The sequence below is a fragment of the Polypterus senegalus genome, chromosome 9, assembly GCF_016835505.1.
Source record: "Polypterus senegalus isolate Bchr_013 chromosome 9, ASM1683550v1, whole genome shotgun sequence".
Taxonomy (NCBI): Eukaryota; Metazoa; Chordata; class Cladistia; order Polypteriformes; family Polypteridae; genus Polypterus; species Polypterus senegalus.
Window position 1 is genome coordinate 52803644 of NC_053162.1, and position 144179 is coordinate 52947822.

Here is a 144179-nt window from a genome sequence, read left to right on the forward strand (position 1 = left end):
ATCAGCCTAGTCATGCTCAATGCTCTTTTCTATTCTCTGCTTCTCTGCTGAAATACTGATGCATTATAGCTTCCATAATGTCATCATCAGTTACCAATCATGAGGAAAGCTTGTCATAGTGGAAAATGGCAGACATTACAAATTGCACTGTTTTTGTTAAAGGGCATAGGCCATGTTCACAATGGGGCTGCTAGTTGCTCCGTTTTATATATGTAGTGATTAAAGTTACTTGTTCTTTGATTTCTAAAAATAAAACATTTGCCTGATTTATTATGTTCTAATTTCACTTCCACAATCCAAATATGAGCATATTTAGTTAATTTTTGATTCTAAATTGATTTACTATAAACAATAGTAATTTCAGCTGCCAAAGGATCCATGCTTCTACAATTCTACATTGCACAAAAAAAGTTCATAAAATGTGAATAGTGGGTAAAAATCATAGTAAACTGAGAAAGAGCACTACATATTAGAATTGATAAAAAGTACTATACATTACTATGTTGCATCTATAAATCCAAGGAAAGTGAACTTTGACTATTTTAATATGAAACAATAAACAAGATAAGCCAACCTATCTGCAGTGTTTTAAATTTTATAGAACAAAGTTTATTAGTAAAAGTAACAAGTCTTAAAATATTACTATAAACACTACTATGTATTGGCTAGGGGCATTTTCAAAAAGATAACAGCATTCTATTTGGAAAAGAGAAAAAATGTAGAAATTTTGTAATTGGACTGTTGGGGCTTTGGAGTAAAGCAAAATGATCTATCTAATATTGTAGCACAAGGTATGAACAGATGATGGGTTTCTCAATATTGTGGGTAAAATTATATGTTACCACATGGTTTGGAACCACAGAGGTCTAGAAATAGCATCTGTTTCAACAGTAGAAATCCCACACCTGTTGTGAGAGCATATACTGTATACTTAAGTGGCTGCATTGGTTGATCGTTTTTAAATCCTGCTTAGCATTCTGTATGGGTTTTAAGTTCAGCATGAAAGATAGTTTTCACTGTGGGAGACACAGCAAATTATGTGCTTTCATTTCAGTTTTATGTTTTTAAAGTCACACCATGTCAGCAAAAGAAATAATTACTTTTTTTGGAATGTTCTTCCCTTTTATCATACATAAAGTTTGATCTCTAGGACAATATTTTGTTTGAGACAATACTTTAGAATATATTACATTCTGTGAATCTTAGACATAATCTGCATATCTCTATTTTTATTTAAAGTTATTCTTTTGCAATACCAGTAACAAAAGTAATATATTGCCCAGTTTTAATTAAAAGACTACTTTTCAGTATGGCACTAGGTGAAGAAGCATTTACTCTCACATCTTGGAACTGTTTAGTTCTACAGAGTCTACATAAAATTTGGAAATATGTGATCTTGCAGGAGGGCCCTTATGGTGTTATTGCATTTGTCATGTATCTCATTAAAACTCTTGTATAATTTACTGTACACTGCAAGTTACATTTCTTTAATGGCCCATTTTTAAAAAGGCATTTTGCCACTTTTCTTTTTTGGCATTCTGCTGGAGGAAACACAGAAGTTTGATGTATTCTACTTTTGTGAATGAGGTGTTAGGATTACATTGAAATAACTGTTTCAAGAAGATTTACAGTCGCAGAAATTGCACAAACAATTCATTAAACATAAGGAGGCATTAGGGGAAAACCGAAGTGTTGTTTTTCTGTTTGGGTCATTTTGACCTTAAGAGAAAAATCATTGTTAAAAAGTCAGTTTCAGCACATAGAATACTATACCAAGTCAAGAATAAAGCCAAAACCAAGGACATTTATATCAGTTGAGCTAGTCTTAAAGGGGAAAATAAGATTATTTTCGTTTAGCTTGTTCCTTAGTATTGTTATTGGGTATTTGGCTTTACCTAAGACAATGTATGAGATCAGGGTGCAGTAAAATTGCTTTGATACATTGCTTTACAGTTTTCCAGGCAAATTAATTACTTGTACAGGGTCAAACAAGAATTGAACTGACAACATTGTGTTTAACGTCCAATGTATGTGCTATTGCAACTTTTGTTGAACTGGTGCTAGATGGGATTCTGGAAGAATGCTACAGTATAGTTGACGTCAGTGGAGATCGTCAGAGGCACTCAGTTCATACTCTTTATATTGCTTCTGAAGCAATCTCCAGTGAAATCCCAGAACTATTTTCATTGTGGTCTTTAGGAGACAATGGATCAAAACAAAACATAATTACTTTCAGTTACTGCACCAAACCTTCCTGTCTTAATGTATAATTTCTCTAGGCTGCAGCACCTTATAGAGTTAAATTATGAAAAAACTCTCCCTTATGTAAGAAAAAATGACAGTTGGAAATAGATGCAATAAAACTGCTATGCCATATTGAAGGTGTATATAGTTTTCTTGAAAAAAATAATAAAAGGCTAGAGGAAATGCAATAAATTTAAGTTTGAAATAATAAACGATCTGGTTTATTAAGAAATAGAAGTTTATTAAGATTTGTATGTCTCCCAGTTTGCACATTAGTAGTGCAGTTTTCTCTCAGCTCTTGGCAGCAAAACATGAGAATATATTGATATATGTTTACCACATTTATATAGTTCCAGTAAAGTGAATTCCAAGCACCTAAGGCAGAGATTGTTCTTCTCTTTACAATCAGACAGACTTTACCTCATCAAAACGCAAAGTAGAAGGTTCTTATAGAATTTGTACCCCTCAGCAGTACATGTAATGAAAAGCTCAGGTGCTTTGGTGGCATACTACTCATTAACAACAGGTTTTTCAAATATCTTTCTTGTTGCACTGCGTGGTGCTCACTTTTGCACATTGATGTATTTCCCATGTCTTCCTAGTGTAACCTTTTTCTACTAGATTGAGGTTTGGGGAGTTGGTGCCTTCCAGGGTTTACAAAATAAATATTCTACTATTCTTATAAATGAAATTATGTTTGAAGAATAAAAAAAAACATGAACCAGTATGGTCCTTATAAATATAACACAGTTGATTTCTGCAGGCAACAAAAAACAAGAAAAATTCTTCCCTTCTTATTGCTGCTGCTTATATAGTTTTCTTATTAAAAACCAGAAAACAAATACCACATGTCCTGTTCACCACAAACATGTTTTGTTAAATATATTGATTTTTCAAAAGCAGTTAAAGGTTAAAACTTAAAAGTGTAAACTTTTATTACATAGCTTCCTTACATTTTGGAAGACTGAAATAAAACTTTGCACATTTTTCTTGGCTTATGCCTACAGTGCTGACCAAGCATCATCAGATGTCTGCATAATTAACTTAATATATTGACATAAAATAACACTCTCAGACCCACTTAATATAATTCATGTTAGTAGGGACCAATGCCTATTCAAATAATGCTGTGCTCCAAGCATGAAGTAGCCCTGACTGGGTGCCAGTCCACTGCAGAATTAATGCACTTATTTTTACCAATTTTCAATTTGCTGATGTTCTCACATTTTCTCTGAAAGTAATGTCTGCTTCCAGAGTACTATAATACCTAAAAGTCTTAAATATGAAGAACAACATGTGTTGTATTGTTGTAATATTGAATCACTTTTATCATTTCTTGCATTAAAATTCTAGTGTGGCCATACAGATACTAAAATCCTTCCTTAAACATGCAGACATCTATAATATTAACATTAAGCTACCTAATTATTAACATCTGTCCCTGTTTTTATAATGATGAGAAAGACCTGTAAGTTCATGTACTATTCGTGGCACATAAAAGCAAACAGTAGAATTATAATACCTTCTGATATCATTATCATCTGACAACATACAGCATTATAGCTTTAATGTTAAATAAATATGGAGCATGGCAACCAAAGATAGTCTAAGAAATTTTCTATATCGGGTTTGAACTGCCAAAATTGAAACAGCAACAACAACATTTATTTATATAGCACATTTTCATACAAATGATGTAGCTCAAAGTGCTTTACAGGATGAAGAAAGAGAAAAAAGATAAAATTAGGCAATATTAATTAACATAGAATAAAAGTAAGGTCCACTGTCCGGCGTCTCAGGAGGGGGAAGCAGTGCAGTGTCAACACTGTATATGGTGGGGATGGTGCGCTGCTGACCTCGACTCGGGATGTTGTAGGTCGGTGGGGGGAGTACTTTGAAGACTTCCTCAATCCCTTTAACATGCCTTCCAATGAGGAAGCAGAGCCTGGGGACTCGGAGGTGGGCTCCCCCATCTCTGGGACTGAGGTCACCAAGGTGGTCAAAAAACTCCTTGATGGATGGGCCCTGGGGGTGGATGAGATGCACCCAGAGTTCCTCAAGGCTCTGGATGTTGTAGGACCATCCTATTTGACACACCTCTGCAACATTGTATGGACTTCAGGGACAGTGCCTCTGGATTGGCAGACTAGAGTGGTGGTCCCCCTCTTTAAGAAGGGGGACTGGAGGGTGTGTTCCAACTACAGAGGGATCACACTCCTTAGCCTCCCTAGAAAAGTCTATTCAGGGGTCCTGGAGAGGAGGGTCCATCAGATAGTTGAGCATCGGATTCAGGAGGAACAGTGTGGTTTTCGTCCTGGTCGCGAACAGTGGACCAGCTCTACTCCCTTAGCAGGGTCCTGGAGGGTGCATGGGAGTTTGCCCAACCTGTCTACATGTGTTTTGTGGACTAGGAAAAGGTGTTCGACCATGTCCCTCAGGGAATCTTGTGGTGGGTACTCTGAGAGTATGGGGTACCGGATTATCTGATTAGTGCTGTTTGGTCCCTGTATGATTGGTGTCAGAGCTTGGTCCGCATTGCCGGTAGTAAGTCAAACCCATTTCCAGTGAGAGTTGGACTTTGCCAGGGCTGCCCTTTGTCATCGATTCTGTTCATAACTTTTATGGACAGAATTTCTAGGTGCAGCCAGGGCATTGAGGGGGTCCGGTTTGGTGGACTCAGGATTGGGTCACTGCTTTTTGCAGATGATGTTGTCCTGTTTGCTTCATCAGGCCGTGATCTTCAGCTCCCTCTGGATCGCCTCGCAGCTGAGTGTGAAGCGGCTGAGACGGAACTCAACACCTCCAAATCCGAGACCATGGTCCTCAGCCGGAAAAGGGTGGAATGCCCTCTCAGGGTTAGGAGTGAGATTCTCCTCCAAGTGGAGGAGTTCAAGTATCTTGGGGTCTTGTTCACAAGTGAGGGAAGAATTAAGCACTTTGAGCTACATTCTTTTGTATGAAAATGTGCTATATAAAAATAAATGTTGTTGTTGTTGGAGCGTGAGATCGACAGGCGGATTGGTGAGGCGTCCGCAGTGATGCAGGCTCTGCATTGGTCTGTCTTGGTGAAAAAGGACCTGAGCCATAAGACAAAGCTCTCAATTTACCAGTCGATCTACATTCCTACCCTCACCAATGGTCATGAGCTGTGGGTAGTGACTGAAAGAATGAGATCGCAAATACAAGCTGCTGAAATGAGTTTCCTCCACAGGGTGTCTGGGCTTTCCCTTAAAGATAGGGTGAGAAGCTCAGTCATCCAGGAAGGGCTCAGAGTAGAGCCACTGCTCCTCCACATCAAGAGGAATCAGATGAGGTGGCTCGGGCATCTGATCAGGATGCCTCCTGGACACCCCCCTGGGGAGGTGTTCTGGGCACGTCTAACTGGGAGGAGGCCCTGGGGAAGACCCAGGACACGCTGGAGGGACTATGTCTCTCGGCTGACCTGGGAACGCCTTAGGATTCCCCTGGGAGAGCTAGAAAAAGTGGCCGGGGAGAGGGAAGTCTGGGTATGTCTGCTCAAGCTGCTGCCCCCTCAACCCGATCTCGGATAAGCGGAAAAGGATGGATGGATGGAACATTATACAGTTTATATCTCCATTTTGTCATGTATTACTAAAATATGAAACACATTTGTTTTAACGATGTTTTTACATAGATTGTTGTAGAAAAGGAACACACATGAAATGCATTACACAAAGGAACACACATGAAATGCATTACATACATATTACACCTCTGAACATTTTAGAATACTGATATATACATGATACCATTTTCATGATGAAATGCATTAAAGCATGTATTAAACATGTGGGTGGGGGCATGGTGGCGGAGCAGTAGTGCTGCTGCTTCACATTAAGGGGGTCATGTCCCAGATGTACCCTGCTTGGAGTTCATATGTTTTCCTGTTTGGTTTGCTTGTTATGCTTCGGTTTCCTTAAAGAGTCATGCAGGTTAGGGGATATGACAATGCTAAAATTGATTCTATTAGTATATCTGTGTGCTTGTATTCACCTTGTGATGAGCACAATGCTTGCTGGGAAATGTGTTTTGAAATATTTAAATATGTATAAAGATTTTTCTTAGTAGTTTTGTGCTCCTTACAGTTTGCTTCACTATCATGAAGATGTCTGTATGGTGATTGCTTATGATTTGAAAGAAAATAGAAGGCTAGGAACTGGGGTTTAGTACATTTGATAAAGACAGTATGACTGCAAGGAATAAAGCCTGTTCAGAAGAACATTTTGACCATTCCGTGCACCATTATATCTTTAAAGACTGATTATAATCAAGTGTCTTAAATTTGTAAATGATATGCAGTTAATTTCAGTGAATCTGATAAAGTGAATATGAAACAGAAAGGGAAACTGCACAGAAACAGTAGCACTGCTTTGACACTGCATGCCGCCAGTTTATAAAACCAAGCAGAAAAATGCATATCCATGGTCTGAGGTTGCCATGAAAATGTACAACTTCATGCTAAGTTTAGTTTTTATACATCTCGATGTAAGCATGGAAATTGGAATACAAAACATTTTTTGTGCGTGTGCACTGTTTATGCATGAGATCCATGGTGTATAGATATTTTCAAAATTATATTCCTCTAACTTACTTTTGCTTGTTTTAAAGTTTGGAAATTTTATCAGTTTGTGATATTTATGTTTCTCTTCACAAGCTAGGTCCTGTTAAAACCAGAAATAGAAATACAATTTTATTTTCTATTTTTTTTTTTTTCTATTTTTAATTGAAAGGTGTGACTTCCGGGTCCATTTAAGTAAATACCAGATTTATTTTCTTCCTTAATTCCCCTTTTATTTTAACATAAATTGTATTAGTTTAGCTTTTTTTTCTGATCTGTAGAATTAGCAGCAATTTATCTTCTGTGGCATTAACAGATGCTGTCTTTCATGGCGTCTGTGACTTTTAATACCTTCTTGGTCTCATTGTGTTGAAAAAGGTCCCATACCGGTACACAGTCATATGTCTCGTATTTTCAGTGGTAGATGTTAAAATGGGAAGCCTACTTTTCAAGTGCAGAGAAGCATACACTACAAGAGTGGACAGCTGGTCCTATGAAGAGAACTGATGAAGAGTGACTTTAACAGCTGTTCAACCGCCCCAGGTGAATGATTGTATCTCCCACATTTATGGCTTAATGGTACCAGTGTGAACTAAAGGTTGTGACCTCATATCTGATCAGATCACAGCTCCTCACACTGCAGCAGGCTGTAATTACAGAAATGATGTCACCACTCATAAGGGGAATGAAGCAAGACTGCTCAAATTCAAATCACTTGACCATATGGGTCAAAGGAAATAAATGACTTTGGCCAAGCAGACAAAGCTAAATTTCATTACTGGTCGCTTATTAATATCCTTCATTAGAATATTATAAGCTAATATAGTATAATTCAAATATAGAAATGCTGCTCTTTTTCAAATAATTGAGTCTTTTCCAGTAATACCTACCTGTACTGTTTTTTTATTCTGCAAACAAAACTTAAAAGGTCTCTTTAAAATAAGTAAACATATTTAATTCAAAAATTCATTCTTTGCCAAAGCAAACTCATTTCAATAGTTCAGGGATGAACTATTTTTGGCAGCACTAAGTTAAGGCAGCAATAAAAACATGAATGACACCTGAATCAACCATAGGGCACACTCAGTAATACCTGGCCAATTTGGAGTCCTCAGTATACTTAATATGCATGTGTTTGGGATGTTTGTGCAAATACTGAGCAGACAGAGCCTGAAATGAATTGAACCCAGACTGCTACAGCTGTAAGGTGGTACCTCTAACCTTTAGTCCACCATGCAGCTGCCTTATCATTACAGTAGGGTGAATAAATGTTTTGAGTATCTGTATTCCTTACTAATTACTAATTCAGTGGTCAAATGTGTTTCTCTGTGATGATATACTGACCTCATTTTAAAAATTGCATTTGTTTTAATTCCATTGGAGGCAGTCTTTTTTTGTGTAGGAGTTGGTCTCGTCCTTTAGCAGCATTCATAATTTTTCTCTTATTTTTATCATCTCGAGGTATCCTGTATTTACCTAACTCAAGGAGGTTCTATTACGGTTTTTGCAAGCATATTTAAACATGAGCAGTAAGAAAGTGGCTCAGAAAGAAGTGGAAAAGAAAACCAAAGCTACACCCAAGCCTAGACCGGTGTCAAGTCCAACCTCAAGGTACGTCCTTACAGAAACTGACTTGGAATAGACAGGTGAAAGCTCAGATCTCCAGGCCAATGCATTGTCTCCAGTCGAGAGCGAAGCGAATGAGCAAGTGATGCAGGTCACGACAGCTTGTTGATTTCAGAAGATCCATTGAAACTGGAAATGGCCTTGCCTTCCGCGCTTTCATCTATTTGCAAGGAGCAAGGAGCATTGGCTGTAATATGGCTTGTCACTTCACCTGCAGAGCACGAAGGCCGAAACAATCTGTCCGGACTGAAGGTAATGATCAGTGCAATGGCCACGGCCATGGCCACCGCTCAAGACATAAAGGAGCTCAAGAAAAATATAAAGAAAGAAAGAAATTATATATTCAAGAAAAACGAGAAGCTGTGGCAGGATAATAAAGACCTGGAACAACGTGTATATAATCGCTTTGAGGCAGCCTTTAAAAGTATGCTAGAAAAAATTGAGGAACAAATTCAGGAAAATGCGTCTAAGTTTGAGAATAAACTGAGAGCACTTGGCGATCAGGTGGAAGATGTTAATCAAATATTCACGACTCGAATTGAAACAGCTGAACATCTGAATGCAAAAAACTTACCACATATGGGGATCAAATACCTCTTAACCTAAGAGTTTAATTGTGTGCTTCGAAAAATTACAATTTAAATTACATGTAATGTCATTTCTCAGATAGAAACGAGATTACATTTGAAGATAACCACATTCGTATTTTCCGTGATTTCCCACCCTCAACAACTGTTAAATGTGCAGCTTTTTACAACATTAAACAGGGCTTACGGAAAGCCGAGATCAGATACAGCCTCTTATACCCTGCCAAACTGAAAGTAAATATTCAAGACAAGCATTACATCTTTCCTGATATGAAGGAAGCAGAGAAAGAATTTTTGAAATACGATCGTGAGTCGCATCCTTTAATGGCACAGCAAAGAACATCTTGCCAGCTGTTTTATCCATTTGCAGTGATACTGGTACTGTAATTATGCATCCTTTCCCCTTCTCAGCCACTTTTTGTTTATGCTTTAATTACAACTAGCCAACCCGCGGCATACGATACGCCGCATAATCAGGCTGGTTTTTTAATAATTTTTAAGCACAGGGAGAAAATTAACATTTGAAAAATCGGTAATGTAATAAATGAGCAAGAAAAGCAACATTGTAACAATGCACGGAACGAACCAACACACAATCGTCCATGCGGCGTAGCGAGGTGGGAGGGGGGTGTGTACAAAGTGCAGGAGCATCTAAGAAGACGCATGTTTGTTGTGAATGCGAATTGCTGTATGTAGCGTGTAAAACAGTTTGCAATGGTGCACGCGGCCGTGCGTCGTAACCGAAAACCCGTTTTTTAAAGACTGCTCACTTCATTGTGTTTTTACCTCAGTTGTAAAGGAATGTTTTAAGGATCCCATGGGATACCCCTCGCAAACAGTTTTACACACTGCATATGGCGATTCACCTCCGCAAGAAACATGCCTTTATTAACAGTCAACGTGTGGGAGGGGTGTGTGTACAAAGGGTAGGAACGAAAACAGTGGGAGCGTATGAGTCGCACTTAGTGGGAATTCCACGGTTTGCAGCCCGAATGGGGTTCAACGGCTTACCCACGCCTAGACACACGCTCAATCTCATGCATAATTATTTATTGAATGCTAAACACTTCTGGAAAGACACGGTTGTCTAAAACGGGTTGGTGTGAGAATACAACAGTAAGTGAATGAAAAGATGGAACTCTGGAGAGAGCAAAATACAACACAATTGTGAACCCGTGGCATTACAAACGCTGCATAATTATTTATTGATGATTGAACACTTCTGGAAAGATACAGTTGTCTAAAAAGGGAGGGTTTGAGGATACAACAGAAAGTGAATGAAAAGATGGAACTCTGGAGAGAGCAATATATAATTGTCCGTGAGTGAAGAAGACGCATGTTTGTCGTGGATGTGAATTGCTGTATGTAGCGTATAAAACAGTTCATTGTGGTGCACGAGGTCATGCGTCGTAACCGAAAAGTCGGTTTTTAAAGACTGCTTACTTCATTGTGTTTTAACCTCAGTTGTAAAGGATTGTTTTAAGGATTCCATGGGATACCCCTTGCAAACCGTTTCACACGCTGCATATGGTGACTCACTTCCGCGAGAAACATGCCTCTATGAACAGTCAAGGTGGCTCGGAAGTACATGAGGCCTCCACGACAGACGAATATAAATGACGCTGTTCTTTCTGTGTCGTCGCGTCCAAATTCGTGGGCGTGGCTCTGCGAGTTGTCGTCGTATCCAATGGTCTTGGAGTTGGTGGGCGTGGCTCCTCCCTGCGTGTGCCATAAGTGTCTTACTTGTCGGTGGCTTAGTGAATCCACGCCCCTTCCGGCATGTTTTCCATGGGTGTCTTGCCTTAGTGAATTATATATATAGATTATATGCATATTTGTATGTATGTCTGGAAGTCTTTTTTTTCCTTCTTTTGTACTCTTCTATAGGAGAATGTTCAATATTATACCCTTGGTTTATTGTCATTGTTATTATATTAGGATTTACTAAGCTTATCCAGGGCCACTTTTTACACCATTCCCTGGGTTTGCTATTTTACAATCTCAAGATTGCTGAAGATTTTATTTTATGCTTATAGTAATTGGACTGTATTTGGCAATAGATACCTCAATTGTATCCCTAATACGCCACTGCTGGGAGGCTTGTTTTGTTTTGGACGTGCTCTGTCTCTAGGTATGTCAGAGGACTGGGACTTTGCGACTTTGGTCCAGCCTCAGGTAGGGAGGCAAAATGGGGGAGGGGAAGAGAGAGGAAGCTATCTCTAATCTATCGCTTTAATCCTTGTAATTACCAACATAACAATAGGCTACATGACAATAACTCCTGAGAAAATTGGAAGTTAAGGTAAAAGCTGTCTTATTTTCAGTTAAGAGTAAAAAATGACAACAAAAGTTTAGAAGCAATGTCTCTAAGACTGGACAGTTAACTTTGTGAGCTGGAATTTTAAAGGCCTGAATCACGAATTAAAGAGAGAGAAAGTATTTTCTCACTTAACAGGTCTAAACGCTAAAATAGTACTTTTACAATGTTTCATTGTAGAGGTCTGCATGGTCCTGATTTTTCCGCTGCTTCTGACCACTTCCACCATAGTTTTCTAGCCACTTTCTGAGATGCCTCAAAAGGAATTAACTCCTTCTGGTTTAACTCTCAGCACCCTCCACATAACACAGAGGGGACTGCTGACCATAGTGTGTTGGCCAGCCTAGCTCAGCCGGCTAACATCTTTGCCAAATGCGACAGCACCATTGTCAGTTTCAGTCTCCTGAGCATACACTCACTCAAGAGCAAGGGGTATTTCATCTGGGATCTCCTCATTGACCGTAAGTTTGACTTTCTCTGTTTAACCGAGACATGCCAACAACCTGAAGACTTTTCTCAACTTAATTAATCCACCAACCCCGGGGTTTGTTTACATTTGTCAACTCAGTATCGCAAGAATTGGAAAGTCCTGCCATTATCATCTCCTGCTGTTTGCTCTTTTGAATCCACTGTGTGTCAATTGTATTCCTACCATCATTGCAACTGCCTACCACCCCCCTAAATCAAACAATGATTTTTTTGAACGACCTTCCTACCTTTCTTACCCATTTATCTACAGTTAATTCAAACATAATTCTGTTTGGGGATTTTAATATACATATGGACAATCTCAGTATCCCTCTCACTAGAGACTTTTTATCTTGCCTTGAGAGTTTTGGATACCAGCAGTATACTGATGTTCCCATCCATTGTAAAGGACTTACCTTTGACCTGATTTGCTGCTCTGGTGTTGTCCTTCTCGATCTTACAACAGATAAACTCACTCTAACTGATCATTTTCTCCTTTCATTTAATGCTAAACTTATTTTTTCTATTACTAAGCTTCCCCATCTCATATCTTTCCATAATATTAAGAATATTAACTTGGATTTTCTTTCTTCCAGAATTGATTCCTGTATGGACTTTTATCATTTATCCACTCTTGAACAATTGATGTCATATAACACTGGACTCAATGGTATTCTTAATTCGCCCACTCCGTTAAAACCAGATCTGTTTCCTTTTCTTTTTCTGCCCCCTGGTTTATGCCTGAAAGGCTTGTGAAAGCCAAGGGCAGGCAACCCTGAATGGTTATATAAAAAAATTGGACTCTTTGTCCACAAAGAGATGCATAAAAATCATGTACTTTATTATAAGGACTGTATAGCTCAAACCAAATCCAACTTTTACACACAGTTAATTTCTTGTAATAAAGGTAACAACAAGTCTTTGTTTTCATTAGTTAATGTTAGTCAACCTCTGGACTCTTTACCATCTCGCCTTTACTCGACTGTTTGTAATTCTCTTATGTCCTTTTTTTAATGAGAAAATCCAGAGGATACATCAGCACCTCGGTCCAGATTCTCTCTGTATTTCCTCTAACTACACTCATCTATTCACTCATTTTCCTCTTTCCAGCTTCCCACCTTCTCAGAAATCTCAGATCTCATCTGCAAATCTAAGCCATCTACTTGTCAGCTAGACCCCCTTCCCACAGTTCTGACTAAAACCTGCCTAACCTCTCTAGTCCCTCTTATTTCTGCTATAATTCACTCTTCTCTCACTACTGGTACTGTTCCTTCATCTTTTAAAATTGCTGCAATAACCCCAATACTGGAAAAAACCTGGTGCCAATCTTACTAACTTCAATAATTTTTGCCCTATTTCTAATCTCCAAAATTCTTGACAAAATAGTAGCTATCCAACTTCACTCCCACTTTTCATATCGATTATTATGAGTTGAGTTCCAGTCTGGTTTTCACCCTCTCCATAGTACAGAAACAGCACTTCTTAAAATTACAAACGACCTTCTTGTTGCTGCTAACTCTGGTTTAATTACTATTCTCATCCTCCTTGATCTGAGTGTGGCCTTTGATACTATTTGTCATACCACTCTCCTTGATAGATTATCTTTGATTGGAATTGCCCACACTCCATTAGATTGGTTCAGATCCTACCTCTCAGGCCACAACTCAGTTCATTCAGCGTAGAACTTTCACATCCCAACCAACCGCTGTTACTTCAGGTGTGCTCCAAGGCTCTGTCCTAGGGCCTCTTTTTTATTATATACCTTCTTCCCCTTGGTAATATCTTTTGTAAATATAACATTAATTTTCACTGTTATGCTGATGACATGCAGCTAGACCTTGCTAGTAAACACACCTCTTCTTTTCAACCATCTTTGCTTATTGACTGCATTGCTGAAATTAAATCCTGATTTTCTTCAAATTTTCTTAAATTAAACAGTGACAAAACTGAGGTTCTCTTCATTGGTACAAAATCATCATTATCCAAAGCCGATAATCTTTCACTTGCTATTGATAACTCCTTTGTGTTCCCTTTACCTCAGATCAAGAGTTTGGGTGTCATCCTTGATAGTACTCTATCTTTCCAATCTCCTATTAATAACACAACCTGGTCTGCTTATTCTGCTTACTTCCATCTACGTAATATTAATCGCATCTGCCCCTCCCTCATTCCCTATACCTCTGCCATTCTTGTTCACAGTCTTGTTTCTTCTCGTCTGGACTATTGCAATTCATTCTTCTTTGGTCTCTCTAATAAATCTCTCTCCATAAGCTTCAGTCAGTCAGTCAGTAAGCTTCAGCTAGTCCAGAATTCTGTTGCTCACATCATTACTTGAACCCCGTCTATTCACCATATTACTCCGGTCTTGCAGCAGCTTCATTGGCTCCCGATTAAGTTTCAAATTCATTTTAAAATTCTGCTGTTAACATTTAAGGCCATTCATAACCTCGCCCCTCCATATCTGTCCGACCTTCATGTTACCATTCCCTCCTGTAACCTTAGATCTTCTTCCTCCATCCATCTGACCGTTCCTTTCACCTGTCTAACCACCATGGGGAGCAGAGCATTCAGTCATTCTGCTCCCAAGGTCTGGAACCCATTACCTAATGAGCTTAGAAATATCAAATCATTTTCAACTTTCAAATGTAAACTTAAAACCCATTTGTTTAAAATGACCTTTTATTTATGATTACAGTGGATTTGTTTGGTTTAAATTTTTATATTTTCTGTATTTTCTCATGTTTTTTGTTTATAATGTGCTTTTTTATGTTTGTTCGGTGTCCTCGAGTGCTTAGAAAAGCACCTTATATAAATAAAATGTACTAGCCAACCCACGGCGTACCATACGCCGCATAATTATTTATTGATGGGTGAACACTTCCTGAAAAAGACAGTTGTCCAAATGGGGTGGGTTTGAGGATACGACTATGAGTGAATGAAAAGATGGAACTCTGGAGAGAGCAACATACAATTGTCCGTGACTAAAAACTGGTTTTGGCAGATACAGGCATATCTTTTTGAAAGTTTGGCCCTGTGCCTTATTAATTGTCACTACAAAGGCCAATCTAACAGGAAATTGTCTGCGTGTAAAAGTAAAAGGCAAATTTGAATCTGATGGGGTCAGGGAAATCCGGGTAATAAGGACAGTTTGTGAGGTAGCAGCTGCAATAGTTTTACACTCCAGTACATTACGGTGAATGCTGGTAACAGTCAGGCAGGTGGGCAAGCCAATAAAAACACTATGCTCTTAGTATGGTATGAATCAGGTTTTTGTAGACCAAGGTTTTCCCTGTTCCTGCAGGACCATTTAAGAAGAAGCATGTTTGTCGCAGATGGGAATCGCTGTATGCAGCGTATAAAACAGTTTGCGAGGCTGGACGCGGGAGGAGGGTTAGACTTGGCGGGCGGGGCTCTGTCGTGCGTATCCCATGACGCGGGAGGAGGGTTAGAGTTGGCTGGCGGGGCTCTGTTGTGCGTATCCCTATCCCATAGTCTCTGTCTTGCGTGCCATGGTTGACTTTGTATATAGAAAAGCAGCCGGAACCGAAAAGAACAATGAAAAGTCAACGTGGCTCAGAGGTGCATGTGGACTGTAGCAGAGACGAAAGCGACTGAGGCTGTGTTTGGTGAGGTGTTGCGTGTGGACACATGAGCAGGCAGTGCGCATGCCTCGAGAGCGAGGGTGAACACAGGAGGAGGGTTAGACTTGGCGGGCGGGGCTCTGTCGTGCATATCCTATGGTCTTAGAGTTGGTGGGCGGGGCTCTGTGAGTTGGCAGGCGTGGCTCTGTCGTGTGTATCCCATGGTCTCTGTCTTGCGTGCCATTGTTGGCTGCTTAGTGAATCATATATATAGATTATTTTTATTAGAAAGCAAAGGATAGGTGCATAAAAGTGCAAAAGTGCTTTTATTAAAAACAGTCAAATGAAACAGTGTCCAAAAGTACAGTACTCTCTTCAATAAATAAATGATGTTTCAAAAATAAGTGGTAATCCATGAGAATAAAAATCAGAATTAAAAATTAGAGTAAACCAACAGTCATCGGATACTTCATACTCTGTCAGATGAGCCCAGCACATCCATTGCTTGCTCAGTTGGCGGAGACATTAGCAGCCGTGGGCTTCACCTTCTGACCTTCATCTTGCCTTGAGCAGCATTGACCAGACCACTTTGGGTTGATTATAATCACGTCTTCCTTCTCGCTCCCCTGGTGTACCTGGGATCCCTAGGGTAGGACTGCCTCTTGAACACACCCACTCCTCACCAATATTCAGTGGGGATGATCAACCCCTAGAGTGCCGATCCTTCCTGGGGCTCATGACTGCACTGCTCTTCACCACATTGACTGGCTGACTTAACCTGCCTACCCCCATAATAATGCTGTTCTCGTGTCACTGTTCTTTCTTTTCTTTCCTGTTCTTTTTTTTCTCCTTTTTCTCATGCTGGCTACCCCTTATATGCCTTCGTGGGTGGAGTGCTTCAATTGCACACCTCAGAAGGCCGATGAAGCAATTGAGACAGACTGGATCCTCATGTGCAGGTGCGTCTAGTTGTAATTTTCTCACCAATCTCCCGCAACTGTGCAAGACTGAGCCAGCCATTGAATTATTTATTTATTCAAAAATTGGCCACCTTTTTTGAGCTGTGGACCCACTATATCACAACTCTGTGTGACTTATACTACACTTTGCATTTTATTTCAGTAGTCTTATGTACTAAACTATTTGCTACTACCTTACAGTTTTTTTACTTGCTGATATTTACAGAACATACTGCAATAATATTTTTTACCTATAGTAATCTTTATGTATTAATGTTATTTCATTCTATTTTATTGTGTTTCTCTGTGATGTCTTTCTCAGAAAGCTTTGGAGTTAAGGTTCTACTTATGGGGTGGTACTTAATAAAAAGTTTTTTATGGGGTTATCATGGACACTGTTTAATTACCAGGACCTGAGTACTGAATTTCCTTTCAGCATATAGATATTGTAATGACAATAAAAAGATCCTTAATCTGTTTTTAATTGATGTCATTAAAATTTTAGTATTTTTTTTTATTGCAGTGGAAAACCTTAAACATCTTTGATAAATTTGAAATTATAACTAGGAAAGAACACAATTTTTAAAAATCTGATTCACCAGGAAAAAAAGATTTTAAAGTAACAATAAATTACCAAAACTATGTAATTTAAAAACACAAAGCAATTTAAGAAAGATCAGAGGTTCATTGCACACCTTCACTAGTAAATATGATATATATAGTATTCAAAAACAGAATAAAATATGTGTCATTTCAGAATATGGCAATGCCTCAGGTGTATTGTAGTGTGTAATGTGTAGCCAAGTGCATTCAACCTCCTGTGAAGTGGCAATGTGCCACGAAATGCACAGACCCTGGAGTGTCATATTGAAGCTATACCAATCTTTCAAAGTAATTTGAAAAAGCAATAGATCATTCAAGATGAGACTTTAGATGTCACAACTGCTCTCATTCTACAGAATCAATGTGCACTATTTTCCTATTTAAAGATTAAATATAAAAAAAAAACCAAAGGTTAAATGGTATTTTCCAATTGCTTTATTTATTATTATCATCTTATTCAATGCATATCAAAGCATACAGATGACAGTTTTGCCCTTCAGGTACTGAATACAGTTACCAGGTGCAAAAGAAAAAAATATATATATCCCTGAGGTATTTTAAATTCAGCTGCTTAAACGAGCCCAGATAAATAAGAATAGCAAATTCTAGCTTCGAGTTATTCCTCCAAAATGTTAATATTTCAAAATAAGCTTAAGATATTCTCATTGATTAAATCTAATACAGAATGATTTATTTGTTTATATATGTATATGCATTGTAATATTAAGCCATTGTTTTTTTTTTTTTCATTATCCTAACCATTGTCTAAAACTGCTTCCTCATCAGCAGCCTGCAAAGCAAAATCATGGAAGAACTATAGTCTAAGTGGGATTCCAATAAAGTCATAATAAAAGTAAAATGATATTGTTAGTTTCATGGGCTTATAAAAAAAAGAAAAAAAAGAAGTGAAATTGCAGTATGTGTGTTGTATTCCCATTCAAAAGGTGCATCAGATGGTTTGTAGCATAGACTGTGGTGTTGTGATTAGATTCAGTCCTTTTTTGTCAGAGATTCCTCCTGTCATCCTGTCCTTCTTATGTCTGGGGAACTTTTAGGGCAGTCTACATTTATTTAATTTTGTTTCCACATTACTCTCTCTTATGTTTCTTATTCAACTTTAAAAAAAAAAAGTAGTTTTCTCTTTGCAGATATGATGGAGAAGTTGGCAATATCATGATTATAATTATTTCATGATGTTTTGTTGTGTAGAATCAGAATTAGGATGCTAGAGGCAGCAGTAAGTATATGACTAGGGTTAGGGACCTATCCATGTCAACTCCAAGGCTGGTTACAAATATTATAACAACTTTAGTTAAGCAAGAAAGTCTATGTGTTTGGATGATTGTGTGTTGTTACTTTGAAGTAGATATATACTCATGGCCTTCCACCACAGTCCTGCTTACCCCTTTTTGTAACTGCCAATAGATGGAGCTCTACAAAAGGTTAACAGGTATGGTGAGTACATTACTAATCTCTGGCTTTATTTTTTTATTTCACTTCTACCATGGTTATGTAAAACACGAGACATCAGCCAGATGAGCGTCTCTTCTTTAAAATTTTCGGTATGAGACACTGGGTATGTCAGACTACATGACTAGTACTTATAGGAGTGCACCACAGGCTGCATGCGACTGATTAAACTAATGAAAAAGTTGCGTAATCTGACATGGCCTTTATTCAATCTGGTAATTCAAAATTGTCCCCTATATGAATGTGTGTTTTGTGCCCAGTGCTGTTATAATATACTCCATCCACCAAGATCCAAACTGGATTAAGCAGGAAAAAAAGTTAAATATTGACAGTACAGGGTACACTAGGTACTTCAAAAATGCATCTATTACTCATTTATTAGGTAACAAGAACTTAACAAAGGCTTCTTTTGGCCTTCATAACACTTAACAAAACAGCAGTAGATCGGTTATTAATTTCTGTGCAGTGCGGCATATTGGCAGGGTGGTAAAATGACTTGTTGAAATGAAGGATTCTTATACTAAATATATAAATATAGAAATGTCTCTCAGTTAAGCTGCCTCAGACCACTTCAAAGTGAAGTTTTGTTCACAGGTGACTTCACAGAGACGAATAAACATTTTACTGCTGCTTTGTAAAGCTGGGTATTAGTGTGGCTATAAATGAGCTGAAAAGTGAACCAACAGATGACCTGCTAGCTCAGGGGGTCTCAAACTCAGTTCCTTGGGATGTAACCATTTTCACTTGAACCAGTTTCTTAATTGGAAAGCCAATCCTTATGTTATTTAATTCTGTGGCTTGTTAGTGCTGTCATCCTGACATTAGCATTTGTTGATTTTCGTTATTTCTAGAGCCTTGTCCAAATGTTTTGTGGACCAGAGCAGACCAATATTACTCAGAGCTTCTTTTTGTTCTTTTCAAACACTCGATAAGTGCAAGATGGATGCTGTTAGTTTATCAATTGGCCCGCTTAGAATCGAATTATTGTGTGGCTGCCAGTTAAGAGAAAAAAAAGAATAACGTGTTCTGAATCTTCAAAAGCAAGTCAATTAAAAATGGCTGGAGTGAAAGCATGCAGCCACTGCAACCCTCCAGGATCAAAGTTTGACATTCCTGCCTTTGTGTTTTGGTTCTTGAAGAGTTACAATAAGTTTTTTGTACCGTTATTTTTTTAGTATTTGCTAAAATGATAACCACTTCTAATTCACACAAAACGATTAAATAAAAATTGTATAGTAAACCTTCTAACCAAAATGATATAGTGTGTACTGTTCTGATTAACATTATTTGAAAAGGCTATGTGCACACAGTAGAGCTGGCGTACTTCTGGGGAAATCTTAGCCAGCTTTGTCACCCGTTGTCCACACTGCAGTTGTGATTTTCCTTTAGAAACTCTGAGAAAACATTTGAGATTAAATCACTTGGAAATCTGTATATAGACAACATCTTTGCATACTACGAACAATTATATTCTAAATTTAACTTTCCAGCAATACATTTGTTTCACTATCTTAAAATTAGAAACTTTGTTAAACAGAACCTGCCCAATTTTCCTCACCTCCCACCTTCCTCTATGCTGGAAAAAATATTGATCAGTTTCAAGGACTTAGCATCTCTGTAATATATAAAATCATTTTATAGTTCCTTCCTTTCAAAGATCCAAGAGGACAATGTGGAAAAGGATATCTCACTCAACATATCAGAAAAGGAGTGGAAGGTAGCAATGCAGATAATTCATTCAAGCTCCATATGTGCAAAGCATACAATTATTCAACTCAAAATTATATATCGAGCACATCTGTCTCACTTAAAATTGTCCAAAATGTTTTCAGGGCAAAATTCAACCTGTGAACGCTGCAATCAAGTTCCAGCTTCACTGGGTCACATGTTTTGGGCCTGCACCAAATTAACATCATTCTGGACCAATGCCTTTCAGACATCCTTGGTGCCACAATCCCTCCTAACCCACTAACACCTGTGTTTGGTGTTCTTCCAGATGGGCTTAAAGTGGAGATGGACAAACAAATTGTGATTGCCTTTACTACACTATTGGCACACAGATTTATCTTGCTCAACTGGAAGAATCCTAACTCTCCCCTTTTAAGTCAGTGGGTAAGTGATATTATATACCATTTGAAATTGGAAAAAATCAGATTCTCACTTAGAGGACCTGTGCAGACATTTTTCAATACCTGGCAGGATCTAATCAATAACATTTTAGAATAAGCTTTTAAAGCACTGAGGAAGCAGATTCTCTCCCTATTCCTTTTTTTTCTTTCTTTTTCTTCTCCATTCATCTATATTGACTTATTAATTTATCTATTTACTTATTTTTACTAGGTTTAAGTTTTATTCTTCTGCCCATGCTCTCTTTCTCAGGGGTGGGGGTTGACTTGTTTTCAATCCTATTCTTGTAAAATTGATCTATTTGTATGGACTGTTGTGTGATTTCAATTAAATCAATACAATTAAAAAACAAAAAAAGAATCTCTGAGAAAAAGAAGTTTCAGCGTAAATATAGCTCTACAGCTGAACACTGTTGTCTACCTTTATGCTGAACTTCCAGTAAGTACAACAAGGTACTACTTTTCATATATTTCCCTCCGATGTGGAAACCCGATGTAAATGGGTCGTCGCTATCTGAAGAGAGAGTTTTACAAATAGTCTCCATACCCGAGTTTGTAGCCTGTATATTCAAAAAGAGGATTTTCGTGAGCCAGGGTCTGAGACGGGGAGGCAGCTTTTGAAGGGAGTGGTTCCTGCGTTGTTTGAGTGGAGCAATTTTTCTGTTCCACTTTTAAGACCAGGGGTTTGTAAGAGGTGAAAGCGACTGACTGAGGATGAAACATCAGATGAGGAGGAGAATGATAAAATCCTCAAGAACCTCTACCACACATTTCGGCTCCAGATCCAGCAGTTGTCAACCTACAACTTGATGAAAATATGTCTCTCATAGAGGAGATCCTCCAGCTCAGGAAACAAATGAGACCCTTACAAAAAAGCAGTGGTTGAGTATTCACAGATTCGCTTTTTTACAAGGTAAGATATCCATCAGACTCATGTTATGTATTAAGCTTACATACATATTCACCAGTCCCTATATAAAGTTTAATGACTAATTATTGAATTTTTTTATTTTTTAAAGAAGCCTAATATAATCACGTATTAGTCCCATGAAAGTTAATAGTAGACACAATTATTTAATACATCCAGAACTTACCTTTGTAATTGTGGATGTAGCTTGAAATATATAGTTTTAAGATGTTTTCTTTTGTAGCTCCTAATTTTGGGTACAATGTTTGAATAATGCGACTTGTGTCATTTACCGTAACTCTAGGCCTCTCTTGAAGTGATCGGGTGAAAACTAACATAGCTAGTCCAGTCCATTTTTATATTAGTGGCAGAAGTGAAGCAGCTGGCTGATGTAGAATCTGGAACAGTGTGTGTATATAGCCTATTGATTTAAGGAAAGATTAACAGTTGCACCATCTAGTGCTGATGTTCAGCATTCTTTTCTACTTAAAGGATAGCCTGCCTTTGGTTAATGATGTCATCAAGCTGACCCTCAAACATAGAACAGAAGCAAATGGAGAGCACATTTGTTTCACTCCTTTAACTTTAAACGTTCAGCTCAGTGTGGTTTGTGAAGGCATTGTTGTTTTACCATGTTCCAACTGGCTTCAGTAAACAAAGCAAACTGGAAATGCTTGTCTACGTGGTCACTGGAAAGGAGTTTATCTCACTGTTGACTATCGGCAGGGTGCTTGTGGCAGAGGACAAAACATAATGAATGCAAGCTATATTTATATAAAAGGGCAAATCAGAGAAATGACAGAAGGATTCTTAAACTTTTCTAAGGCACAGTGATGCCCAAAATAAAAAAAGAGAAATTAGCACAGTAGTGAATTTTAGTTCATCCTTCAAAACTGACTCTCTGGACAAGAAGAGCTCTAGAGCCTTATGGAAGCTATCAAAGTGTTACAGTGAAAGAGAGGAATCTTTGTAATCAAAAATAATTTCAAGATGCCTAACTAATCCATGGTAGGATGGAAAAACAATAGCTATAGCTGAAAAAGATGTCATTTTATCAGAAGAGATGTGTTGAGAATCTGAAGCCTTCTGATATTTGTAGAATACCTTGTGTATATGGCACGTACTAAACTCGAAAAGTCCCACATTAGTGTCTTAAATCCCTCTTTAGTTCATCCTCTACTGGCCATTCTCTGTATACACAGTACAGTATGTATGTATGACTGTCTGCACTTGACCACTGTGGAATATGGCCAGCCATTTATCCCGGCCAATACCCCCAGGCCGCCAGATGGAGCTCTCCCTGCAGCATGGAGGTGGCCCGAAGACCAGCAGGGAATTCTGGACAATGGAATTTTTATCCACAGCCCTGCTGGATACTGTGGGGGCCACTAGGTGATGCTGCAGGGAGGAACAATGTTTATTTGCCTTACGTGCCAGAAGTACGTCCGAGTCACATGGACAAGGCGAATGACGTGTTTCCGGGGTGAAGAAAAGGACTTTTGATCTGACCCGGAAGTGATAGGAGATCATAGGACTGGGGATTGGAACACTTCAGGAACTAAAAAAGGACTCTGGGAATCCCAGACGACGAGCTGACCTGGGTGGAAGGGTGGCAACGTGTCTGGGAGTGGAGGATTAATTATTGTTTTTTATTTAATGAGTATTGTGGAGGAGAAGGTGCTTTGTGCACTGTGCAGTATAAATAAAGTCTACTTTTGGACTTTTATCTGGTGTCTGGCGTCTTAAGCAAGGGTTCAAGGGAGCAATAGCGCCCCCAATCTGTCACACCACATAAGCTACCTTACAGCAAGGCTGCCTTAATGTTAATTTATTGTCTGAATTTGTCCTGCAACTTCCTGTTTCAGCCTGCAGATTACAGCAATAGATGCATGCTGAATTGATCATTATATGCAGCTTTTTGTAGTTTAACTATAAATTGTGCAATTATATTTTAGATATTTATATGTTAATTATTATGTGCCAGTCAGACTAGTTTAGCTCCTGCATTGAAATCTTTTATGAGTGCACTAAACAATATTACAACTGTATTTGTGTCCGGTAGTAATACTTAGGGAAATGCACATTGCATAGAAAGCTACATAGTTTTTGCAGTATATCTCCTTTAACTGTTGAGTTGATGGAGATTTTTACAGGCACAGGGCTATTTTGCATATTAGAACTCCTTGACTTTCATTGTGAAGCACATCTGAATTCTTTCACATGCTATTTTCCAGTGTGCTACACAGGTTCTGAATGACATGTTTTGCCTCTTTAGTTTTGTATCTGCTTTTTTTTTTTCAAATAGTAGAATATATACGTCCCAAGCTTATCTCCAGTCTGCTGATTTGATAAAGGGTGGGGTTCATTTCTCTGTATGTCTGTCACTTCTCAGAAAGATGAGAATATGCCTGATGAAAGTACAGCTAACCATTTTTTTCTTTGAATCTACAATTGCACAGCATCTTTAATAATAATGAATTTATAAAGCACCTTTTCCATACTCGAAGCACTTCACAAATATTTAAACAGGTCGTCTTAAATATGAGGCATGCTGATGGCAGCATTATGTTAAAAAACTGAAGGTCAAGATAATGCAACGAAGACCAGGGAAATTTTTTATTGTAGGCTGCAAAAGATGCCAAATTTAGATAGGATCAATCTTGTGGTAGAAATGTAACATCTTATTAAAGAAAGAAACATCCTCTAACAGGACAAATCAGTAATCAGGGAGGAGAAAAGCTGTTCATTGTATCTTTTAATTACTCCTCAGCAAAATTCAGCAATCTTCAAAAGCAGTCCATTACAGCCTGGTCAGAATGATCAAAGAAACAAAGAATAGAGGTTCTTTTTATAAATTTGAATATTGAATTTACATACTGTGTCAAATAATACATACATTTTACCTCTGGTTGGTTCATTGGTTTACACCCAAATGTCTTATATAAAATAAGCCTATTATATTATATTATATTCTTATTCTTCTTATATCTTTGAGTAAACCACCACCCTTGACATTTCTGTGCATATAACAATTGTCCATCCTGGTTGTTTACAGGACATCTACTCATTTCTTTGTGTCCTCCTGATACGCCTGCAAAGGTTTCTGACATTCAATAACCCTTTATTCTATTTCTTTAAGATGAAAGCTATGTTACCCTAAAATTAATCTTCCACAATCTTTAGCAGGACAACAACCAAAATGTTGGCAATGATCTTAAACACACAAAATTCTGAAGGACTCGATGCAATCTGGGACATACTGTAATTCTAATAAACAATGCATCGTACAGTAGAAGCTGCAGAACGCTTCATCATCTTTGTCCTAAACCAGCACTCCTTAAGCTAAGTGTTGATCATGTTTAACAGCTGTAAAAGTTAGTAATTTTACAAAAATCTGTCTGTCTTCATGTCTTTTTCACCTGGGTTTGGTGTACACACACTGGACTGCTTTTCTGAAATTAAATCCTGAAAAAATGTAATTGTGGAAACAGGTCAATGTCTTTTAGCTGTTAAAAATAAACAGGACATGTCATGTCTAATTAATCATTTCCAAATGGGCTTTTGAATAAGTTTCATTTCTCATTCTAAATTTTATATAATTAGGTAAGTTACAGTACAATTAAATTTAAAAAAGACTGATCATTGAAAAAATAAAAAACAAATATTGGGTTTTTATTTCCTGTGACAGACGAAACTCAACAGGTTATTCCACTAAAAAATCTGAATATTCAGAACATAAAATCACATCACTGCTGCACATGTAAATTAATTTATTTTGTGTATGTTTGTTTTCATTTTCTGTAACAGCATCGTTCACCTTTTGAATTATGGAGGCAGTAAATGTTAAAGAGGCCAATTATATTTCTCAAAAAAAAAAACATGAAGAGAATGAATTCTAGACAATAAGTGTCTCATCTGCCATTTTTCTATTTTCATTTCATTTCATTTACCTGACCCCTGAGTCATGTCCAGACAAGTTCAGTCAAGCTTTCTCCAGATGGTGGCCATTTGCTCATGGTTCATTCATTATCTCTTCCCTCTAAGCAAGGCAGAATGCCAGCTGCTTTTCAAGTACTGTTGAATTTTCAGAATGTATTAAACATGGAGACAAGGAAACGGTGTAGATAAAAAATAACAAAAATCACGCATGCAGGGGATATTGAAGCAGACACACTATGAACAAAACAGCATATATAAAAGCCTTGTGTGTTTTTTCAATTAAATCACTATTTTAATTAGGAATTAGCCAAAAACTATCATTATACTAATTTTGTTTTCCTATATTCTTATTTTACTGTACAAAACAAGCACAAAACACAAGAGATACCTGAAAGCATGGGGTAAAATACCTGACTTTGGAAGATAACTTTGCACAATGTGGAAGGACAATTATTGTAAAATAGATGTTTTCCTGCAGATACCCACCACAGCACAAGCATGATGTCTGGATGTCAGACACAGCAAGTCCAAAGAAATTAGAATTGAGCAGAATAAAATTAGAATTGAAAGATATTACATTAGAAAAAAGAGGTAGAAAGTTTGTCCTTATGAAAGAGAGTGTTGCTTTTTTGCAAAGTATAAGTGTCTGCATAATACACACATTAAACTTTGTATTACAGTTTGTTTCCATTTAAATCAAAAAAGGAGCATGTTAATAAGCACATGTTTTCCTTATGTTTCTCTAACACCAAACTATAGCAATAAAGTTTGAAATGTCAAGTCATTTTCTAACCTGCATAATGCAGACCATAGAGTTGGAATGGCGGGAGCCTAGCCCAGCTAGCATAGGGCACAAGGCAGGAACAAACCCTGGACAGGATATTTAATCCATTGCAGGGCAAACACAAACGCTCACACACCAAACACACACTAGGGCCAACTTAGCATTGCCAATTCACCTAACCTGCATGTCTTTGGACTGTGAGAAGAAACCCACACAGACACATTACACAGACATACAAACACCCAGAAACTAAACACACACACGGGCCAATTCAGTATTGCCAGTTCAACTAACCTCAATGTCTTTGAATGGTTTGAGGAGAACATCCAAGGGAACAAAGGACGTAAACTCTGTTGTTGTTATTGTGAGGCAGCAGCGCTGCCACTGTACCACTGAATTGCCCAGTCTGAAATGTATCATAAAGAATCTGGTTTGTGTTCAGTGTAGTCACTTTGAGTTTCATTAGTTAGTGTGCTATTCAATCTCAGTATTTGTGGAATGACAAGAAAACTCTTAGTCTCTGTATTAATGTAAGACTATTGAAAGACATTAGTCTCTTCTAAGGTGTAGGGTAAATTCGACATTGGCCATTTTGCTATTTATTTAATTTAACAGGGATGCAGACATCTCACTGCACCAAACTTCCACTTACATTCCAAACTAAGTGATTGAACTCCAGTTTGTAGCAGGATCTGCCTGGACTTCATCTGATAACAAAAGCTGTATATCAGTGGTGACTTGACATATCTCTCCAGAGGCACTTCAACAGAACTCTTGAGCCAGAAGGCATGAAATGAACTCAAGCAAAAAACAAAGATCCATAATTCAAGGGTCAAAAATTTAGATGGACAGAGGAACATACCTATTATATGCCACTGAGTTTGTAACTGGAAGTGACTAATACAATCAGGAGCAGGTTCAACCTTCCTATAAAACCACATGCACCCCATCTCTTAAACTGAGAAGCAGTGAGAAGAGGAGAGACAAGAAAATAGCAAGTTGAGAGAAATTCAGGGATTCTCTCTGGGCACCCTTCCTATGATTCTCTCAGGGAGGAGGGAACTCTTCAGAGTGACCTTCTGAAACCTAAGAAGTTATGATCCACCCTCTCCATGAGGAGCAGAAACGGTAACATTTTCTTCTCTTTCTAAAGCTGAGATCCAGTCCACCAAGCCAAGGCTGTGTGCCAGTAGTCTGTGGAGTCTGAGAAGTAATAACTTCAAGAAGGGAACTTCAGCATCTAAACTCTTGGGCCAGAAGGAGTAATGCCTATACCCTATGAAGTGCCAAAGGACAGCAGAAGACAAGCTGAGGAAGCAGGAACAACACAGTGCTGAGAAGGATCATGCAGCAAACAGAAAGAGTGCACTCCAATTCATGAAGAATCTTCCACTTGAACCCGGAGCAACAATAAACCAGCAACTCCACACAACATTGAACATCAACCATAAAGACCTGGTATCATAAAGCTATTTATCTGGACCAAGATAAAGTAGAACTCTAAATACAAGTAAAGAACCAGCCTATGTGTTAAATGTGCATCTAGTCTTGTGTGTCAATATACAGTATGTACAGTATGTAGTTATCTTATGACTTTGTTGAGCTAAAAGCTTATTAGCTTTCTCTCCATGTTCATAGTAATGATGTCTGGATTTGTAGATTAGTTGTTCAGTTTCTTTAGTTGTCAAGAGGTTTAATTCTGAATGTAGAGCCTGCCTCCTCCTATGTAGAGTCTCGCTTGGTAGTCTGGCATGTTCTTCATCTATTTTAGTAATTTCGCTTTTTATCTCTGCTACTTTCTTGGCTTCGGATTTATTTCTGTGGGAAAGATATGAGAAAATCTGTCCTCTTAAGAAGGCCTTAAGAGTTTCCCAGAGTATTCCTGCAGAGATCTCGAGGGATGTATTTGTCTCTAGAAAGAATTTGATTTGTTTGGATATAAATTCAGTACAATTCTCATCAGCTAATAGAAGCGGGTTGAGGCCATCTGCGGGGTGAGTGTATGGGGCTTAGTAATTTTAGCTCCAAGATCATAGGTGCATGGTCAGAAATAACAATAGCATTGTATTTGCAAGATTTAATCTTAGGCAAGAAGTTATTGTCTATAAAGAAGTAATCAATCCTTGAGTAGCAATGATGTACTGGTGAGTAGAAAGAATATGTTCTTGAATTTGGGTTTAAAACCTCCAGGGGTCTGATAAGTTGTGATCAGTTATAAACTTTGTAATTATCTTTGCGGTGTTAGATGCCGTTCCCCCTGTGGAGGAAGTCCTATCTAAAAGTGGATTTAGAACACAATTAAAGTCCCCAGCCATTATAACTTTATGAGTGTTCAGATTGGGAATGGATGCAAATAAATTTTGTATAAATTCCTTATCATCAACATTAGGTGCATAAACATTTATCAAAATCATTTTACAGTTAGATAAGTCTCCCATGACCATTACATATCTCCCTTCAGGATCCAATACTACATCTGATGCTACAAATGGTACTGTTCTATGTATGAGAATTCCCACACCTCTAGTTTTCTTTAAAACTAGAATGGAACATTTGGCCAGTCCAGTCTTTTGCAGCGGAACTGATCCTTGCTTAGTAAGTGGGTTTCCTGTAAAAATACTATTTTAGCATTTAGACCTGTTAGGTGAGAGAGTACTTTATTTCTCTTTAATTTGTGATTCAGGCCTTTAACATTCCAGCTTACGAAGTTAACTGTCCCATCATGGAGACACTGATTCTGAGTTTTTGATGTCATTTTATAGTCTTAACTGGAAGTGAGACAGTTTCGGTCTTAATTTCCTATTTCCCCTAGAGTTGTTGCCATGTAGCTTATTACGTTGGTAGTTATAATTATAAAGATTGAGAGGATAGATTAGGTATAGATCAGGCCTGCTCTCTTTCTCTCCCCCCCTTAACCCCCCAACCTCCCTTTTTGCCTCCCCAAGTGAGGCTAAAACCCACTTCACACAGTCCTCTGATATACCCAGAGACAGAGCACGTCTAAAGCAAAACAAGCCCCAATGCAGCTGCGCTTTAGGGTTAAAAGATAGAGATATCTCTTAAAAAAAATAAAAAAAAAGAGTTTTGCACTTAAAAAATATATATAGTCTACAGCAATTTTAGTGCATTAAGATGATACACCCAGATAATAAACCCGGGATGGTGTAAAAATGTGTCCAGAATAAGCATAACAAGTCTTAATGCAGTAATAGCAATAACAATAAACCAAGGGTATGATATTGAACAGTCTCGTTTAGGGTAGAGATGAAATAATTAGAAAAGAAAAAGAAAAAAAAAGAAAAAATAATTAAGCACAATAAAACATAAACAGATAGCGCTAGTAATACTAAGTAATAATGAGAATATATAGAAATATATGCTGATAAAACCTGTATTTTAAAACGAATAGATCAGACAGTAGATTATTAATCCTTGCTTTATCATTAACGCCATGACTCACTATTATGTATCAGAATAGTCCTGGGATCAGCTTTCTTAATTCCTTTTCTGCTTCTTCCTTGCTAGTGAAGACATAGAATTGACCCTGCCATTCCACTTTCAGTTTTGCCGGATACAAGAGGCTGTATTTGACGCTGGCTCGCCGTAACCGCTGTTTAATGTTGTAGAAGGCTGCGCGTTTAGTAGCTGTTGCTGGAGAGAAGTCAGGGAAGATACAAATGTGGTTATTTTCATATATAATATCTTCCTTGTTTCTGAGGAGTGCCATCACCTCTAGCTTAAATGATAATCGTTCAAAACGAACTATAAAAGATCTTGGTCGGGGTCTAACGGTGTTTGATCTGCGTACGCGGTAAACCGCTGCTATCTCAGATTCTGCTTTAAAGTCGTCCCCGATTATTTTAGAAAAAAGTTCAGCTGCGAATTTCACAGGGTTTGAACTTTCTCGAATTTTTAAGGCAGACCTTCAATTCTGACATTATACCTTCTACTCCCATCTTCTAAAGCAGCCAGTCTGTCTCTGAGTTTTTTGCATTTGGAGCTGACATTTACTGCTTTTTCCTCGGCACTGACAGCTAAATTTTCGGCCATTTCAATCCGATTCGTGAATGTCTCCTTGAGATCCTCCAATTGATCAGTAAGCATGCTCAGTTTAACCAAATTTTCCTGAATGCGCTCTTCAAATTTACCCAGCACCTGTCAAAGCTCAAGTTGCACCTCTTGACGCAGGCTTTCATTTGCCTGTTGGAATTCCTGCTGCAGTCATTCATTTGCCTGTTTCAACTCGTGTCTCACCTCCTGTCTCATTTTTTCGCTTGCCTTTGCCCTTGCTTTCTCATTAGCCTTCTCGCTTTTCTTTATATCTTGCATGAGCTCAGCGAGCATCACCTCTAGTTTAGACATTTCAATTGTGCTTTCTTGTACCGTAGATGAAGCAGCAGACTCTGCAGTAGCCGGTGTCCCCGCTGCTCCCGGCTCGCATAATTGCGTAATTGAAGCCGCGGATTTCAAGGCCCTTTCCAGTTTCAGGTGATCTTCTCCGATCGGCGAGCTATCCAGATCTGCACTCACGATCACACCTTCGCTCCCCTTTTCGCTCTCAGCCGGCGACGATGTAGCGGACCGTGGTCCCGAGGAGTCTGTACTTTCACCCATCTGATCCAGGTCTGTCTCTGAAAGGCCGTATCTTGAACTAGGGCTTGCTGATCTTAGCTTGGGTGTAGCTTTAGTTTTCGATTCTTTCGGACCCCCATTCTTGTTGGCCATGTTTATATGTGCTTACATATACTGTAGCAGTCCCTCTTGGGTTGAATAAATACAGGATAATAAGCAAATAATATGAAAAATAACACCTCTGCTAGCGGAGCTCCACTTCAGACGTCCATTTCTCGCATCGGACGAAACCAGCTCCCATCAGACGAGACCAACTCCTCCAGTCCGCTATCCTGAGTTTGTCCCTCAGCATTATAACATGGTGTCCCCACATCTTGGGATTCTACCCACAAAACACACAGAATTCAATACATAACTGTCAAATTATCTACAGTAATCCCTCCTCGATCGCGGGGGTTGCGTTCCAGAACCCCCCGCGATAGGTGAAAATCCGCGAAGTAGAAACCATATGTTTGTATAATTATTTTTATATATTTTAAGCCCTTAGAAACTCTCCCACACTGTTTATAAATATTCTCCGCACAGTTATACAGTAAACCCTTGTTTATCGCGGTTAATCCGCTCCAGACAGATAAATGAATTTCCACGAAGTAGGATTCTTTATTTATAAATCTAATATTTTCGCAGTTAGAGCATAGAAAACCTGTTTACGACCTTCTAAATACGTTTTTTAACATTATTAGAGCGCTCTAGACATGAAATAACACCCTTTAGTCTAAAGTTTAAACTGTGCTCCATGACAAGACAGAGATGATAGTTCTTTCTCACATTTAAAAGAATGCAAACATATCTTCCTCTTCAAAGTGCGCGTAAGGAGCGGAGAATGTCAGAGAGAGAGTAAAGTAAACAATGAAAAATCAATAGGGCTGTTGCGCTTTTAAGTATGCAAGCACCGCGATAAAGCAGCGGCAATGAAGGGATCAATGCGAAGGTAGCCTTTCAGCATTTTTACAGGAGCGTCCTATCTTCTAAGCAAACAGCTTCTGTGCAAACACAGAGAGAGAGTAAAGTAAACAATGAAAAATCAATAGGGCTTTTGCGCTTTTAAGTATGCAAGCACCGCGATAAAGCAGCGGCAATAAAGGGATCAATGCGAAGGTAGCCTTTCAGCATTTTTTACAGGAGCGTCCGTATCTTCTAAGTAAATAGCCTCTGTGCAAAAAGCCCCTCTGCTCACATCTCCTCCGTCAAGCGCAGAGAACGTCGGAGAGAGAGAAAGAGAGCTTGAGATTAAAGCAAACAATCAAAAAATCAATAAGTGTGCTTTTGGACGTACCTCGAAAAAGCGGCATTTTTTAGAGGATCGTCCGTATCCACTAGGCAAATAGCTTCTGTGCAAACAGCACCTCTGCTCACACCCCCTCCGTCAGGCGCGGAGAATGTCACAGAGGTAAGATAGAGGCAGAGACAAGCAAACAATCGAGCACCGCGCAGGAGGCATATCTTATAGCATTGAGGAGTTTTAGTTAATATGTAATACGTGCTCTGATTGGGTAGCTTCTAAGCCATCCGCCAATAGCGTCCCTTGTATGAAATCAACTGGGCAAACAAACTGAGGAAGCGTGTAGCATAAATTAAAAGACCCATTGTCCGCAGAAATCCGCGAATCAGCGAAAAATCCATAATATACATTTACATATGCTTACATATAAAATCCGCGATAGAGCAAAACCGCGAAAGTCAAAGCGCGATACAGCAAGGGATCACTGTATATATAAAATATAGTACTAGGGTGTTGTAACATGTTAGCCATTATGAATGTAGAGAAAAGCCAAGCAAAATGACACCTTTTATTGACTAACCAAAATGATGCAATATAATTCTTTTCACCCCAACATAAAGCTGAAGCTGAATTACTGAATTGCTCAAAAACAGAAGTCAGCTTCCTTGACACCACCGTTCAACTGAAAGACAAACCAACAGACAGACGGACCTACCTATGAAGTGATAGCTTCCACCCCAAGCATATAAGGCACTCTATTATTTTCAGCCAAGCAATACGGTACAATCGTATTTGCTCAGACCCGACAGACCGAGTTCAATAACTGCATGTGCTCAGACAAGATTTCATGAATTTCCCCTTGGGATTAATAAAGTTATCTATCTATCTATCTATCTATCTATCTATCTATCTATCTATCTATCTATCTATCTATCTATCTATCTATCTATCTATCTATCTATCTATCTATCTATCTATCTATCTATCTATCTATCTATCTATCTATCTATCTATCTATCTATCTATCTATCTATCTATCTATCTATCTATCTATCTATCTATCAGACAAGGTTATACCCCCAAAACGACAGACACTCAAATAAGAAGATCTACTGCCATACCCAGAGACAACCTTCTGGAATATAAAAACAAAGACAAGAACTGCATCCCCCTTGTTGTCACCTACAACCCACATCTTGAAGCACTTCGAAAAATTATAAAAGAACTTCAGCCAATGCTAAACAATGACCAAGCACTGAAAAATGTATTTCCTGAACCTCCCCTCCTGGCATACAGGCAACTACCAAACCTTCAGCAACTAATTGTCTGAAGCTCCCTAAATGAACCAACAGAAAATGGCACATCTCCCTGCCTACAGAAAAGATGTAAAACGTGTGCCCTCACTTACAATACAGACCGTATAGCTATACCACACTGCCGACTTGAACATCACATAAAGGGATCATTTTCCTGCAGATCATCTAGTGTGATCTACCTAATTCTCTGCATGAAATGTCCTGACACTGCACTCTGTGTGGGAGAAACTGGACAAACACTCCACCAGAGAATGAATTTACACAGGTTCCACATTAAATGTGGCAACACAGATGTTCCTGTAGCGGCCCACTTCAATAGCCATGGACACTGTGAGAGGGACTTTAAAGTCACAGTGCTTATGGGTAACTTCAAAACACAGCACGAGAGAATAGAATGGGAAGTTAAACTCATACTAAAATTGAATACATTACAACATGGCTTGAATAAAGACAAGAGTTTTATGGCCAGGTATGAGGACTGTTTGCATCCCTCAGACTGACACAAATAACCTGTCGACAGACCCATACTGTTTTGAAAAACTCATCACAAACTTCAAAGGACTTTGTTGGACAGTTATCCAAAGATCTTGACCATATATTGTTCTTCTCTCTCTTGTTAAATTAATCTTAGCCTGAATGAATCTATTAATTTTTTACATTTAAGATTTTTCATTTAAAGATTTACCAATGTTGTTTCTTGTGTGTATATAAACATAGGGTACTCCAGTTTCTGTATTACATCTTGCCTGAAGAAGGGGCCTGAGTTGCCTCAAAAGCTTGCATATTGTAATCTTTTTAGTTAGCCAATAAAAGGTGTCATTTTGCTTGGCCTTTCTCTACATACTGAATATAAAATGCTAAGGGTTGTCCATCTCTCATGAAACACTTGGCCTTGAACATTGATCTTGGTTTTAATCAAGAGCTTATGACATATGTGTAACATGACTCACGAATTGGAGGAGTAGGCAATCTTGGCCATGAAAAGGCTTTCGGTCCTTGTGGCAAGTGGCGGCATGGCTGCATGCCCTGGCTGAAAGAAAAATAACAGCGGTGTGGGCATGTGGCTCTGCTGGCAGGAAAAGAACCACAGCATGTTTTGTTGATAGTGGAGCACATTACATAGTCCAGTTGATTAGTGTGACAAAGCTGAGGGTACCCTGGACACAGTGAATTAGAGGTCTGAGTGTTTACTTGTATATAAAAGCTTTTAGTAAAACAGCTGTAAAGAGAAAAATATGCCTAAACCAGGGAATACATCTTGGCTGAAACATAATATACACAAGACTGGTAAAGACCAAGTTTCTGTATTGTATCCTGTACTTAGGCTATGCGCAGAAACATTACCCACATGACCTCATTAACTATATACTCTTAATTAGGTAACTGACAAATGAACGTTTTATGTAATGGACAAATCAAAATGTGATGGTAGTGTTTCATTGCTATTTAGGGAAATTGGTAGGAGTTTTTCTGATGTGACCTAACATTATTTGTTTTCAAGGTTGATGTCCATGTTACTCTTTATGCAGACACTAGCCTTCGTGACCCTTAAATCAATAAAGATGGTTTGAGAATGGATGGATGGATAATGGTTACATTAAAAAAAATCTGCAGAATATTTCAGGCAATCAGATATTTTTCTGCAGGTCAAGAATATTATGTAACATGTTTGTTTATATCCTGATACTGAAAGAAAGCTGTTATTAGCTGTTGTTTGTGCAACAATGATATCTCTCATCCTCTCACCATTTTGTTTTAAGCCATACTAGATATAAGATATGGTAGACTTAAATCACCTGTAAATCTCCCTTGTAACATTACAAGTATTATAACATCACAATTTTCTTTGCCCCGCCTTTGTGTAGGAGGCTAGCAAAAAGAAGTAAAAGGGACAATAGTTTCTATACTGTGACTGTATATATTTTTTATGCAAGAATAAAGAAAAAAGCTATGAAACTGTTACATCTTTAAAAACAGAAAAATGGCAATTTTTTCTTAAAGCGATAACAACAAGTATTTCTGTATAGCCCAAAATCACAGAAGGAATGCCCAGGGCTTTAATGTGCCCTGTTTTTGACAGCCCTTAGCCTTGACTCCCAAAGAAGACAAGATTTGTTTTGAATTGATGCCATTTGATAATATATGCTGTCACAAACTCCACTCTGAGTCATAACAAGGTTTTGGGCAGCCACCCATGTATTTGGTATCCGGGCTGCGAAGTTGCAAAAGTATAAACAGCACTGATGTGCACAAAACCAAGTCCAAAATAGAACTGAGGGAATAGGGAAAAGGTGGAGGCTTTTAAAGGGGAAAACAGGCAGTGAGATCAAAGGGGTCCAGCTCATAAGGGTCTTCAACCATAGGCTTGAGCTTGGATGTGATATCACAGGGGCCGGAGCTGGCAAGGTGGTCTTCCATAGGCTCGAACCCGGAATTGACGTCAAGAGGACCAGGTGGGATCACCCGTGAATGGTGTACAGGCAAGGGAGAAAAAGAGTCAGTGTACTCTGCCACATCCCGGTCTGATTCGGAATTGCCCTTACTCAAGCCCTTTAGCTGCCTCCAATGTGCACGTGTGTGACAATGCATGTATTAACTAAAATGGTTATCTTCCCAAAAAATGCAGAGATGGAAATTTAATAAATCACTGACTTACAACATATTATTCAAAATTCACTTTCCAAATTTGTCAGTTACAAAGAAATGCCTCTTATCATTTTTTTTTCCAGAGATGCCAGAAAATATTTCGCCATAATAACTGCTTATATGTTTATTACACAAAATTCCAAGGATATATTGTACACAAGTCAATTTCAAGCAGAGACATATGAATAAATGACTGTACCAATATTTTGATGGCTATCAGAAATAATTATAAAACAAACAATCTTCTCTAGAGACAATAGATTAAAACTGTATTGTGTGATCTGCTTTGACGCTGAATACAGATTTCATTCAAGGCACACTTTTAACAAGATTTAGAGATTAAGAACAAAAAAAAATACATAAAATAACAATAATAGATCATGTTATTGTCTCATTTTAAAAGAATAATTATAGGATGTGCATTTTACAGGAGCGGATGGTACTTAAATTAATCAATATTTGAGTAGAAAGACATAAATTATTCTGTATACATGAAGTAACAAATAAGTACATTTTAAAATGATAGAAAGTATTAATATGTTTAGAAATGCAAAAAGAAAATGATCAAGCCACCATGCAGTAGGTGGTACTTAATTTTTTACTTATTACATTAAGGACCTGTAATATAATTTGTTTATTGTGAAAGGTGTGTCATATATGAGAACATTTTTTGTAGTCTTGTAGTCTTTTGCTCAGTAAGCCATTACTTTTTTTTAGTTGTCGTATATTTTCATGTGATTTTTCTTCTGCATTTTACAACTTTAAATTACAAACAAGTAAAAATCCCTACTGTATTGGCCAAACATAACATTAAAGGTAAGAAAGACATATACTGTAACATCCTTCAAAACAGAAATAATAAGCACACTTTAGTGGTGTCTCAGAACTCTGAAGGAGCTTGAAGTTGCACACAGTCTCTGTTTTGATATAAAAGAACAAATTCCACCGAGAACTATATGCAAACCTGTGGATAATGTACATATCAGTTTGCTGAAATTAAAAAATAAAATGGTAAATATTTGTGATACAAACTTTATTATTTGTAAATATAGTTCTTCATATATTGAACTGATTAGGTTATATAGGTTTTTAGTTAATGATACTTGTTAGTATTAACATTAATTTTAACCATATAGAACCCACATTATCTGAGGTCATTTAAAATGATGCTATTTCAGAAAATTTAAAAGTCAGATAAAGATTGCTTCAGCCATTTCAATTTAAAAATTACAGATTTAAAAAGATTTTGCCAATTTACTGTATATGGTACAATATAACTTTTAAGCCTTTATACCATATATATATATATATATATATATATATATATATATATATATATATATATATATATACCTTAGTAGTGTTAAATTGGCACTAAAATTGGGTTTTGGAACTCTGTACTATTGTAGTGAAGATTACACCATCTAACTTCAGCCTCCCAGATGTGCTGCACTGCAGACCACTTCCTTCTTGATAGCCAGGAAATTGCGATCATGTCGAAGCACTAAATTATTCCCTGTGAAGTCCCAATTGCATCAAGCAATATGCATTGGTAGTGTATTCATGGAAAAGCTTTTATGAATTGCCGTATATGAAAAGTAGTGCATTACATTTACAGGTTCACCTCGGATAACGTGAAGCCTCTGTAAATTGGGACATGGATAATTGGGGCTCTACTGTATAAGAAATATTCAAGGGAATTTATTATTTTATTGTGAAATTATACTTGCAAAAAATAAGGTGTTTGGATCCCATAAAAGTCTAAAAATCATAAATTGATAAATTGCTCAGTGTACATTTACTGGGTTTGAGATAAAGTATTATAGTATCTAGTAGGCAGCTCTTTGACAGGGTGAGAGGAAAGGCAGCTGCTGTCTACCGTTCATGAGATTTTTTTTTCAGTTAGAAAAGCTCTCCTTCTTTAGTGGCATGTTCTGTGCTTTTAACAGAGCAATAGGATTACAAATTAGTGACCATGAAATGGAAAGAGGTTTTTTTCCAAAATGAAACAACTTTTGAAGAAGTAAAATTGTTTATAGGATTTTGCACTTACTATCCACATCTTTCCCGGAAATACTAAAGGAATTTAATGCCCTTTAGCTTTAGGTAGTACCCCAGCCTTAGAAAATACAGCTGTAGCTTCAGGGTCATATATTCAACATCCATAGAGTTTCTCAGGTGATCTCCTGAATTACATGTTTTTTTTTTAATCACAAAGTTCCACCTATATTGCTTATATAGTACAAAAATAGCATTTATTATTTCTCTAAATACTGATTGTCCTTTAGAATAAATGTGCTGTAAGAACTGTGTTAATTTTAATTTAGTTAATTTTGCATTCAGCAATACTGGTAATTAACCAAATACTTCAGTATTTACCTTACCTTTCTCTGCGGTTCTCCAGCCTTTAGACTTCTATATATCAAGGTAACTGAGGCATACTTGTTTTAGGGAACGGAGTATAACAATCTATACTAATAAACGGCAAAGCCCTCACTGACTGACTCACTCATCATTAATTCTCCAACTTCCTGTGTAGGTAGAAGGCTGAAATTTGGCAGGCTCATTCCTTACAGGTTACTTACAAAAGTTAAGCAGGTTTAATTTCGAAATTCTACGCGTAACGGTCATAACTGAATCCTACTTACGTACATATATACGGCCATAGCCCGGAGCTCAGTCGCCGCTATGAGGCGGAGTTGCATCCCCCATCCCCACGCCTCCCACGTAATTGACTGCCTGCCCATATAAGGCCATCCATCAGCAGCACTCCAAGCTGTGAGGAAACAGTACAAAGGAGGCGTGTCAGACGTTGTGGTACATTTTCTGATGCAGCTAGACAGAAACAACTTCATCACTCTGTCGCTAAATACTCGCAGAAAAATCCATGAGTTAATAGACACGCTGTCGCTAAATACTCGCAGGCAAATCCACAACTTCATAGAGACACTGCCGAAAACGAAACAATGCAAGAAAGCAGAAAAGAAAGAAAGGAAGGTAAAGAAACAGAAAGAATATCTTATTTATAAAACGTGGAAATATATTCACATGTACTTAACATATATTACAACTATATACACATATAAATTAGACACCCAGACACACACAATCCCCACATGTTCCTCAGTCCTTTATCTGAACTTTCTTTTAAAAGTTTATAATCACATGACCTGGGAAGTCTGCAGTGAATCCAGCGACCAATCCTGATGTGCGCTGCGGACACGTTTACTTAATTTACATGTCAAGAAGCTCTCTCACCGGCTCGGCAACAGTTCCTTTATTATACTCGCAGGCAAATCCACAAATTCATGCAGACCCTGCCAAAAACGAAAGAATGCAAGAAAGCAGGAAAGAAAGCAAGGTAAACAAACAGAATCTCTTATTTATAAACGCCGTAAATATATTCATATGTATCCATCCATCCATCCATTTTCGAACCCGCTGAATCCGAATACAGGGTCACGGGGGTCTGCTGGAGCCAATCCCAGCCAACACAGGGCACAAGGCAGGAACCAATCCTGGGCAGGGTGCCAACCCACCGCAGTATTCATATGTACTTAACCTATATTACAATCTCTTATTTATAAATGGCGCAAATATATTCACATGTACTTAACCTATATTACAACTATATACACATATAAATTACACACCCAGACACACACAATCCCCACACGTTCCCCAGTCCTTTATCTGAACTTTCTTTTATAAGTTTATAATCACACGGCCTGGGAAGTCTGCAGTGAATCCAGCGACCAATCCTGATGTGCGCCGTGGACGCGTTTACTTAATTTACATGTAAAGAAGCGATCTCACCGGCTCGGTGACAGTTCCTTTATTATACTCTTAGGCAAATCCACAACTTCATAGAGACGCTGCCGAAAATGAAAGAATGCAAGAAAGCGGGAATGAAAGAAAGCAAGGTAAAGAAACGGAAAGAATATCTTATTTATAAAGGCGCAAATATATTCACATGAACTTAACCTATATTACAACTATAAAACTAAAGAAGCGGTCTCACCGGCTTGGCAACAGTTCCTTTATTGAAGAATGAAGTCCGTCTCACCCGGGTGACTCAGCGTTAGCGTCCATCCATGGCCGACACCAACCCCACAACAGACAAGTAAAGCCGTCAGCTCCGAATATCCCTTTTAGGTTAGCAGGCACCCCTTCTACGTGCACCCAACTGTCCTTATTACGGAGTCTTCCTTGCTTTACTGCTGGTTATGTTATTTTTAAAATGTTTTCTTTTTCATAACTTCTTTAACACACTACTTCTCCGCTGCGAAATACGGGTATATTGTTGTCTACACATATAAAAGTCAAAGCCCTCACTAACTCATCACTAATTCTCCCACTTTCCATATATGTGGGAAGGTAAAATTTTGCGTGTTCATTCCTTGCAGTGTACTTATAAAAGTTAGGTATGTTTCATGTCCTATTACAACACCTAAGGGGGGGAAACGGGTGTACCCCCTAAACTGTATATATAGATAGGGGAAAGCCCTCCTTACAATTTCTGCTACTTCCAATTTTCCCATGTTCATCCTTTACACTGTACTTACAAACGTTGAGTATGTTTCATTTCGTGTTGTGCCCCGTAATGAACTTTTGAAAATAACGTCTTCTTTTTGGTGGTTCTCACAATTACGCCATAAGAAAGTTTAGGAACTGAGCTCTCCTTTTGGCAGTTTCATTCCTTATTTCCATTAAAAGAGGATTTATTTCACACACAAGGGTCACCCTTCCTTTTTCCACACGGCCGCTGTCCACACACCTATCACGTGGTTGGCTCCCTGCCTATATACATTAACGAAATCCCGTGCTCATGTGCCTCCTCACTCGCTTCCTTACTGTCCTCACTTGTTCGTGCTCACTGCTCCCTTCTTCTTTACTCAACCGCTTCAGGCCTGTTATTGTTCGCCTTGCTTCATGTCTGCCTGCTGGTGACTCCTGCCTTTTTGTTTACTCCACCGCTTTACTACGAAACTTACAACCACCAAAACTTTGTAATGGCACCAGGCTTTAAATCGAATCTCTGCACAAGAACCTCATTGAGGCAACTGTCTTCATTGAAACAGGCTCAGAGAAGACTGTATTTATTCCTTGCATCCCTCTCATACTCTCTGACCTCCCATTCCATTTCAAACGCCTCCAATTTCCAGTAAGGGTCTGCTTTGCTATGACAATAAATGAGTCACAGGGCCAGACTCTAAAAAAGGTCGGCATTGACTTGACACAAGATTGCTTCTCACATGGCCAAAGGTACGTTGCATGCTCAAGAGTAAACTCAGTAGGCATTTTACAGCCTGAGGGCAGAACTACAAGCGTTGTTTACAAAGAGATCCTTACATCCTAAAAATGTGTATTTCTCATACACAACATTTACAATCATACTCATCATTCCCAATACTAAAATAAGCCTACAACAATTACATTGACAATCACGTTACGTTATTTTTAAAATGTTACCTTTTTTTTCATAGCGAAGCGTGGGTATTTTGCTAGTTTATTAATAAACACAAGGATTATAGAAGTATTATAAATGCATATGTACATTGACAAGACTGGACACAGACAGACAATATATAGCCTGGCTGTTTACTAATTATTTAGAGTTCTAATTTATCTTTCCACAGATAATTAGTTTTACAACACCAAGTCTTTACGGATGATTTTTAATGTGTGAAGTTGTTACTTTGTTCATTTTGTTTCAAGTGGAGGATTCTTCATATAGTAGAATGTAATCTATCAGTTTGGTTCATGATCTGTTGTCTTTGGCATGCTTTGCCTTCCCTGTTCTTCTTCTGATGTCTTCTCCTCAGCTTCATAGAGAAAAGCATCAGTCTTTTTGGCATAAGACCTTAGATATTGAAATTCCCCTGTTAAGGTAATGGCTGTTCCTCAGCAGACAGGGCTAAGTGTGTAGTTTAGAACAGCATATTTCATCTTTGAAGTCCACAAAAGGGAAGGTTGGGGCACCTCTCCAGCTCTCCAAGGAGAGAGCAGCTCACAGCTTATTAATTTCTGAGATATGGATTGTATAGTTTAATTTAGGAGAATTTGAACAGAGTACCCCTGGGAAGAATCCCAGAATTCTCACAGAATCCCTTAGTGCAAATGTCCCGAGAGAATTCCTGAGTTTCTATTAGCTTGCCTTTCTTTGAAAACCCTGTAGGGTACAGATAGTTTATAAAGAAAGGTTGAAATTTCTCCTGATTAGATTAAAGTCACTTTCAGTGACAAAATCAGTCTTCTAATAGACAAGTTGTTCTGTCCATCCTAGTTGTCATCGTTTGAATTATAGGTCTTTGTTCAGCATGGTGGCTATTTTTGCTCTATTTTGCTGGAGAGTGTGCCTTGACAAACATGCCAGGATACCTCTGATTTAGAACTTTACTACCAGATGAAGTATGGGCAGATCCTAGCGTGAAGAGTTCAGACGCTTTTCAGGGATGTAGATTAGGAACCTAACATGGGGGTTTTGTGCAGCTGGAGGTCTTCTAAATCTGCTGCCTTCACAGGTCTTATGTGTCCTTAAGAACTACCAGAAAGGGCAATGCCGACTATGACCCATATTGCTTTATATACAAATAAACACCCAAGCACAAATAATCTTGTTGAGTTTGGATGTATTTTTTGTTTTCCAGATTGTCAAAGTGCAGCTGATAATAAATTATTAAAGTGTAAACAGGCCAGTGTTCCAATAAATGAAGGATATGACATTGGTCACATTACAGAGCATGTGTCTATGCAAGCAACACTGAATGAAGGATAGGACACAATCCTGGACATGAGTCCAATGGGTTACCAAATGTATGCATACTAAACTAATTTGGAGTTGCTAACCTAATTAACACACTTTTGAGACGTGGTTAGCGCCTGGATTTCAAATGCCTGGATTCTAATCTTGATCTACTCATGAACTCTCTGGGTATAGTTTGTACATTCTCCCTGTTTGCCAAGGCTGACTGTCAGCTTTAAACTGACCCCTTGTTAATACATGCATGTGTCCAACAATAAACTGGCTACCCATTCAGGGTTGGCCCATACTGCTGTCCCCAACATTGAATTGTGTTATGCTGGCTAATAAAACAACACATGCATAATTCTGCTACAAGGTGCTTCATTGAAATAGTGACTTTTCAAACAATTTAAATTACTAAATTAGATGTATAATAACTACAGTTCCCTAATGCACCAGTTAGGATGGAAGTGAAGACAAAACAAATGGTTGTAACAATTTCTAAGTGAAAATGACACAACTACAAAAAAGGTTTAACAAATAAACTTACAAGAAGACACACCTTTCAAATTAAAATCTGTATATAAAGAACTCACAATTGAATCTTATTTGGCTACATTAAAAGTACATTTGCATACTTTTGCATGTCATTTCTATATACCATTTGGGTCAGATCAGATCTGAACCAATATCTAATGCAGCCATTATATTGTGCCTTGAGGTTTAAATTAATCATAATTGTACAGGCTTTATCTGTAAATAGAAATTATTTAATTAGTCTATGAATTTGTCATAATCGCAAAATTGTGTACTGCAGTGTAATAGCATTGCTAATGTTGCTGTAAATAATTATATTCTACATAGCAAAAGCAATTATTAACAAAGAAATAAATAGCTAGACATTTTTTAACTGAAGAACTATTTGTCTATAAGATTTAGTACCTCACACGCCCACAGAAATAGTGAAATGTCCAGAAAGACTGAACTTTAAAAAAATGTGAATGTTTGTCATACTGTATATAATTAACAAAGATACAAAATGGAAAAAAATAGGATTTATTTCTAAACAATGCCATGGCCTCTCTCTCTCAGCTTGCTTTCCTCTTAAATAAAAAGACTGTATTGACAGATAAACTGGATAAAAAGAGTAAAAATAGGCTTTCATCCCACAGCATAACACAGCAGCAGTAAAATATTTTAGAGAGATGTTCTTGCAGCTGCTTTTAAATAAAAGGTGAAGTCTGAACTTGTGTTTCCAACCACTTTTTGGATCAATGCACATTCACTACTGTTTTCAATATGAAAATAAATTAGTCAGTACTCCTCTTCCATCAGCACAACTAGTTGTCTTGACAGTGGCATTCCACTTTTAATCCAAAAATCTTTCATAGATACACATTGCTAACCTCTACCTCCTTCTCAAGCATCTTTATGCATTTTCATAAAATAAAAAAATCACTACTGCTAGGAGCTATGCTGTCCAAGGCAATTGCCCAAGGCAGGGTCACCTAAGGCAAATTGGTCCTATGTGAGGGACCAATGCAGTTCATATTGGCATAAGGGAAACTGGGGACTTTTGGGTGGCTCATCAGTGAGTGTCTGGTGGTTGAGACTTCACCTATGAAACCTGACCAGGCACAACCCAAAGGAGTAAAATAGGTCTGTCTTCCAGTCAGCTCAATACCTGCAGGTGGAGCCAAAAGAGTAATTTTTCATTGTCCTTTGGGTGGTGGTCGAAGGCAAGTGCCTTGGCAGATCAATCCCATCCCAGGAATCCCTTGTTACCAGCTCTAATCAGGGTATACTAGAGTTAAGTATTGCATCTTCAGCCTGTAATTAAAAGCTGAGACCAACAGACATCTCTTATATAAGCATGCAGATTGTTTCACACCATTAGGCCATGTAACTAAAATCATTTAACTACCCCACTATCAAGATGAGCAAGCAAGGCTCTCTTAGCAACTTTCATTCACTTCAGATGACCCAGTGCAACCAATGACAGACATCCAAAATATGTGATGAAAGAATAGTTAGTACTTGTGATTTTAGTGATCATACTGAGTAGCAGAAAGAAAATAGGATCAATTTGGCCCAGGAGAATCCTCACTGACAGACCACTGAGTGTTCATTCCTTTGCACAAGTGAAACAATTTATAACTGTAGGTGAAAAGAGAATTATGTTAGCTGTGCAGGGGTGACCCATGTGCTTAATGTGATTTCTTTGATATTTAAGGCTAAAAGAGGAGCTGCACATATCAGTTATTTCATTTGTAATAATGTACATTGGATATGAAAAGATGGAGAAACTAGATGATGTCACACTATAAGTGAGCTACTTAGCCGTACATGATAAGTGACTCCATCCATCCAACCACCGACTCAAAATAAAATATGCTTACTAGATAAGGATATGAGTTCTAAGGTTTTCATTCAATGAAGTAAATCTGAGGTGGAACTAATTAAAAAACTAATTAAAAAGGAGTAATTAGAATAACAAAAATACTGTAATGTTGAGATAGATAACCAGAATACAATGGTAAATCCTTTTCCATTATACAAGATCTCTAAAATATGGGATGCATGCTCTCCTGTAGGATAATGTCTAATTTCTGGTGACACCACCAAACTAAGTCAGTAGGACAGATGTTGATTGTCTAATTTAAAGCAGGTGAAGTTAATCTAAGCAGAGAGATTACCAGGCCTTCAGTTACTGAGCCATTTGGTCATTTTTTGAGAACACACAGAGGAGTACCAAAGAGACTCAAAAAACTCAGACATATTCATTGTGCAGTTTGAAGCAGATAATGCTGTTTTCCTTCACAGAATGCACAACATCCAAATGAAAACTTGCTTTAAGTCAAGGAATAAGTTAGGAAACTAGTTTCCAAATAATATAAGTATTTCTTGAAAATGATTCATTTTATTTACATACTAGCTGATTACCCAGTGGCTTTGCTCACTGAGTGCAAGGGAAAAAAATAAAATGTAGTATATAAATTATTAAACAGTAAAACATTAACTTGTAAGAAGTAAAGATACATTGAGCAGTACTGGAGTGCTTTTGGGTAAAGTACATTTTAAAGGCGCTATAACACAACAGGTAAGCAGCACTAACAGCAGCTTAAATGTATTTGGATCATCTCTCGGTAGCCAATCCCTTGTGAAAGGCGCTACATGACCATTGTGGTATAGAAATTACATTTTCTATGCAACCCTGCAAATTTCTGCCTGACAACCTTGCAATCCATGCCTGTGATTTAAGAGAAAAATTATTCTGAGAAATGTGGACGCTGTCCTTCTGTTGTTAAGGTCCAAACAATTCCCAAGTCCAAAACTTAACAAGAAGAGGTCGGTACATCTTCTTAGATGTAAACCCTCCATCTTCTTAAAAGAATTCATTACAAAAGCAACCTTGAATGTTACAGGGTTTTAGTGACCTGAACTCACCTTAAGGGACAGTAAGTGGTCGTGATGCGCAATTTACAAAGAGAGTTTTGCTCTCTTTCTCTCGATGGCGCCGATCACACTCATACGCAATGATTTCCAGTCTCTCAGGAGCCGACGGGGCACTCGAAGTGTCACAAACAGTGGGAGAAGAGAGGATGCTGCCCGAAACTGCAAAGCTCTCGACCCGGCAGAGCATCCTGGCATTCCGTGCCTCCGAGCGTCCACTTTGTTCTCACGACCCCTTGCCACTGAAGGCAGTGTCGCCTTCACATTGTTTACAGCTCGACGCAGTTAAAAAGTAGAAAAGCAAAGCTGTTTTCCTCATCTCTTCTACTATCAAGTACTGCCAATTAAAAAAAGTTATAATGTGGCAGTTTCCACGACAGTCACATGGACGAATAAATAAAACTTGTCTGTCAGATCGGCGTATTTGTGTTTACTTCTTTTCAATATCAGCAAAGTAACTCTCACACAAATAATAACAATTCATAAAGATGATATAAAAATGGCGTCCACAAACAAAGTGATTAGTTCCTGGATTATAATACATGTATGTTCTGTGGTCATATGTAATTTCCGTTTCGTGTGGTCATACGTAATTTCCGTTTCAAACATGAAAAGAATTTTATATACAGGTGCTGGTCATAAAATTAGAATATCATGAAAAAGTTGATTTATTTCAGTAATTCCATTCAAAAAGTGAAACTTGTATATTAGATTCATTCATTACACACAGACTGATGTATTTCAAATGTTTATTTCTTTTAATTTTGATGATTTTAACTGACAACTAATGAAAGTCCCAAATTCAGTATCTCGGAAAATTAGAATATTGTGAATAGGTTCAATATTGAAGACACTTGGTGCCTCACTCTAATCAGCTAATTAACTCAAAACACCTGCAAAAGCCTTTAAATGGTTCTCAGTCTAGTTCTGTAGGCTACACAATCATGGGGAAGACTGCTGACTTGACAGTTGTCCAAAAGACGACCATTGACACCTTGCACAAGGAGGGCAAGACACAAAAGGTCATTGCTAAAGAGGCTGGCTGTTCACAGAGCTCTGTGTCCAAGCACATTAATAGAGAGGTGAAGGGAAGGACAAGATGTGGTAGAAAAAAAGTGTACAAGCAATAGGGATAACCGCACCCTGGAGAGGATTGTGAAACAAAACCCATTCAAAACTGTGGGGGAGATTCACAAAGAGTGGATTGCAGCTGGAGTCAGTGCTTCAAGAACCACCACGCACAGACGTATGCAAGACATGGGTTTCAGCTGTCGCATTCCTTGTGTCAAGCCACTCTTGAACAAGAGACAGCGTCAGAAGCATCTCGCCTGGGCTAAAGACAAAACTGCTGCTGTGTGGTCCAAAGTTATGTTCTGTGATGAAAGTAAATTTTGCATTTCCTTTGGAAATCAAGGTCCCAGAGGAAGAGAGGAGAGGCACAGAATCCACGTTGCTTGAGGTCCAGTGTAAAGTTTCCACAGTCAGTGATGGTTTGGAGTGCCATGTCATCTGCTGGTGTTGGTCCATTGTGTTTTCTGAGGTCTAAGGTCAACGCAGCCGTCTACCAGGAAGTTTTAGAGCACTTCATGCTTCCTGCTGCTGACGAACTTTATGGAGATGCAGATTTTATTTTCCACAAAGTACTAAAACTACCAGTACCTGGTTTAAGGACCATGGTATCCCTGTTCTTGATTGACCAGCAAACTCGCCTGACCTTAACCCCATAGAAAATCTATGGGGTATTGTGAAGAGGAAGATGCAATACACCAGACCCAACAATTCAGAAGAGCTGAAGGCCACTATCAGAGCAACATGGGCTCTCATAACACCTGAGCAGTGCCACAGACTGATCGACTCCATGCCACGCTGCATTGCTGCAGTAATCCAGGCCAAAGGAGCCCCAACTAAATATTGAGTGCTGTACATGCTCATAATTTTCATGTTCATATCTTTCAGTTGGCCAACATTTCTAAAAATCCTTTTTTTGCATTGGTCTTAATTGATATTCTAATTTTCTGAGATACTGAATTTGGAACTTTCATTAGTTGTCAGTTATAATCAAAATTAAAAGAAATAAACATTTGAAATACATCAGTCTGTGTGTAATGAATGAATCTAATATACAAGTTTCACTTTTTGAATGGAATTACTGAAATAAATCAACTTTGTCATGATATTCTAATTTTATGACCGGCACCTGTATATAGATAGCACATTTCCCAGGCTCAAAGTACTTCACAGCTTACACTTAATGTGTGAGTTCAACAAACTGATATTGAACTGTCGCACTAAAAACCCACCTGTTTTAAGAGAATGCCAAACATGGTGTTATTTAGTAACCAAATCACAAATGGCTGGACACGTGAGGGTAGTAAATGAAAGCATTCTGGTAGATAATGTTCTTGGGAGCTGGCTTGCAATGACTCCTTTTCCTCATACCACATACTCTCTTTGTAGATCCTGTATTCATTTTATTTATCCCACTTTAATCTAATTACTAAAACATGGTTGATTTTTATTACTATGTCAATACTGGGGGCTTTGCCCAAGCCCCCTGGCCTGTGCTACGCACCAGCCACTTTACGTCTCTGCCGCTTGCGTATGTGGATTTCACTTTCACTAAACAACAAATCTTTTATTTCTCACGAATACACCTTTTCTTTGGGAAGAAACACTTTTCCCTGATGGCAGCAGAAATTAGACGATCTACAAGTCTCCGACTTAAAGTTTAAATCCGAACAATATATTCAAACTCTTTTTGCTGTTCCATTATTTCACTGAGTAATAATTTTCCATTTGTTTGCACCAATTAAATCTTTACTTTCATTTTTTTGAGACTTTCGAATTTTAGTACTTTCATTAACCTGTCTAACCTGCTCTGCATGTGTATCGCTCCAACGTTTTTGAATTCTTTACAAAATTCTACTTTGTCATCTACTCTTTGTCTTTTATTTCCGGCCCCGGGCATGGTTAAATCTCTTGACACAAAGTCTTGTCTTGCTGGATGTGAAAGTAGCTCTCTGAAAAAGTCACATCTCATCCCAGGCTAAAAAGTCTTGCCTTCTCCCAGGATTTCTTTTTTATCATAATAGAGAGACATAATGGTAAGAGCTACTGTAACATTTAAACTCGAATTCCCACCAACTTATTTGTCTTTCTCTCTGGAACAGGGGCACATTTGTGATTAGTGTAACTTGTTGCCAGTGTAATTTATATAAGGTAGCTCTTTGCACAAGCCCATGATGTCAGCAATGGTTGGTTATGATTAGAAATATAATAACAAAATGAAAAAAAGAAACTAGAACCAATAAAACAATAAAGATTAAACTAAGAAAAATGGAACAAAAATGCACTTCTCCCCCAAATCTCAATTTCACTGTTTTTCTGGAAGTCACACATTTCAGATAATTTGCAGGAAATTTTCAGCAGAGACATGTTTATCAGTGTTAGCAATGGCGACATTCACTTTAATCACAGCTAGCTAGAATTTACTTATATGGGAAACAGTTATATTAACTGTTGTGCTTTACAGTTTATTGTTTGCTAGATATCTTCGCTTACAAAATATAATATACATCTTAATGTTTGAATACATGATATTTTTTCTCTAACATGAATATATACATAATGAATAGAGGTACAAATCTATAGCAATAAGTAAAAGGACTACAGCAGTAATGAAAAACTACAGCAAGCTTAAACACAAAAGTATAAAGATTCTTAAATGCAATATAAAATAGACCAGAATACAGTACATACACATGTAGTCTTCTGTACAAAATGAAATCTTGCCCATTTATCTCAAAATGAAAAAAACCAAGCACAGTTGGACAAGAGATTGGCAAATTCATTTCAACCTCACTACTTTCATAGCCTTCCATCGGTTTGAATTAACTTGAACATTAACAGTTAAAATCTCTCAAATCCTAAATGACTGTAGATGGAAGCAAAAGAACCAACAGGATTTCATCGCACTACAAGAATGAACCCTTAATATGGCACTGACTGTGATGTCTAGTGTTGACGGTGGAGTTAACAGTTCTTGGGAAATCATTCAGAGTTGTAATGTGCTTTAATTTATAAAGTACTTTGTGATGATGTTATTGTGAAAGATGCTGTATAAAATACTTTTTAACTGGTAGTCATTTTATGGTAAATACAAGGATTCCACAGTATAAGGAATTTAGAATGAGAATTGTTTTAGGCAATATCGTTGAAGATTATTTTTGCTTAAGTATACAATTGAAATTCATTTTAGTTTCATAAGTGCACTATTAGGCAGGATGTTAAAGAGCATCTTCATTCATTTGGTGTGCTGTTTTGTTTCTCTCTGAGGAAAGCACTTTCTCTCACACGTGTGCATTAGCAGTCAGCGGCATGCTGCTGAGACTATGCCACCCTCCGTTCAGCTTGCTGCTTTTTCATATATGATAATAATTAAAATCAATTTAAAGGTTCTAATCACAAAAATCAGTAGATTTAAATTAAATAAATATTCAGTGGCTGGGAGACAGTTCAGTGTTGCAGCATCCTACAATAATTTTCAGAAAAATGAAGAGGCAGGAAGCAAATTGACTGCAGGAGCGAAGTGAAGATAATGAAAACATTAAACTAGTGAACCTGAGTGCATTTTGGACTCCCAGTTTAGGTGGAAGGTGCAATCAAAGGGTGATGCTTATTTTTCAGTGTACTAAATCATTAATGATTTTCTTTACTCATAGTTAGAGAAAGACAATTGTCTAGATATTTTTTATCTGGGACTCTATACTTTAAGTATGCTATCGTGTCCTTTAAAGTCCAGTGGGAAAAAATAAAAAAAAATTTTCTCAGGAAGGTTTTTATATTTTTGTAATAATTTATATATATTTTCAGTGTGCAAGGCTGCACACTCAGTCACAAGGTTCACAGATAACAAAAGTTGATAAGGTAATTTAGACATTCTGAACATATTTTGGATGCAATACATCTTCAGCTGGGCACAAGAGTGACGGTACAGCGAGGTGGTGAGGCTGTGAATATAAATCACTTCTGAAGAAAACTTCTCCCATGTAAATAGACAATCTCCACAGCCTCCCATGCAGCAACACAAAACTGAAAGCATATTAATACCCAAAAGCTCAAGGTCTTCCTGTCATTAGTTATAAATATTATTCATTCCCACCTTCGAAGAATAGACTTTTGGGACATGCAACACTAGTTTACAGTGGCTCTGCTATCATGGTTATAAAATCTATCATATATAAAGCTTACCTGCTTTATCTCAACATTAAATACAAGTAGATTTTCTGACTGCTAATTCCACAGCTTGTCTCTAGATGGCATTGGAAGATGGTAAATAATCTGCTTTTATCCTTCCCAAGAGCTAGGAATGAAACAATTGCTAAATAATGATTGTGAAAACAAGAGCTTCATGTTTAAGTTTATAGTATTGTTTGTTGTGCTTTTCTGTTTGTTTATTTGTTAGAAACCCAATGAGCATATACCCTCGTAAATTAGCATCACCAGTAATGAAAACAGGAAATACATCAGGAATCCTAAACAAATTAAAAATAGCAAGGGGTTGGCTTTCTTCAACCCATAAAAGGAGATACATATCTATAAACACCTTTGGCATGGTAAAAAAACATTGTAACATTTTTCCACCAGAACATGTACATCAGTATTAATCTCTCTTGGAGTGTTAGTGATATTCAATATACAGAGATTACCTGATTTTATTCATTTGCATTCAATTCAGTCTTTCCCAGAAGCAGTGGGCATATAGCCAAAAATACACGCCCAAGTAAAATACCAACCCAGTCCAATAAAAAAAAAATGTGCTCCTCAACATTAGAGATTGAGTGATAGTTAAGATCACCCTTTAACAACAACTAGATGTCTGATTTAAGCCAAACATTTAATGTCAAACATCATTCTAACACCAGTGAATAATAGCCTCCATTTTGTCAGGGTTGGGTCTAAATATTAAAAGATCTCTACAGTGGTGGTAAATTAAAGTTGAAGCATTTATTATTTATCTGTATGACTGGTGCCTGTCCAGGGATTGTTCCTGCCTTGCACCCAGTGCATGTTGGGCTATGCTCCAAATTGCATGTGACCCTGAACAGGATAAATCAGTCATTTTCTAACATGTTTTGTCCCGTACCTAGTTGTGGGGGTCTCCTAGAGCCTATTCTAGCTAGCATAGAGCACAAGGCAGGGAACAAACCCTGGACAGGGAGCCAGTCGATCGCAGGCAACACACACACGGGCCAATTAAGGGTTCACCTAACCAGCATGTCTTTGTACTGTGGGAGGAAACTGGAGCACCAAGAGAAATGCAACACAGATACAGGGAGAACATCCAAACATCACACAAACCCAGGTCTCCTTGCTGAGGGGTAGCAGCACTACCACTGTGCCACCGTGTCACCCACTGCACAGGGTAGACAGGCTTGAAAATGATTGGATCAATTGATTCCTTATTCTAAGCAGGGTGTTTTTAAGTCATATTATGCAGTTGGTACATATCCAATAAAAACAGATACATCTTACCTTTAAAGCTGTAGTGAAATGAAGAGAAGGCAGCGCAAAAGGGACAATAAAGAGCATGGTTTCTAGGGTTTTAGCATTATAATGCTGCAAAAAATGAGTGAGTCATTGCTGCTGGGAGTAAGCAAGGCAGAAAGTGTTTAGAATTTGTTGGCCAAACAGCTCCCCTCTCAAGTTTATTTTAACTGTTCTTTTCTCTTTGTAGTTTCGTTTGGCTGCATGAGCTGAAAGAGGTTAGTATGGAGCACAACAAAGAAGCAAAAATTCACATGTTACAAAACAAATAGTTGCCTGGGGAGATCGCAGGCCGCCAGCAGTGTTATCTTGAGAATTTTTACTTGGAGTCTGATGATCACCTGGGAATTACAAAAAAAAAAAAAGGCTAGAAAGAACTTTTCCCCATCGACTTAACAATTATAGTCAGGAGAGCAGCAGTGTTTTTTGTTTTTTTTTATAAATAGGTTTTACTACCTTGATAAAACCAAAAACACCCACTGAATTTTAAATTTAAGCCTGCACAAAAAGGTTATGAGTTATTTTAGCCCATTATAACACAAAAGTGACTAAGCAACAATTTGAGATAGTTATCTTTTTTGTGTACTTTCGTAAACAGTGAACAACATGAAATAATATTCCTTAGCGTCCATCAAGTTTTATAATTTATCTGTAAAATAAGTATAAAATAATATGTAATTGTCAATCTATATTGTGAGAACTAAAATTCAATTGAAGGATAAGTTCGACATTTTTCAAGATGAAGTTATTTCTTTAGAAAATATGGTAAATATTAATTTGCTGCATGAAGCTGTGTTCTGAAGAAAAGCCTTTTCTTATACATTTAAAATAGTATTATGTCAGTTCTTGTGGTTTAAATACATTTCAAGTCCAAACATGAAAACAGAATGTGCTATTGAGTATTGTTTCTTAAGATTGCACATATATTGTAAAACAGCATATCCATGCCTTTTAAAGGAGGGAAAAATGCAAAACATTTTTGTGAAATTCAACCATTTTTAAAGGAGACCAGCTTGTGATGGTGCGGGTTAGCTTCCTGCTACCAGATGCATCCCGGGAGCCTCTTGAACCTGATAGCTGCCAGTAACATACCTAAGGATGAGCCAGTGAATGAGGACAGAACACATTATAGCAAGGGGAGATATATAAGTGCTCCCGTGCTTTTATTAAAATCTAACACAACATAACCTATAAAAATAAGTGAATTGTGGAAGTTAAAAATCACATAAATGATCCATTAAAATGAGGTTAAAATCATGCAGGAGTCTTCTCACTAAAATCACAGTTCCCAGTACTTCCCTTCAAAATGGCTATCTCTCTGGCTTATTTTCAGATCTCACAGCATGGAGTGGTGTCAGCCAACAGGTGCAGACATTCTTCAGTCCTGCTCATGTCCCTGTTGCCCATCCTATGGTGATCCATGGGGCGCCATCAAGCCTCCTCCCTTTTGACTCTGGCTGCCTTCCCAGACTTACATGGGGAGTCTTCTGGTGTATTTTGGTTGCTCCTGCTCACTTGTTGCTCAGCTGGAGCAACCTTCAGCGCCCTGTTAAGTGCTAGCCACATGCTCCTGTCCCTGGGGCTCCATTCTCGTCCGCCTGCTTCCTTTCCATTGAACTGGCTCCTTCACACTCCTGCCCTTCTCTCTCCTTTTCATTAACCTCAGTAATTTTTTCCTCTTGTTTCTACATTTTTTCCTGTCTTCCACTTTCTCCTCTTCTTTTTCTCATGTCGGCTCATTGTTATATGCTTCTGCAGGCACAGCATTGCAATGGCGCACCACCGGAAGCTGATGAAGCAATTGAGCCTGACTTCTTCCTAATGTGCATGTACACCTTGCCTCAATTACCTCACCAACTTCCTGCAGCTGTGCAAGGACGCACACCAATGGAGATTGGGCCAGCCAATTAACTCTTAATTTAATAAAAATCTGCGGGCACATTATACCATACAGCTATGCTCTTCGCCTCACTTCTCATCTTCCTTCGTGTCAACCTTTCAGCCCCAGGGACATGGCTTCCTCATATTTTTCACTTCAGAAAATTGCACAGTATTCAAAATCCATGTTATTGACTTTACTGAATGTTATCATATGAATTTCCACCTCCGTTCTGTAGACAATTAGAAAATAATCATGGAAACATGTCACACTTACAATCACTCACACACCTTCACAACATGTAATGAAATAGGCCTTAGACAAAACTGAAAAACTGATATTTCTCTCCTTATTTAAGTTATAGACAGCAGAAAAAATCTGCAGCAGAGTTTTGTTGCAAAATTCTGCATTCGCATGGGACAGCACCAGCAGAGGTGTTCAGTATACTTTAATGAATATTAAAAAAATCCAAAATTGATATCAAATTGCTATAAATCATAATTAAGAACTACTTCATTATATTATTTGCTTGAATAAATGCCTACCAAGAAGAAACAGTAAAAATTAATATTTCCTTTTATTTACTTAAAATGTATTACATGCACTTTAAAATTACATATCTAGATCGTGGTGCTTCAGTCTGTTTCATTATGGTTTAGCTCTATTGTATAATCTTCCTTTTCGATTTCCCTGGCATATTTTTATTACATGTGCACATGCCTCACCACAGAAATTGTGTGATACTGAGTGTTGATTGGCATTGTACACTTACCATCAACATGCAAGTGATGCTGGCTCCTTATCAAAGGCTTTCATAAAACTGCAATGTAGTGGTGGCACAGTGGTAGCGCTGCTGCCTCGCAGTTAGGAGACCCGTGTTCACTTTCTGGGTCCTCCCTACGTGGAGTTTGCATGTTCTCCCCGTGTCTGCGTGGGTTTCCTCCGGGCGCTCCAGTTTCCTCCCATGGTCCAAAGACATGCAGGTTAGGTGGATTGGCGATTCTAAAGTGGCCCTAGTTTGTGCTTGGTTTTTGTGTGTGTCCTGCGGTGGGTTGGCACCCTGCCCGGGATTGTTTCCTGCCTTGTGCCCTTGGATTGGCTCCAGCAGTCCCCCGTGACCCTGTGTTCGGATTCAGCGGGTTGGAAAATGGATGGATGGATGGATGGAAATCAGTTCAGATTTATTGACAGGTGTACAAAATGTAATGGAACTCTTATATGCATGCTTGACCAACATGCATCATGCTATCACTTGGTATGAATCTCACTCCATAGACTTTGTTTAAAAAAAAAAAAAAAGAAAACACATAATGTACATTAATAGGCAAAAGTAGAACCTGGCATAATCACTACAGCCCACAGGTTTCTCGGTTCATAATTTTAGCTAGATAAATCCATATATATATATATATCATCCTCTTTAATAAAACCCTTGTGTGCGTCCAGGTGTCCGTGTGTGTGTGTCTTCTGGTGAAGTGCGCATGTGCGGGGCCACACAGCACATGTTCAGTCTCTTCCTGTGCAGAGAGAGAGAGAGAGACAGACAGACAGATACAGATACACACACACACACACACACAGGCGAGAGACAGACAGACACACACACAGACACAGAGGCGCGCGTTTAAGAGACACACACGCGACAGACACACACACGCAGGCCTGCGAGAGAGACACACACAGGCGCGTGCATTGTCGCAATGTTACTTTTCTTGGTTGTTTATTAAATTACAGATTTTTCAAATGTTCATTGTTTCCCCTGTGCTTAAAACTCATTAAAAAAAGAGTTTTTAGCGAGCGGATCGTAAGGCTATAGCGCAAATTCTTGCAGTGTTAGTTGCAGTGGACTCATTATTGATAGTTTGAAATGAGGTGTGATGTCATCCTCAAATTTAAGAATCTTGGCAGATGGATCACCATAGTTACGGTGATTTGCAATTAGTGAAAAAAGTATTAGGGAAAGGATGCAGCCCTGCAGTGTACCTGTACTAATGGATAAAGGGTTACAGATGTGTTTGCCCAACTGCACATATTGTTTCCTATCTGTAATAAAGTCAGAAATCAAATGGCAGATTTAACTGGGCAAGTTGAATTGGGTGAGTTTCTGATCTAGGACCTCTGTGATGATAGTATTGAAAGTGGGGTTAAAGTCCACAAACAAGATCCTCACCTATGCACCTGGCTTATCAAGCTGTTAGCGAGGGGGCCCTGTTCCCTTTGGCTCAACATGTAAGAGGCAGGTCATGTTTACAAAGGGATTTACAGAGTAAGAATAAATAAAATAATGCAATAATTAGAAAATCAAATCCATTTAATGAAACAAATAAAGGATAGGAATTAATACAAGCATCTATTGAAAAATAGTCAATGTAAAACAGCAAAATAAATATACTCAACAAAAGACCTGTGGACGTCTGGTTGCAACTTTACAACTTGTTAATTTCACTGGTTATGTTGTTGAATAAATAGTCTGATACAGGCGTAATTGTATGTTTGTTAAATGTGTATTAAAACAAGCTTCCTGATATATTAAATGGAGAAGATATACTTTTGAAGTTTTTTTGTTTTTCATCTTAAAATAGGAAGGTGTATTGCAGCAAGTTGAAATATGTTGATCCGTTTACTGCACCATTCATAATCACACATCATGAACGGCTCATGGCAAAAGAAAAAAAGTATTATGACTTAGTCTAATAACATATGGCTGGATCAGTTGCCAAATGCTGAATGACTCAAAAGATACAAAATGAAAAGCTCATTTTCTATTAAAAAGTGCCCTAGCCTCTCGCTGATCTAGAACCCACTGTACTTGTTCAGAGGACTTCTATTAAATTTTGAACACACGCTGTAACAAAATACTTAGTGAAAATGAAAGGAAATACTGCCATGTTTAGGATTTAAAGCCTTACTCTTGAAATCATTAGCTTTGACTTCTGTTCCCAGTCATTTTAAACATCCATTCTGTCTGTAAGGTTGCACAGCAGGGGATATTTCATTGAGATGGGATTAAACAGAAAACTGGCGTTGACAACTCACCTCATATTTTTTCTTTTGAAAACTAGGAAACATAACATATTCTTTTACCTTAGAAGACATTGCTATTTCAAAAGATGCCTCACCATTACTTCACAACTCTAAAAGAGGAAGATGTGGATGGGAAAATGTTGCAAATTGTTTGGTAAATGTTAAATGTAACCTTAACACACCATAGAGATTTGTACAAAATAAATGACCTGTCCTTTAATTATCCTTGAGGCTTTTTGAAGTATGTACTATTAAGATTGATCTGATATTTATAGGGAAAATATATATATATTTTCCATGATTTTACTCTATCAAATGTGCAAATACAATGTATTGGATGGTGCTACAGTACAATGTACACACTGAATATTTTCAAAGGGTTATTGGCTCATTACAGCAGTATCATGAAGGAAGCTGACAGATCTGGTTATATTTTTAGGACCCTAACAATGCACTTCATTGGTTTCACAGTCACATTGACTACAAACATTTCAAGAAAACTTCATTTTATTACATTAGTCTCACTACAAACATTAACAAGTGTGTAGATATCCCATGCTGTTTTATGTATTTGAGGGAAAAAAGCTTAAGGTACCACATGCTCCACACTGTAGCATATTGAAAATCATAACTGATCTTCATATCTTACTGTACATATACACAAAACATCCCTTTCCATCACTACAACTGGTAAGAATTTTGCTCAGATTGCTGCAGCAGTTTAGGCTTTACTTGTTTTTTCTATTTATATTTTGAATTTAGAAAACAAATGACAGTGGACAACTTTAAATGTGTGCAGGTTATCTGGAAGTGACAGACCCACAGGATTTCACTATAGTGGTTTGCTTTTTACTGTTCTGAAAAGATGCTGCTTGGTCCTTTCTCCTGGGAACATGAAAGAATATAAGTAAAGAAGATATGATAGACTGGTGCTGACGTAAAAGAGGTTTTACTTTTTTTAACTCTGACATTTAAGAAAAAAGGAACATTATAAAATGAAGCACAGATCCTTAAACACACATCATCACATGTAAGTGCATTTTTTGGTACTTCATTAAAAAAAAACACAACTACGCAACAGATACAAAATTTACTCATGACTAGTGTCTTCACTATCTTGAAAGATAACTAAAGAAACCTTAATTTAGTTTAATTTTGTGCATTGTCATATATAAAACACAACAAAATAATCAGTTGCATGTTTCTTCACAGACAGAGATGAACAGTGAAAATGAATAATACTGCAAAACATGTAACAGAATATTTAATTATAAACATTTGTATAATTACAATTCCGCCATCATCACACCTTATGAAGGCCTACTTCCACTACTTGCATCTAGATTCTAGATTATCTGCAACTCCTTCTGGTGTCATCTGCATATGTAACCAGCTTGTTATTTATATTAATATCCTGATCATTTATATAGACTAAAAAGAGCAGTACTCCCACCACTGATTCCTGTGGGAGACCACTTGTCATATCAACATCACCTAATTTTGAAAAATTCCTCACACTGCAACCTTTCGTTCTTGGACAAAGTAGCTCCTTTAGTTGGAACAAGCATATTCAGACAATGGATGGCTTCTTGGTATCCTCATGTGTCACTTGGTGCCACTGCTCTATTGCCAAGTTGTTTGCCTGCCTTGGAAAAGTCATCTCAGATAAAGAAACACTTTAGGTAGAAGGGTCCTCTCATCAAATTGGCTGGTTGTGTCTAGCAGGGGGCACTTGCTCCATGGGAATGTGTTTGTTGCTGATTGCATTGTGTTACTTAAATCTATATACATGTAACATAAAATTCAATACCCCTTCCTAGTATTATGACGGTGAGGCTCAATAAATAAAATAGCTCTGTTTAATGTCAGCTTACACTGCAAGTCATAACTAGAATGAAGCTCTTGACAATGCCTGGACTTGGAGGGAAAGCCCAAGAAGTGGAAGTCGTCAGATTCGACAGCGTGGAAGGCATCCATCTGTCATCCGTCTGTCTGGGTTGAGCTTCAAAGGTAATTCCAGGTAATTTCCAGTGCTTTTTTATACAGTTTCTATAGGTCACAAGTCCTAAAAGATGAGCATGTCACAGCCAAACGTGGAAGCAATCTTTTCCTAGCAGAGGATAACTGAAATAGAACATTAAAAAACACATATACATTAACCAAACATGGAAACAATTGTGTGCTGACAGAACGTGAATAATAATTATCACCCATTTGCTGTAAAGCATATAGTGACTGTTTTAGATTTCACCTGCTTTCCTATGATAGTCTGCTCTAAGAATTCTTACTTGTCCTTTTTCATCTCTTTGTTTATTTGCTTTTATAGTAGTATCTGGTTCTCTGTGTCAGCTGCTTGCATAATTTGAATAGCTATACCAGTGCAGATTTCTTTTGGCCTGAAACTTCACAGAACACTTTTTTGTTGTTAACCCTTTGTTGACTACAATGGCTCATCACTGACTCAGCTGTAGAATGGCCAATAGGAGTGAGGCAGCATGTTGGCTGAGGTCTACAGGACTCTGGCTGTGTCTGACTTATCTGACTCCTTTTCTACAATCTGATTGTGTTTCTACAATTAACTGATGGACAGATATTGTTGTTTTTCATTTATGTCAATTGGTTTCTACTTTGTTTTTGATATATTTGAACAAATCCATATGCTTATATGTGATAGTTCTGTATTTAGTGAGTAGTAAAATCTATTATTGCAGTTTGCCTTGAGAATTGTTGTGGTACTCTGCACCTATACTTGGTGAGGAGAGCTGTGCAACAACAAAGTAATTTCTACTATCGTAATGTATTTCTGAGGTGACAATTATAGTTTGGCCATCTAGCTCTCTGAAGAGGATCACTTGTACTCTGTTTTGTGTTGTATTTACCCCATTTTTTGATACCACTGGAAGGGCATCTCTCCCTGAATTGCCTTTCCCAAGATTTCTTCCATTTTTTCCCTACAAGGTTTTCTTTTTGTCTTCTTAGGAAGTCAAAGCTGGGGACTGCCAAAAAAGGCCTGTTAAAACCCATCACGGCATTCCTTGTGTGATTTGGGGCTATACAAGAAATAAACCGTTATTGAGGAGTTCAAGTAGTAACATGAGTTGAATTACTACATTTAATTTGTAATTAAAGTTTGTGTCAATGCTAACAGTTCAGTTCTTAAAGCCATACAAAAAGAGGCATAGTCTTGAGGATTTTGAAGTTAATCTGGTGCAGTTCAAAATATGCCAAGAATAAAGTGAAATGAATTTATGTGTGTTTTTAATAGCTTCAAAAACTCTGCAGTGAAAGATCTTAGGTGAGTAATGGGCTTGAGAGAGCAGTGACATTTCAATTTAATCTAATTAGTGCTGTTAATGTGTTTTGAAGTCAGAATATTACACTGCCAATGAGTACTTGCATAAAATTCATATTTTCTTTATACTGTATAAAATGCAACATTGGCATTTTTTTCTTTGCAAAGATGCTCTTGCTTCTAAGTTTCTGTCTAATATTTGAGAACTGCTAAAGAGGACCAAGGAGGCAAGTTTCAAAAATGATTGTATTACTTTGTGACTATAACCTTTTGAAGTAAGTACATCACACGTGTTATCTTCAATTGAAATAAAAAACCTGGTTATTTGTTTTATTTTAATGAGATAAACCACTTGAATGCAAAGTATTTGTTTCAAATTCCCCTTGGGGATTTATAGACTTTGCTTACTTTATCACTTACATTTCATTTTGTTGAAGATCTAGTATTTTAAATTATACTGTTAAATTGATTTAATTCTCTGCCAAATTGTTTTTACAGCATTTCCAGATTCTTTTTAAGTGTTTTTCACACTCTATTTTGTAGCCATATTCAACTTGATTGACTGGCATCTCTTATTTGCACAATGTGAATGAGCTTGTCCTCTGCTAACCTGATAACTGGAAAATACTGTGTAGGAATAGAGAAAGAATAAAGTTAAAGCTAAGAATTTTCTAAAACAGTATAAAATCATACCTGCTGTCTTACTAAAGTTTGTGAAGAGCACATTGTGTCTAAAGGAAACCCAATAGAGCACTACTACAATGTCTTCTCAAGTTTAAAGGTAAATGTCCAAATCCACCCCTATAAAAAGATGTTATTCCTTCTCTGCTGTGTTGTCTTCATGAAGTAGTGGGTGGCAATATAGTAAATCTATATGATAAATAGTTAACTCTATCAAAACTCATAACAATGTAAACAAATATATTACAAAGCAAAGGTTTCATTATCAACGGTAACTCTGTAAAACTTTGAAAATGTAAATAAATCTAATGCACAATTTAAAGAAAGTAAAGAAACAGTTGATTATTTAATTTTCACCAGCAACATGACTAAAAGTCTGCATTTGAATGAGGGTCTTTGAAGAAGACATCAATCACTTGCAACGAGTGCAGAATGCAGCTGCTAGAATCCTAACTGGGAAAAAAAAATCCGAACACATTTCTCCAGTTTTGATGTCACTACACTGGTTGCCTGTGTCTTTCAGGATTGACTTTAAAATACTGCTTATGGTTTATAAAGCCTTAAATAATCTCGCTCCATCTTATATATCGGAATGCCTGACACGTTATATTCCAAATCGTAGCCTTAGATCTTCAAATGAGTGTCTCCTTATAATTCCAAAAGCTAAACTTAAAAGAAGTGGTGAGGCGGCCTTCTGCTGTTATGCACCTAAAATCTGGAATAGCCTGCCAATAGGAATTCACCAGGCTGATACAGTAGAGCACTTTAAAACACTGCTGAAAACACATTACTTTAACATGGCCTTTTTATAACTTCACTTTAACTTAATACTGATACTCTGTATGTTCAATTCTTCATAATAACTATTCACAGTGGCTCCAAAATCCATACTGACCCCTACTCTCTCTTCTGTTTCTTTTTCCGGTTTCTTTGTGGTGGCGGCCTGCACCGCCACCACCTACTCAAAGCATCATGATGCACCAACATTGATGGACCATCATCATCAGGTCCTTCCATGAAAATCCTAAATACAAAGAGGACTGTTTGACTAATGTTAGGTAGATTGCCCAGAGGGGACTGGGCGGTCTCTTGGTCTGGAACCCCTACAGATTTTATTTTTTTCTCCAGCCTTTGGAGTTTTTTTTGTTTTTTCTGTCCACCCTGGCTGTCGGACCTTACTCTTATTCTATGTTAATTAATGTTGACTTATGTTTATTTTTTATTGTGTCTTCTATTTTTCTATTCATTTTGTAAAGCACTTTGAGCTACATTTTTTTGTATTAATATGTGCTATATAAATAAATGTTGATTGATTGATTGATTGATTGAAGGGCACTATGAAGAGTGCAGGTTTCGAAGCACATGTACCGCAAATATAACACGTTTCTTTTTACTGTCTACGCTTGTTGTACACAACACATTTGGTAGTTGGTGACTGTTTGCACTCAGTGGGTGGCAGAATATCTATGTACTGTTGTCTTTACAGTTGTGGCAAATTGAATACCTTGTGATGAAAAAGGCAACTATCCACATCAGTTTCAGACCCTATAAGTTCCACATCATCCAATTTGTTGTCACTATCTTGATCGCTGTATTATCATCAAAATAGTCCTCTTTAAACAAATCTACTTGTTTTAAAACAGATCTTTTTTGCAATGATATATCTATGACTGTCTATTTAAAGCACTGTTTTCCGCAAGATGGTGGCACTGTAGTGGGTAACTCAGACACAGATGCTGGCTGCATCTATAGTGCCTGTAAACTGAAGTATGAGTTGAGCAAATGAGGACACCACACAAAGCAAAGGGAAGCTGTGCTCAGGGCTTTTTTTTAAATACTCCAAAAGCAAACGGGTGTTCAAAAATTGCAGTGTACAGTTCCTAAATAAAAAAATAATCCAATTAAAAAGGTGAATTTGTGGAAGTTAAAATCAGAATAAATAAATTCAATAAAACTAGGTTAAAACCATTTGGCAGGAAACTATCCTTTTCTAAAAGCCTGGTGTATTGCTCTTTTAACTGGCAGCTCCTCTGCTTATCCCATACAGGCCTTGCAGCAGAGGAGTCACCCTACCAACACATGCAGCCGACTTTCCACAAGTCCGGGTCCCTGCCATCCCATGGTTACGGTAAGGCTCACTTTCCGGATCAAGGGTTGGGTCCCCAGTGACAATGGGGCTCACAATAGGGCTCTCCCTCCAAGCCTCATCGACCCCCACTGTCTTCCTGGTCTTCTGCTGTGAGTCATCCAAACTCCCACTCACTCCCGATCCATGTTGATACTCGGCAGGAGTGACCCCATTCAACCAACCCCAAGTGTTGGCCATATACTGCTCCCTAGGAGCTCTCTTTCCCGAGCCCGCTCTCTTTAGCTCACTCTCTCACACACCTGCACCGGCTCCTTCCACCTCCTGCCTTTGTCTCTCTTTTTCTCTCTCTCTCTTTCTCATTCTCCCTTTAACCTTTGTTCTCCTTTTTTCCTATTGATACTCCCTCCCTTGCACTCGTGTTTCCCTTTATAAATTGGGAATGTGGCACAGCTATGGCAATCAGCAGCTACTGGCACTAATTAGGGTCATGGGCGAACCTGTACCTGTGCACTAAGTGCAGGGCTGTCCGCTCTCACATCACACACGGGAACCATGCTCACGACTGTACCATACCCCCCACCTGAAGATGTGAGGCTGGTGATTATTTAAAAGTTGGCAATCAGCTGTAGACCTCACTTTACCACAGGGAGTAATTTCCTACTAAGAAATGTGATGGGATGTTTCTCCCCATCGAACCACTGAGAGAGCACCACCCTCAAACAGAAAGCACTCGCATCTGTCTGGAGAATGAATTCTTTAGTAAAGACCAGATTCTGCAGAACCAGGGATCGTGGCAAATTGGCTTATAAGTCAGAGTAGGCCCTCTCAGAATCCTCAATCCTGACAATGGAACAGTTTTATCTGCCCTTTGTCCGGTCCATTAGAGGAACTGCTCTATGTGCAAAATGCAGAAGAAATTGTCTGAAATAACCAGCGAGGAAAGTGCAAACATGCTTCTGCGTTTCTGGACACGGATAAGCAAGCACCTCACCCACCTTGTCCAACTGAGTTTTAATCAAATCATTCCTCATAGTGTACCCCAAATAATGCATTTCCGACATTTTACACTTCTTAGACAAAAAGGAAGTCCGGTAAATTTGAACAATCCATCCGGAGTGGTGAATGCTGTCTTCTCACAACTGGACTCTTCTCGGGGCAGCAGCCAGTATCCCTTTGTCATACCCAGGGTGGAAATATACTAGGCTTGCCCAGTTTCTCCAACAAGTCATCAATGTGTGGTATCAGGGAGGCATCAAACTTGGAAATCTTATTCAAGCATCTGAAATCTATACAGAACTGAACCAAGCCAGCTGGATTTGGCACCTAAACAATTGTGTTTTGCCACTCGCTTTTACTTTTGCAAATTATTCCCAGCTCGAGCATCAACTTCACCACTTTGCTTATCACTTTCCTCATCACTTCTGGAAGAAGATACCGGCATAGCTGTGCTTTAATAATGGGTTCCATTCTTCTGATCTTGTGTTCCTCAGTTTCCATCTGGCTGGGTGCAGCCGTAATGACATCAGAGTTCCTTCTGATCGGCGAAAGCAAATCAGTCTTCTGGGTGTCCGTCAAATTGTCACCAATAGTAATACCTGTCTGAGAGACTGCCGCAGATGTGGCACCTCCTGGGCCTTGTGCCACTCTTTCAGAAGATTCACATGCAAGATTTGTACAGGCTTTCGTCGGGCGAGAATCCTGACCATATAAATTACATGAGAAATACATTCTTCCACAACTGCTAGACCCAGCCTCTTTGCCTGAAATTTATGTGAGCCTTATGGGATCAAAATCAGCACCTGATCGCCCCTTTTTGAATACACCGTTTGCTTTTCATATGATAATTATGTTTTTGCACCTCCTGCTCATGCTGCTGATGCTCTATTGCACTTGAGGACAATTGAGAAATCTGTTCTGTGTGCCAAATGACCCAATCAACAAATCTCATCCTGCGTGTTGTCTTGTGAACCCCAGCCCATTCCTCCAAAAAATAACCAACACGAATACCAAGTTTTCGTTTACCTCTTTTTTTGCACCCCTACACAAATTAACAAGTTTTAGTGGCATTTTGAGTTCCAGCTTGTTCAAAGGGCTACCTGTAGGCATACTGGTAATCTGAGAGCAAGCCCTGGGATTCAAACTTGGCGATGATGAGGCACACATCTGAGGCTGTTTTTCGAGCGCACTAATGGTTTCTGACGGCCAAGTGCAGAGGCATGCTTTTGTAACCGCTGGAGGAGAGAGGGTGAAAGTGGTATATTTAAAATCAGAGGAACTTGTCTGAAGGATTGAAGGCTTAGTTTTAAAGTAGCCGGCAAAAAAGGGAATTCACATGTGTGGCAAAGTATAGGAGTGAATGCGCATGAAAGTTAAATAGTATTTAGTTAACAGAGGCTGAAAACGCAAGTCACCAAGACAGACAGGTATGCGTGTGCGTGAGAGAGAGAGAGAACATTTACATTGGCTGAACTGTATCTGAGCAGATGCTGTTGAATGGTGCACGTCCTGACGTGTCTGATTATTGGAAGTCCACGGGAAACGTAAAGGCAGATTGGATAGTCAAAAGGTCTCTCGATATAAAACCAGGGTCCGAACTTCAGAGGTCGTCTTTTGATCAAATCTTCAAGCTGTAGTGTAGATCTGTGCTACTGATTTATTTATTTGAGTAGTGGAGATACATATTGTTCTTTGTGTATATAGCAGGTGATTAGTTTATTTATTTTGGCTTGATTATTTTTTTTTTAGCCTGTCCTTCGTGATCTGTTTTATAGCTGGATGAAGGTGGTGGAAGAGTGTTTTTTTCTGTTTTGTTCTTTTCTTCACTTTTGATTTGGAAACCACTATAAATATTATAAAACCTGCACTGATTTTTCTTTTGGGAAGCGTCTTTGTATCAGACTTTGTAAATATTTTTTTTTTGCAAGACATTTCTTTGTAAAATAGTATGGACATTGCTGGAATACAACAGATTCCTGATTTTGAATAGTTTTCTTTTTGTTTTAGTCTGAGTTGCTCTTACTCTATCCCTTGGTCTACTTACACCCCAAGTCGGGAGTTCTACAAATGGGTCCTTACCCGGGGTGTCACAACTATACACTATTAAGCTTGGAACTTCAATGATTCAATGGCATAAAAATATCATTATTAAGAAATGTGACAGCATGCACTGATGAAAAAAGCAGGAATAGCACCACTGGCTTAATTTAAAAAAGAAAAAAAAAAACATTTTTTTTTTTCTTAAAACAAAGGTTAAGTTAATCAGTGACTCTAAATTGGTCCCTATGTGAGTTTGAGAGGTTTGTGATGTCCAGGATTGGTTTATGCCTTGTGCCCAGTGCTCCCAGGAAAGACCTTGATTCTACTGTGACCTTAAATTGGATAAAGCAGGTTTGCCCCTGTTATGTCAGCTCACAAGTTGTAACAGAGTTGCAATTTCAGAACATCCAGAAACACACAGGGCCAATTTGGCATTGTTAGTTATCCTAATACACACGTCTTTGGGGCTGAGGTAGGGAAAACCAGTGTACCCAGAAAAAAAACTCTCACACACACACAGACAGTGGAAGGGATTGCAATAAAAGGTTTTTTTATTATTATAATGGTTAATAAAAGCATCTTCTGGTACAACAATATTTAAGGCATTTTCTATGCATGCTTTCATTTGTGAAAATATTTTTAACAATTTTTTTTTTTTTAGAATAGTTAATACCGTATTTCATACATCGCCTGGCTGGATCTGTGGTTTACAATTTCCTTGTTTTCAATTTATATGTATTACCTTCTGCTGTATGATATTACAGAACATGCTGTCATACCAGACAGAGGTAATTGGGTTTGCGTTGGAAAACGACAATAAACATGAATGTAGTGATGCAAAGGCTACTGCTGAGAGACCTTCATAAGAAATGCCTAAGGCACCTTACTGTAGTAGCTGTCATCGCTGACTGTGATGCCTGGGCTGTTAACGTAATCAGATTTAAAAAGAACATTTTGCAGGGAGGACACATTACAGGAGATCACAGGTTCGGATTCAGCTCATGAGCCCTAGTATGCTTTTATAGATAAACACAGATGCATGAGTGCTACTGTAAAGCATACCACCATGGTGGTAGTTAAGTTCAAATATGTAATAGATAAAATAATAAAAGGCTAATGTCTAGTTTTTGGTGATAACTTAGTTTAACTTTCTCTGGTTTTCACAGTGTGTCAGCTTGTCGATTAATATTCAAAAGTAAGATTACAGTACAATCTAGTCTTAAGGAAAATAATTTTGTTGTCTTTGCTAAAAATGTTTTTTATGCTTCTGAAGGTTATAAATTTCCTTCTTTCCTTCATTTCCATCTCAGCACTATTGGATACAAGGCAAGTACCAATAATGGAAAATGTTTACAGACTCTGTGCCAACATTACATGCACCTCTTTGGGTTAAGAGAGTAAAACCTGAGTGCAGGACATGCTGAGAATGTGCAAACTGTATAAAGGCAGGGTCTATACCAAGGTTTAAACTCTGTTGGACAACATTGTAAACAACCTCACCACTTTGACAGCCTCTCATTTACCAAATAATATAAATGACAATAAATAGCATGTGTATCTCCCAACAAATAAAAAGGCATATTCAGGTAAACCAAAACAAATCAGAAAACCAGTTTTTCACAAGAAATCTTACGTACTTGCTCTCCGTTTCGAACATTACATAAATGCACATGTATACTGTATTATAATTTTATGTTATACTTTGTGATCTGAGTGTCTAATATGATAACCTTATCAAGAATGATTGATAACACGGCAAAAATTCAATATTCTCATGTTAAAATGCTGTGTGGTTTGATTAGAGCCAATGCATGAGTATTTTTCCTACCTGTTCACCATACCAATATTAAATGCCACAATTAATAACCTCAAAATTAAATTTGTTTAATCCAATAAATAAATAGCCAAAATGTTCAGCAGAAATAACAAACATTAACAAAATGCCTTAATATGCATATCAATTATGGCTCCTGAAATAGCTGGGCAAGCTGTCCACTTTGCCAGTTATTACCAAAGATACCTGGAGTCTGTGATTCAATGGCATAAAAATGTCATCATTAAGAAATCTGACAGCACTGTGTCTGTGTAAAGGGAAATCACTCCCATCATCCTCTTACACTCATGTAGTAAGCCTTGGTCCCACTTCTCAACTTGACTCACTGGTTCTTTGGGTCAAATTGACTTTAAATCCCATTCTAGGGTATCATCTTGGAAAATCCAGGGATTGAGTTGATCAGCTTTAACTCTGTTACATCCTGCTTGACACATAACTGACAAATTGCTTTTTCTACTAGCACATCTGGGCTGTCTACTTTGAAATGATTTTTTCAGCAGACAGTTACACTCAGGATCCAGGCTGAAATACATAACATTGCAGTAGAGACATAGCACTGCTGTGGCATAAGCCATAACCAGTATCAGTTTGTCAGGTGCTGCATTCTTCATTGAATAAGTGTTATTAAAGTGTAATGGGTACTGATAGATCATTGAAAACTAATGATGATTTTTTAAATTAATGCAGTGATCTAAAAAACATATCTGACCATGTAGTGTTCACAACTGGAACATATTTTTCTCATCTATTGTAAAAGATAGACATTAAAGACAGCACTCTGCCTGTAGCATTGTGTTTTTTATGCATTTGTTCAATATTTAAGATATCCTATATTTTAATTGTCCTGGTATGGTTTCTGAATAGCATAGGGTAGATGATACCTAGAAAACTAAAGAATAAGAAGAATTTAAAGAAAAGGAGAAAGCTTCTAAAGACTTAGTTAATTTCAAGATAAACCAGTAATGCAGTATGCTGTCACATACAGATAAAGGAGATTAGATTGCTGCAGGCCTCGATACATCCCTAACCTGGTGCTTCAATGGTGGTGAACTCCCTGCCTACATATTTTTCATCTGATGGTGGCTGAGTGTCCAGCTTGGGCCTAAATAAAACTGAAAGTGATGTCAGGAGTGCATAGATAGATGATCATAAAGAGAATCTGAAGATTTCATCTCATCATCTGACACCGCTTCTCCTGGTGAGGGTTAGACTTCCCTGACTCAAGCTACAGGTTATAGCTCTTCCTGGGGAATTCCCAGGCCTTCCCAAGGCAGCCAAGAGATATAATTCCTCCAGTGTGTTCTGGGTCTGCCACAGTGTCTTTGCCAATTTATGATATTCCCTGAGCATCTCCTGGGGGTGCCACCTTTGGGGGGGTGGCATTCTAATGACATGCCTAAACCACCTCAGCTGACTCATTAGAATTTGAAGATACTGGTAATTAGAATGAATGAAATGAATGAAGGAATACATAAATATATGAGCATATGCATCTGGATTCCCCTCTTCCTTTCCATTTGTTAGTAGAAATGTTTCATAAGACATACAGACATCTTTGTAAACTTTATCTGAATAAGGTATTTCTAAATAATCCACTATCAATTAATATTAGATCTTGGAATAGATCAAAATGAAAGTTTTATTTCTTGAAATTGTTATAATTAGTCTGTGGAAAATATTTCAAACTTGTAATTTGTGGTGAAGTGTGTCAGGAGTCCATGGCTTTGCAGGATTTAAAATAAATGTCAGTTCAGACCTCATATGTGTAGGTGTTCAGGAGGAGAACTTGTGGAACACTTGATGAGGGAATTGGCTAACTGTGCATAATTGAGCCTCCATGGATTGTTTGGTGCACCTGCACTCACTGGGTCTAAAATGGGTCTGAGCAGAGAAAAAAGTGGGGATTGGAAGAATGGGAAGAAAAGAATGAAAATGGCAAGAAATATGAGAAGTGTGCAGAATTGGGTTACAGTCAGTACACGGTAAAGGGGATGAAGTGGAGACATGGCTATCCAGGATGAAGTTGCTCCTGTTGAACATAATAGCAGAAGTGGCTGGAGTGCTCCAAGGATCGTCCTGTGGATGCTAAGGGATGCTGACAGGATGAAGAAGAAGGGTTATAAGTGATCCAGCAGGTACAAACGGAGATGTGAGTATATATATATATATATATATATATATTGTGGAGGACTGCCGGCTTCCCATGCCGGTCCTCACCCCCAGGCCGCCAGGAGGAGCTCTCCTGACAGCAGGATCGTGCCCTGAGGTCCAGCAGGGCCTTATGGACTCTGTAGTGTTTATACACAGCCCTACTGGATACCTTGGGGACCACCAGGAGTCGCTGTGGAGGGGACTTGTGGGCTCTGTTGTGCCTTATGACCCGGGAGTACGTCACGGTCACATGACGGGAAGGAATGGCGTGCTCCCGGGGTGAAGTAAAAGACTGATTGCCCTGACCCGGAAGGAAAAAGGAACTGTGGACTGTTGGGACAGAAACACCTCCAGGTCAGGGGCTATAAAAGGGCGGTGCCTCGCTCCAGACAATGAGCTGTGCTGGGTGGAAGAGGAGCAAAGTGTCTGGGCAAGGAGGAGTGGTTTTTGTGAGATATAGTCCTGTCCTGTGAGCAGTTGAGTGTTTGCATGAGTCGACATTGCAATACATTTGCACCCTCTTCAGAACTGTAATTTCGATTTTTTGCCCAGTGCTGCTTATAATCTTTTGTTATGTTAATATAATACACTTAATGTGTGTTTGTGTTGGAAATATGGAAAGATGGACTAGAAGATGAAGTTTTAAATAAACATAATTTTTTTGCGGTGATGACTGCATAAAAAATTAGGTTTACTTGTAACCTGCGTGCAGTTATCTTAACACTGCAGGTACAGTAGGCACTGCTTTCATATTAGCTTTCTCTACCTACTGCTCTCATCATAATTGGCTATGGTTGCAGATAAACATTTTGCACTAATTAGTAAGTCAAACTGCATATGTAAACTAACCAAACAGTTAAAAATTAGCAGCGAAAGCAATTGCTAGTTAGTAAAAAATATTTTTCACCAGGAAACAACAAAAGATTCAGATAAACATGCTGAGCAAACATAACACTTTAAAACATTTCTCAACATTCATCAAGAACATCCATCCATCCACCCATTTTCCAACCCGCTGAATCCGAACACCTTATTTAAATTCATATTTAATAACTATATGTTTAAGAATGTTACCAGAGTCTAAGCATCATGCAAATATGTAGAATAAATTTATGTATACTTAAATTCTGCATAACATAAAATACCGATAGAAACATATGAAAAAAACAGCCCATTAGTAAAGCAGGCACATAATGTGCAGTAAGTGATCTCATTTACTCAGAAATCAAATTATAGTCTAGATATTAGAGAAAAATAATGAATTGTATTATATTCTTTATCAGTTGCATACTTTATAAAACCATAACTAGCTTTCCATAATTTTATGTTTGCTCATTAATGTGGTGTCTGACAATTCCCTCGTAACCTAAAACTTGCAACTAAAGGACTTTATGAAGTTATTTAATTACAAATTTATGCAAAAGCCTCTTTTCAGACATGACCATTGTTAATTTACCAACTGATCTTTTGTATTTTAATGAAAAAACAAGTACACATTTGATTTGTTTCCACAAAAATAAACTAACCTAAATATCAGCTTTTTCAAGATTTACTTGAACAAGAAAAGTAAACATTTTCATAACACAGAAGAATTGATAGAAAGTGTGTAAAAGTTAGTTAAGAACTGCAACTGGTAAACCAGTACTTCGCATTTGAAAGCCACACATTTATTTTTGCTAGGTGTGACCTGTAGATGGTGTCACTGAGTTCACAAACCTCAAACAATGGCACCAACACAAGTTCCAGGTTTAATAAAAAAGTTATTCAACAAATACCTTCACACATGTTATTCTTAAGCACAAACACAAGTGCATTTCCTTCTTCCTCCTTTCTCTCTCCTTTCCTTCTGGTGAGATTTGTCCCCCTCCTCTTGACTTTGACTCCCTGAATCGATGTGAGTTGACCCTTTTTATACAACACACATTAGTACTTCCAGTGCTGGGGTGTAGCCAGTGGGAAGCTTCCTAAAGTAGGGAGAGCTTCGTTCGGCAGCATCCTCTGGTCGCAACCAGGGACCTTGACAGGGTTGCCCTTTTGAGACTACAGGTTCCATGAGACTCTGCGGCTATCCCAATTGGGAACCTCCGCACTGACACTTCCTGTGTTGAGGGATAAACTGTTCCATTCCTTCTACTACACCCCAACTGCTCCGAATGAGACAGGAATCATTAGCCATCCTGGCCTGGCTGCTGCTTCCATTACACTGCTCATCCCAGCTAGGTAAGGCAGCACTTTCCAACCCATTGTCACCAATCACATAGGATATATATGGGTACCATTACAGTAATGATTGTGCAGCAGTTTTATCAGAATTAATGTTAAAAACCACAATCAGAGATTTAAAAATATGGAATTCTGAGCACTTTCACATTATGTTTAATAAGAAGCAGAAGCACAGAGAGAGAGATAATGAATAAAAATCATTTTAAACAAGAGTATCTAAAATATAATATAGTATTTGGCTTTATGTAGCAAGATCAGATCTTAATCAAAAAAGAAACTATAAAAGAAATGAAACATATAGTAAAGGTAACAATTAGTAAAACAAGCAAAATGAACAAAATATGGGTGACAAAATAGTTTAAATTAAAATGGAAAACCACTGATCACACTGATAACTCAAACACTTTAATAAACAACAAAACATTATTTACACAAGAACAGATAAATCTGATGCTACTGAAAAAAACTTATGAAGAATCTTAACAGCTTAAACTTATCCGTCTTAAAAGTGAAATGTGATAAACTGTATTACCTACTGAATAATTATAAACAAATAAAAGTGGTGACAAGACACAACCTTGATGGAACCCAATGTCCACAGTGAATAAATTCAACTTAATGGCAAGTATTGAGACATGTCAGTCACTGCATTTATATAGGGAACAAATAGCATGCAAGAGAGCTCTGTTACCCCATAGTCCTGCAGCACATCCCACAACATATGGACACAGCCATTTACTTTGCCAAATCTACAAAATACATGCAGACTAAATTATCACACTCTTTCACCCTCCAGCAACTGTAGCCTGAAGAAGAGATGGTCTACTGTTTCATAGTCAGGATGGAATCCATATTGTTCATTCTGTATCTTTGGTGCAATCTTCAGATGAACTCTTCCCTCCACCCCCTTACCTGGGAGGATGCCGAGTTCAGTAGTTAGAACACAGCCTCTGGTTTCCGGTTTGAAATGCGGGGACCACCACACCAGTCTCCTGTTCCAAGAGTGCTTAACCCACCTTGAACACATTGAAAAGACACATTAGCTACTCTATCTCAAAACTGTCAAGTATTTTGTTTGACTGGATTTCTTCCACCCCAGCAGCTTTACCACCATCGAGTCCTTGGACCACCATAGAGACTTCTGCAACAGTGATGGGACCACCCAAACCAGACAGTCCAAATATGTGGAATTCATTTACTGTGGCTATTGGGCTCCATTAATTCTGTGTCTTTTAACCACTCCTATTTGTGGTCTTAATAGACAGGATATCAACATGCACCAGAGGATGTGAGGGTGTCCAGTTTGGGAGGCTAGGAGTAGCATTGTTGCTTTATGCAGATGATGCTGTCTTCTTTTTGTCACCTGACTGTGACCTTCAGTGTGCACTTGAACGGATTGCTGCTGAGTGTGATGTGGCTGAGATTTGAATCAGCACCTCTGAGTCTGAGGTGATGATTCTCTCTTTGAAAAATGTTTGATTTCTCTCTCCAGGTGAGGGGAAACAACTCCACAAAATGGAGGAGTTCAAGTATCTCAGAATGTTGTTCACAAGTGGTGGAAAAAGGGAATATGATCTTGACAAGCATATCGGAGTGGCGGAGCTAAGTCTAAAGTCAGAATTCTTATTTTTACCAGTTCATCTACATCCCTGTCATGAGCTGTGGGTAATGACCGAAAGAATGAGACCACAAGTACAAGTGGCAGAAATAAGGTATGTTCACAGGGTAGCTGGTCTCGCACTCCATAACATGGTGAGAGTCTCAGTGATTCAGGAGAAAGTCAGAGTGGAATTGCTGTTTCTGCAGAGGAGCCAGTTGAGGTGGTTTGGGAAAGTCAAAAGGATGCACCTAGGCAGCTTTCTCTGGAGCCGCTCAGAACATGTCTCACTGGGTTGAGTCCGTGCAGCAGACCCAGATAGAGGGATTATACTTCTCACCTGGCTCGGTAATGCCTGGGAATTCCCCAGAAAGAGGTGGAATCTGTAACTGGTGACATGGGAAGTCTTGCTTACCTGCTTAGCCTGCTGCCACTGTGACCTTTACCAGGAAAAGTAGTTTCAGAAAATTACAGGAGATAATTATTCGTAGATGATTAGCTATAAATGTCATAAATTTTATTTAGCGATAATTCATGTACTGATAACACTTCACACTTAGCTTCATTAATAAGCCATTAACAAGGATTATAATGCCTACAAATATTTATAGTATGTATTAGTTTTAGATCTTTTTGCAGTGCCAAATGTAAACCTAAAGCTATTCATCCATTGTAAAGGTTTGTCTATTCCATTATGAGACAGTTTTACTTGGCAAGTATATTTGGCCACTCTGTAGAAGTTAATACACTTCATATACAGTATTTCACATTGTAGCATACTACTGCTTTATGTGCATTATTCACATTGCGTCCTGCATCAACATATATATTCATGCAGAGCAGGGTTTGTATAAGTTTATGTGTAAACATGTGAATGTATTGAAGTCAATGTCCAAATTTATTTAAGTCAACCTGACTTCTGCCAGCAATAAACACAGCTTACAGCAGTCAGTCAGAAGTCAGACATTAATATACTGTAAAGACATAGAACTTTATTTGTCCGCATGGGGAAATTTAGGTTTTTATTGAATAAATAAATACACATACACACACCAGAATGACTAAAAATGAAGAAACACTTAAAAAGAAAGAAAAGTACTGACTTGGCTGTCACACTCACAGTGAGGCATTATGCAGACCTATTTCTGTTGGTATAAAGGACCCCAATAGCATTTCTTGACACACTTCTGCTGAATAATCCGTTGGTAGAAAGTACTCAGTGTCAGTGTGTCACAGTGAGGATGTGTAGCATTGTTCATAATGGCACTCAATTGTGTTTTCATTCTCTCCTATAACTGAGCTTGCACTTTAAATTAATTTATTGATTCATTAGTAAGAGGAAAAGATTAAGGCCTAAGAGGAGGTTTATGGATGTGGTGGGAGGTGATATGCAGGTGGTGGGTGTAACAGAGCAAGATGCAGAGGACAGAAAGATATGGAAGAAGATGATCCACTGTGCTGACCCCTAATAGGAAGAAGAAGAAGATTCATTAGGACCCTCTTGAACTGATGTTTCTAGCCCAGCACACCACAGTGTAGAAAATCACACTGTCCATCACTAGTAATCATACCACAACAATAAATTATGGAAGAAGTGTTAGTTATTTCCAATATAACTACTTCATCCCCTGCCCTGTCAATGTGTAATTCTTTGTAATTAGCTGATGCCTCTTCAATTTATCTCTCTAGAATCAGAATTCTTTATGGGGCATTTTGTAAAAGAAATTTTTACTTCAGTGACACTTTAAAAGTAAATGGCATTTATTCTAACAACTGAATTTTGAGAAGATATAATGACATATTGTTAATATACTGTACATCAAGAATCTTTAACCTTTACCTAAATTAACTTTGTAGCTTTATTTTGACCTCTGAAAGCTGCTTTCAGTCTTAACAGATCTGTTTCACAAATGTCAGGCTATCAAAATAGGAGATTACATCTCTGTACCATATCTTCATCCTATTGTATTTAGCTACTTTTTGCTTTTAATTGAACATCAGTGTTTAAAATGGAAATTTACAGTGTACTTTTTTTCACTAATTAGTAAGATCAGTGTTGATCACTTAGATCACTTTTATATCTATTGTTAATATCAGAATATTTACTGTATCTTAATAACCTGAAGCAAAGTTTTTGTTTCCCAGAAACAAAATCAACATTAAGACTCCTCTTATCACCTTATACATCTTGAAAACAAATCTCACTAATTCCTGTGACATCAACAATCCTTGAAAAAATGGGAGCTCACAAAGCCTTTTCTTGTTAATTTATTTAGGTTCCTGTATGTGACATTATCTCAACCATAGAAAATAATCAACTTGTGTGATGACACAAAGTGGAAAGAGGTAGCTTATCTCTTCACATTGCCATATGTCCCATCCATGGATAATATCTGAATGACTTTGGGCCTCTTCTCATAAAAAAGCTCAAGCAGTAATTAGAAGAACAACATAGAGGTAGCAGAAGATGGCTTAACTTAAATGCATTTGAAGGAATTGCTTGTTGAACCAGTCAAAGCACTTACCAGAGTGCAGCATAGGGATATATAAGTCCACTCAGATGTGTCTCATAATTATTGCAAATTAGCTTATGATGTACCTCTGCTCAAAAAAGCATTATAACTAATCTGACAGATGCTTGATTGGGATGGGTAGCAGGGATTTTCATGGATGAATGGATGGGAGATAATGGGTTTGCAATTACACTATACAGAATTTACTATCATGTTAATTGTGCCATTGCAGAATTATCTTGCTAAAAAATACAAATAATCACAATGCTACTTGCCATGATTCAAAATGGTAGACATTTAATTCTTTTTCCCATGGAATAACTTGTTTTATTTTGAGCACCAGAGGTTAACACTAGAATTACCAGAGCATATGAAAAAACTCGTAGATCCGGCTCACCTTAAATCCATTCACACTTCTCCACCAGTGTCTTTTGTCTTCTAAATGTGCTGATAAAGACAACCTACAAGCAGCCAGCTATTCCATCCCCCCACCGACTTAGAATGTGCACGAACTTCTCCAAGCTCATGCCTTGATTGATTATCTGGGAGTGAAGTGGAGTTTTAGAGTGGAAATAATAGATTGTTATTTGGAACACACGCATTTCATGTGTGTTCCGTTTCTACAGTAATCTGTGTAAACACATTGTTAAAACAGAAACATTTTTCATATTTTAGTAGTAAATGACAAAATGTAGGCATAAACTATATAATGTATGAAGCCTGAAGTCCAAAGATCAAGTAAACACTTTCACAAAAGGTTCAAGGAAAAGACAACAGCTTCTGTGGCGTAGCGGTCAGATTTGCTGACTTGTAATCAAGTGTTCCCGGTACGATCCCCACTGCCTCCTATATTTGCCATTTTCAGTAGTGAGCTGCTCCTATTGTTATTATACAGTACACACATACACCAGGTTTGCGTCTGTAACACAGCGTACTTTTATAGGACTTGTAAAAGTTACCGTTTTTTTTCACTTTTTTTTGCTGATAACATTGTGTTGTGTAGCACCAGAAAGAAGGAAGTGGAGAGGAAGCCGGCAAAATGGAGAAAGGCTTTGGAAGAGAGAGTTGAAAATACTGTAAATAGGAAGGAAAGAGAATATATGAGGTTTAATGATGCTCAGGATTCAGTGGTTAGCCTGCAAGTTGAACTATTGAAAAGAGTGGATAAATTTACATACAGTATCCAGGATTGGTGGTAGAGAGAGAGAGAGTGAGTTTGGGAGCATGTGCTGATTACAGAGCGTTGCCACACCCATGACATGACGAACCACCCAGATTGGAATCCAGGTCCAGCCATGCAACGGGTGACACCTCAACACCACACTGAACAGTGTGAGTTTTTTTTTTTACAGTGGCTGGAATGCCAATCCTGCCACCAACCCCTGAATTTTCCCTTCAAGTTGGAGGACCTGCTTGCAGGACTGGGTGCAGATTAACATCATAACCAGGAAGGAGCAATTGCAGGTTAAGGGCCTTGCTCATGGGCCCAGACCAGGAAAACTCGACGCAGTGATAACTCATAGCGTGCAGGGTCAATTGAAAATAAATAGACAAAAGAATGATGGGAATGGAGGTACAAAGGAAGTCAAAAGGGGGATGCCAAAGTGGAGGTGCATGGATAAAGGAAAAGATCTGTAGGAAAAGGGCTTGACTGGCGAGGAGATGCAGGTCGAGCTGTTTGGAAAAGGTTGATCAACCCCACGCAAGTGGGAAAAGATGAAGAGAGGAAGGAATTGCTTGTTATTAGTTTGATCTTTCTTCCTCATCTTTAAGCTCTTGTGTTTTCAAAAACCCGTACACTACACTATGGTAAGGACCGCAAGAAATCTAAGAAGTCTGGTTCTCTTTTTATAATTCTGTGCTACTTAGTCAAAAAACGTGACGTCCCTTCACACAAATCAGATTTTATAGCTAGTGGAAAACATCTTGTGCCCCTTTTGTCATCTGTTTTCATCACTTTGAATTCCATATGGCATGGCTGAGTGTCTTAAATTATTCCAATGATCTAGGAAAGCCCCAATATAGGACACCATGGAGAAGTATGGCCACGCAACATAGGGAATGTGGTCCAGAACTGACTTATGATTTCATGGCAGTTATTTTTCTACTTATAAAAGGAGCGTTAGAAGCTTGCTAAGATTGTTTGCTTTCCTGATCTTTTTGGAGTAATCTGATGCATTGCTTGCCATTAATTTTGATGAACTTTATTAATTTGTGCCTGCACATATGGCACATTACTTTCTTCTATTTCCTATGTTTCATTTTGCGTTCTCTGTTTTGATCTGTTCATGTCTATTTTGTCATTTCCAGCACCAGGTTCTTAAGGGTAACCAACCATTACAGTATTTTACTGTAGCATGTCTTCCATCTGTTTATGCGTAAAGTTTTATCATGCCCTATGCACTAATTAACTGATTGTGTCTGTATATATGTGCACTGTGCTGTTCAATGTTGCCAACTGAAAAAGAATAAATTTCCACTTGTGGACAATAAAAGCAATGTCTGTATGTATAATTTATTAGTCTTGTTAAATTGGTAGACATTTAATACTTGCAATCTGTACAATGTTAAGCAGAAGTAGTAACAATCATGGGAGAACTAAAGGCACACTTCGGGATGCTTATTTAACAGAGCTACATATGTTGACTGTCAGCTACATCTTTCACTTTCTAAAGCAAATTCCTGCATTGAAGCTGCCCAATAAGGCTTTCAGGCATTAGCCATCAAAGCTGATGATTTACATTTTTGAGAGGTACAGTATGAATAAACACATATAGAGTGTGGCCCCGGCCGGGGCTGGAGCCCGGCCGGGACGCCCAGGAGGACGTGAGGAGGGCTTGTGCCTCCTCCAGACCGCGAGGCGTCCGTCCTGGTTCTGTTGGGGGCCACGGGTTGAGGGCATGGAAGCCCTTCCCTGTAGGGACCCGTGGCCACCGCCAGGCGGCGCCCGATGCCGGTTTATCCCGTGCGGTTGCCGGTCGGGGCAGGAGCCCGGCCAGGACGCCTTGGAGGACCGGAGGAGGCGAGTGCCTCCTCCAGACAGAGTGGGGGCGTCCGTCCTGGTTAGGCACGGGCCTCAGGTACAGGGCTTTGAAGCCCAGCCCTGTAGGGACCCGTGGCCACCGCCAGGCGGCGCCCGGTGCCTGATTATCCCGGGAACCCGACACTTCCGCCACACCAGGAAGTGCCGGGGGGAAGACATTGTGTGGCGCCCGGAGAGCGGCCAGGAAGGCAGCCGACACTTCCGCCACGCTGGGCGTGGCCAAGGATGGAGGAAGCACCTGGGGCTCATCCGGGGCCTTATTTAAGGGGCCGCCTCCCTCCAGTCATTGGTGGAAGTCGGGAGGAAGAAGGACTGAGCTGGAGAGCGTGGACAGGAGGCGGCCAGGAAGCAAGGCACAGGACTGTGGGCCCTGGACTTGGGGGAATCGGTGCAGAAGGCACTGGGGTTATTGTGAGTGCACGTGACTGTTTGGAGTGTTAAATAAAGTGTGTTGGGAGAAAAATATGATGTCCGTCTGTCTGTGCCGGGGCCAGCGTTCACAGTGGCATAGCCGGCAGGATACTCCGCCTGGTTCAAGGCGGGGACCTGTATTGTTAAATCAAAAAGTTTCTGTGAACGGCCCGGCGCAGCAGCGGACCCCACACACTGGCCGCGGGAGCGCCCGCACAACCAGCGGAGCGTTCGCCCAGAAACCGCCACGGACCGCGGGATTGCTTTCCCGGTGCGGAGGAAGTCTCGACATCGCCGGGCGCAGCGGCTCGAAAGTCGCGCTGTCGGGACGGACAGCCAGGCCGGTGTCGCTACGCAAAAGGCCACACCGAGGCGGGGGCCTCGGCATGACGGGATCCGGGAGGTGAGTGCCCTGCCCTGCAATAATCGGCCCTCCGGGGTCGGTTGTACTTTGTTTCCTACAGGCAGGGACGAACCGGATCGCGTCCGTGGCAGGAGCGCGCCGGGCGCGGGCTGGCGGCAGCGGCGACGGCAGCAGCAGAGAAGGCTGCGGAGTCGGAGCCGCTGCGGCTCAAGGAATCGCCGCAGCCACAACGCGGCGAGGAGGCACGTCTCCGCACTCGGAGCAGGGGAGGCAAGATGGCCGCGGGCCGGAGGTCCCGCCCGCTGACAGGCACGGATTGGCGGTGTGTCTTGCGTGCCCGCCGATGATTGGATAGAGGCGGGCCCAAGGAATGCCAGTCTCGTGTCGGAGAAGGACCCGATTGGGCCAGAGGGAGTGGCCCAGAGGAGGCAGGCGGCGCGTGGAGCCGATCGACAGGTAAGCCCACCGACGTCTGTCTCTCTCTTTCCACCAGCGGCTCGGCGTGCGTCGGAGGAGTCCTTCGCCCGCCAAGCCGCCTTTTGAGGAGTTGCTGCGTGTTCTAGTCGCTCAGTGCGAGCAGCTGATGGAGAAGGCGGTCGCGTCGGGAGTGACACCGCGTGAGACGGAGGAACGGCGGCGCTGGAACCGAGGCAGACAGAACACGGCGGGAGTGGTGAGTGTTGCCGTTCCGTAAAGCAAGTGGGGGTTCGCGAACATGGCGTGACTGTTTACAGGACGAGCGGCTCCGAGTAGGCAACCCCCCAACAGCAGACGCCGCGGTGCAGACAGCTAGCGAGGCGAGGAGCTCGAATATGCAGGGGCGGGTAGGATCGGGCTGCTGAGTGCCCTGGGTCCTAGCGCCCTGCGCTCCAAGCCTGCAACTGTCTCCTGTCGCTCTGCCTGGACGCAGACGGGGCTGGATTTGAGCTTTTGCTGTGCTCAGACCCAGACCGTCAGCGCGTCCAAGAAAAGAAGGAGGAACCGAAGGGTGAATGCCGGTTCCTCCGATAGGAGAGGGCGCGGCGCTGGGTGCGCGCGTCCGGAGAAGGGCCGTCCGCACTGCGGGCAGAGGAGATCCCCTGGGCGGCTGGGCGAGCCGCCTGCGAGAGCGGTGCCGCGGACGAGCGGACGGGCATGGAACCTGCGGCGGCGGACTTCAGCAGGCAAGTTGGGGGCTGTCGGAGGGGGGCAGGAGCACGGTCGTCACGGAGACCGACGGGCGGGATGAGTGTCCTCGCTGTGCTTCTGGCCCTCTTTTCCTTTATTTTACAGGCCGAAGCCCGACGAGCGCTGAGGCCGGCGTCGGCGGGACCTGCCCGCCTGGAGCGGGCGCTCGCGGAGTGCTCCACGCCGGGAGGACTACGGTGACCCGCTGGGGAACAGCGGGGCGAGGCGGCGCAGACCACAGGGGCGTTTGCGCGGCGAGGGTGCCGAAGACAGATGTCCCAGGGTGCCGTGTTGGACCCTGGGGACATAGTAGGACCCTCGCTGGGGCGTGCTGCCCTTCGGGTTGTGTCGTTCGGACCCACGTGTCCTCGCTAGCGGTGGGGCACTGTGGCCCCGGCCGGGCTGGAGCCCGGCCGGACGCCAGGAGGGCGTGAGGAGGGCTTGTGCCTCCTCCAGACCGCAGAGGCGTCCGTCCTGGTTCTGTTGGGGGCCACGGGTTGAGGGCATGGAAGCCCTTCCCTGTAGGGACCCGTGGCCACCGCCAGGCGGCGCCCGATGCCGGGTTTATCCCGGCGGTTGCCGGTCGGGGCAGGAGCCCGGCCAGGACGCCTTGGAGGACCGGAGGAGGGCGAGTGCCTCCTCCAGACAGAGTGGGGGCGTCCGTCCTGGTTAGGCACGGGGCCTCAGGTACAGGGCTTTGAAGCCCAGCCCTGTAGGGACCCGTGGCCACCGCCAGGCGGCGCCCCGGTGCCTGATTATCCCGGGAACCCGACACTTCCGCCACACCAGGAAGTGCGGGGAAGACATTGTGTGGCGCCGGAGGCGGCCAGGAAGGCAGCCGACACTTCCGCCACGCTGGGGCGTGGCCAAGGATGGAGGAAGCACCTGGGGCTCATCCGGGGCCTTATTTAAGGGGCCGCCTCCCTCCAGTCATTGGTGGAAGTCGGGAGGAAGAAGGACTGAGCTGGAGAGCGTGGACAGGAGGCGGCCAGGAAGCAAGGCACAGGACTGTGGGCCCTGGACTTGGGGGAATCGGTGCAGAAGGCACTGGGGTTATTGTGAGTGCACGTGACTGTTTGGAGTGTTAAATAAAGTGTGTTGGGAGAAAAATATGATGTCCGTCTGTCTGTGCCGGGGCCAGCGTTCACAAGAGTTATTATCCAAACATGACTTTCTAAAAAGGTATGACATAGATCCCTGTATATCCATTGCAGGCTTTCATCTTCTTTAAAAAAAAGTACCATTACTAGATATCTTTACATGAAAAAAGTGTTACAATTGTTTTAAGACTGACATGTATAGTATGAAATAATCTAGACACAAAATAAAAGTACAGAATTATCAGTGAAATAATGTTGAATAGAAAGCAATTTGTTTAATAGTGCCATTTAGACAATGAAACACCCTAGACCCAAAATAAAACTGCTGAATTTTTATAGAAATAATGCTGAACAGAAAGCTCTGTTAGAAACATTTCCTTTTCTTAATGCTGCACACTCCTAGATAGCATTTGACAAAAGGGTTTTGCAGGAAACACTTTCAAATCATTTAGCAATAAATTATGCAATTTTCAACATCCTCTTGGCATTTCAGCAGTGTTAGACAGGTTGATAGTACAAAATGAATTGCAGGAGAGTAAGACACACCAATCAAGTAAAATACTTCATCTGTGACAGATTTCCTTTAGTACTAAAGTAAGATAGTCTGTTCAGTCACGTAAAACCTATTAGCACTTGCATCTGTTGGTGGAAGCAAGAATACCCTATAGCTTTGTTGGTCTTGTTGCCTGTTATTAGTCAGATGTTACTTGGTAGAAAACACATTCACAATACCACCAGCCAACTCACATTGATTCTTGCTTACACAATAACCTGACCGGTGTTTATGTTTACAGTTTTCATCCTGAAAATTTTCATTTAAAGTCTGAATGTGCTTCAGAGTGTTTTCTGTGAAGGGTAAGCAGTGTCTGTTTTTATGCTAAATAATTTGTCATAGCTTTTCAACCTAACTTGAAAGCAACGATACATTTCTGCAGAAACAAGCACTAGTATAGATTATAATACCAACAAATAGATATTTTTACTGTTTCTGAAAAAAATAATAAAAGCCTTCTTTAAGCATTGCTTTTTGTTTCTTTCAGACTCATAAGTCTGAGGTTTTACAGGAAAAAATGTGAAAAAAATACACCTACATTTTACAGTTTTTAAGATTTTGATTGAATCATTGCAAATATGTGTGATTTCCATTTGAGGTTTTTTAATGTATTTATTATATATTTTGATAAGAAAGACAATTGTGCTTTTAGAATTATTATTACTTTGGCCATCTATCAGCTTCTGTACTTTAAATAATATTTTTATTATAGAATATATTTATTTGTGTACTTTTTAAGGCCCTGAGGCAATGCAGTTCTTGTATCCCCTACAGTGTTCTCCAGTCATGCCTTTCCAAAAATGTCACTTTTTTTCTTCTGTCTATTTTAAATAAAAAGGCACCACTTTGAATGGTGCACTTGTCAACCTTATTTGTAATATGGTGTATTTGACATCAAACCTTGCGTCTTTTATTTATTTTCAGTTTTATTAATGTATTTGTAAATATTTTCATTAATTTTTATTTTTTACAAAATTTGTCATTTTTTTTTATGTAGTATTTTTTTACTGTTTCCTTAACTTTTTTTTACAATGCTGGCCATTCTAATAATCAACTGTATAGAAATTATCAAAACAACTATCTAATAAACATGAGAAAATGTGATTTACAATGTTAAAAACACATGAATACACTGTGATAATAATACGCCAAAGACATCATAAAGGTTTGGGCCAGCCATTTGTATATTTTTCCCAGCTGCAAAAGTTTATGTTTTTGAAGCACAATGTGCATAGAACAGAGTCCACAACAGAACTGGCTATAGTAGCCCAAGATGGAGGCTTTAAAGGCCTGGAGAGGAACTGATGTCATCAAAGGGGCCAGCTTCGGAAGTGACATCTTCAAAGGGGCCGGCTTCGGAAGTGATGTCTTCTGAGGCGCCAAAACCTTGCAGGATTTCTCAGGAAAGGTCTGTAGGAAACTGAGGAAAACAGTCAGCGCACTCCGCCGCCCCCTAGTCAGATGTTTTATTACACTTACTCAGACCCTTTAGCTGCCTCCTACTCGCACATGTGTGACAACACATAAATATAACCATTATACTTCTTGGTCTCTAAAACCCCCAAAACAGTGTGAACTATTTTATGAGACTATGTAAAAGTTAGAAAAAGATTAAAAACAAATACCAGATTATGCCAACTAGTCATAAGACTGTGTAGCCAAGTGGTAGTGGACCTGGCTTATAACATATGTTCACTATAACAGGAACCTTGGCAAGACTTTCAGTATATTAGAAAACTAGGGCTTATCAATGAATGATTATGTCAATCTGTTTTGTGCTATTGCATTTTATACTTTATACCTTTTGTAACAATTCCTTAGTATTTGGTTTTGTTGGTTACTTTTTTACAAACATGCTTTTATTCATTACATTACCAGTGTAAGCCGAACAAGATTTTACAGGTGTCACATTCATATCTTCATTGGCTAGCATCCAGTTTCAGGCATTATGATGGTCTCTCAGATGTTAAAAAACATGTTATGTTTATTTCTTTCTGTGTCTGTTTAAAAAAAATAGCAGTGGCACAGTTTGGGCATTTTAAATAGCTTTATGCATTTTTTGTATATTTTCTTTTAACTGTTACTATTTTGTATGCCTCACCTCAACGCACAGCTTGGACTCTGAAACCAATCTCCTTGAGAGGGGCTGGATTCTCTACCACTCTGAAGTTGCCACCGGTGAGAGGCACTGAGCGGGTGTGGGCATACTTATTGCTCCCCAACTTGGATCCTGTACATTGGGGTTTACCCTGGTGGACGAGAGGGTAGCCTCCCTCCGCCTTTGGGTGGGGGTATGGGTCCTGACTGTTGTTTGTGCGTATGCGTCGAACGGCAGTTTGGAGTAACCACCCTTTTTGGAGTTACTGGAGGGGGTGCTAGACGGCATACCTTCTGGGGACTCCCTTGTATTGCTGGGAGACTTCAATGCTCACGTGGGCAATGACAATGAGACCTGGAAGGGCTTGATTGGGAGGAATGCCCTGACCTGAACCCGAGCGGTGTTTTGTTATTGGACTTCTGTGCTCGTCACAGATTGTCCATAATGAACACCATGTTCAAGCATAGGGGTGTTCATATGTGCACTTGGCACCAGGACACCCTAGGCCTCAGTTCAATGATTTACTTTGTGGTTGTGACGTCGGACTTGCGGCTACATGTCTTGGACACTCGGGTGAAGAGAGGGGCGGAGCTGTCAACTGATCACCAGCTGGTGGTGAGTTGGCTTCAATGGGGGTGGGAGAGGATGCTGGTCAAGCCTGGTAGACCCAAACGTGTTGTGAGGGTCTGCTGGGAACGTCTGGCAGAGTCCCCTGTCAGAAGTAGCTTCAACTCCTACCTCCGGCAGAACTTCGACCATGTCCCAAGGGAGGTGGGGAACATTGAGTCCGAATGGGCCATGTTCCATGCCTCTATTGTTGAGGCAGCTGACCGGAGCTGTGGCCGTAAGGTGGTCGGTGCCTGTCGTGGCAGCAATCCCCAAACCCGTTGGTGGACACTGGCGGTGAGGGATGCCGTCAAGCTGAAGGAGTCCTACCGGACTCTCTTGTCCTGTGGGACTCTGGAGGCAGCTAAAAGGTACCGGCAGGCCAAGCAGAATGCGGCTTCGGTGGTTGCTGAGTCAAAACCTCGGGCATGGGAGGAGTTTGAGGAGGCCATGGAGAACAACTTTCAGACGGCTTTGAGGAGATTCTGGTCCATCGTCCGGCGTCTCAGGAGGGGGATGCAGTGCAGTGTCAACACCATATATGGTGGGGATGGTGCGCTGCTGACCTCGACTCGGGACGTTGTGGGTCGGTGGGGGGAGTATTTCGCCGACCTCCTCAATCCCACTAACATGCCTTCCAATGAGGAAACAGAGCCTGGGAGGTGGGCTCTCCCATCTCTGGGGCTGAGGTCACAGAGGTGGTCAAAAAGTGTGGTTTTCATCCTGGCTGTGGAACAGTGGACCAGCTCTACACCCTTAGCAGAATCCTGCCGGGTGCATGGGAGTTTGCCCAACCAGTCTACATGTGTTTTGTGGACTTCGAAAAGGCGTTTGACCGTGTCCCTCTGGAAATCCTGTGGGGAGTGCTCCGGGAGTATGGGGTACCAGACCCCCTGATAAGAACTGTTCGGTCCCTGTACAACCGGTGTCAGAACTTGGTTCGCATTTCCGGCAGTAAGTTGAGCTCGTTTCCATTGAAAGTTGGACTCCGCCAGGGCTGCCCTTTGTCAGCGATTCTGTTCATAACTTTTATGGACAGAATTTCTAGGCGCAGCCAGGGTGTTGAGGAGGTCCGGTGTGGTGGACTCAGGAATGGGTCACTGCTTTTAAGAGGAAGAGATCCAAGAGATATTGATAAGTGGGGTTTTGCTGGTGCCAAAGAGTGGTGGAAAGAACAGATGGATTGATGTGATCTCAAGGGTTGGAAGGGTGAAGAAATATCACATAGATATGTAAGAAACTGTTTTACTGCTATGATGTAATTTGTGTATAGTCTTTAAGGAGTTGATTTTTGTGAAGCTTTGAACTTTGAAATAAGAAAGAACAATATTGGAATATTTTATAAAAAGACTACAAATGAGATAAAATTCTTCACTTTTTTGGCTCAAAACATCTGTTTCTGGAAATTAGAAGAATTCACAGGTGTCTCCATCAGGCGTGACATGCTCTGTGCTCTATACTCTGAGCCAGGTAGTGAACTGAATGTACAGTAAGTTGCTGATCCCACATTATCAAAGTGCTACCTGTCTGAAAGTGTTTTCTCTGTAATTGAATCAGCTCTTGAAAACGGAAGAGCTGTCGGATTTGGTATATAAAGACAACAGTATTATTGATCTATGAACATTACATGAATGAATCCTATTTTGCCAAATTTCTGGAGCTTTAATTTACAAATATATCTTTGGTTTTGCCAGATAATTACCATGTATATGTTTAAATAAAGAGAAATAAAAATAAGTTACTGAATTATATAATCAAAAAATGTGCACATGTATCCACAGCTACTTAAACAACCTGTCATTTTACTTAATCAAGTGAGTGTACTGACACACCATAACACTTCAGCAGTTTTCATTTTACTTTTTTTTTTGGTACTTTAACAACAAATGTCAGATCTGTCATGAAGACAAAAATAGGTACGTTTAATGATTTACAAAAAAAAAAATCTAAAATCTTTCAATGCCTTAGGACTGCTACCTCACAGATCTAGTGGTCTGGGTTCAAATACCATGCCTAGATAATGTCTGTGTAAAATCTGCACATTCTCCCTATGTTTTTCTATGCTAATTTGCCTCCCAATTCTGAAAATGTGTGTGTGTTACCAATTCTAAATTGGCTATACTGGAATCTTGGTGTAGGTTTGTGCGAAAAAAAGGGTTCTGTGGAAAAAAAACAAAAAAACATGTTATTAAGGAATAAAAACAATAAGAGATCCAGCTGTCAAGTGCAGTGTTCTTTTTCCTAAGACCACGTGCTATAAACCATTACAACGTTTAAGTAATAATCACCTGATAAAAAGTGCATGTTATAGGATATTAATTTATTTAATAGGGGCGGATGTTTTCCCTGTCAATCAATATATTTTTTATAGTTTCATTCACAGTAAGGACTCTCGCAGAGCAAACTATAACAATCTTAATACAAGATATTAGGAATCAATAATTCATTTAACATCCATATAAAAATGAAAGCAAAATAGTAAATTTTTCTTTGTTCTAAAATCAGCAAACCTGGTGTACTGTATCTAATGTCACAGTGATTATGATAATAATTATAATACATTTTATTTATATAGCACCTTTCCCATGCTCAAGATGGTAACATTTCGGCATTGATCACTCAGTTTCTTTTGTTTTCATGGCTGCTTCACTCCTTGTACCAAACAGCAGTAAGCACTGATCTGTTTTTTATGGGCTGAAGGTGTACCAGTGGCTGAAATCAACGGAAGACTTTCTGCACAATATTGAGATGTTGTTTTACTACTGAGGAGTGCTTAAGATTGTTCAAAAATGGTTGGACAATATGTTAAGTATGAAGAAGTAGCAGCAAAGTTGAACAAGTCCATACCATGATTCTGACGAACCAATGAGGATTTCTGCCCCTTGTACACTTTCAACCAAGGTTGAAATTTTACCATTGTGACCCAAACAAAATTATCACAAAAGTTTGTCTGCTTTATTTACTGTTTCTCTGCATACACCTATCTGATGCCTCACTGGGGCTGTGACTACCAAGCAAGAAGTTTTTCTTTCTTTTTAATTTTCTTCCTTTTCAGTCATTCTGGTATGTTTTCAGACCACAGTGTATATGTATTTATTTATGTATGTATTTATTTATTTAAAGAGCTTTCTTTAAAAGACAAATTTCCCCCTGAGGACAAATAAACCGAGAGATACCACTTAATTTAAGATTTTTTCTTAAATCATTATTCTGACGCTGCTTTTAAGATTGTCTAAATAGGCATAATAAGGTATTTTTAATCTTATATTATTTTATATTAATATTATGAATGATACATTTTTACAGTGATATTTCTATTGATTTGGCTTAGATATAGAATGTTCTTAGTTAAAACATTTTCATTTTTGATATTTTTCAAATGAGTTTATTATTTGTAAACATTATAATTAATATACTGTGAATGACTTGCAATTTATGTTTGGCACTGAAATCATAAACACAGTGCACGTAATATGCTCTGAGCATTCAAGACAGAATCTTAGACAACATGGATATATCAAGAACACAAAAATAACGATGCTGGAACCTTTGATGTAAGTAATGGTAAACAATATGTGTCTGCAACTTTTTTAAATAAAAAAAAAAATTTGTTAATATAAAATGGTATATAGAGATAATGAAAGTGCAAAATAACACATTTACTGAGGATTAAAATACATTGAGATGTAAAAGAAAGCTAAGACAAGGAAAACAGTTATTCTTTTTGTTTTCATCATTTTTTGTTTATGTTTGATAAAAAGCAACACAGAGATTTTTTGCTTCATATTAATCAAAAGGGTAATAAGTATAATTGTGTTTTCTTAATTAAAATAACTTTAGATAATCCAAGCTGCTGATGATGGTCACATTGACCGCACATAATAGGCAGTCAACTAGACATTATCTTAAAAGTGCATTTCAGTGTTTCATGAAATATTACAAGATAGGAGAAGATTCCTAATTCCTCCTGCATGTTCCAGTTCTGTAATAATAACAGAATAACAGAACTCCTATTTGTAATTCAAAGTTTCATGATCTGTATCAATTATGGGCTCATTGTGGTTTTATGTGGTTTATTTTTCTTTTTTATGCAATTTAAATATATTACCACTATACATTGAATACCATTTTGATGGGCCATTTTCATTTCCATGGTCATCTTGGTTCTGGCTCAATTGTCCATATATGTCACATGATTCTGACATTATCACTTCGAGTATGTAAAAAGGCAGTATTAACAGTTTCTTGGGGGATTGAAGGCAAGTTCTAAATGTTCATGTAGTTGTTTAGAAAATGAATTTAAGGTCAATTTAGTTGTTTCAGGTTTTGAATTCCTTTCTTTTCATTTCTTAGCTACAAGTTTAGTTTTACAGTTTGGTTTTGTCAGAGGATTTCTCTTCATGTTTATTTGGCTTTGACCTCATCTGCTACTTTTACCTTGAACTTTAGATGCCTTTTGTTCCTCTTTCATCTCCTGGCCTTTTCTCTCACAACAGTTAAGGGCCTTTCTAACCTGCCCCTTAGCACAAGATTATACATTGAAATTTATTATTTCTGTTGTGATGGACGGTTGGGGATCCTGCCCAGACATGACGCCCTTTTCAAGAGAAGACTGCGAGAATGGCTGTATTACCAGGAGTACCTCCCCCGGGACATGAGAGGGCAGCCACCTTGGTTTATATCAGGGCCATGGAATTGGAGCTCACTGCCAGGGGGCACCTGGACAACTCCAGAGTCTGGGCATGCAGCACTTCCGCCACACCCAGAAGTGCTGCCAGAAGAGGAGCGGGTTCCTATGCAGCACTTCTGCCACAGCTGGAAGTGCTGCCAGATGTTAATCAAGAGACACCTGGAGCACTTCCAGGTGCACTATAAAGGAGGCTGCCTCAATCCATTTAGAAGCCAGAGTCGGGAGGAGGAGGACTACGCTTAGGAAGATAGGAGTAGAGGTGGCGAAAGGAAAGGAGTACTGTGTGTATTGGAGCACTGTGTTGTGTGCGGGACATTTATAGAAATAAACGTGTGTTATTTTGGACATTCTGAGTCCCTGTCTGTCTGTGTCCGGGCCAGTCGTCTACACTGTATATATTATTTGGTATAATTATTTATAAATTTTAATTTGACATCACAAATTCACTTAATCAGTATGCCTTTAGGGATGTGGGATGAAAATCTTAAAAAAAATCTTAATAAGCCATGGTTAAACTCCTCATGGATACAGATTGGCATGGTATTCAAACCAAAGATGATGGGTCTGTGAATCAGTCGTGCTAATCATTAATAACTGTCCTCTTTGTCATCAGTCAAAGGGTTTATTTCTTTGATATGGTTTTCTTAGGACCTCTAAACACTTTGCATTACTCCTAGGGTCTTTTGTTAACAGGTCCCATTTAGTATCTAGTCTACCCTTTCTGAGATCTGAGTCTAACCCTCCATTTCTGAAAATACTGCATGTGAGAGTGAACATTATCACAATATTTACAATAGTGCTAAGGTTTTGTATTTCTTTCTTAAAACCCCACTCAAATGTTCAGTCAGAGATGTCCGTGATCACGTTTAAGAGTTCAGCCAATCACAATTGAGATGATAACAATTCTTCACAAGTATGAATGGGAAGTTTTCAAAAATAGTCAATAATTAGTCAAGATGTAGTGCCCATTACCAATTAATTCCAAAATGGGCCCAAGATACACTACTGAAAGCTTTTATTTACAATAAATGGGGGAATGAGTGTAATTTTAATGACCAAAACATTGTTAAATATTTTTAGTGGAAAACATTGTTATGTGTGTTGCTGTTTATAAAGTTGTTAGATTTGCAAAAAGTCTATCTTGATGTGATTTTAGTATTATAATAGATACTGCATATTTTCATGTTTTTCTTTAATTTATGAGACTTTATTTGGGCTCTAGTATTAACATCTACAAATGCATTTGGGCTTATTAAATTATTGGTAAATGAAAGCATGCCCCTTATACAATCATGTATGGTATTATATGTGCCTTATTGTCTGTAGGCTAGTTTTAACCTATACTATATTTTAAATTCATGAAATTCATCCCAGGGAAGCAACTATCCAGTCTGCTAAAGTCTCTATCTTAGTATGTCCCTCTGTAAAAGCCTACATTTCTTCAACATACAGGGTAAAAAGATGGAAGTAACAGTAATATATAATTTACTGCTCTAGACAGAAGACGATGCACCTTCAAAGGGTTAAAGAATAAGCTGAGTATGAAGCTGTTGACAGCAGTGGACAGGGTAATATCTATATTATCTACCTAAACCTTTCAAAAAAGCTGTGTGATTAAGAATCTCATACAAGACTAATTATTAAACTACAAGTGGTAGGTTTTCCTAGGTCAAGGACTACCTGATTTTATTTTAATTAAAAAGAGTTTATCACTTTTCTTTTAATTATTAATTTGGAATGCTTTAAAATGTTATTTTCTGGTGAATGTATTATTTTTTTAAGCAAAGATAACAATGTATATGCATATCTCAAAGTATAAGTACCCAGTAAAATATGATTAAAGTTGAAGTAGTAGTCTTAGTTTATTTCACTTATGTTAAACAGTTATACAAAACAGGAATGTGTTCTAAATTCTTGAAATATTACTCAGAATATTATAAGAAATTGCTTTTCAAGTTAAACTGAATTCTTCCAGCAGGAAGATGAGCTGATGCTATATGGTTTCACTGCTGCTTAGCAACAGCAGCTGGACAGGTGCAAACAATGAATACAAGGAATAGGACAAAATCGATTCCACCGATTGAGAAGCAGCTGGCTCTGTGGTGCTCAGCCATTTGATTCTTGAGAAGATAACATTAATTATTCTGCACTATAATCCTCATTGTGGTTAAACACAAAACGTAACTGTCTGCTTGAATAATGGTGGTCTGTTGTAGATAAAGAAAAGTAGTTTATTTAAATGTAAGTTTTTTTTATAATATCCAGTGTTAAGGATAATACTGGTAGGATGAGATTTGAGAGTATCAATGAATTTATTCAATATATTAACCAATGCATTCCAATAATTGGCTGTTTAAAGCAGCCGCTGCCTGTTTGTACAGCTGCCCAGTTAGGTTAAGCACTGCTTTTGTCTTAAAATTACCTTTAAATTTGGAAATAGGTACCTTGATCATTTATACCTAATGCGCATAATTTTGGTTTGATTTCTTTCTACATAATCACTGCTGAAGGCATGTAGAGCATCTTTAAACACATTTTTCTACTGAATCGCAAACACAAAAATTGGGAATATTCTTTTTAAATGTCTTTTGTTGCCTTTTGACATGCAATATAATCAACAGCTTTAACGACACATCTTAGTATACAAACAATTAAGAGTTCTTAAATAGTAGTCCTGCAGGATTTTTTACTATGAGTTGTTGGCACAAAGTAGCAATGATGAGCCTCTGCTTTGCTAAAATAAGCAATGCCAGCACTTGGTGTTAAAACACCATTGTGCAATGTTAGCAGTTTTTCTCCTGCTGAATTACAAACATAAACAGTGTTCGTCTTAAGATCATTAGTGTAGCTGGATAATTAAAGCAGAGCTATGTGATGCATTAATCAAATCAATTGATGTGTAAATCAATTGTAAGTACTCGCTTGATAGCTGCAGAAGTTAGTATTTAAAGCCTAGCTTGATAATGCAAGTCATAACCAAACATCTTGTCAAATTTCATCCTATTACTGTATATGCAATATGAACACAACTAATCCTATTTGAAGACTCTGGAATATATTATAAAAAAGTATATAGAATAACTTTTTTAGGCAATGTGAAAACAATATGTATAGCATTTTACAAATGAACCTTGATTACATGCCATTTAACTTCTAATACGGATTCTTCATTAGCAATACTTAATTATTATAAATGAGAAATACCCTAAATAGTGTATCTTCACTATACAGTAATTACATCAACAAAGCATCAATTTTTAATAAAGTTTCTAAAGTCAAACATTCTGCTTTCCATTAAAGAAATTTTAGGTGAGGCTGATCACTGTGATAAACAAACTTTCCTTGATGTAAATGCTTAATCTGTTTGCCAGCAGATAAATTACTGAATCATTTACGATAAATTCTGCTTTCAATGTAATAAAAAATGTTATCAGTAGATATACCACATTTTCAAAGTATATCCATATAAAAAAACTTTAAATCTTTATTTTGTTTTTTTTTAATGAACCTAATAAATGATAAGTTTCTGTTCATAATTTATAAGTTATTATCATTATTATGACCAGTTTAACAGCTATTTTCTGGGTTTACTCAAGTTGGCCAGTTAACCCCAAAATCGTTTTCCTCCACTTGGCAGTTTTCAACATCCTTCTTTTCATATCATCACCTCAAACCACATCTTCTATTGCCTTCAAATGTTTCTTATCCCAGGCTAGGTCCCAATCCATTGAGCATAAGTTGTCACGCACAAGGACAAAATAGACATATGCAACGGAAACTGACTTTTGGGCAATGGAATTTTACTTCCCTGTTGGAAGTTTCAGAGAGAAACTAAAATTGTGTGAGATTATTCACCAAAAAATCTGTTCAGCCTTGATTGAGATGGCCGAATTTGTGCTTGAAAGGATACTAATGTTTGATACAGTTTTCCTCCTTACTTACGTAATAATAGAGATTGTTGGAAGTTCAACCTGCTTGATCTGGGGTGAATTTGAGACAGTGCCATCCAAAAAGCCAAATTGCTGGTCTAAATGCTCTTTTCTGGATGGACATGAACCACTTGAACCATCTCAGTAATCAACAACTAATAGAGAACTACAAGTTGCCCAGTAGTGAAATAATAACCATATTTGTTCTGGTGCAGGATGAATTGAAAAGAGGAACAAACTGGAATTTTGCCTTCAGTTCCAATGTTCAGCATTTAACAGCTCTGTGCCACTGGTAAATTCCTGCAGACCACTGGTGATTCGCATGGCCTCAGTAAGGCTGCTGTGTCCAAATTAGTGAATGCAATGACCAGATTACTAATGTGCCATGCAAAAACCAAAGACTGAGGTTGTGAGTTCAAATCACACTACTAACCCTGTGTGACCATGCACAAGTCACGTCACTTGCCTGTGCTTCAACTGGAAAAACAAAAGAAATGCAACCAATTGTATCTCAAATGTTTGAAGGCACCTTTAATAAAGGTACTTGCACAATAAGTAAATAACAATGCAGTGCCTTCCAAGACACTAAAATTGATTTTCATGTCACTGCAGTCATAGCTGGCATTGTAGGTGCAGTGGATGGAATGCTCATCCCTATTCATACCCCCAGCATTTTGAATCTTATCCGTACCTGTGAATAAGGGTTCTTGGTGACAAGTGCCCAAGGGATAGCCAACCTACCATGTAGGACTTTTTGAAGATATTGTGGCCAAATGGCCTGGGAGTACACTTGATGCTTGGGTCTAGTCCAGTGCGGAGTGAGTCAAATGGCAAGATATGGTGCATTTGCTTATGGCTGGTCAATTCATGAATACCTGCTAACTTCAGTATTGAATTTCCAAACTGTGACTGAGGAGAGATATAAAACTGCACATGCACTCTTGCATAGCACACATTGTTTATATGGAAGATGTGGTGCCAGCACAAGTACTTCCATAAGCCTTGGAAAACAATACTTAATTTTTCCCCCCTCCACTATAAGGTATTTTAACTCCTCCTTTGTGAAGTGCTGCTTCTGCTTGCTGTTGTTCTTTTTTGCACAGAAGCCATGTCCTGTTTTGAGTCCATTTATACATTTTCGACTAATACGTTTAATTTTTTCTTTTGGTCAAAATTTTTATTTTTTACTTTGTGTGTTTTTCCATGTTTTCGTTACAGTTTTACCTTACTTTTTTAAGATGTGTACATGTCAGATGTGACAATATAGCATATGCTTGACCATTGAAATACATGGAATCGATGTTCCTGTTACCGACAGTCTACACTTTTCTGACATGAATGCTGGGGTGCACCCAATAAAGAAGTACAGTACTTTAAACTTACTTGCATCATTCAATATCTTGTTCATTATTTACTAACATCAATCGTTATAAGGAAACACCTCTGAGTGGTGTTGCAACTGGATATCTGTGCAAATTATGGATTATCCATAACATAGAACATGTTCAAACTAAAGGTGTGCACGACATACATTAACATTACCTTTTAGCTAGAGAGTAACGTCTGACTTTGAAATAGTGACATCTGATCTGAGGCCATGATGAGTGATGGTGAGTTTCAAAGGACCCCATTGGCAGTGACAGAAGGGTACAACTGGATTGTGAGTGTCCCAGCAGATACTGAGTGAGGGGGCTGGTACATGGGTCACAAGGATGACAGTGTTCATCCATGTCTCAGCCCTGCTGCGAGACCCAGGAGGGTGAGCAGGTGAGATGAGAAAAAGAGAGAGGGAAGACAAAAGATATTAGCTATTAACTATTCCTAGTTTTAACTATTTATTGGATTTATTTATTGATTTTATCTTCATTACAGTATTTTTATCAATTATTTATTAATGAATTTCTGGACCACAATAATGACTCTGCTTTTAGTAAATGTAAATTCACACTGCTCGCACCAGAAATTGTTGCTGTGTGCCTTCATTCGCCCTAGCCAATCTCAACACATGACTATCAATGTGCCAGGATGCCCTGTAGGCACCTACAGCATCTTAGATTCTCATTCTGGCTTAGTCAGTGCAAGTTAGTATTGGAATTTTCTATATTGATTTTTTTTGTTTTTTTTCTGCTTCTGACTCCAGATCTTTGCCTTTGGTTAAATGTTTTGGGACTTGTTAGCTTTGGATTGCCTTTTATACAATTCCATTCTGCACGTCTGAGCATTTTTTTTTAGGATTATATGCCTTTTTTGCCTTCTTTCACTAAATATATTTTTTTAGTTAAAGAAAACCCTTTTAGTTACAAGCCAGGTTTCTTCAGTTTTGATTTCTTGTTAGACACTTTGAGACATTTATAATATTATGAACTTTAAAAACAAGCTCTGCATTGTTAGATAGGTCGCAGCCTGCAGTTATCACTTTGGGAGTTGCTGCTTTTGGTTGAGCCTCTTCTGCAGATGGTTGTTATGCCTCACCAATAAGGTATAGAAGGTGCAGCCAGTACCTCAGACAGACAATGGTAGTGGTGGTCCCTGTTTTTCAAATAGAGCAACAAAGAGGTTGTGTTCTAATTACTGAAGAATCACAAGAATCACACATGAGGAAAGGTTATGCCAGACTACTAAAACAAAAAGTCATAAATTAGATCCTGACTCAAATCAAATTCCACTTTTGGGACTCACCTTTGGGACCAATTCCACATTCTTGTTGAGAACATTAAAGCTTTTGTTTAGTTTTTTACTTTTATTTTGATTGCATGTGCATTTGATTGCATTGTTTGCTGTGCTGTCAGTCACTGAAGATATCAGCACATGCCAAAGGTAGAAGATTATTTACTCACACATATATACAACTCAGTAAAATTCACAATTACATTTCTGACCAGCATTCCACAAATCACCACTCTTTGACACGCTGATCATTTTCCTCAGGCTGCCCTGGTTTTCTTCTCCACATTCCCCCAAATATGCCCATTTTAGAGACTATTCAAGGCTACATACATTCACATTACCTGTAATAGCCAAATGTGTAAATGCTGAAAGTAAAACAAAAAAAAAATAATAAAGCTTCTGTGCAACTGTGTTATTTCAATTCGATTGCACACACTGAGACCGGAGAAATGTCGCACACACAATCTCATAAAAGCCAGGAAACCTTAAGGTTGTTCATACTAATTGAACCATTGATTGATCTGTGATACCTACTTGTGCTTCAACTTATCTGCACAGTCTGCTGACCTTTAGCCATCCAGTTGCTGATGCATGCCTTGTTTGCTTGCATCCAATTAATCCCCATCTTTGGCAGCTCTACCAGGCAGCTGTACCTGCACAGCTAGTCATCTCCCATCCATTTGGGATTGCCCTGTTCTTGACGCAAGAATTAACAAAGCCTACGAAAAAACTCAGAAATCCGGCCCATCTTAAATCCCTTCACACCTCTCCGTCAGCTTCTTTTGTCTTGTAAATGTGCTGGTCAAGACAAGCAGCAAACAGCCTACTATTCCATTCCCCCCACTGCTGCACAACAGGCACAAAGTTCTCCCTGTTCCAGCTTTGATTATCTGGGAGTGAAGTGCTGGAGTTTTAGAATGGAAATAATAAATCATTATTTGGAACACTTCGATTGTCATGTGTGTTCCGTTTCTACAATAATCTGCGTAAACACATCGTTAAAACAAACGTTTTTCATATTTTATTATTAAATGACAAAATGTAGACATGAACTGTATAATGTGTGAAGCCTGAAGTCCAAAGATCAAAGAAACACTTTCACAAAATGTTCAAGGATAATACAACAGTTTCCGTGGTGCATCGGTAAGAATTGCTCACTTGTAATTAAGAGTCTCCCTGGTTCGATCCTGACTTATTAATATTATACAATAAAAACATACATTTGATTTCTGTCTGTAAAAGACGGTTTAAATTTATACTAGTTGTAAAAGTTAGCTTTTTTTTTTCACTTTTATTCTCTCAGTCACGATTACGATACATACTAATATTCCACACCGGGATCTGACGCTGTTAGTTTTTATTTGAAACTGGGAATAACTGTAGATGTGAGTGGTAATTTGAGACAATGGAACTGGAAATTCTCTGATCTGGATGGATAAAAGCTGACACACAAATGCTGGTGAATCTGCCTCCTTTGTATCTCATGTCACTTGATTTTTTTTTATTGTAATCAGTGACTGCATTTTTTTTTTTTTCCAATCTTGCCCAGTCTCCACATTTTGGTGGATGGGGGTGTTTCTTTTGTACTCCAGGACATGCAGAGAAAAGAATAGTACAGAGAGGTCAGTTCCTCGCTATTTGCAATCATCAAATTCAAATGTTAACAGTTCCCACACACCCAAGGACCATCCTTCCTATATTTACGACATGTGTACCTGTTGCAATGTACACACTTCTCTCTATTGTGTGTGGTTCCTATTACATTGAAGGGGTACCTGACACTGACTCAGTTTGCTTTCCCGGGGGAAGCAGCTGTCTTGGAACAGAAGCTTGTCGATGTTGCATCCTCCTTTTCTTTTTCCATCGCCTCATTTTCTTTTTCCAATGCCTTTTCTTATAAGAAGTGACAAAGAAGTTCCTCTGCAAGGTGAGCCATGAACACTCTTCTTTTCTCAGTGGACCGTGTACATGCCTTGCACAGTACATGTGCGTTGATCACCGCCAGGTCAAGCATGTTATAGAACAAGCAACCGGCCACCTGAGTGCTCCTGCTCGCACTGAATAAGCCCAAGCCTTTTGGTGCATGATGTCAGCGCAGCACCAAGCAAAAAAAGAAAGAAACAAGATAAGGGATGCTCTTACGATAAAGGTCTATGAGGGTGTGAGATACAAAAAACACAAATCAGTAACAAACTTTGCTTTGGAATAGTTCGAGTATTACTGTGTGGTCACGTAGGCACAATAGAGAGAGAGAGAGAAAAAAGGTAGTGTGCTCCATAGTTACTCTTTCAGGTTTGCATTAGCATATCATAATCTCTTGGACCAATAGCATGAGTTTTCTGCATTTGACTTATACAGACGACATTATAAAATACCAGAAATTATATGGTAAAATCAAGTCCCGACTTATCTGCGGGAGAACTTATCCGTGAGTATATACGGTAGTTTATGCAGTTGGACAAACACCAGTTTGTTTACTCCTTCTTTCAGCACAACTGGAAATAGTTAAAACAATTTAATTTTTAACTTTAATAAGTTAATACTGTTTGCCATCTGCTGTGCACAATTTATATTCTGTTGTATGACACCTTGTCCATCAGTGTTTTCCTGGTTTAGACCTGTTTTTCTCTATCACAAATTTCTAGTTCTCCCCTTCAAATAAGATTGTGGCGCTCTTAGCAATTATCTTTGTTTCTCACTAATATTTAGTCTAGTGTTTGGGAATTCAATCTCTAACACTAAAAAAATATATTAATGATACAATGGGCTTCGAGATAAATTCAATTTTTTTTTTCTTAGTCGACCAGCTGGATTGTGATGTATATACATGTTGTGGCCATGGTGCTTTGTCATTGTACTCTGTAGATCTGGAGAAAGTTTATAAACATTTACGGTGTGGAATCCAGTGGAGGGCTTTACTAGTGTTCCATGTCAACACCTTGCATTTGTCTGAAGAGAGTCTAAATGCCTTTTAGCTCCTGTTTTGCTTAAAGATATCAAGCATTACTGATGCATAGAAAATGTTTGGGCTCAGAATATAAGCATTGTAATTACGTAGTTCATGGATTATTTGTCCTCTTCATCTCACTGTGATGTGGCCAGAATACCAACCCATCTTTGATAATCTCTTGTGTCCATGAGGGCAGAGTCTTAAATAAGGTTAATGTACTTCACCTCCTCTCAGTGGAAGGGTGAGAAGCTAATTAATAGAAGCGGGCCTCAAATCATAACTGCTTGCTGCATAGTTCAAGAGGTGCTTTTGCTGGTGGTATGTGCATATAGTGATGCGGCCAGGGCAGCTTCAACATGGGATGTACATGGCACAGCCCACTGAGAAAAAACCTGGGACAAAAGTAGGATCAACTAGAGGAATTATTTGTCTAATTTTGGAGTTAGCATCTCAGGGCTGTTGCTAAGGAAGTGTTATCCTGATTTGTCCAGCTAAGCCTTTTGTGGCTTTCAACTTCAAGATTAAGAGTGGTGGGAAATCATTTATGTAAATAAATTATTACAAATGTAAAGGTTTATATTAATTAGCTTTATATTTGTATTCATTACTAAGAGTCTAACATACACAAATTTATGACTATGTGAATGTACCAGGAACCTAAAACTCAAATCTTAGAAACATTTATAATATACTAGCAAAATACCTGCGCTTCGCAGCGGAGAAGTAGTGTGTTAAAGAAGTTATGAAAAAGAAAAGGAAACATTTTAAAAATAACGTAACATGATTGTCAATGTAATTGTTTTGTCACTGCTATGAGTGTTGCTGTCACATATATATATATATATACACATACACACACACACACACACACACACAGACACGCACACATATAAACATATATACATATACATATATACATATCTACATATACACATATCTACACATATCTATATATATATGCATTGTCACGCATGCGCGAGTAGGAGGCCGCGGACGGACCCTAAACCGCTTCGAAAGACGCTCGCAGGCAGGGAGTGGCAGGGTACTAACCTTTCTCCTTTGTCTTCCAGGAAAAGAGACGCTCCGCCATCATAGCCTTCCCGCAGTACGTCCACTTCCGCCCTTCCTCCGCCATCTTTCCTGACGTCAGCAGTCCCATCCTCCCTCACGGTTCCTTCCCAGCATTCCTCCACTTCTGGCTCCTCCCCTATAAAATGGCCGACGCTCTGAAGGCGCGCGCATATGAACTGTTTTGTTTATATTTTGACCTGCTTTCTTTTTGAATTATTGTGGATTGTCTAAACCCCAAACCTTTATGCTGTTTGTTGCTGCATCTTTTACAACATATACACATCTACATATATGTACATATATATACACATATCAACATATATATACACATACATATACACACATACACACACACGCATATACATATACACATACATACATACAGATAAATATACATACATACACACACACACACATATATATATATATATATATATATATATATATATATATATATATATATATATATACACACACACATATACTATATATATATATATATATTTACTGTATATAGCAAAATCAAGCTGTAAGGAATGAGTCTGTCAAATTTCAGCCTTTTACCTACACGGGAAGTTGGAGAATTAGTGATGAGTGAGTCAGTGAGGGCTTTGCCTTTTATTAGTATAGATAACATTTATAGCTGTGCTACATTTATTTTTTATAAGATAACTTTGTGGATATGTTGATAATAAATACACTTTAAAAGTACAGTGGAACCTCGGTTTACGAGTAACTTGGTTTATGAGAGTTTTGCAAGACGAGCAAAAAATTTTAATAAATTTTGACTTGATAAACGAGCGATGTCTTGCAATACGAGTAGTATGGATACACTTTGTCTGCTGAGTGTCATGTGATCACAACTGAGCTGATGGTTCTCTCTCTCTCCTTATCTCGCTCACTTGCTCGCCCAGCGCGTCTCTCTCTCTCCTTATCTCGCTTGCTCACTCGCCCAGCGCGTCTCTCTCTCTCTCTCCTTTATCTCGTTCGCCCGTCTCTCTCTCTCTCTGGCAATCGTCTCCTATTCTCCGTCCGAGTCTATGTGCCTCACTCATATAGTCAACATCCGTACGAGCGTATACTGTTTACTACAGCATTGTGACTGTGTGTGTGTGCGCTGTGAAGTGCGAGTCCCCATCTTGCTCCCCAAAACACGAAGCTGAGTCTCAGTACTTTAACACCAGCTTTATTCAGCTTGAAACAGCAACAGCTCTGTTATTTATTGCAGCGGGATCTTTATAATGTTTCTTGTATGACCCATTGACGACAGGCGCTTATAGCATGTCTGCGATCTTTTTGGATGCGATTATATGGCGAACTGCTACAGCGCTGGGAGACTGCGATTGCTTTGGGACGCTCTTCCGCATGTCATCCCGTTGGGTGGAATCCCACATGAGTTTAGAAACTCACACCATCCATGATTCTTTTTAAAGGTAAAGTGCAGGTTAATTTGTATTATGTATTTTACTTTATATTTTGTATTACGTAATCATTTTTATATGAATAGTTTTGGGTTGTGGAACGAATCATCTGAGTTTCCATTATTTCTATGGGGAAATTCGCATTGATATACGAGTGCTTTGGATTGCGAGCACGTTTCCAGAACGAATTATGATCGCAAATCGAGGTTCCACTGTACATTTGTTGTATATAGTCAAAACTCATTCACTATAGGGCAGCAAATATGGTATGTTGAGGTGGGAAAATGAAATTGATAACCTGTAAAAGAAAAGGGCCAATATGGTGGTGTTACAGTTAGGGCTACTGCCAGACGACCCCAGGAGAAAGGGTTTAAAACACTGCTTGTTCTCAGTCTGTGTAGCATTTGCACATTCTCACATTATGTGTCTGTTATTACTATCTATTTTCTGATCTTCCTTGCACATCAAAATGATGTGTATAAGATCCTGCCTTTTTTCTGTTGCTGGCAGAGCAGGCATGGTCCACAAAGAGATATAACTAAATTGAGCAGGTTTGAAAATGGAAGGATAGATGTAAAATAATAGTATCTCTACTCACAAAATTAACTAATAAACACATGCTGTTTATATAAGAATGCGTCGTGATTATTGCAGTAACTTTTTTCTTTCAACTGCTTCTTCTAAATCTCGAGTTCACTGAGATTCAAAGATGATTATATTTGTACAGCAAGTAAGCACAGCTGTGTAGAGCATCTGGCTGCAAATCTTCTCTCTTTCACTTGAAATTAAAAGAATGTTTTTCGGCTCTATTGCTGGTGGTCTGAAGAAATAAGTCATCTGCATGTTGGGAATTAGCATTCATCCAGCAACAAAGCCACATTTATTTAAGAAAAAAGTCATGCTTTATTATTACACTAAAGTCACATGCACACTGTTCCATGAGTGCACAATATAATATAATCATTAAAGTAATTTATAGTTAGCCCTTAAAGGAGGGTTTACTTGTAGAAAATTTATAATATCCTCAGGTAGAAAAGCTTCTTGTGGAAAATCTTAATAATCTGACTTGCAGTTACCTTTTTCATCCAAGATATTAAACCTAATAGTACATACTTTAAAAGCAATCCTATTTATATGTCTTACAAAAACTATGAATACAGTCAATCAAACATATTATCCTTTTGTAACAGTTCAAAATCCAGTCAAAATTATAACATAAGGAAAAGTTTGATTAGGAAATGCATTTACCGAACAATCTCGTTAATCTAATTCACCTAATTTTACAAGTAAAATTTTCGAAGTCTCCAGTGAACTACTATTTACCACAACACTTGTCACCTCATTCCATGTGTCTGTGGTTGTCTGTGTGAAGAAAAAAAAAATGTTTGTGTGATGATTCCCTTTTTTAAAGAGACAAATGATTCCTGATTATTAAAAGGTGAAAAAAATAATGGGAAGATGCAAAACACCCCAGAAATGAAAGGGTTTGTAAAGCCATAGGGCAAGACAAAATGAGAGCTGACATGCAAAAGGGTTTCAAAAACATAACATTTGGGTCTACCTGAATTGAAACTAACTGACACTAAGGTTTTTTAGGGATTATTTTACAATTACATTGTTCTACTAAAAGCTTTGTGTAAAGAATATTTTTTTAAAAAAGTTTTAATACAATAAAATCTTTACATTTCAAAGCAAACACACACAAACACTACAAAAACAGAATACTTAAAAAAAGAACCTAAGACTGCAGTTGCCACCTTTTGTGTTAGGTGCATGTCATAGCTGGTCTAATAATAATATAAAACACTGTTTAAGTCATAAGCACAGGAAAAACTTTATTTCTAAGCCTGGGCTGGGAACAAATTAAATGTCTTTTGTTGTTTACAGATGAAAGAGAACCCCTAAAGCCCAATATTACTCCTCCAACTGTGTGTCTTTGTAATATTATAGGAAACCAAAGAAACCTGCCCAAACATGATAACAATGTGAAATATTCACACAGAGAGTGAGCAGTCTATGTTTTAACTTAAGTTTCTGGATCGCGGTGATAACCATCCCTCAATTTCAGTTGAAATGTGCTATTAGCTTTAGATATTCTGGTCTTAGTACATACTGTATTTATGGTAAGAAGACTAACTTTTGGGTTTAGTGCTATTGCAATATGCCTTAGAGCTATGGGCTAGTAATGGACCGATACTAAGAGTAACTGCAGTTGCAGTGTGCTTTTGGAATTGTAGAAGGGGAACAAAGTTGCATACTAACTTAGACCACCTCATGATCAGGTTTAATGGGCTTATGAAGGTGGGTAATATTACAAAATGAATTTCCATGATGGACAAGAAAAAGCAATAATATGCCATTCAAAAAATATGAAACCATCTTTATATATAATACTCTACCATGGCTGTTCGGATGTCTGTCCAGTGGCATGAAATTTCATACAAATATGCTATGTGACGTCTACTAACCACTTTCGGGCTGATGATTGACCTCCAAGGTTATTCCTCTTTTTATTTTTATTGTAGAATCAACTCTTGGCAGCAGCTAGCAGGGCGGCCATGTGGCGCATATGTACGGGCACCATTCTCATCCTTACCATCTTCGCCGTCACTTCCCCTACCTCCTCATATCTTATGTCATTCTTGAGACAGCGCCAGCTTAAGTGAAAAAATTAAAGAAATCATACTAAATAATTACAACACAAACACTGACTTAATCAGTTTTAATGTAAAAAAAGGTGCCGATGAAAGAAGAGAAGAAGCGGGCCACTAGGGTGGAGAAAAGAAGAGCTGCTCAGGAAGCAGCAAGCGCATCAACAACTGAGCAAATGAAAGCTAAACGTACAGAGAAAGAGTATAAATACTATGAATGTTCAAGTCAAGTGTATTCATGGCATGGTATTGTGCAGTGCGCTGTTACTGGTATTTTATATTCATGTGTGAACTGAAATATAGTGTGATACTGATTAAAACTATTTAACTCGTTGCCACAGAAAAAGCAAAGTGATGCATAAAATTATTTGCATTGTATATAATAAGAAGCTGACAAATAGAGATCAATGCACATTTAAGCATTTATCTTCATTAAAAAATCATAGAGTCAGTGTCTTTATTTAAGAAATTTACCTGCTGCTCTTCAGAAAGCAGATAGCTCACATATTTGTTGCCTGTTGATTCTCTGTTGGTTACTAGATAAAACATAACCTGCATTTTAAGAGATCAGACTGCTTAAAAATAATGCACTATATTTAAATTACTATACTAAATCATATCTGTTCTTTTTTATCATTTAAATCAAACATCTCAACTGATGTTATTTATTTTACAAATTATTTTACAGTTTTGAGTTTTTTACATAGAGACGAAAGTCAGGCCAAATATTCGAGGAGTGTGGATGAGATTTACAGGAAGATGAACATATATTAAGCTGCATGAGAAATGAAAGCTTTTTTGTGTTCAAAATTTTTCTGGTCTTTCATTAAAAACAGTTCAGAATTCTCTACGTGTGCTGCCCCCAGCATAGATTAGCAGAGTTGCTGAACTCATTCTCATAGTCCTAGGAGCAAAGTACAAGTTACAGCTCTACAAACCTGGCAGTCCCAAAACATGCACACAGCAAGTTCTTTAAAGTTTTTCAAAGATTTACTTGATAAGGTCCTGGATAACATTCAGGGAGCAGATAAAAAACACTTCCCATCTTAACATTATGTTAATGTTGTTGAGTACCATTCATGTAGCCAAAAAGAAGCCTTTCAGATAATGCTGCAAAAACATTAAATTGCTCAGAATAAAAGATGCTGCCAGATTTTTCCATACTGTGTTCCTTCAGAGTGTCATGTAAGTATCATTGTGGGTCTCATCCAGATCTTATATGTGATCTCTTATAATATGTATTATATAGTGCTTTGACACAGTGCTATCTCAGGTGTACTAGTTAATTATTTTGAATGTAAAAAAACTCTCAGGATAATAATGTGAAGAGAATTTAAAAGTGAGCTTACTGATTTCCTTACCCATATTTCTCTTACTGTTCACTTAAGAAGGCTAGTTGAAAGAACTGCATAATTTTTAAGAATTGGATTTTCTGCTTGAAATAATTTGTGAACGATTTTCTTATACCTGTGTGTAAAAATAATTATTTATTTAATTCTTCATAATAAGGGATTCAAAATTCAATTGAATTACTGCTTAAATGCCATGCATATATAATGTATTATATCTCAGCAAAGTATGAAAATGCTTTAGCACATGCTGCCATGTAAATAAATGAGTGCAAAAAGATATCCTATGAAATCTCAGAGATTCTTTTAGCACAGAGTTAATATATAATATCTTCAAAATGCAAAAGCAAACAAAAGTTGATGAAATTGTACCAGAATATCAACTAAAGGCAACCACAAAAACACTAAAATTATAGTTGACAGCAACATACACCATAGTTGTACCATTCCATGCAAAGTGTCTGGAGATGTTTTAGATTAGTATATAGAGAGGAAAAACTTCAAAGTATCTATCTGGACAGTAGTTAATCACACACCAGAGACACCACTGATTGAAAAGGAATTCATTTTTGTCTGGGTTAATAGAGATTTTGATTAACCATAAACAGTGAGTTTTATACAAACTGGAATTAACTTACAAGAGCAGAACTCCTGTTTTGATTTCAAGGTTGAAGGTTGAAATTCCATATATTTGACACAAATTCCCCTCCTTTTCCCTTTCCTTTCCTATCATTTGCATGATAGCTCTGAACAGACTGTCATATGCAAATTAGTATTAAGTTCTGAAAATGGAGAAATCTCAAAAGACATGTATTATATAACATAATCTACAAAAAGCAAAACTAAAGTGTCATGTGGACTTTAGGAAAAATAATCCTCACCAACCGACAGTTAAGCCTGACCCTGGCAGACCTAATCTTATTGTTTTCACTGTTCTCATTGGCACAGTTTGTGCTTTCCCAAACAACTGTCCAAAGCTGTGTAAGCTAGAAATGTATCTACTCAGTTTTGCCTAAGATTGTTATGCTTCTACTTATTAATGAACTGCGTTGTAGGAACATATCACTTTTCTGATGATGCAAGTGACACCCATACAAATAGGGAAAATAAACTGATATTGGGGATGCAACAGCTTATAGATTTGGTAAAACAATGATGTATAGTCTGTGGTGGGCTGGCGCCCTGCCCGGGGTTTGTTTCCTGCCTTGCACCCTGTGTTGGCTGGGATTGGCTCCAGCAGACCCCCATGACCCTGTAGTTAGGATATAGCGGGTTGGATAATGGATGGATGGATGGATGTATAGTTAAAGAATAACATGTCATATGTGACTTGAAAGCCAACATTACATATGTTTTACTTGTTTAAATATTCCAGCAACAGACATATGAAACACTTAACAGTGCCGATATAAAGCCTTATTACATCAATGAACAGAAAGTCTTTATTGTCATTATAAATTACAATATATAATATATAGAATATATCCTTTCTCATATTATTTCCTTCCTTGTATTACATGTTGTAGCATTGGTTGTGTTTCACCAAAAGTAGCGTCGTTTTTGGTTTTTGGTATGGCTTTCAATTCCATTCAATTTAATGTAGAATTCAGCCACTGCATTTCAGTTTTTATCGATTGATATGGATATGTGTAATAATTAAGAAAATTCAAAAACAGTAGTGATTTCAAGTATAATACTAAGAGTACAGAATACTGAAAATGACATTCCATTTACAAGCAAAATATAGTAGATTATGCACAAAGAGAAGACACATTATTTAAAGTAAATGAGTTTCCAAGGGTTTATGGAAATTACAAAATCATCACAAACTCTTTAAAGGTTAATTAGCACTGCCTTACAAATACTTGATATCTTCTGCTGAGTTTTCTTTTTCATTAAGATCCACATCCCAACTTAAATGTGAATCGCTGAACTGGGTAAATAGGGAAAATGACTACCTGATCTTTCAGGTGTGCTCTATTATTTAATGTTACTTCCACTAGTACCAATGAATTGTGTTTGTTTTAATTACATTTTATTGAATGGCTGTCATGACCATTCATGAAGTTTCCTAGATTGTCTGGTATGTTTTCTGTATGTTGTGCCCATACCAAAATGATATCAAAAACTGTAGTGAAGAGGCAGTCACAGATTGGTTTCAGTCTGTGTTATCATCCGGAACGTACTCAAAACATTTTTGATCTGTGTGACATTTTTAAGCACTCATTTTACTTGTTTGCATTTCTTTTCTTTTGTGAAATAATTTTCATTCGCTTGTGAAAAATAAGAAGGCCTACTTCAATGCTTATATTTCAGTCGGGCTAACATCAATCAGAATGAAGTGTTTGGAGAGGTTAATAGCACATTTAAACATGACTGTTTTCAGTAGTTTACATGTTTTCTGACTTTAGATACCCCAATAAAACCGTCATTGTTAATATACTTTCCTTTGCTTTCCCTAAGGTGCTTACTTACAATACAAATACGTCAGATAACAAATCATTAAATTCAGCTCACTATTCCATTCTGGAATACGTTCTGGAATGGTCATCAAGCTCATGTTTGTGGATCTTGTCATTCTCTCTCTGTAACTGATTTTAGATGTCGAGACTGGCAGAGTATAGCCAGCGACACTGGATGTACTCTATGCTGACTGTAAATACAGCAGTCACCCATTTTTGTTCTGTCAACCATTCCCATGTAGTGCTGTACTGAGACATTACCCTGTCCCTCAGAGAGGGGTCATATGCCCATTTACAATAACATGACTGCTGTAGAGATGGTAAACAGCTTTAGGTTTCTGGGCACTCTCAACACTAGTGATCTGACTTGGTTGGACCACATAGCTGCAGTAATTAAGAAAATATAGCAATGTGTCTTTAAAAAAGGGTTTTAATAGAAACTTCCCCACAGTTACATGTACAGCAATTGCCTAGCTTCTGATTTCAGAGAGCCCAAGAATTAGTGGATTAGATTTTTCACCAGCTCTACTAAGTATAATGGCACTGCAACTGTGAGAAAAGATGTATATATAATTTATTAAATTAATGGACAAAACATTTTACAGATTTAGGCTAACCATTTTTTGTTACAGCAGGAGGAACCATTGCCCAATTGGATTTAACACTAGAATTCCTGAAGCCTATAAAAAAATAATCAAAATAATCACAAATAATGCTGGGCCATCTTAAATTCCTTCGCACCTCTTCATTAGCGTTTTTGTTCTGCAAATGTGTCAATCAGCACAACCAGCAAGCAGCCTGCTATCCCATCCCTCACCGACTCAGCTGATGTCAGATGCAAAATTCTCAGAGCTCAAGTCTATTTATCTGGGTGTGAGGTGCCTGGAATTATATAGGCTAAATAATATATCATCATTTGGAATACATATATTTCATGTGTGTTCTGTATTTACAATGATCTGGGTAAATGTAGGATGACAGGAAATGTGAGACAAAAAATACTGAACACACACAGTAACTAAAATAGAAACATTTTTCATGTTATAGTAAAAACAACAAACATGAAGTGTATAATGTGTGAAGACTGAAGTCCACATATCAAATAACACTTTTACAAAAGGTATAATGAAATAAGTTCACTTTTATTTAAGAATATAACCGAAGAAGAGGAAGTCATTCAATTTACATATTGCTGTCAATGAGTAAAAAACCCCAAGCCTAAATATCAATCAGCAGAGACCCAACATTGTTGCTTGGCTGGTGCAGAGGTAAGAACTGCTGCCTTGAACCCACAACCTTTTGATTACAAGACTGGGTTCTCCCTGCTTTGAGTAGTGAGCTGCTATTATCCTTACTATTATATAATAGAAACATACATTTTCTAGTGTTAATTTAATTGAATTGAATTTGAATAGACTAATCCCATTATAGTTTACAGTCTTTAGAAACAGTTACAGGACCTGAATTTCATCAAGGCTTTTAAAAATATTGTGTGCGAAGTAACTTGTAAAGATAACACGCTTATATAAGCGCAAAGCCGTACGCTTAAGGCGTACCGAAGAAGAAATTAATAACTTTTAAGTACAGAAATAACTAAAGTTTCTCAAGAAAAGCTAAGTTTAGGGAAGATACATTTTTCTTTTTTTTTTTGCCGTTTATTCTACGTGTGTAACTACTTTTTTCTTTATTCCTGTGTGGATTATTTGCTTTTAACTTTCACTAAATATTTCTAAAACAAACTTTTGGACTGAGAGATTTCTTTTGGCACATGTTTTACCCGTGCTTGATCTTGCCTTATACTTCGCGGTCTACAAATATGTTTGGTGGTCTACTTAAACAACAGATCAAGAAATTAAAGAAATATTAAAGAATTCTTGTTTAAATCAAAAAAGAAAACTGAAATATCTATACAATGATCAGAACACTCTTTGGAAAAAAACAAACATTTATTTTACAGAGAAAATTCTCATTTTTTGTTTTTTCCATATAAAATCTCAGAAAAACAACAGTATCTTCTGTGGGACAGACAACGTGTTGGGTAGGGGTTGTAATTTACAACATAAGGTTAGTGCCAATGGTATTTAAATTTATTTTTACAGCTTAAAGTGGTTGTAAATTATGAATTAACATATGCAGCTGTAAATAGCTTCACTATGTAACAGAATGTATAGGCTTCTTTCAAAAGTCTGCTATAAGTAGCAGAGACTGTAGCTTCAAGGCCAGTTATATTTGCAAAGATCTGCTTCCCAGTGTAAAACAGGCTCCCCATCTCACTATTCAAATCCAGGACGAAACTACTTACTACTTTAGCGGAACATACCCTTATTAAAGCTGTTGATTAGGGTGTTCATATGGTAAACATGTCCGTTAGTCATGTTTCTTAAATAAAACGACAAATTACCACTCTTGTCTTTTTACTGACCTTTCCACATTTTCTTTGCCCTTTTGATGCTCTCTTGTACACTTAAGATATAAAGAGTAAATGAATAATAATTTGTTTTCAGTTTAAGAGCTGACAATAAGGAAAATTACATTTTTAGTTTGTCACTAGTCTACCTGTAATTAACCATTATTATATTTTAAAAATAACTGCAAAGCCATTTTGACAATTGTTTTCCAGGGAAACTGCACTGTGTGAAGCTATATTGTCCGTTTATTGAAACAACTGATCAGTGTATGAGTTCTTATCAAAATGTTTTGAGACTGACGTGTATATTTTAAATTTAGCTTAACGGTAAAATGTATCTTATGGTAGACGTTACTTTGTCTGCAAACTTACAGATTAGTAACTAAAGTACAGTTAAACTGAGGGAGAGCAGCCAAGTTGATGAGCTCCATGCATTTCCTTATATTTAAGATCAATTTAACACAAATTAAAGAACTGTGGTGGTCTGGCACCCTACCCAAGGTTTGTTTCCTGCCTTGCACCCTGTGTTGGCTGGGATGGGCTCCAGCAGACCCCCGTGACCCTGTAGTTAGGATATAGCGAGTTGGATAATGGATGGACAAATCAAAGAAAAATGTTGTGTGGAATCAATATTACAGATGCTATATTTTTTTTGATGAAAACACAATATCAGATTAGTAAAGGTGAAAATGATTTGGTGAATCAAAATGCATCCATGAGTTTCTCCTGCTATTATAAGAGTTATTCCAGGCTTGTAACTGTAGAAAAAAGGAAATTCTGTAACATTTTATTTCATTCATGCAAAATGTGTCTTCTTTGCAAATGCTACTTGTTAAAAACAATACAGTGAATTCCATCAATGGCTTAAATTAAACCTGTTTTAAAAATCAACTGCATTCATCTGAAACTCCATTTATTTGTAATAAAAGCTCTCTTTGGAAATGATAGCCATTTTGAGTATGTGTGTAACAAAATTAAAATTTGTGATAAAGATTTCATATTTTATGTAAATTATTGAAAATTCATTTGTAATCTTATTGTAATGATTTTTAAGTGTATAGTTATTTGTGCAGTTGTGTTTTTTTCTTGATGCTATTCTTTGTTTTTTATATATTATTCTGACATTTTGTTTATATTTTGATTGCCATTTTGCTTATAGCAAGGCTGCCATTTTGTCTCTTTTGTTGTCATCAAATGACCTGCATTGTACGACCATCTTTTAGAGGATATTTATGTTAATGAAACACTGCTTTCAGGGTGTCTGCTCATTTCTATATATCTGTTTTTGACTATTTTGCATATTACAAACAACTTTATACTTAGTGACAATTCACTTCTTTTTGTTTTTAGTTTTTGACTTTCTTGTTGTTTTCTAATTTTTATCTATGCCTTTCCCATTGGTAGTATTTGCCACATTACTATATTTGTTTGGCTTTGATCCTGCTTATTTCTGACCACTTCCTTTGGCTCATGAATCATCTACTAGTTGTTCTGTTTGTTCACAAAATCTTTATTGTGTCTCGTGTATAAGATTTTGGATTCTCTATCAGAATACATCTTTCGTGATAGTAGGAGTGGGTTTAAAATAGTTTTAGGGCTTTCGACTTTAACTTGGGGTACTTTAACTTCTTTGTTTCAACATATTGGGCTTTGATGTCTCAGGTTTTGTTTTGATCTCCCAGTTTTTTTTACCTCAGCTGAACTTTTTTGACTTTTTGTCTTGCCATCTTCTACTCCTTCTCAGATTTTTTTTTGTCTTCCATTTATTGCTTTAAATGTTTTTCCATGCTTTTAAAATGCCTCATTGAAAGGTAGCATATATATTTCAATAACTCAATCCTCACAGATCATTCTCTATAATATTAGCACACTATTAATAAATAATATCTTGCTAGGGATTCTTACATACATAGCTTGTGAAGTAAATTCATTTTGAGACTAAGAATTGTTCCAGTATGAGTAAATATGAATGTGTTTCCTTGAGTATAAAGTAAGATGACGAGTTTTGGATTCATCTTGATTCCAGCATTCTGCCTATTGCCATCAGAGCCCCCTAAAACACTGTGCTGCTTAGAAATATTTAAAAACAGATTAGTTGAAGGCTAGTTGCCCATCACAAGTTAAAAATGGTTTATAAGTCATTTACAACTGAATGCATCTTCTTGATAGAGCTGTCAATATACAGTGAAACTAATCATTAAAAAAAGCAGCAAATTAAATTTAGCATATTTGTAGTGAAAGCAATCCTAATTTACAGCTACAGGTGTAATATGTCCAGATGACTTAATGTGACATCTTAGAAAGTTGTTACTTTGCTGCATCTATACAGAATCAGTTCCTGCTGTTTTAGCGCTCCTTATGTTTTTACCTAGTAATAATAATAATTATGGACATGGCCTGATTTAATATAATGAGAAATGTGCTATTATTTGTATAAAAATTACACTGACTGTTGCATCTTATGGCGAGTCACAGCAAGTTTGAGTACTGCAGATAACTGGCTTAAACTGAGTATTTCACTCGCTATTTTAATGCTGCTTAATCAGACAGAGTGGAAAAACTGAGTGGTACTGAAGATTTATGTGAATGAGCAAAGGCAAAAAAAGAGAACATAGTCCAATTAAAACAAAATGTATGATCCAGATGTGGACTGAATTCATGCTTGTTACTGCCCAGGGAAATAAATTGTATCATCCTGGCTAATGCAGCAATAGGAAAGATCACCTCTAAGCCAATATCTTAATGAGTTATTCTTAACTAGCCAACCCGCGGCGTACCATACACCACATAATCAGGCCGTTTTTTTAATGATTTTTAAGCACAAGGAGAAAATAAACTTGTGAAAAATCGGTAATGTAATAAATCGTCCGTGACTGAAAACTGGCGGACCGCCATCGCGCCTTCTCCTGCCAGACGGAGGGATGGGGGTGGACGGCGCTCAGGGTGGAATGGGAGGAGAGGAGAAGGACGTCCGTTCCACTCCCTCCATCATGCTAGTCTGCTAATTTCTCGTTCAGTATGCACTGCCTGCTCATGTGCTCACCTCCAACTCATCACTTGAGTCGTTGTCGTCTTTGCAGTCCAGATGCACCTGTGACTCACGTAGACTTTTCATTGTTCTGTGCGGTTTTGGCTGCTTTTCTATATATAATCCACCAAGACACCCGAACACGGTAGTAGTGAGGTGGGTGGGGGGTGTACAAAAGGTAGGGACGTAACCAGTGGGAGCGTATGAGTCGCACTTAGTGGGAATTCCACGGTTTGCAGCCCGAATGGGGTTCAACGGCTTACCTACGCCTCTCTGCGCCGGGTAGACACACGCTCAATCTCATGCATAATTATTTATTGAATGCTAAACACTACTGGAAAGACACGGTTGTCTAAAACGGGTTGGTGTAAGAATACAACACTAAGTGAATGAAAAGATGGACCTCTGGAGAGAGCGAAATACAACACAATAGTGAACCTGCGGCATAACAAACGCCGCATAATTATTTATTGATGGTTGAACACTTCTGGAAAGACACAGTTGTCTAAAAAGGGAGGGTTTGAGGATGTAACAGAAAGTGAATGAAAAGATGGAACTCTGGAGAGAGCAACATATAACTGTTCGTGAGTGAAGAAGATGCATGTTTGTCGCGGATGGGAATTGCTGTATGTAGCATGTAAAACAGTTTGCTATGGTGCACGCAGTCGTGTGTCGTAACCGAAAACTCAGTTTTTAAAGACTGCTTACTTTATTGTGTTTTAACCTCCGTTGTAAAGGATTGTTTTAAGGATCCCATGGGATACCCCTCGCAAACCGTTTTACACGCTGCATGTGGCGATTCACCTCCACGAGAAATATGCCTCTATGAACAGTCAACGTGGCTCGGAGGTGCATGTGGCCTCTACGACGGACGAATATAAATGACGTAGTTTTTTCTGCGTCGTCGCGTCCGAGTTGGTGGGCGTGGCTCTGCGAGTTGTCGTCGTACCCAATGGTCTTGGAGTTGGTGGGCGTGGCTCCTTCCTGCGTGCGCCATAGGTGTCTCTTTTGTCGGCGGCTTAGTGAATCCACGCCCCTTCCGGCATGCTTTCCATGGGTGTCTTGCCTTAGTGAATTATATATATAGATGCTGGTGAAGTCCAATCATCATGGTCCATTAATGGACACTACAAGCTGGCCCTGCTCTGTTCAAATGATAATCACTTTAAAATATAAACCTGTGGTATAATCTCAGCAGGTCTAACCTCATTATGAGATTGGACAAATCTTAGAATAATAGTGTTATTCCCATTTGCAAGAACTAAAACGAAACGATAATGCAAAAATCTTTTTTTCGTTATCTAAAGTAAAAAGTAAAACATGTCTGAAAACTAGAACTAAACTAAAATGAAATTACCTTTCGTAACTTTAATTTTGATTTTCAGCACTCTAGTCTTTGTGCATAATGTACATGTGAACATGCAGTTGCCAGGATATTTAGTAGATATTAGGTAGAACCACAATATTTGCAGTATGAGTTTAGAGACTAGAATTGATTCATGGGCATGTGCCAGTACCCCTTGCAACTGGAGTCTGTATCTGTAGGTTGTATTGGTCTTTCTATACTTTGGTCAGCTTTCCCTTTTTGAACTGACAGCAAATTCCAAATCATCATCACTTGTCAATGACTTATTCTTTAATTTTTCAAAATTGGCCATCAGTTACAGAAGTCTCATTGTCAACTAATGGGGGGGCAGCTTTCAACTAACTTCAATGAAAAGATGTTTAATTTTAAATATGGCACACACTAGTTTGGGGGATACAGCTAAATGGCTTAAAAATTACAGCCATGGAGGGTTCATCATGCTTGAAGAGCCACTTCCATGTTTCAAATTTAATCAGTATTTAGATTGGAAAAAATTTTATCTTTATATGCCAAGGAAGGTAGGGATTTCAGTAATTTCATTCTCACACTGCACAGATATTGCTTGTTTGTATACGGTACATTTTCAGCAACAAATTAAGCAGATCTGTAGCATGCAATCAATGCTATCAAGCTGACATTAAACATACACAGTTAATTTTAATCAGGTTTTTTGTACTAATGTTTCAATGTGGATGGTGTGGTGAACGTTTTCCTGTCACACAATTGTGATAAACTTCTCAATGATAAATATGTCTTTGATAGTGTCAATGAATAGACAAAGAGTCACAAAAAGGTTTGGGGAAGCCTGTCATATACTTGAACTTGGCTGCAAAATGTTAAATTGATTGCACAATTGTGTACGGATTGGAGTCCAAAACTGAACTGATTTGGCTGAGGCAAAGATGGCGGTTTTAAAGGAAGGCTGAGGAAATTACGTTGTCAGGGTCGGAACCGGAAGTGACGTCATCGGGTCCCGGGGCCTGGAAGTGATGTCATCAGGGCCAGGTGGAATTTCCCGTAACTGGTCTGCAGTGGAAAGAGAGAAAGGATTAGCACATTTTGCCACGCCCTAGTCTGGTGTGTAATTACCTTTACTGGAGCCCTTTAACTACCTCCCACGCACACGTATGTGACAATAGAAAATAAACGTACTGAAGTAATCTTAATGTTTTTAGAATGTCATAGTATTTCAAAGATTTCAGCAGGACATCATGCCATGCTGTGCTAATTATAAAGTAAGCCTTCCCGCTTAGGGTTTATTTTAACAAAAGTAATATAACATATATGCTTGACATTGAAATGGCGATGGATCTTTGTCCAACAAACTTTCTTTATCTGCTCTGCTTAACATAGACCCCAACAGTGGCAAAGCATTAGAGCTATCTGATTGACTGCAGACTTCAATCTTGATATGCCATGCAAAAATCTGATGAGTTTGCATCTCTAAGTGAGAAGAATCCATCTGAGTACTTCTGAGTACACGGAGTTCTGGCTGGTATTGTTAGATATCAGTGAAGAGCAAATGAATAGCCAATATCCTTCCAGTTACTCTTATCCTAGTTATTGTTCCTTATCACTGTGTGTGAGTATAACATATTTATATTCCTATATGCAAGCATATAAAAATGGTGTTATTTGTTCATGGCTTCTCCTGCTTGTTTCTTAATCTAATTTAAAACTTTTGCTTTGAAATATTAATCTATTAATGAGTGTTTAATGTTTTATATTAGTTTGTTTCCTGTGTTATTAATGGATGTCATTTTTGCTTTGCATTCCTTTGACTGTTTGTGAAGTGCTTTAAGCATGGGAAATGTGCTATATAAATCTTTTATGATTATTATGACACAGTGCCATGGGTGAAGGTTTGATCGCTAACCTGGTCAGTGTCTGCATGTAGTTTGTATGTTCTTCCCATGTGCACATGGACTAAGTGTGCGTAACTTCAGATATTATTTTATAGCTGGATATTAGAAAAGTGTCATTAAGCACTTAACTGCTAACATATGTTGTGATGGATGGCCGCCAGCTCAACCTGGCCAGGACAGCCAAAGAATGGAAGGATGGGGCAAGACAGCTGCTTTGGGACACTGCCTCCCCCAGGATGCTAGATGGCAAGTCCCTGCAGCATAGCAGTGCCCCCGACTCCCGCAGGGCACCATGGGATCTGGAGTTCGGCTTCACAGCCCTGCTGGGTGCCACCAGGAGACGCTGCAGGGAGACATGGCAGTCTCTACTTTCTACATAGCCTGGAAGTACTCCAAAGTTGCAGGGATGGAAGTCCTAAAGTACTTCCAGACTGAAGAAAATGCAAGTTCTCCATCTGACTATATAAAGGACTGCTGTAAACCCAGCAAGCAAGCCAGAGTTGGAAGGTAGAAGACAGAACTTGCTGGGAGGTGTGGAGGAGAGAATTGCATATAATTATTGTATTTATTATTATTACTTGCCTTTTAGTAATTTTACCTGGTGTCCTGGATGTCTGTCTGTCGGGTTAGAGGAATGACAGCGCCCTATAGTGTTACAATGTTTATTCTTACATGTGTTGTTTAATTACTTCACTCCAGTTTAGGGTCACAGGAAGCTCCCCAGGATTTGTATGTTGCTATTTAAGTGAATGATTTCAGATGTTGTTATAACTTATATTCAGTTTTAAAGGTATATAATATGCTTGTAGAAATGCAGCATATAAATGGAAAAACTTCACCTGTGATTCTAGTATTACTGTTGTTACCACAGTTCAAATAGTGACTTCAGCAGTATTTAAAAAAATACATAAAATTAAGATTTCCCTCAAAAAAGACAGTTTTAAAGTTTCAAAATGAGTAGAAAACGTATAGTCAGTATCAGGAAATATCACAAATAAATATCATCTAAGACTATATGTGTGCAGTGATCTTACTGCTTGCAAAGGAAATCTCAAAAATAAAAAAAGTTTTTGAAATTAATTACAATACAATTTATTTCTGTCTAGCCCAAAATCAAAAGAAGTGCTGCAGTGGGCTTTAACAGGCCCAGCCTCTTGACAGCCCCCTAACCTTGACTCTCTAAGAAGACAAGGAAAAACTCCCAAAAAACCCTTGTGTCAAAATGAAGGGTGTCAATACAATGCAATATACAGAACGGAACAACTCCTCATTACAGTATAAAAATAAAAATTTTACAAGTACTGAGCAGAATTTAACAGTAGATGATATCACATAATAGGATTTGGATTTGTTTAGAGTCCTGGAGACCTCAGCCATCAAGCTGCCTCCCCATTTGGCCATTCCACAGCTAAAAAGCTGAAGTAGTGAGTCTTCAGCCGGGATTTAAAAAGCTGAGACCGAAGGGGCATCTCTTACAGTAGCAAGCAGACCATTCCACAATTTAGGGACCCTGTAACTAAAAGCTCGACCTCCCACTGTTATTTTATTAATACTTGGAATCATAAGCAGACCAGCATCTTGAGATCTTAATGTGCGCTCTGGTTTGTAAGTCATGGAAAGTTCAGACAAGTAAGCCAGACCTTGACCATTTAATGCTTTATATCTTAAAAAAAACATTTTTAAGATGGAAAAAACATGATTTGGACAACTTTTTAATATGGGCTTTAAATGACATGCTAGAGTCAAATATACTGTAACTCCTAGATTGTGGGCTGATTCAGTAAAAGTAATGGTGATTCCAACTGAGTTAAATGACAAAATATTGTTGTGATCAGCGTCATTCCCTCCAACAATTAACATCTCTGTTTTATCTGTGTTTAAAGACAAGTAGTTCTCATCCATCCACTCCTTTAATTCACTAACACAACTAATTAAAGACAACATTGGAGAAACTTCATTTGATCTAAATGAAATGTATCACTGGTGTCATCGGCATATGAGTGAAAATTAACATTATGTTTCCTAATGATAGATCCCAGTGGAATTATGTAAAGTGAAAACAGTAAAGGTCCCAGTACTGAGCCCTGTGGGACACCATATCTCACTTCTGTGTATAATGATGGAGTACTGTCAGCACATTTCTGTACATATTGGAATCGATTTGATAAATAAGAACTAAACCAAGCAAGCACAGAGCCTGTAAGCCCAACATCATTTTCTAGCCTGTGCAGTAAAATAGAATGGTCAATGGTGTCAAATGCTGCACTTAAGTCTAACAACATAATTACAGTGGAGTTTCCTTCATCAGAGGATATCAGAATGTTGTTTACAACCCGTGTTAGTGCCATTTCTGTACTATGACCAGTGCGGAAACCAGACTGGAATTTCTCAAATAAATTTGTAATGCATATGGTGTGACTGAAGCTGATTGGAGAGATCTTTTTCTAATATTTTAGAGAGAAAGGATAAATTTGAAATAGGCCTATAATTATTTAGTATGTGTGGGTCTAGGTCTGACTTTTTAAGTAATGGTTTAATGACTGACACTTTTAGTGCATCAGGTACTGTGCCATGCAATAATGAACTATTGATAATGTTTAGAATAGGCGCTGCAAGAACATCCATTGCACTATTTACTAGTTTTGTTGGCACTGGATCTAGGGAACAAGTAGTGGATTTCATTTTATACATTAAAGTTAAGACTTCCTGCTTAGTTACAGGATTAAAATTACTAAAGTGCTGAATGCAATGTGAGGCAGGGTCTGCTAAGCTAGTATGCAGTTTGTACTGTGATGCTGAGATTTGGAATCTTATTTTTAATTTTCTCATTGAAGAAGTTCATAAAGTCTGTACTGCTAATATCTGTTGGTATTTTGCACTGTAGATCTGAATTCCCATTTGTTAATTTAGCCACTGTTCTAAACAGTACACAAGGATTGTTATTAGTGCTATCTATTATTGTAGAATAGTATTCTGAGCGAGCTTTAAAGAGAGCTTTTTTATATTTTTTAACACTCTCTGTCCATGCAATTTGAAAGACATGTAGCTTTGTTGTTCTCCATCTGTGCTCCAGTTTTCGACACTCTAATTTAAGAGCTTGAGTGTTTTCATTAAACTAGGGAAAGTTTCTATGTGCTTTGATTACTTTTGTTTTAATGGGAGCGTCCAGAGCATCTCTCAAGGTCACATTATAATGTGATGTTAGCTGATCTAAATTGTTTTCCACGTTTACATTTGATGTTAACTGATCTAAATGGTTTTCCACAATTACACTCGACTTACTCAAAGTATCTATAAATTTTGAAAGTAGAATTACAATCTAGATGTTGCACTGTCTTTGTTTTAATCTGTGAGTGCGTTGGCATGGGCAGGAATAAACAAATGTAATTAAGTAATGATCTGAAATAACTTCATTTAATGGAGTAATATTTAAATTTTGAATTTCAACTTTGTAAGTTATAATTAAATCTAATGTGTGGTTATGATAATGAGTTAGACCTTTGACAATCTGACAAAATCCTACAGAATTTAACAAATAGTAAAACATTTCAGTTTTACAGTCTGTGACAGAACTCAATTTTCTTCTGATAATGTCACAGTGCAACGCTTCTAGTATAATCAAAAAATGCAAGAATCAAATAACAAGTGTGCTTTGATGTCATTTGTTATTTTAACCTACAATATGTTTAATCAAATGAAAATAAAAATAAAGGTGTATAATTAGACCGACGGATAAAACCAGACCCTTCACCAGGGGCATCTGTAATAGAAATTTACTTCAAAGTAAAACAAAAAATATATCACCACTTCAGAAAGAAGCATGCAGTTTTTAATGCTGCTTATTGAACATTCGCTCTCTTGGCAGTAAAGCTGTTTTGGTAAATGATATTATATTAAGTACAAAATCTAATCTGTGTCTTCTCACTGAAACCTGGCTTAGTATATGTGACACTGTTCCCCTAGCTGAGGCGTCACCAGATGGATACTCATTCCTTCATAAGTCTAGAGATTCTGGTTGAGGAGGGGACCTTGGAATAATTCATTGTAACAACATGCAAATGACATCTAAAAATTTAGGTGCCTTTACATTCTTTGAGGCATTCATTTTAAATATTAAAACAGATTCCAACACAATTATAGTGCTAGTCTACAGACCACCAGGGCCATATTCATTGTTCATGACTGAATTTAGTAACCTTTTATCTGATTTGGCTATAAATTATGATCACGTAGTACTGATGGGGGATTTGAATGTACACATTGATGTGGAAACTGACACTTAGCTATGTATTAAGTTGACAGGTAAGACATGAAGGATTTACAGTTTGAGAACTTTAAATAAAACTGCATTTTCACAGTTGCAAAACAGTGTCTATTTAGACACTTTTGGTTAGTAATACAAAAGTAATCAAATGTGACAAAACAAAATTTTAAATGATGTAAAACTACCTGTAAATAAAAACTAAAAAAAGTACAAAAAACTAAAAAAATAAAATTAGAAAGTGGCAAAAAGAATTAAAAGTAAATAAAAGCTAAATAACAAAATAAAAACTAAAGGAAAACTTTATCTGATTGCAAACAGGACTTTGGACTGAACAACTTCTATGCACAGTTTGAGGCACAGAGCAACATGGCGGCAAAGAAGACAACCACTCCAATCCAACTGATCAAGTATTGTGTCTAACCTCAGCCGACGTGAGAAAAACTCTTTGCAGAGTCAACCCACAGAAGGCTGCTGGACCAGACAATATTCCTGGCAGGGACCCCAGAGTATGTGCAGAGCGGTTGGCAGGTATTCCCACTGACATCTTCAACATTTCCCTGAGCAATTGCACCGTTCCTATGTGCCAATGCACTACCAATTTTCCTGTGCCAAAGAAGTCCTCAGTGTCCTGCCTCAATCACTATTGTCCTGTTATACTCATACCCATCATCATGAAGTGTTTCGAGAAGATCGTCATGAAGTACATCAACACCCTGCTTCCCCCCTCACTGGATCCCCCTGCAGTTTGCATACCACCAAATCCTTTCAACAGACAATGCCATAGCCGCCACAGTCCATTTGGCCCTCTCTGACCTGAACAAGGACACGTGTGTGTGAATGTTGTTCATAGACTTAAGTTCAGCATTCAGCACACTCATTTCTTAGCACCTGATTGGAAAGCTAAGCCTACTGGGCCTGAACACCTCCCTCTGTAATTGGATCCTAGATTTCCTTACTGAGAGACCTTAGTTAGTGAGGATTGGAAAGAGCATCTCCAACACAACCACACTGAGCAGTGGAGCTCCAGAGGGCCATGTGTCAAGTCCACTGCTGTTCACTTTACTGACTCACAACTGTGCATCAATGAACAGTTCAAACCACATCTCAAGTTCGCTTATGTGTTATGAGTTTATTGGGCCTCATCAGCAAGAACGACGAGTCAGCATACCGAGAGGAGGTGCAGAGGTTAACAGACTGGTGCAAAGCCAACAACCTGTCTCTGAACATAGACAAAACGAAGCAGATGGCTTTGACTTCAGAAGAACTAGAAGCAACTACCCTCCTCTGTACATCATGAAGTCCATCAAATTCATTGGTGTTCGCATGGCAGAGCACCTCACTTAGTCTCTCAACACCTGCTCCATAGCCAAGAAAGCCTTGCAGCGTCTTTACTTCCTGCGAACACTGAGAAAAGCCCATCTCTCATCAGCCATGCTCACCACCTTCTTACAGAGGTACTATTGAGAGCGTCCTTTGCAACTGCATCACTGCCTTGTTTGGGAATTGCACTGTCATGGATCACAAGACCCTGCAGAGGATAGTGTAGACAACTATGAATATCATCAGAATCTGTCTTTTCTCCATTATGGACATGTACAGTACACGCTGTATCTGCAAATCCACCAGCATTGTGGAGGACCCGATGCACCCGTCACATAAACTATTCACTCTACTGCCGTCTGCTAAAATGTACCGAAGCATTCAGGCCTTCACTACCAGAATGTTTATAGTTTTTTCCATCAAGCCATAAGACTCCTAAACATTCGACTGATAACACATACACACCCTCCCACTCAACTAGATCATTTCTTTATTATCATATTTGTGACTGGTGTCTGGTCATACAAAGTACTTAAAGGTAATCTAACCTAGACACTTTTAAAATATCCGACTACGCCACCCAGTTTTATTAAGAGACTGGGATCTTGACATTTACCGATAATAGCACACAGGTTTGTTTAAATTGGGTGGTGAGTAAACACACAATGAAAGACACAACAGTAATTTCAGGAAAAGCAACACTAACTTCTATCACACAAGACAATATAAAGTACATTTAAAAGATAAATGAACATAACAAAATCTAAAAATACCAGGAACGAATTTCCTTTTTTTTAAAAGGAAAACGCACAGTCCACACTATAAAAGTCTGTCAAAAACAGAATTGGAGGATACACCCTTTAGTGGTGCAGAGTGCAGTTTGCGCACTGTGTTACCCGAACAATTAATCGTCCAACTGTCCACCGATGCACTCTGCTCACCGGGCACTCGTTTCCCAACAGAAGTTTTGTCAAATCGTGGAATCCCTGTCAGCGTCTCCTCATCGTTCATTTTCTCCACTCTGGGCCCCTTGTGTTGCTGAGACCTCAGCACGCCTCACTTCTCATCCACCAGCTTTGCTCGGTCCTCTCATGCAGCTTCACTCTCTTGCTGGGCTCACAACTGTCTTCTTGTGGAGTTGTCTCTTCCTCCTTCGGGGTAAGTGATGCCGTCCATGTCCCTCACGTCGCATTAGCCACATACCCCAGTCTGCCAGCGAGCCCCTGGGCAGCGTTCTCAGTGGACCGTCCCTCCTTTGGCTTCTCCTGCCCAGAAGCTTAAATCTCCTTCAGTCCCTGCCGTTGTCAGTCCTGGATAGTCGGTTTAAACAATGGCACATGTGAATTTCCTGGGTTTAACAATTAATGAAAACACAAGTTAACAAAATTTATTGTTACCAACCATGAATGAGTACAGATATGCTGATTAGAAACCAATATTGTTAAACATGTAATCTCCAAGTCAGGTAAATACAAACATCCTCCAAGGAAGGAGCAGGTCTGTTATCACAACGTTGTATTGTTTGTATGCTCAACCAGCCAAAACTTCAAAGCGGTGACTCCTTTGCAAGACAGCAAATACCTACATCCTGCAGACAGCCATGACAAAATCAGTAACGAGATTACCCAGGAAATCACAAAAAGTCCCCCTCTGAAATATTTATTATCATAATGTTACTTTCTTCTTACTTCCAGTGACATGTTTACATCTGTTCCTTCTATTAAGATATTGTCACATTTTGGCACAGCTTGCTAATTTTTTGTACATGTAGATATCATAAATGTGTACTGATTGGTGCTGCACTGTCTTCGTTTGTACTACCGTCTGTCTTTGCACTGTCCTGCAATGTCTGCACATACTTGCATACATGCACTTTATGTTAAAATGTGTAGTCTTCTGTAGTCCTGTGTTCTATGTAACACCATGGTCCCAAAGGAACACTGTTTCATTTCACTGTCTATTGTACCAACTGTATATGGTTGAAATGACAATAAAAAGATACTACTAATAAAAGAAAACAGACTCACTGTGGTGGTATTATAAAAAGTTATTAATTTTGGGTTCTTATAACTTTTTTTTGAAGCCATGTATCAATTGAGGGAAAACTGAAATTAGTACATATTAGTACTAATTAGTAGGCATAGTTTTTCAACACATAATCTCCTATGTATGTCATGATACATAAAGCTTCTTCATACATTATAGTCTTCTATGATCACTGATAGGATGGAATCTCACTGCAGTGGGGATTATCAGTTGAGACAACAACATAATATAGCATTAAGTGACAAATGACAATTTCGACAACTTTTACATTAACTAGAATGGTCTTTTGACTTTTTTCCAACCCCAGGAAAAAGTTCATTTTTATGATGATGTGTGAAAAAATGTATTTTCTTTCTGTATTGCACTCTATGCAAGTGAACTGTAATCTGACATTTAAAGATGCAATGACTGTTTGTCTTTATTAGGTATGCGCTGAAGTTGAAAATGTAGAGTTTCAGTATATCACAATGCAATTACTGAAGAAGAAACAGGGAACAAATAAAACACTTTGCTGAAGATCACAACATTACTGATGCAAGCAAGTTTAAATTCACACGGGTCCAACAAAAGTAGGAAATGTGTCAGAAGAATTAAATAATTTGACCCGTTACACAAACTGAAGCTTGCATTAACAGAAAATTCAAGGACACTTCAGTCTGCTGGGAAATGCACTTAAGATCATTACATTCAATCACAATATTTTAGCACATCATCTTCACCAATTAGTCATACCAGTTTAATTTTTTACAAATTTACAGCTGTAGGAAATTCCAGCACAATTTATGTACATTTTCAGCAAAATACACCTTTTCCTTTCTGCAGCCTATATATGCGTTATTTTTATTGTATTGTACTAGCAGCATGCATTCCAGTTATTATATGACATAAAATTTTATTGTTTATTCACATTTTTGTTTCTTTACTGATTGTCTTGAAACATTCTTATATAAAAAGGTTTATTTATAAACAAAACAGTCAAAGAATTTTGAATGACGCAGCATTGGGATATGCATTTGAAGTTTCCCAAAAAAAAGATATTAATGAAAAAAGTTCTTGGGTAGATACTTTTTTGCAATTCAAGAAATTGATCCAAAACATGCTTGATCCAAGGGGACAGAATGAGAGAATTGACAACTGTAAAAAATATATACAAGTGTGAGTAGCAAGGGAAGGGTTGCCAGATAGATGAAAACTATGGTAAAAATGAGGTGGATGGGGATTGGAATATAGCCCAAAATACCCTGTTGTCTTCAAAAAATAGCTTAAAAACCTGCAACCCATGAACGCATTTTTCCCACGGATGATGGTCAAAAATAGCCAAATTGGGCGAGAACAACCGTGGACCTGGCAACATTGTATGGTTTATCAATTATCCAAGCACAGGTGGGAGAAAAATTGCAGCACCTGGAAAAAAACACACAGCTTTTGGTAGAACAGACAAACTGTACATAGACAAAAACTGGAATTAGGATTTGAACCTAGAACACTAGATCTGTGGCAGCGCTATCAAATTAATAAATGAAAAAAATGTCGGCCTAAATACATGGTGAAAATAAAAAAAATTACAACAATTTTACATAGTGAAACTGTGAACAAACATGCAATGTGTTAATTTGGTTTACTGAATTACTAAGAAAAACAAGTAAAATTCAAAATGGGTAAAAAACACATTTATGTTTTTTCATATTGAGAAAGGGAGATTTTAGGGATTGTTGAAAAAGGGTGGGCTCAAAAATTCCTGTAATCAGCCGATATCATATAAGGAGGGTGTAGTTCTAGAATATGTAGTGTAATAAGAAAGACATGGGTACATCAAAGAAGGTTTGGGGCAGCCACCCATATATTGTGCCCTGCAAAAGGTTAATTTTGATGAGTTGTGCTCAGGTTGAAGTCCAAACCAGAAGTGATTTTGGTTTGATAAGATGGCTGCTTTAAAGGCCGTGACAGGTAGGTCATCTGGACCAGAACCGGAAGTGGCATCTTCCATGTAACCGGTGCCGAAAGTGACATCATCAATAGCGCCGGGACCTAATGGGATTTCCCAGAGAGAGTCTGCAGAAGATGGAGAGAAAAAGTTGGTGCAGCTCGCCACCCTCTGGTCTGGCGTGGTACTACTATTATTTAGGCCCTCTAGCAGCCAGGTATGATAGGTCTACCACCTGGTTAATCAGTTTGCAAAGTGGCATTATGCTGAATCACACATATGCATATTTCTGGTATTTATTCTACAATCTTGCACGTGACTTGGGTTAACAAAAACATCAGGTCAAATCCAACATTAAGAGAATAATGATCCTGTTTTTTGACATTGATCAACACATTCATGAAAGAGTTTGCTTCTTGTAGACAGAGTGTTAATAACAGACATTAAACTGAAGTGCTGAGGAGTCTTTAGGAAAGCACCAGGAAAAAATGTCTAGAGAAGTGACACACCCAAAGCTGAATTTTACAGCATGGCATTGCACCTGCACACATTGCATTGTTAGTTACAGAGTAATGCAGAAGGGGGTAACATTTGCTACTGTGGAAGAATTCCAGGAAAAAACACTGAAGGTTATAGACATAGTAACGAGATGTGTAAGTGACATTTCCAGGAATGGGAGAAGTGCTGGAACAAATGTATTACACTTTGAAAAGGGAATGCTATAAGTTGTATAATTAGGATTTCTTTTTTTTTTTAACAATTACGGCAATTTTGGGTTCCTGCATCATATTAGTATTATTATTAAAAGGTGTACAATGATGGTGCTAATCCCCTAGGTTAATTGCATAATTTTGTTTTTTTCTGCATGGGTTTGGAGCCTCAGGTGTTTGGCTACCTTTCCAAACTTTCAGAATATGTAAGTAATGTAAAGGCCAGAATGTATCAAATAAACCGTGTGAGGGTGAAGGCAAAAAGAAAAAAAAAACTGCTGCTTAACCTGTAAGTGTCAAGTGAAGCTGTCTTCAATTGCAATTCAGAAATATGCTGTGCTTCTCACAATTGCAACCATACAAATGAAAGTAGTGATCTGAACATACTTCATTCCTAGTCTCAGGTGTTTACTCATTCTTTATCAGAATTAGGATGTATGAGTGATCCACTACTGATTGTATTTGGCAAAGAGCAAATACATAGGGAATGAGGAGGATCTAGTTTTGTCCAGCAGGGTTTATAAAATAAGTACTGTATATTTTCACACAAAGCCTTGATGTGGTGCACATCCTTCAATCCCCTGTGTCCTTATTCATTTGTCATGCCCTGCCTCTTATTGCCCTCTCCCTTTCCCTGCACCTCCTTTACAATACATTGGATATTACAAATGTGGAAACGTGAAATTATTCAAAGAACATTCTGCTGTAAGCCATGTTTCATCTTCATAACTTTACATTGAGAAAAGCATTTGACAAAAATAATTCTGAATTTAAACAGAAATCTTGGGGTCACCAATACATTTTCTAACATTTTAATCTGCTTTTTTTCCTTTTATTATGATGTAAATTTACTCTTAATATGCACATTTTCCCCCTGTGGTTTTATTGATGTCTTTAGTTTCCTTCATCAAGCATTCAAGAGCCAAACATGCATTTCAAACAGAAAATCTTTAAATTCCTTTAAATCCTAATGCTTCTTGAGTGAGCTATTTATTTGAATGTCATTGAATTAAACAGTGGTCTTATTGTCAAAACCTTATGGAAAGACAAGCCTTTACCTAGCTAATTAGCAAACATTTTAAAACATTTCCCTAGTAGTGACATTTTAATCAAATTTGCTAAGTTAACGTTTAATTGCAATCGAGATAAACAAGACTACAACCATTGCATTTCTTTTTGGTTTTTAATGATGCTAATCAAGAACTGTTCTGTAAATCTTTTCTTCTGTACATATTGAACAGTAAACATGCATGTTTATTTGACATAAAATTTAAATAAGATGCTCCAATTAATGATTTGTTAACACACATTTGATTCCAGAATGGGAATGTAAATCAGATTTTGTAGGCAAAAATATATCCTGTAGTCATATCTTTTTTAAGATTTCATTTTGTAGATATTCTGTTTTCCTACTGTTATGTTTCAGTGAGAATCTAATAAATGGCTTAAGTATGTTATCATTAATTTTGTCACTTGCATTGTTTCTGATTTATTATTTTTCATGCATTTTTAGTCTTTTTGTAATTTTTGTTTATATTGTTTTGTTTAAATATTATTTAGTGTTTATGTGTAGTGTAAATATGCTTTTCAGTTATTATGCTTGTGCTTTGTGGGTGGAACATAAAAGAGACGGGTCCAGCATTGCATCACTGCTGAGACACTACACTAAGCAGTTATATTCTGGCCAAGAAGTTAATTCCTCATATTGTTAGTTATTGTGGACTTCATATCTTTGTTACTGTTAGTACTATTTCAGATTTCCTAGTTTATTATAGTTTTTTGCTTTATTCTTAGATTGTTGATTTTTAGCATCTTATTCTTGATAGTCTAGTCTTTTCTGTGTTTTTTTTTATTTAAAAGAATTCTTTGAAATTAAAGAGCGCTGTTTTGTCATTATCATTTCAAGCCAGATGTGTACGGTTTTCTCCTCCGTTGAAAGTAATTTTTGAACTTTTAAAGCTTGAGCCCCATTTTTATACCTTTACAGACCTGAAAGCCTGCCTGCTGAGTTTTGGGTGAGGCTGTCTGGGATGAGCCCTGTTTTTGAGGCAAATCTCTGAATGTCCTGGCCATATTTTGGTCCTTTTTTTGAGACCAATCACCATTTTTCATCATCTTTTGTCGCTAAGCCAGAATATCAAAATCATATACACACTAACAAATAATAATTATTTTAAAAAAAACAGTGTTAAAAAAGATACAAAAAAGGATGAAGAAAAATTAAAACTATGTTTTCAAAAACAAAAGAAATTGCAAAAAAAAAAAAAATACATCCTTAAGCCTGGGATCAGACAGACTGGCTGAAACGTACCACCTACCTCATCCCACAGACATCTATTTCAGATTAACAGTTAATTCTAAACTGAGCCTGTATAAGTCTGAGTGTAACTGACAGATACCCCATCTATGGTTGGTTCTTGCCTTGCACCTATTGCTCCTGCTCCTAATGACCCTGTGTTTCATTAAGCAGGTTCTGTAAGTGAATGAATGATATTTTTGCCCAAACCTTTGACATGGAATTCTCAAGTGTTACTGGTTCTTTAAAACCCCTTATTTATTCTTGCATTATGCATCTTTAGTACTTGAGCTTTTTACTTCTTTTTAATGTCAAAGTATACTCTAAACTCTACAGATTTATAAAATGTGAAGTAATTACATCATGAATTCTATAAGAGTTTAATGCATGGAGTGATGATTCCTCTCTAATTGAGTACTAAGTTGTCAGTACTTCGAGGTTAAACAGAGTCTGAAGAGGTTTATCTTAAAACATTTCTGAAAACTCCATTTAGTTGAATCGACATTGCAACACTATAATTAATGTCTATGGCTTAGTTGTTATGGGTGCTACTTTTGATGTAGCAGAAAAAAAGAGCCACATGAACCTTACTGTCAATTACCTGAAGCCAAGAAAAGAAAAAAATAAGGATTAAAAAAAAAAACACTGTAATTGCTGACAAAACCTAAGGGGTCATATTGTTAAAATATAATCCTCACTCCAAGTGAATTTTTCACTGCTGTATCTTCCACACTGTCTTCCTCTTGTCCCCAAAATGAAACAGATCAGCATTTAAAATATAACAATGTGCAGTTGCTAATGACATCAAAGATAGAATCACATTTTCACACCTAAATGTAGCCCATGAAAAAATGATTTATGTTCCAAATGAAGCTTTTACTTTTAACTATTCCCTCACCATTCTTAATCATATATATATATATATATATATATATATATATATATATATATATATATATATTTCTTTCCTGCATTTATGATTATCTATAAAAAAAATCTACTTCATGACTGCTGCTTCTCAAGGTATTACAATATAATGAAATCAACAGATGCTACCTTAAACGTCTAACAGATATTGAAAAAGTAGTATTTATTATGTTTTGCCAGAGCTATTATATTTTTTAATGTTTCTGGCAGTTACAATCCAGATGTAAACTATAGTATTTATGCAGTTGTTATTTAGAAGGTCTTTACCACTCTCAAGATCTGTATATTTAAAAAATAGAAGGTAATGATTTCTTCTAATATCTGAACAGACTTTAGATCTATTTGTTGTAGTGTGCTACTCTCATTTAGGCTGGTCTTTCATGTAAGAATTCAGGCACAATACAGTTGGTATAAAAGCCAAAATGTATTAACATACTTTTTTACAAAAAAAAATCATTTGATTTGCATGCATAATTTGCTATACTACATGTAGGAAAATCACTATAAAAGTAACATTATTCATTTCAGGCTTTATGGTAGTGCAATAAACATAATGCAAAAAGAATTGCTCTGCAAAAACTCACAGAAATGGTCAGAATTTCACTCATATTTTGTGGTGCTATATGCAGGAAAGTTTCTTCACAAAGCAGAGATCTTTTTTGTTCTTTGTGCTACAACACGAAAAAATCTAAAATAAAGAGCCCAATCCTTTGTGAATTATCACCATGCTAGTTATTGCTGAATGTTCACATCTTTATTATAGACTAGACATTAAGCCCGTTACAATAACGGGTGCTAGAACAGTAGTGCATAAACATTAGTAGGAACAGTCTATATTAAATGGCAAGGGACCTTGTATGTAGCTGTAATATACGTCACTATATTGTGTGCCTTTAATTTTCTCTCTCAGTAATACTGGTTTATATTTCCGTAAAATGCCGTAAATATTCCGTAAATATTTATACTTTTCTCGTTTTTAAGCACAAATATAGTTAATTATACCACTGAATGCACAGCATAATAGTAAACTAAATGTAAAAACATTGAATAACACTAAGAAAACCTTGAACAACTGAAAAAACTAAGACTGGAAGAGTTCACGCTATAGCCTTACTACCCGCTCGCTAAAAACACTTTTTTTTAATGAGTTTTAAGCACAGGGAAAAAAATGAACATTTGAAAATTTAATAAACAACCAAGAAAAGTAACATTGCAACAATGCACACGCACACCTGTGTGTGTGTGTGTGTGTGTGCATGCGTGCGTGTGTCTGTCGCGTGTGCGCCTGTGTGTGCGTGTGTCTGTCGTGCACGCGCCTGTGTTTGTGCGTGTCTGTCTCTCATGCGCCTGTGTGTGTGTGTCTGCACAGGTAATGCACAGGAAGAGACTGAACATGTGCCGTGTGACCCCGCGCAAGCGCACTTCACCAGAAGACACACACACACACGGACACCTGGACGCACATAGGGGTTTTATTAAAGAGGATACTTTTTATCTATTAACTAAGGAGCAAAGGGTAGCCCTTGTTTATTTGTTAACAGGTTTATTTTTTCCAAAAAATCAACCCCATCTCAATCACAAATCTGTTTTTACTTTTTGCAATTTCCTTATATAAAATATCTGCTGAAATGTTATTCAGTATGCAAATAGGAGTACAATGTGATGTAAGCATTAAATGTGAGAATTAATTCCATTTCAATTTTAAATCTCATGTCAATACAGCATCAGGAGCACAACTGTGGGGTATGCTAATTATGCCCCCGACGACTAGGGTGCTCCAAAAACATCTGTATGCATAGGTGCTGTCTACAGTAATCAAACGGGCAACTGCACATCTCTCCAATCCTGGAGCAATGCTATAGAAATCTTGTGATGATAAAGATGAGTTGAAAAGTCCATTCTGGCTAGTCTATGCGTTACTAAGGGCTACTTAGGCTACCTTCAGATCACAATTAAAAGCGACTCAGTTCTGATTTTTAGCTGATGTCTGATTTTGTTTTTTATTTGACTGTTCAGATTAAGTTTACAAGTGATTCAAATCTAATATGACTGTGTATCAGCAACTGCCCTGAATTTTTTAACACAGCATGTTAAAGCACCTACACCGGGTGAAGCCTGTCTGGATTTAGTATTCTGTAGTAATCAGGATAGAATTGAGGGTGTAGAGGTGATTGAACCACTAGGGTCAAGTGACCATAATATAATACAATTCTCAGTATTTTGTAAGAGTACAGATGCAAAGACTAAAATTGTTAAGTTGAACTTTAGTAGGGCTAATTTTGAGCAGATGCGACAAAGTCTAAGTAGGATAGACTGGGATAAGCTTTTAAATGTGGAGACAGTCGAGGAGCAGTGGAACAGGTTTAAAAATGTTTTACATGTAATGCAGGACAGATACATACCTAAATTTGGAAGTAATAGGAAACTAAGAAAAACTCCACAATGGATTAATAAAGATTTAAAAAAGAAGCTGCAAAGGAAAAAACTGCTATATAAGGCATATAAGACTAATGACTGCAAAGTGAATCGTAGTGTGTATGAGAACATGAGGGCAACCATTAAGAAGGATATCAGAGAGGCTAAAAGACAGTTGGAGAGGAATATAGCAGATAAGGCGAAAGAAGACCCCAAGAGATTCTTTCAGTATTTTAGTAGTAAAAGAACAGTTAAGGAGGAGGTCAAGTTCATCAGGAATAGTAAAGGGGAATTAAAAGATACAGACAATGAAATAGCAGATGCCCTAAACTTACATTTTTCTGAGGTGTTTACAAGTGAGCAAGTGGATAACCTGCCAGAGGTAAACGCAACTACTAAGGAGGTACTGAGGGATTTGGAAATTGTAGAGGGAGAAGTGCTGCTCAGATTAAATAAGATGAAATCAAACAAATCACCAGGCCCAGATAATATTTATCCTCGTGTTCTTAAGGAGGCTAGTGAGTACATATATAAACCCTTGACACATATTTTTAGGAAGTCACTGTGCACTGAGAGATTCCAAGGACTGGAAAATGGCAAATATCATCCCATTATATAAAAAGGGTGACAGGGCAGATCCAAGCAACTATAGGCCAGTAAGCTTAACATGCATCACAGGAAAATTAATGGAAGGAATTATTAAGGATAAGATTGAGCAACACATGGCAAGGACAGGAGTTATTCTGAACAGTCAGCATGGGTTCAGAAGAGGGAGGTCGTGTTTTACTAACATGTTGGAATTCTATGAGGAGGCAACAAAAGGATATGATCAAAGTGGAGCTTATGATATTATTTATCTGGACTTTCAGAAAGCATTTGATAAGGTGCCACATGAGAGGTTGGGCATCAAGTTAAAAGAAGTGGGAGTTCAGGGTGATGTTTTAGATGGGTGCAGAATTGGCTCAGACACAGGAAGCAGAGGGTGATGGTGCGAGGAACCTCATCAGAACTGGCCGATGTTAAGAGTGGTGTTCCACAGGGGTCAGTGCTAGGGCCGCTGCTATTTTTAATATATATAAATGATTTAGATAGGAATATAAGTAACAAGCTGGTTAAGTTTGCAGATGATACCAAGATAGGTGGATTAGCAGATAATTTGGAATCCGTTATATCATTACAGAAGGACTTGGATAGCATACAGGCTTGGGCAGATTTGTGGCAGATGAAATTTAATGTCAGTAAATGTAAAGTATTACACATAGGAAGTAAAAATATTAGGTTTGAATACACAATGGGCGGTCGGAAAATCGAGAGTACACCTTATGAGAAGGATTTAGGAGTCATAGTGGACTCTAAGCTATCAACTTCCCAACAGTGTTCAGAAGCCATTAAGAAGGCTAACAGAATGTTAGGTTATATAGCACGATCTGTGGAGTACAAGTCCAAGGAGGTTATGCTCAACCTTTATAATGCACTGGTGAGGCCTCATCTTGAGTACTGTGTGCAGTTTTGGTCTCCAGGCTACAAAAGGACATAACAGCGCTAGAAAAGGTCCAGAGAAGAGCGACTAGGCTGATTCTAAGGGCTACAGGGGTTGAATAATGAGGAAAGATTAAAAGAGCTGAGCCTTTACAATTTAAGCAAAAGAACATTAAGAGGTGACATGATTGAAGTGTTTAAAATTATGAAGGGAATTAGTACAGTGGATCGAGACTTGTATTTTAAAATTAGTTCATCAAGAACTCAAACTTGTTAAGGGTAAATTTCGCACAAACATTAGGAAGTTTTTCTTTACACAAAGAACGATAGACACTTGGAATAAGCTACCAAGTAGTGTGGTAGACAGTAAGACGTTAGGGACTTTCAAAACTCGACTTGATGTTTTCTTGGAGGAAACAAGTGGATAGGACTGGCGAGCTTTGTTGGGCTGAATGGCCTGTTCTCATCTAGAGTGTTCTAATGTAATTCTAATGTAATTCACAAAATTAGTAAAAATGAATTAATCAGATAGATGTGATCTAACAAACAACCAAGAATACCAGCTACATGCTAATTTCAAACAGTTTATATAGACGTCTGCTGAATTTGTCAGCTTGGAAGTGCTTAAAGATACTACTAAGATAATACTAAAGCGAGAGCTGCTGTTGACATAGTTGCGCCTGAAAAGACAGTGAAAAAATCTTCTAGCATTGTTATACCATGGAAGACCCAAAGAGTCTCTGATTTAAAGAGAACATGCCGCAGAGCTGAGCGTAAATGGAGGAAGACTAAACTTACTATCCACTATAAAATATTAAAAGTTAAAATAACAGAATACAATAACACTGTCCGTCTTGAGAGGAGCTGCTATTTCTCTAAGATTATAAATAACAATGCTAGTAATCCCAGAGTCTTATTTTCTACAATTGATTGCCTACTAAACCCAGGTAACTCAAAGGAATGCCTCCTAAGTACTTCCAGTAAAACCTGTGAGGCTATCGCTGTATTTTTCAATCAAAAAATTTATGATATTAGAAATAACATAGTATATCCCTCCAACACTAAGGATCCTCCTAAACCCCAGCATTCTGTTATAAACAAATTAAACTCTTTCACTAGGATAGATTTACCCGATTTACAAAAAATAATATCTCAATTAAAACCCTCCACCTGTGTCCTTGATCCAATACCAACAAATTATTTCAAAGAAGTATTGGGCGTGCTAATTGATAATGTTCTTGACATAGTAAATTTGTCATTAGATACAGGGGTCTTCCCAGACTGTCGTAAGACTGCTGTAGTTAAACCCCTACTTAAGAAACATAATCTTGACCTCTCGGCTCTTGAAAATTTTAGACCCATCTCTAACCTGCCTTTCTTAAGTAAAGTTCTGAAGAAGGCAGTCATTATGCAGTTAAATGACCACCTCAACATACTATTCTTGATAAATTTCAGTTGGGTTTTAAAACAAATCACAGCACAGAAACTGCACTCGTTAAAGTAGTAAATGATTTGCGAGTGAATGTAGACAGAGGACATTTATCTGTTCTCATCCTCTTAGATCTGAGTGCTGCATTTGACACCATTGATCATAATATTCTTAGAAATCGCCTTAGTCAATGGGTGGGCCTCTCTGGCAGTGTCTTAAATTGGTTTGAATCCTACCTGACAGGGAGAAAATTCTTTGTTAGTTGTGGTAATTACAACTCGAAGACACATGATATCCGATATGGTGTTCCACAAGGCTCTATCCTGGGTCCACTGCTCTTCTCAATCTATATGCTTCCGTTAGGCCAGATTATCTCAGGGCACAACGTGAGCTACCACAGCTATGCTGATGACACACAGCTGTACTTATCAATAGCACCTGATGACCCCGATTCTCTTGATTCACTAACACAATGTCTGACTTGTATCTCAGAATGGATGAATAGTAACTTTCTCAAGTTAAATAAAGAGCAAACTGAAATCTTAGTGATTGGCAATAATGGATACAATGAGGCTATTAGAAATAAACTGGATACATTAGGATTAAAAGTCAAGACGGAGGTAAAAAGCTTAGGGGTAATTGTTGACTGTAATCTGAATTTTAAATCGCATATTAATCAGATCACTAGGACAGCATTTTTTCACTTAAGAAACATAGCTAAAGTTAGACCTAGTTCACATTAGTTCACGTGTTTGTTTTCAGTCGACCAGATTACTGTAACGCACTCCTCTCAGGACTACCCAAAAAAGACATAAATTGTTTGCAACTAGTGCAGAATGCAGCTGCTAGAATCCTAACTAGGATAAGAAAATCTGAATACATTTCTCCAGTTTTGATGTCACTACACTGGTTACCTGTGTCATTCAGGATTGACTTTAAAAGTCAATACATGGGAGATAAGCTAGAACTGCTTTGACAATTTCATAATTTTAAAGGGGACATTTGATTATCCCAACATGTGACTACAGGACTCACCTGGAAAAATATCCTAAATGTGCCATTTCAGAGTTTGTAGAATTTGTGCTATATTGGCAGGATTTCTTTCTCTCCTTTTTTTTTTGCAATTCACATTTCTCTCACATTTCATTTTGAGTGTGCTGCTCTTAACACACTTAAATCTGTATACTTAAAGGCCTTTATCACACCCCAGAGCTCAGTTTTTTAAATTAATTTCCTCTCTGTTACCATGTTCACCCCAGTGATTACATTTTACAGGTTTTTGCTCTTCCACCACCTTATACCACTTTTTAACACTTTAAACTTGTAATTCCACATTTAACCTTTATATTTCTACAGTTCCATTTAAATTTTGTCTATTTAACCAGACATCAAGAAACCAGTAATGGTGTACTGCATGATAACATGCAGTGAATACACTTGACTTGAGCATTCATAGTGTTTTCATTCTCTTTCTCTGTCTCTGTGTAGCATCCGGTTGATGCTCTTGCTACTTCCTGTGCAGCTCTTCTTTTCTCCACCCTAGTGGCCCACTGCTTCTCTTCTTTTGTTGGCATCTTTTCACGTTAAAACTGATTGTTAGCTTTTGTGTTGCAATTACTTAGTACGTTTCCTTTAATTTTTCACTTAAGGCTGGCACTTAAGTCTTCAATCTGCCTCAAGAATGATTAAAGATATGAAGAGGTAGGGGAAGTGATCGCAAAGGTGGTAGGGAATGAGAATGGCGCCCATACACTTGCGCCGCAGTTGATTCTACAATAAAATAAAAAGAGTAATAAAAATCATCACCTCGAAAGCGTATAGTAGACGTGACATAGTATATGTGTACCAAATTTCAAGTCAATAGGTGAAACGGTTTGTGAGCTACAGGTGATTTAAAATCCTGGACAGACAAATTAACAGCCACAGTAGCGTATTATATAAGAAGATACCTTCTCCCTTATCTTACAGCCCTTCTTTTTTCTTAACATAAGTTTATGCTTGAAATTTTCTGTTTATCTGTGTTACCTTCTTCTGTTGTCTAATTTCATTTCTTTCTTGACATTTGTCTTCCATCTCTATCTCCACGTTTTCTTTTCCATTTCACACTCCTAAGTAATTTGCACTACATTCTCTTCTTCTCTTTCCTTGGACATCTGCCTTTTCCAGGTTGACTCTTAAAACAAGCCACTCTTGTTGGTAGCACCTCTCTCACCACCTTCCACGCAGTATTCTTTTGCTTGTTAATGAATTCTTTATGTACTACTTGCTTCCAAACTACTTCCAATTCCTCATATGAAAAAACTTCCTCTAAACCTCCTATAATTGGCACCTCTGTCTCCATAAACTTCATCCACCCATTTTCCAGCCCGCTGAATCTGAACACAGGGTCATGGGGGTCTGCTGGAGCCAATCCCAGCCAACACAGGGCACAAACCAATCCTGGGCAGGGTGCCAACCCACCGCAGGACACACACAAACACCAAGCACACACTAGGGCCAATTTAGAATCGCCAATCGACCTAACTGGCATGTCTTTGGACTGTGGGAGGAAACCCACGCAGACACGGAGAGAACATGCAGACACGGAGAGAACATGCAAACTCCACGCAGGGAGGACCTGGGAAGCGAACCCAGGTCTCCTAACTGTGAGGCAGCAGCGCTACCACTGCACCACCGTGCCGCCCTCCATAAACTTCAATTACTCCTTTTTTTCCAAATTGGTCAATTTTTTAAATATCTTTATATTCTTTTGGCAATGTTGTGGCTTCTTTAACATAATTGGTTTATTTAACGCTGGTCTGTATACTTTTGATTCTTCTCAATATGGTTCCATGGAAATATCTAACCATATTTACTGTTTTACCCTGCCCATTTATTTCTGAATTCACTATCACAACAGTATATCTCAGTGTTATCAGAAATGTTAGAAAAATGTTTTTTTGTCTTATTTTTTTTTCTTCCTTACATTAGATCTTTTCTTTTCACTTATTCACACTATGATCCCAAAAAAATATAATTGTGCTCCTGCTATTCTATTTACACATCTCCGCAGGGGCAAAGAGACTGTCGGCAAATACAATATCATGGGCTACAGCACTGCTCTAATCAAAAGTACCTTTCTTTCGCCAAAAACAAATCATTGGAAATAATGCATAGTGAAAGGTTGAAAACATGCAGAATGGGTCTATTTTTTACTTTTCCTTGGCACTTAAAAGTTAATATGCACTTTTTGAAAGAAATTTAGATTATGGTATGGAGATTTTTATACTGTATTGTTGGTATGTAGGTTAAACACTCAGTGCCACTAGATAGAACCTTACAATGGTAACATTTGATTAAAAACAATATTATTTTGGCAGTGCAGGGGCTCTACTAATCCAATTTCATTAAGATTTTATATATTGTACATTAAGAGTCAGGAACCACTAATTTAAACAAATATTTCAGTTATCCAATGTGCTGGAGAGGACATTACTTTGACATCACAGATGACAAAACATTTTTGTCAGTTGTTTTATATTATTATTAATGAGCATATGCATTAACTTTGACTAAGAGACTAGTGTGACCAAAAGCAGCTCATCCAGTGAGTTCCACAAGATCTGGCTGTCATTTATAAAGCTAGCCTACTATGTCAGTATTGGCTAGCAACTTCTGTAGCCAAAAATGTGCTGTATATAGCAGCTCAAAATAACACAGTGTTGATTTTCTTTGTCAGTTTGGCCACATATTTTTACTCAATTCCTCTTGGCCAATCAAAATACACACAAACTGCAGCATGCATAGATATTTTGTTTCCATGAGGTGAGATGCACTTGATAGGTTCAAATTTTGGTGGTTTGAGTTTAGTGCAATAATAACACTATGTGGCTTAGACAGTTGGTCGCAGTATCTCTATTCTCTGTTACCTGAGTTGTATAGTTAACTTGCTGTTCTCTGAACAATTAGTCTAATTAATACTGCATAAAGGGACTTGAGGCTTCAGTTTACTGCAGTATTTGAATATTTTTAATATTGATTTAAAGTAGTGTAATTTTTCTGTTACTAAATAGAAAACATCAGTGAATAATTTTAGTACATGCACATAATTAGAGAAATCAGGTAGCCAAAGATGATTATATCCATCCATCCATTTTTCAACCCGCTGAATCCGAAGACAGGGTCAGGGGGTCTGCTGGAGCCAATCCCAGCCAACACAGGGCACAAGGCAGGAACCAATCCCGGGCAGAGTGCCAGCCCACCGCAGGATGATTATATCATTCTCTATAAACTTCTACTGAACCCCTCAAGCCTACACAAACCCTTCAGTTTATTTATTTATTTGCATGATATTTTACTCATCCTTATATGAATTTGAAATGTGGGCAGGGAAATATTTAAAGTGGCTGTTACAGCCTTGTGTCATTAAATACTGTAAATGGTAGACTTTGTCATTTGTGTAGAGACAGGGATCGGTCTTATCAGCCAGCTCCACTCTAATTGTTACTTGGCATCCCCACCAGTAGGACAGTCAGAATGTGATGCTCGCATGACATATTTTGAGAGTTTCTACAGAGGATTCTATAGAATGTTCTTCTGCCTAAAAATTGTATTTCAATATTCTGTATATTAAAGGTTTATATAGTTAGATATAAACACAAGAAGTACAAAAAAGAACTAAAAGCTTTACTAAAACAATATTGTCTATTAAAGACTGAGTAATAAAACAAGCAGAATAACAAAATAAATGTCAAAACATTAACAATTCGTTAGTGCAATAAAATTACAGAGGATTTCAATTTGTGCTTATTTAAAGAGAAACCATGGAGACCAACACCTCCAAACTCTCACCCTTGGCTGACTACTTTTTCTGATGAGTACTTTAAAACGTGAGGAACCCCCTGCTCATCACTTTTGTGTTTCATGAATGTCAAGACCTTAGGGACACCAGGGAAGTACCCTAATGTACTATTGCCTCATTACTTAAGATTTATATTCTATATTAGCCAAACACATTTAATGTCATTTTACATAATGGCATTGAATTTTTTCTCATGTTCAGGATCCATGCAAAATATCAAGGATGAACTCTGCCTAATGTCGCTCAGTAGTTTAAATTGAGTGCTTAATGTAACAAAGTCACTATCTGCACTGTTGATTTATTGGTACTGTTCATTAAAAGACACAATGCAGTTAACAATATTCGCTCTTCACAGAGTCTGCCTCACAGAGAACCGTCTGTGGTGTAAGGTAACAACATGATCTGTGGCATGAGAGCTACTGATTAAATTGTTACAAAGTTGCTGACATTACAATGGCTAATGGCCAATCTCAGGTGAGATTCTTTTTGATTTAGACAATGATGATGAACATTATGACACAGAATGTTAACAATTTGATTTGGATGAGGATCATCAATTACACCAGTATTATCTAGACTTCTCAAACCAGGGTTCAGTTTCCATTGTTTGCTTCAGAATTTTTTGAACCACCTACTCCATTGTTTGCTACTAATCATTTCACAAAATCAAAGTACAGCACAGTTTCTTTTGAGTTATCAATTCCTCTCTGTGCCACTATAATTATTAATTCACCTGTTTCTATAAATATTGCCTTTTCTTTTGAGCTGTTCTTACTAGTACCTAACTTGTGCTTCTTTATTTAAATCATCCATCCATTTTCCAACCTGCTGTATCCAAACACAGGGTCACGGGGGTCTGCTGGAGTCAATCCCAGCCAACACAGGGCAGGAACCAATCCCAGGAAAGGTGCCAACCCACCACAGGACACACACACACCCCAAGACCAATTTAGAATCACCAGTCCATCTAGCCTGCATGTCTTTGGACTGTGGGAAGAAACCGGAGTGCCCGGAGGAAACCCACGCAGACAACATGCAAACTCCACGCAGGGAGGACTTGGGAAGTGAACCCAGGTCTCCTAACTGCAAGGCAGCAGCGCTACCACTGCACCACCGTGCCGCCCTTTATTTAAATCACCAACCCCTATTTCATGATGCAGGATTTTTTGTCTGACTCACTCTCACCTTGTTGCTTTCCATGTTCCTGTTGAACTTTTGTCTCCAGTTTCTGCCTTTGGTGCTCTTCCTGGACCCCATGTTCATGGTTTTACCTCCCTGCCTGCACCCCCAGTTGCCATCTCTGTCATCCTACCTGGGCTCCCAGTTTTTGCCTCTGTTGCTCAGCATGAGTTTCCTGTTCTTAACTATACTGTCCAGTCATGAATATTTATCAAATACACTTACTACTTATCTGATTTGTTGTACACCAATCATCATTTCTGCTAAATGATGGTCTTCCTGCTTCTGCTACATCTCTAACTATTTGTGATCTCACGCTTAATCATCACAACCTGGTTTTGTCTTCTCATCTCATCCTTCCTGCAAGGTCATAATCTTCTTGCCATGTCATTTCTGCCAGGTCAGGATCTTCTCTTTGTATCTTTCCAATATCAAGGTGTTCATACTGAATCCACCCTCCTGAAAAAAGAATTTATTTTGTTGAATATTAGGATTTGTGGAGGATCTGGGAGCCAGCTCTTAGGGAGTTGGGGCTATGTTATGGTACTGCCAGGGCTGTTGCCCTGGCCCAAGTTTCTTTTTAATTAGTTTTTTTTTTGTGGTAATTATAATTTTATATGTTACTGATTAGAACTGCATGGTGGCATAGTGGTACCGCTGCTGCTTCGCAGTAAGGAGACCAAGATTTGCATCCCAGGTCCTCCCTGTGTAATTTTTTCTACTATATGTTCTCTTCATGTCTATGTGGGTTTCATTCTAGTTTCCATCTACAGTCCAAAGACATGCAGGTTAGGGGATGTCGGCGATGCTATAGTTAGGGTGTGTGTGCATTTGTGTTTGCCCTTATGATAGACTGGAGGCTGGAGCCCTTTACAGGGTTTGTTCCTGCCTTTGCGCCCTCTGTTAGCTGGGATATGCTCTGGCACCCCATGCAACCTTGTTTAGGACAATGCAGGTTAGAAAATGACACAAAATGTTGCTAATTCTGTTTTTTTTTTTTGCTTCTCTGTTTCTATACAGTGTTACTTGTGATTTGCCTTTCCTCCTGGATATCAAACCTAAGCAGGAGAAGCTACGTAATTA